At 37.0% G+C, this 115,140-nt stretch overlaps 2 protein-coding genes, 1 long non-coding RNA gene and 2 pseudogenes across 6 annotated transcripts; 1 reads left to right on the top strand and 4 right to left on the bottom strand.

Moving 5' to 3' along the window:
* The first annotated feature begins 26,236 nt into the window (after positions 1-26,236).
* Positions 26,237-32,850, top strand: LOC113057803 (uncharacterized). 2 transcript variants are annotated; one of them, XR_003277886.1, is made up of 3 exons: positions 26,237-26,353; positions 32,492-32,579; positions 32,725-32,850. It is a non-coding gene; the product is annotated as an uncharacterized LOC113057803 (long non-coding RNA). The 2 variants fall into 2 exon arrangements; XR_003277887.1 differs by having other exon boundaries at positions 26,257-26,353; positions 32,504-32,579.
* LOC113057801 (kelch-like protein 4) lies at positions 26,348-61,191 on the bottom strand. Of its 3 annotated transcripts, none has more exons than XM_026225320.1 (11): positions 57,367-57,788; positions 44,681-44,848; positions 43,398-43,534; positions 42,985-43,181; positions 38,352-38,564; positions 38,023-38,209; positions 37,655-37,879; positions 34,814-34,976; positions 32,747-32,959; positions 31,595-31,766; positions 26,348-27,067 (listed from the first exon to the last, which is right to left on the bottom strand). In XM_026225320.1, exons 1-11 carry the CDS (start codon positions 57,786-57,788, stop codon positions 27,008-27,010), a joined length of 2,157 nt encoding a protein of 718 aa, XP_026081105.1. In that variant the 3' UTR covers positions 26,348-27,007. The 3 variants fall into 3 exon arrangements, with proteins under 3 accessions (XP_026081105.1, XP_026081107.1, XP_026081106.1); XM_026225322.1 differs by lacking the exon at positions 57,367-57,788 and adding an exon at positions 60,876-61,191 and having other exon boundaries at positions 27,008-27,067; XM_026225321.1 differs by lacking the exon at positions 57,367-57,788 and adding an exon at positions 49,877-50,065 and having other exon boundaries at positions 27,008-27,067.
* A 147-nt stretch (positions 61,192-61,338) lies between these two features.
* On the bottom strand, positions 61,339-90,779 carry LOC113057802 (neuroblast differentiation-associated protein AHNAK-like). The gene is given in 18 exon segments (XM_026225323.1): positions 61,339-63,394; positions 63,396-69,385; positions 69,494-70,438; positions 70,440-71,138; positions 71,140-71,932; positions 71,934-72,282; positions 72,285-72,861; positions 72,863-73,023; positions 73,026-73,118; positions 73,121-73,312; positions 73,315-73,839; positions 73,842-75,569; positions 75,572-75,755; positions 78,431-78,636; positions 78,823-78,980; positions 79,215-79,285; positions 82,701-82,754; positions 90,515-90,779. Coding segments are annotated over 15 exon segments (13,788 nt in total). The 5' UTR covers position 78,980; positions 79,215-79,285; positions 82,701-82,754; positions 90,515-90,779; the 3' UTR covers positions 61,339-62,205.
* Positions 90,780-101,901: 11,122 nt separating this feature from the next.
* LOC113057800 (elongation factor 1-gamma-like) lies at positions 101,902-110,389 on the bottom strand (annotated as a pseudogene).
* A 2,252-nt stretch (positions 110,390-112,641) lies between these two features.
* LOC113058142 (DNA-directed RNA polymerase II subunit RPB7-like) lies at positions 112,642-114,652 on the bottom strand (annotated as a pseudogene).
* Positions 114,653-115,140: the final 488 nt, after the last annotated feature.

The raw sequence follows: 115,140 nt of genomic DNA, 5'->3' as shown, positions 1-115,140 counted from the left end.
ACCTGTTACATGTTCTCACTGAGTTTCATAAAGTTTTGATTTTCGTTTAGGTTTTATAGGCTTTGGGGTATGTTTGGCCACACCCTTTTTCTAAATTATCCCTTTACAGCTAACCAAAGGACAAAATTCAACATTTTTTTAATAATATTGATCTAGAGAGTCCACAGAATATTACTGCAGTGGTTTGGTTCCGATCGGACAAAAAAACCTAGGACTAGTTCGCAAAAGTAGGTTTTTAACATATTTGTGAATAACAATTGAACGATTTGATTGACAGCAATGGTTCTTGAGGCAAAGTTGTGCATTATGAGGAGATCTATCAAATGATCTGCATTGCATATTGGATTGATATGTGAAACACCACGTGATTACAGAGCCATAAAAACTCGTTAGCGCCAACTAGTGCGCCGATTTCTTTCAAAATTCTTACAGACCTTAAGGTTCATGAGTCGAACGTACCCAGCGAGTTTCGTTCCGATCAGCATCCGTTAACCCTTTCAAATAAGGTGCTTAAATTTGTTTGGCCCAATGGCGGCTATGTTTTTTTTAAGATATGCAAAATGTCCTCATAGTGTACTTGTGCCCCTTCAGACCAAGACATTGCATACCAATTTTCAAGCTCGATCGAGGCCCAACGGTTGCCTAGGTTCATAGCCATTTATGTGGTTTTTTAAATCTTATTGCGCCCCGCCAAGTGGCCAGCACGATGCGCAATTTTTTTTGATTTGACCAAAGATTGAGCTCATACATATGTGTACCAATTTTGGGTGAAAGTATCTCATTCCGTTCAAGAGTTATAGTCAAAATTAGCATTTGGCTAACGTTAGCATAGACGCTTTTTGGTGTTACTGTTTCGCGTAAGAATTGAAATTTCCACTTTTTTTTGATAATTATTGATATTGAGTGTCCCCAGGGAATATTCATGAAGTGGTTTGGTTCTGATTGGTTGAAAATCCTAGGACTAGTTCGCAAAATAGGTTTCGGATATAGCTCGATTTGGCGAGAAAACGGTGCGTCGTAGACCCCAAAAGGCGCCGTGCACTTTTTTGTTCGGGTTAACCCAAGGATTGCAACAATGCCATATTTTTGAGTCTATGGCTAACGGTTTACACTTTACGGCCAAAAAGGTCCAAAATTTTTGTTTTTTTGCGCTGTAGCGCCCCCGTTAGGCCGATTGGGCCGGTTCTTTGTATCTGAGTAGCGAGCAAGACTACTACGATCTTGACCAAGTTTCAGCTCTCTAGGCCTTACGGTTTGGGCTGCACGTTCAGTTTTAAGGCGGAAGAATAATAATAATAATAATAATAATAATAATAAAAAATCCTAACCAAATACAATAGGGTTTCAGCACTGCGTGCTTGAACCCCTAAAAAATCCTAACAATTACAATAGGCGTTTCAGCACTGCGTGCTTGAAACCCCTAATTAAAGCTGCAAGCAGCATTTACGGGGTTCAAAGCATTTAAGGCATCTTAGGTGGTCAGAGCCAACCTGGACGTATGGATGAACGTTAAACACATCCAAAATGGAGAATAGGCTAACAGACAGACACACACACTGAAATTAAATGATTAAACTCGTTTTTAAGATTTTAGATGTTATTTTCAGGTTTCACTGTAATCATAATGTGGTTAAAAATTTAAAACTGAAATGTCTGTATGAACAAAATGGAAAACTTTAACTCAATGAGATTTGAAATGTTGTAACAGTGTTTTTTTATTATTTAGGCATTAATTCATACATCCTTTCAACTGTACTGTTTAAGTTAGCTGAATGAGCCCATTAGTGGTTTTCCGCTGCCATCTAGTGGTTATAAATGGCAATTTCTCATACATCAATGTGTTGATCCTTTATAACTCTTAGTGTTTTTTTGCCCAATCCCTCTTAAATTTTGCATGCTTGTTTAGAATGAAATTAGGCATTATTTTACACAGTTTTGATCATTTGTGGCCTTTCTGTTTGTATTAATAGGCCTTTGTGTACACTGTGAAAAGAACATATTATACAATCACTGGTTTATAGTTGTACAAATGCAATTGTTCAACATGTTTTTGATAATAATTTACCTTCAGAGTCTAGAGAATTGTACTTCAGTGGTTTTATTGATTTTCAGCTTAAAGCCTTGGACTACTTTGCCAAAGTAACTTTTTTAAATAATCTTGAATATTTAATTAACAGCTTTATTGACAACATTGGTCCCAAAAGTTGTTCAGAATGAGGAGATCTATCATATGATATGAAGATCTAGTGTTTATGTGAATATATGAGCATTTTCAGACAATTTGAGGCCATTTACCATCTAAATCTTGTGTTTTGAGACCTGTGGTACTGTTATAGCGCCACCTATGGTTCGATCTCCATGAAACTTTGCATGGTTGTTAAAAGTCACCTGTTACATGTTCTCACCGAGTTTTCATAAAGTTTTGAGTTTTCGTTTAGGTTTTATATGCTTTTGGGTATTTTGGTCACGCCCCTTTTCTAATTTAGCCAGTTATAGCTAACCAAAGGATAAAATTCAAAAATTTTTTGATAATTATTGATCTAGAGAGTCCAGAGAAAATTACTGCAGTGGTTTGGTTTTGATCGGGTAAAAAACCTGGGACTAGTTCGTAAAAGTAAGTTTTTCACATATTTGTGAATAACAATTGAACGATTTGATTGACATCTTCGCTCCTTGAGGCAAAGTTGTTCACAAAGAGGAGATCTATCATATGATATGAAGATTTAGTGTTTGTGTGAATGTATGAACATGTCCTACAAATTGTGATCATTTTCTATTGAAAATGTGTGTTTTTGAGACTTTTTCAACTGTTATAGCGCCACCTAAGATCCGATCTCCATGAAACTTTGCATGCTTGTTAAGAGTCACGTGTTACATGTTTTCACTGAGTTTCATAAAGTTTTGAGTTTTCGTTTAGGTTTTATAGGCTTTGGGGTATGTTTGGCGACACCCCTTTTCTAAATTACCCATTTAACGCTAACCAAAGGACAAAATTCAACATTTTTTTGATAATTATTGATCTAGAGAGTCCACAGAATATTACTGCAGTGGTTTGGTTCCAATCGGGCAAAAAACCTAGGACTAGTTCGCAAAAGTAGCTTTTTAACATATTTGTGAATAGGAATTGAACGATTTGATTGACAGCAATGGTTCTTGAGGCAAAGTTGTGCATTATGAGGAGATCTATCAAGAGATATGCATATTGTGTTGATATGTGAAACACCACGTGATTACAGAGCCATAAAACTCGTTAGCGCCAACTAGTGGCCGATTTCTTTCAAAATTCTTACAGACCTTAAGGTTCATGAGTCAAACGTACCCAGCGAGTTTCGATCCGATCAACATCCGTTAACCCTTTCAAATAGGTGCTTAAATTTGTTTGGCCAATGACGGCCATGTTTTTTGAGATATGCAAATGTCCTCATAGGTACTTGTGTCCCTTCAGACAAAGACACTGCATACCAATTTTCAAGTCGATCGAGTCAACGGTTGCCTAGTTATAGCCATTTATGTGTTTTTTCTTTTTATAGCGCCCCCAAGTGGCAGAAGTGTGCAATTTTTTTTTATTTGACCAAAGATTGAGCTCATACAAATGTTCAGCGAGTTTGGTTAAGATATCTCATTTCATTCATGAGTTATAGCCTGTTGCGTAAAATTGGTCCTCGACTTTCGAACATTTTGGCATCCCATTACGACAGTGAGTCGAAATTTCTACTTTTTTTTGATAATTATTGATAATCACTGGACAGAGAACATTTCTGCAGTGGTTTGGTTGAGATTGGGCAAAAAACCTAGGACTAGTTCGCAAAAGTAGGTTTTGGACATACGTCAAATTTGCGAAAAAACGAGGCCTCCTAGACCCAAAATCAGAGTGACCGTTTTTAATTTCGCATGACCCACGGATTCCAGAAATGTAAAATTTTTTGGCTCTATCACAAGCGGTTTAGGAGCTATTAGCAAAAACGCATTTTCGATCACTGTAGCGCCCCTATTGGCCAATTGGGCTGAGACTTTGATAGGTTCTCCCCAAATTGAGCTCTATCATCTGACCAAGTTTCAAGTCTTTAGGCCTTACGGTTTGGGCTGCACGTTCAGTTCTAGGGCGGAAGAATAATAATAATAATAATAATTAAAGCTGCAAGCAGCATTTACCGGGGTTCAAGCACATTAAGGCCTCTGAGGTGGTCTGAGCCAACCTGGATGCATGGATGACAGTTAAACACAACCAAAATAGAGAACAGACAGACACACACACTGAAAGTAAATGATTAGACTAATATATGTATACTCTATAAGCATATGCACACACACACACACACAGAAAGACACACATATACATGCACAAACATTTGGTTGCAGATATAGGTATTTGAAATAAGTGATAGGTGACAATAAACTTATTGCAAGTCTTCTCTTTTTAAGAGTTTAGATGTCATTTTCAGGTTAAACTGTAATCACAATGTGGCAAAATAGTAAAAACTGATATATCTGTAAGTACAAAATGGAAAACATTGACTCAATGAGATTTAAAATGTTATAACAGTTAATTTATTAATGTTTTGGCATGAATTCATGAATCCTTTCAACAGTACTGTTCATTTTAACTGAATGAGCCCATTAGTGGTCTTCCGCTGCCATCTAGTGGTTATAAATTGCATTTACTGAAACAACACTGTGTTTCTAAACATAACTGTTATAGTGTTGTTATTTTTTTTATTTTTGCCCAATCTCTCTTAAATTTTGCATGCTTGTTTAGAATGAAATCATGCATTATTTTACACAGTTTTGATCATTTGTGGGATTTCTGTTTGTATTAATAGGCCTTTGTGTACACTATGCAAATAACATAATATAAAATTACTGGTTTATAGTTGTCTAAATGCAATTGTTCAACATGTTTTTGATAATTATTGACCTTCAGAGTCTAGAGAATTGTACTTCAGTGGTTTTATTGATTTTCATCTTATACCCGATCACTAGTTTGCCAAAGTACCTTTTTAAAATAATCTTGAATGTTTAATTAACAGCTTTATTGACAACGTTGGTCCCAGAGGCAAAGTTGTTCAGAATGAGGATATTTATCAAATGATATAAAGATTTAGTGTTTTTGAGTGAATATATGAGCATTTACAAACAATTTGAGGCCATTTACCATATAAATCTTGTGTTTTGAGACCTTTTCTTCTGTTATAGCGCCACCTATGGTCTGATCTCCATGAAACTTTGCATGCTTGTTAAGAGTCACCTGATACATGATTTCACTGAGTTTCATACAGTTTTGAGTTTTCCTTTAGGTTTTATAGGCTTTGGGGTATGTTTGGCCACACCCCTTTTTCTAAATTACGCGGTTACAGCTAACCAAAGGACAAAATTAAACATTTTTTTAATAATTATTGATCTAGAGAGTCCAGAGAATATTACTGCAGTGGTTTGGTTCCGATCGGGCAAAAAACCTAGGACTAGTTCGCAAAAGTAGGTTTTTAACATATTTGTGAATAACAATTGAACGATTTGATTGACAGCAATGGTTCTTGAGGCAAAGTTTTGCAATACGAGGAGATCTATCAAATGATATGCATATTGTGTTGATATGTGAAACACCACGTGATTACAGAGCCATAAAACTCGTTAGCGCCAACTAGTGGCCGATTTCTTTCAAAATTCTTACAGACCTTAAGGTTCATGAGTCGAACGTACCCAGCGAGTTTCGTTCCGATCAACATCCGTTAACCCTTTCAAATAGGTGCTTAAATTTGTTTGGCCAATGGCGGCCATGTTTTTTGAGATATGCAAATGTCCTCATAGGTACTTGTGCCCCTTCAGACCAAGACACTGCATACCGATTTTCAAGTCGATCGAGCCAACGGTTGCCTAGTTATAGCAATTTATGTGTTTTTCCTATCTTATAGCGCCCCCAAGTGGCAGAGATGCGCAATTTTTTTGATTTGACCAAAGATTGAGCTCATACATACGTATACCGAGTTTGGTGAAGATATCTCATTCCGTTCAAGAGTTATAGTCAAAATAGCATTTGGCTAACGTTAGCATAGACGCTTTTTGGCGTACTGTTTCGTGTAAGAATTGAAATTTCAACTTTTTTTTGATAATTATTGATATTGAGTGTCCAGGGAATATTTATGAAGTGGTTTGGTTCTGATTGGTTGAAAATCCTAGGACTAGTTCGCAAAAGTAGGTTTCGGATATAGCTCGATTTTGCGAGAAAACGGTGCGTCGTAGACCCCAAAAAGGCGCCGTGCACTTTTGTTCGGGCTAACCCAAGGATTGCAACAATGCCATGTTTTGAGTCTACGGCTAACGGTATACGATTTACAGCCAAAAATGTCCAAAATTTTTGCTTTTTGCGCTGTAGCGCCCCCGTTAGGCCGATTGGGCTGAGACTTTGATAAGTTCTCCCCAAATTGAGCTCTACGATCTGTCCAAATTTCAGCTCTCTAGGCCTTACGGTTTGGGCTGCACGTTCAGTTCTAGGGCAGAAGAATAATAATAATAATAATAATAAAAATCCTAACAATTACAATAGGGTTTCAGCACTGCGTGCTTGAACCCCTAAAAATCCTAACAATTACAATAGGGTTTCAGCACTGCGTGCTTGAACCCCTAATAAAAATCCTAACAATTACAATAGGGTTTCAGCACTGCGTGCTTGAACCCCTAATTATATTTTAAATGTGACGCAAATATATATATATATATATATATATATATATATATATATATATATATATATATATATATATATATATATATATATATATATATATATATATTATTATTATTATTATTTTATTTTTTATTTATTTTTATTTTTTTTCTACAATAGCAACATACTGCATGACCACTTTAGCCTTTAAACTCAATAATATATCTCTCTGGAAATAAATGTAAAAATATAAATGTCAATAACAAATGAATAATATACCTGATATCAAAGTGCAGTGTGAAGGATATGAATAACAAATGTAGCCTGTCATTTGTTTACATTGCAACTACAACAGTGATAATAATATTAATCACTATATTCCAGTGTAACAGATATTAATATTTTGTATCAATATTTAAGGTGGACTTATTGATTAGGTGCAAGAGTAGTAGTGATGGTTAAAATAATAGATTAATGCTGAAATAGTAAATTGAGCCTTGTTCCAGAGAGTGGAAAGTAATAGATCAAATGAGGAGATGGAGATAGAGGAAGAAAAAGAGGGAAATGTAGAGGCAGTGTTTTCTGTAGTTTTTACTATAATCAGGTTGGGACAATTTAAGACATTTCAGTTTCTAATCCCAGAGCTATTATTTTAAACTTAAAATTGTCTTCTCTATTGTTTCTTTTTCAAAACTGCATCAAAGCATTTGCTGCTGTATCAATGCATAATCATCCATATCGATACGCAAATCAGCAAGGAATGCATCACAATATATTGCTGTATTGATATTTTGAACAGCGCCATTTAAAGCCTTGTTCCATGTGCCCCTTTTATACCACCAGCCCCTCCAAAGGTCTCTGCACGGCCCTGCTCAAAGGGAGTGTCAACCACGTTAAAAAAGTTAACCGCTTAAGTAATTTGTGGATTAATGCTTATTGGAGATGTGAACCATTTGAAACAATTCAGCTTGATTTGGTGAACTGGTTCAAAAAGATCCGGTTACATCAAATGATTCGTTCGCGAACCGGATATCACTAAACTGCAGTGAACGCGCTCACAACAGACCCAGAAGAGAAGACCATCATGAACAAAGTTGTAGTTTTTGCTATTTTTGGACCAAAATGTATTTTTGATGCTTCAAAAAATTAATGGTGTCACATCGACTACTTTGGTGATGTTTTTCTTACCTTTCTGGACATGGACAGTAGACCGTTCACACAGTTTCAATGGAGGGACTGAGAGCTTTTTTAGTTTTTTTGTTGGTTTTCATGAGACCCCCCATTGCCCCTCCAATCAAAATTGTCTGGAGCCGCCACTGTTTGTACACTTTTAAATAAATTTTAAAGGAATAAATCACCTAAAGATTAAAGTTAGCTGAAAAGGCCATCCAAAAACGTAAATTTCAGAACTGATTTGGAGAAATGTAGCATTCAATCACTTGCTCACTAATGGATTGTCTGCAGTGAATGGGTGCCATCAGAATAAGAGTCCAAAGAGCTGATAAAAAACATCACAATAATCCACAAGAGAGATCCATCAGTTAACATCTTTTACAAAAACATCATTATCAAAAGCAATGTTTGTAGGAAACAAATCCATTATTAAAAATGTTTGTTGCTTCTGGCTAAAATAGTCCTGCTCACTATATAATATTTCTTTCTGAAATTTTTTAAAAAGTAGTCTTGTCTGAATCAGGTGAGAAATGTGCACAGATCAAGCACAGTTTAGATGTGAAAACAGTTCAAATAAGTTTCTGATTATTGTGATGTTTTTGTCAGATGTTAGGATTCTCATTCTGACAGCACCCAAGTGATGTAATGCTACATTTCTCAAATGAAGAAACAGAATCATGTACCCACCAAAATCATCGTCATTTTGTATTGCCTGAGGGTGAGTCAATTTTAAAGTTCCAAAGAGAAGGAACATTTCTGGAGAAGTTTCCTGAAACTTTCTTGGATTTTTCAAAAACTTGCAGAAAAAAAATATAGAGAATTTTCAGAAACTTTCTAAAAGTTTCCGCCTATTGCAACCCTAGTAGACACTTTTCAGTAAATTTTCACTTTTGGATTAAAGGTTTTATTTTATTATTATTTTTTTTTTTTTTTTAGAAATACTTTTAAATATGTTCCTCTAGCACAGTGTTTTTCTATCTTGGTCCTAGGCACCCACTGTTTTTCAAATTTTTTATGTCTCCCTTATTTAGCGCACCTCATTCAGATCACCAGCTCATTAAAAGTGAGAGCTCCATAAACTCATCTGAGTGTGTCAGATAAGGGAGACATAGTGGGTCTGAGGACCAGGATTGAAAACCACTGCTCTAACAGTTCTGTGACTTTTTTCATCAACTGTAGTTAAGTAAACTACCCAAGGGAATATTTATAACTGATAAAAGCTGTCTACAAATTTTAAAACTCAATATTTAGACCAACAGTATAGCTGCAGAGATAATAAATCTAGGTTGGAAAAGAAGCGTGTATCAGAATGTAGTAAAAACCCTGAGCAAATCCAGTGCGTCATGCAGTTCGCCAACCGCTCAGGAACAAGAATCTCTTTGTTAGTCTGAGCAGGATTTGAGTAAACTTTGAAACAGTGCTTATTGCTCAGTTATCCACGTTGGCTATAATGAAAAGCATGTCCTGAATCTGTCATGGGAGATTAGGTGAATGTGATTAGTGTTGTCCTTTTGCCAGTGTTGATTTATACCCAGCGGCAGTACAGTCAAACCATCAGCATGTGCTTTACCTCTCTTTATACCAGAGAAGATTAAACAGAAGGAATTGATAAGGACTTAAAATAAAGTTTTATCAGAATTGTGGTCAAAACAGAAAATAGATATTTCACTCACAGTGCCATGCAAATGAATTTACCCCTCACTGGTTAAGAGCGATTGTTGTATTATTGGTGCTTGTGGCTATATTTGCAACCGTTTTTGAGGGTGTGAATACTTCACTTATGAAAGTGTCATCCCATTGCAGTGCTTTGCTTGGGAATTTTATGCCAGGAGAACAAGGCACAAGTTGGAAATGGCTCAGGTAAGCTCAGCAATCCTATGTTTGCTGCCCATTATAACATCTGTGCTGGAGAAAGGTCATGCCATGTGTCTGACATCCATCTGAAGATGTGCGTCAGTGCTGTGTGGTCATGTACTTTACACACCACAGAACATGTGACATTTCATTGTGATATATTAAAGAAGCCCTTAATGCCTGAAATGTGTTTCTGGAAAGCAAGTCACCGCCTTCGTCTTGTCGTATGCATGTTTCAACGCTGCCAGTATGACGAGGATTGTGGGATGAACTTTTTGTTACTTCACTGTGTGCTTACATAAACAAATATCATCATGTTTAATACTTTGGAAACTGCCTACAGTTCTGTGTTGGATTCAATTAACTGAGCAGTCTTTATCGTTACCCGGTCCTATGTTGGCAATAGCTGTGAATGTTATAAGCGTGGGTGCTTTGAGAACATCTACTACCTAACTGAGAGTGTGAAGAAGCCCTTTTCTCTTGGCTCTAATTAGGATATGACAGCTTGTAATGCAGTCCAGGTTCAACATTTTTTGAGATTTTAAGAATTGTAGTTATTAAAGGGATAGTTCACCCAGAAGTTAGTATTCTCATAGTTTACTAACCCTCGTGTTGTTCCAACATTTTTTGTTTTGTTAATTTTTTTTTGTTTTTATTCTCCAATAGAACTAATCTTTTCAGAGCATTCACACTACTCATTTTCATACAATGAAAGTAAATGGTGACCAGAGACATTTAAGCTCCAGAAATGACAAAAAGCACAATAATCCTGATCTGATTACTTGATCGGAGTTAAAATGAGCCAAAACAATGTTTTGTCACAACTTCATTTCATTACATTCATACAGCTTAAATTTGTGTGGAACTGCATTGGGAGAGTAAATGTTAAAAACAAGTGTTCTTTTATGTGTTTTTGAGTAAAGGCTTGAAGGGTTGTGAGAGTCTCTGTTATGTTGGGGTTTTAATGTGGTTGCTATTGGCTTTGAAGTTTTTTTTTTTTTCAAATTTTGATTGATTTGATATCCGCTTTCACCCATTTTTTTCTGTGCATACAGTTCACTGAAGTTTCCAGCTGAACACTTGAAGCATTAAAATGGCATCAACTTTTATTCCTTTCACGCAAATTATGATTAAAGGGGAAGGATATTGATTTATAAATAGGCCTAGGCGTATATATTTTTTATGCAGTTCCTTGTGAATACTGTTATGACCTCAAAATCCTTTTAATATAGTGCGTGATTGTAAATTTATGCGTTGACATTTGCTTCACATAACCAGCTCCTTATGTTTTTTTTTATTTTATTTTTTTTATGTAGAATAATAAACTAGGGGTGCTCCGATCATGATCGGCCGATCGTTAATGCGCATTTCGTCAGTAAAGCCGGTTCTCTAATCAGCGGTAAATTCCATCAGGTGCGTGATTTCACATCAGAACTGGCTTTTCCCAGCAGAACCGGCTTTACTGACGAAATGTGCATTAACGATCGGCCGATCATGATCGGAGCACCACTATAATAAACCTGCTTGATAGCTTACCTAGTATGCTGCACTTGCAGTGTGGAGCACCCTGTAAAACCCAAGTCACAATAAAAGAACTCAAAGAAGCAAGCTAAAATGATCACGCATTCTTTAGTTAACACATTATTTTCAATCACAATAGAGCATTAAACTTTTAGCATTTCATGCTGTGATATGTACAACAAATAAACGTTGGCAAATTCACTTCCAATAGTTTTGGATAAAACTGAATGAACTTTTAGCATCTTACTGGACATTTGTCTTTGAAGGAGTCTCGAAATGTGTAAAAAAAAACAAAAAAAAAACAGTGTAATATAATTTTGCAGATGTGTCACAACTGGCACATGTTTCCAGTGAGTCTGGGTTGCATGTATTGCAAGAACACTTGCTGTGACATGAGGTTGAGTATGTAACAGAATTTTAATTTTAGGGTAAACTATCCCTTTAAGAAATACTTGAGACACTTGAGAAAATTGAATCGACCTTGCCATTTAAAAGATTCAGTTCAATTTGAAAGTCAATTTTAAAGATTCTGACTTATAATATCTCAGTTCAGAAACTACTGTAAATCCAGTTAGATGTGTTTTATGAATACATGGATGAAGCTTTAAAGCTGCATTTTCATTAGCAATCAAATGTTGCAAGGAGCTCAGGTCAAAAGCTTTATCAGATAAGAGTGTTAGAATTTCATAACTTATTGAGGGAGGGGCCTTGCCATCAGCCGTGTTTGGTGATTGAAGGGTGATAAGAACCAGTTTAATTAGTTTCATCAGAAGAATTAGTGGGCTCTAATATAATGGTGTGATTCATCTTTCTCACCATCTGGTCCAAGAGAGGTGCTCCAGTGGTGCTGACTGCCTTCCCTGGTGCTGTGTGGAGGTAATAGACTGTTCAAAGCCGGCTCCACTGTGGACAGCTGAGCAGAGGTGGGGCAGCAGCATCTGGGCTTGAGGTTGTCACCAGCTGCCTGTCACACAAACGCCTTCAACTAGCAAGCAAAACCCACTCTATCCAGCTTTATGCACTTATGCTGAAGGGGGCCAATCATTGTGTCTTTGGAGGACCAACAAGCGGATTGATGACCCCCATGGTCATTGGATGCTGGGGTGAAATTCTTCTTTTCATAAATGGCATTTACATATTAAGCAGCAAAACTGTTTCCAGTACTGGTTTTATAAACTGGAGCATTTATAACTTTTATTGCATTAAGATTAAAGCTGCAGTAGGTAACTTTTGTAAAAATATATTTTTTACATATTTGTTAAACCTGTCATTATGTCCTGACAGTAGAATATGAGACAGATAATCTGTGAGAAAATCAAGCTCCTCTGGCTCCTCCCAGTGTCCTATTGCCATTTGCAGAAATTCATCCGCTCACGGTAAGAAACAACCAATCAGAGCTGCGGTCCGTAACTTTGTTTGTGTTCAAAATGTAGAAAAATGTATGTAATAAGCGAGTACACCATGAATCCATTTTCCAAACCGTGTTTTTAGCTTGTCCTGAATCACTAGGGTGCACCCATAATAAGTGTTTATATTCAGACTATTTTAGATTGCTTCGGGGTACCGCGGAGGAGTAACCCAGTACTTTTGTGATTCTTCATAGACATAAACAGAGAGAAGTAGTTCCGGCTACGATGATCTTCCGCAAGATGCAAGCAGTTCTGTTTATTAACCGCCAGAGCGTCAAAAGTTACCTACCGCAGCTTTAAGTAACGAGAGTAGCATCACCCACAGTAACGAAGTAAATGTACAGAATTTACCAAAAAATTTACTTAAGAGTAAAAGTACCCATCTTTAAATATACACCAAAAGTATTAGTTACCCAAAAAATGAACTCAAATAAATGTAACCCATTACTACCCAACTCTGCTCAAAGGGCGTTGTGTTTCGTACTCTTGCCCAAATGGCCTTTAGCGCTCCATCCTTGTCACGAGAATCTTGATGTCTGATTTTAGAGCCCCAAATAATTACAGAGTCTGGATGACATTTTTCAGCTGATGTGTGGTCTCTGCTAAATCACCTTTTTGACACCGTTCATCTCAATTCACAATTATATGAAGTACGGTCCACAAAGGTCTGTGCTTCATAAAAACAATAGATCTGTAGGCAGATTTTTGTTCTTTGAACTCGTGATGCAAGGTGCTCATTACCTAGCAATCTCAATTCAAAGTCCCAATTCAAAGTGAATGGGGCTTGCTCTTCATTACCCGAACTCCAGGTGATTTTCGGGTCATTAAGCTCTACCTGCATCTGTGGAAATGTTTAAGAGGTGAACATCTGGAGGTTACGAGATTGAGTATAAAATGCAATGCCTCACCAACCTCTCTTTGCCTTTTGTCCGGAGAGGCCAAAGATAATGAAATGCAATGCCACGTGATAAGGATCTTGGCAGCGTTTTCTGCAGCACTGTGCACAAATCTTCATCATTTGATAAAGCAGTAAACGGTTTACAGATAATGTTAATTATTTAGCATTATATGCTACATGTTGAAAGGGAACAGTGGTGTAAGTCCCCACCTTGCTCATATCATACTTGATTTTTCAGAATGCTTTCTGTTTCTTTTTACTCACAACATGAGTAGATGCAGCTATATAAAGTCTTAACATTTTAATGCCGTGATAGCACAGCATCATTTCTCAAAGCCCTATAGAGCTCAAGTCTCTATTTACAGCTATGCGTGAAAGCTTTTTTATTTAAAGACCTCCTCTGCAGTGTCCATGGCATAAGGTAGCACATCTTTTATCACACAGAGGGAATAATACCACCCAATAACCATGGTTAAGCTTGATAATATGAGTTCTGTGTATGATTTAATTCACTTGTCAAAGAAAATTTTAGATTAGTACAACATACACAAGAAAATATGTGGGAGGAGTCGTGTATTTAAGTGTATTTAACAGATTGTGTGGGAGGAGCCTGACGTTTTGGAACATTAATTGCGCTCTGTAAATGTGCAAAGTTTTGGGGCAGATTGCAGCGCTGTCTACTAAAGTCTTCAGATCTTTCATAGCTTCAAGGATTGTATAAATGTATTACTTTAATTCATTTTTGTTTGAATAATTTAGACGTTCATCTATGTTAAATGTCCCTACCACTGGTAGATCCAGATGCTGTTAAAGTTCGCCTCGGGCCGACTTCAAGGAGTTTGCGTTGATCAATATTTTTTAAGCAGAGGTACGAGCTCAATTTTTTATTAATTATTAACTCGGCACTTTCGAGAACTACTGAAACAGAATTAAAAGCAAATTGGGAAATTAATAAATATTAACTTTAGCCAGATTTGATCCTTACCAGCAGCTTTTACTCCCATGAGGTGATTTTGATCTGAAACTACATGTGCTGAAAAAAGAACTGTTTTATGATTTATGAGAAGCCCGCATAGTTCAAGCATGCAATATTCATGTTTAATTCTGTCCTTCACTTTTTCAAAGTAAAAATTTTTCTTGTCTCAATATTGATTTGAGAACAATGCAGGGAAAGAGTTTACACCTGATTTAATTTTAGATACCTGACAATTTAGTTATTTAGATACTCTAGAGATTCAAGTGGTCGCATCCTGTGATAAACTTGTATCTGCAACAGCCAACTAAAGTGGTGTTTTGTTTCTCTAATGGAATCGGAATAACTTAGCAAATATTGGCAGCCTGAAGTGAAAAGGACACATGGAAAAGAACAACCAAATGTTTTTTTCTTCCTGCTCTCGCAGCAGGTGGAACAGCAATATAAAAACGCAGTTTTCTTCTTGCTTCGGCTTCCTGAGAGACTAGTGCACTAATAAGCAGCAAGATGAGTCAATGTTGCCATCTTGTGGAAGGCAAATATCCAATCATGCAAAGCACGGCTCTCATTAGAGTCGAAAGCATACAGATATATCTTGATGTGTGATTTAACAATTAAGATGACAGCCTACTCCCCATTAACACACCAAGTATATATAACACAAGCTATTTATATGGATATAAACATGCACATGCAAAGATGCGATTTAAAGAGGCTTATATTTCAAATGAAACAGTGCGCAGAGTTAAAAAGTACTTGTAAGGCATAACAGCCTTGACAACTCGAGTTAAAACAACAGCAGCAAAAACTTACATTGCCATTGGTTTGCCCTATAGAGCTGCTGTAATGATCACACTCAGCGCAGTTGTGAGTGTTTTAAAACCCTCTCTTGTTTCTGTGACCATAGTCAAAAACTATTTAGAGTCTCGCTGGAGGTTTGGGTGCTTGTTGCATTCCAGATGATCCGCAGTAATCAGCTCCTTTGAGTCCGTCCTTCTGAGCCGCAGCACATCTCGCTGTGTCTTTATGTTACATCATCCTCCACATGGCACATTATTAAGCTTATGGGAGCATGCTGGAAGACAGCCTTGCCCTCCGATTTGTTGTTGCAGCGAGCCTCAGCTGGTATGAGCGCATATGGATCGCGTGCAGATCAACCCAGTGCAAGCCATTGAAAGTAATTTATGCATGCTTCTGGAGGACATTCTTGGCATTGACGTGACTCACATTGCTGTGATGCCTTTGATATGATATTAATGACATCAGTTGGCAACAGGGATGATTTTTATGTGGAACGAAAGAACGACATTGGCCTGTCAGTGGATTTCTGCTTTGCACCTACTAGTCATCTGAAATTCCAACCAGGTGTCGGGTCATGGTGATGTCTGATTATGCGGTGATGTTTCTTGTGTGCGCTGCGGCAGATTATCAGAGCTTAACATGCCACACTGGAGATTTAGCTTTTGTGTAGCCCGTCCTCCAAGCAGCAATGCATGATCCAGGTGCTTTTTTCCCTGAAAACACTGTGAAGGGCATGTTTTGGGAGACTGTTCGAGCTTGAAACACAATGAAAGTGGCTTTTTTGACAGAGAGGCTGGTTGCTCTCGCTCAACTCTGTGTGACAGGACTGTGACTGAAAAGCTCAAAGCATTAGCAAGAAAACCCTCACTGACATACACAGCACGCCTTTCAATTTATCCCTCTTCATGGCATCATACCTATTAACTCTCACTGAATTTAATTGCATCTTCTAATGCTTTCTCTTTTATTCTGAGCATAATTTTTAGTCCGTTATATACCATGCAGTCAAGCAAGATATAGGGGCCCTTGAGTACAACTTTCCTATTATACTGATAAGAGCAAATCTCTTTAATTTCCCCTAAATTAAATGGACTTCAGAACAACTTAAGGAATGTACTGGATAACTTACTGTTATCCAGTACATTTAGAGCTCTGTAACTTTACCACAATGAACATGTTGATGTTGTACGATATAAAGAATCTAGAAGACTTTCGGAAACATGCTTTAGCCAAGCTCAGATTTATCAGCTATTATCAGCTATAACATGATTGCTTATACATCGTAGGGCAGCATGTTGTATTGAAATAAAATCAATATCTGGAGGTGACAATGCGAACAATGCGATACATATTTAATGCAATAAATATATGCTTTACTATATCAGAGTGAAACATGGCATTTACACATCTGCAGTTCATGAATGGATTGGTGTTTCAGCATCTGAGAACACGGTTATATTCTAAGTCAACATAAACAGTTGAGAAACAAACTGGATGCGTGTCAATAATTCATTGGATCTATGCATTTCTCCTGACAATTTATTTAGTGCAGTTATTTTATATTTGATTATTCAATATCCGTACCTGAAACCTATTGTTAGACCTACCTAAAAAAACTTAAGCCACTGTTTATTTCTTTAGTAAATTTTTATTTGTGCTATTGCTTGTAATTAGTATGTTTGTACTGTCTTTTTTACTGTTCACTTGTCATCAATAATGTTATTTACGTAATATGTAATGTATTAACTAAGTTATTCAAGATCAAGGGTCAAGCACCCAGTGGCAAGAATTGTTTCATCCACTCAAACCTAATTAAAGAAATTATTTAAAATTCCCCTCTGTCCACGTAATTGTGATAAAGCGATAAAAGAAAACTGAGTAATTTTATTAAAAGATCCATGATTGACTGTCTAGACATGAACGGCCATGCAGGGCTCTCTGAAGACAACCCTCAGGACTATAATAACAAAGAAGGTCAGACGCAAGTGTCATTGAGTCTGTAATAATCATTCCTTCATTAAACTCTTTCACACTGTCCACATTCACTTTTTTTTTTTCAGAAGCCTGGCTAAATCTAATTCTTGAAGTGATTTGTTGTCCTTGAAGGTTCAGCAGACTTTCAGTGCATTCAAAGAGTTTGTATCAGTCTAAGTCAAAGGACTGCGAGAAAAAAAAAATTTTTGTGGGGTAAAAGATTAATGTGTGTACATGTTTGTGTTTTGCCAAGGGCGATGAATGGGTTAAGGTCGACAGAGACTCAAGCAATGAGATGTTGTATGAAGGTCGTGTGTAAACCACGCTGGAGAGTTTACTTTCAAGGGCGTGCACGTGTGCTGTTAGAACATTCAGTCAAGAAAACAGTCTGCTTTCTGAATACCAAGTCAGGACATACAAAATAAAAAACTTGCTGTATGTCATGTTTTCATGAGCTACATATTTTCCTCCACTCACTTTCGATCCTTTTTCTCTATGAACTCTTAACGGACTACTGTGTTTACGTTAGAGATCATTGAGATCCCACAAAAGATGATTTTCTTAGTATTTTGTTTTCCATTATAAATATTTCAAAATTCTCAAATCAAGATACATTTACTTGAGAGGGTGAATAGCTTAAAAAATGCTTATAACGAGGAAAAACAGTGTGTGAATGGTGTTCAGTTAAGTTTATTTTACTCCCCTACTTTTTTATATTTATTTATATCACACAGAAGAATTTGTCAAGTAACTTTTGAACATTTTAGCAAGTTTGGTCAGTTCACACAAAATTAGTAAACATCAACCTGAATTTTTAATCTTGTGTTTTTGAAAATGTCTGTGGGGTCACTTTTTTTTTTTTTTTTTTCATTATTTGTATCTCGATTTAGGAATGTTTAGATGTTTGATTCAAAAAACAAGTAGTAATAATGCATTAATAATAAAGTAATTTTAAAAGTTACCTCTAATTTTGCCATCAGATTCTTGTAACATATTCCTCTTAAGTAGATATACTCACTGAAGCTTTAACCCTCTATTGTTTCACAAAGTGGGCGTGTTCTTTTCAAATGTACCAGTAACATTACTTCTGTTTTGGCGCCAAATAAACAGACCATTAGCAGAATTGGACTACTTACTATAGAGACTATACTAATCAATTTCAGCAAGTGGATTTTTGATCAATTGACTGATTGATTTTTATAAATATCACACAGGAGTATGTGTCAAACAATGCACTTAGAAATTATTGTTTATAGTCAGATCATATACGTATAAAATTGGGAAAAGACATGAAGAATCAGCCTGATGAAAATGTCTGTGGGCTCTTTTTATTATTATTTTTTCTACTTAATTTAAATGTTTACTTCAGTTTTCAGTATTATATTCAATACCTATTCTTAATGCCTAACAGTAGATGTTTCCGTTATGTTTTGCTAAACCTCAGTAATGATGAATGTGAAAGCGGATCACTTCTTAACTCAATTACTTGTTTTACATTGTGATGAACCTTTAAATAGTGGCTAGTGGGATTCAATTTCCAGCTTTGAATATCCACACATTGACTTAGTTCTTCAAATGATGTAAAGCTTGTCAAACACATTAAAAAGGCGGGTTGGGTAAAGCGCTCCAAGGCTGAATTTAAAGGCAATCTGTCTTCTCAGACTTTATAAGCTGAAGGCTATACTACAGTATGTCAACTTGTAAAGCACCATGTGAAATGCACGTTAAAGGAGGGGTTAAATGCTCGTTTTCACTCAATATCCTGTTAATCTTGAGTACCTATAGAGTAGTACTGCATCCTTCATAACTCCAAAAAGTCTTTAGTTTTATTATATTCATAAGAGAAAGATAGTCTGTACCGATTTTTCCCAGAAAAACACGACCGGCTGGAGGTGTGACGTGTGGGCGGAGCTAAAGAATCACAAGCGCTAGTAAGCTTTTGCGTTGAGAGCGTCTGTAACATTACCGTGAGGAAAAAAACATCCAAAACAAACCATGGCTAACAGTCAGATTCAGCGTATATTTATGATCCAGAAACAGATCCAGAGGCTGAAATTTAACAAGAGCAGCATCAGCAACGACGATTCTATGTGGTATGTACTGAAACTGTATATATTTGCTTAGCGGTTTTGGAAAATGATTAAGTTCCACTTTATGTTGTCTTTTTTTTTTTTTTTTTTTTTTAAGCTGTACATGTGGAAAGTGCAGTTTGATGACAACATCGCATGTTGTTTACTTGATGTGCTTATGCGCCAATAGTTAAGTTAACAACACAGAGATATTTTAAGCAGTGTTACTCACCGCCTGTGGTTCCAACACACGATCGTGACCCTTTTTCGTTGGGACTGCATTTTCCTTAAGAAATAAACGATGTGCAAATCCGGCATCAAACTGGGCCTTGTTTGTGAAACAAGCATCTTCGAAATGCAGGGAACAAACACAAACACTTGCACAACTCCGTTGATGCTCTGTAAAAATAAACTCCATCCAATGGTCCCTTAATGCTATTTTTGTTTGGTAATCTGTGCAGGGTTGTCTTGCCCTGGCAACCAAAAACACACTTCTGTGACATTTCGCGACTCTCTGATCAGTGAAGTCTGTTGTGCTCTCAGTGCTCTGCTCTACAGGACCCATATAAGGAAATTCCGCTCCATCTAACGTCACACAGAGCCATACTCGAAAAAACCTTTCCGAAACTTGTGACAAACCGGAAGGAGTATTTTGGGAACAAAAATACTCCTTCAAACGTACAACTTAATTTTTGAAACTTTGTCCATGTTTAGCATGGGAATCCAACTCTTTAACAGTGTGAAAAACTCCGTATGCATGAAATAGCATTTCACCCCCCCCCCCCCCTTTAAGATCAAATAATTTTTTGAAGTTGTTGTTAGAGAGAGGCTCAAATCCAGACTCAGGTGCAGTATGTGCTGCAGTTTCCCACAATGATAACCCAGCTACAAAACGATTCAAAAGTGATTAAATTAACTCTGTGTGCTGCAGTATACTTATGTCCCTTGGCTGGCAGCTATAGACCATGACCCATAGGTTAAGCACTGCCACCTCTGCTCTGGTTTCTGTGATTATCCTCTGAATACTTTGGGCCATTGGCTAATGTGAATAACTGTAAGTGACCTGCTTTGTATCTGAATATGCAGCTGTACTGTGCTTATGAGGTTGGTGCAATTCTAGAGAACAGATTGCACCAAAATGCCAGTGGCACTATAAAAAGTGGTGTGTTACTGTGGTTTGATATGATTTATGATCGAATTATGATAGATAAGAGTGATAATGATCTTTCTGTTTGCTGAGCTGTTTCGGTGCCTTGTTAAACACAGTGGCCTGTTATTGAGGCATTTCCACACTTATTGGAAATAACTCCAGAATAATGGAATATCTCTGGGAATTGAAAAGGAACTAGACTAACCCAGCCTGAGGTCTTTTTAGAACAGTTAAGCATTGCAGGTAACCGTTTATTCAGCAAAGTAATGGCCTGGAACTTTAATTGTCATGGGTAGTTCATCTTCGCCAACAAAAGCAGCTAACAATGAAGTCTCACTAGAATGCCTACTTTTCGCCTAAACTGGTGGTGATTAAGAGCAAAGCAAGAGCAGAGCAAAATAACTGCTCAAGGGCCTTCACATGTTGATCTATCAACTGATTATGATATTTAATATTTACTTCTGACTTTGTTTAATCTTCAGTGTCCTTACCAAAAATGTTACAGAGGACTGCTCAACGTTTGTTGACTTTTTGTTGTTGAGCACAAATGAAGAATTTATTGGAGAATATACTGTATTATTGTTATATTTGTCATGCACTTACAATGAATGGAGAATTTTGAGCTTCAAAAAGGTTGCAAACGCACTGTAAAAAATCGTCATGGAACAAAGTAATACATATTATTCATAGACTATTTTTAAGCCATGCAATAACTTCTTTAGAAGTATTTGAAGTATAGTGATGTTCATGACCTAAATTCATGATCTAAATTATTCTCAGTTTAAAATCACTGGTGGGGAAATTATGCATGATATATTTATACATATGTTATAATATTGTGTATTATAAAATATAATTATTATATATTACAATATTATTTACAATATATTATATATGTTCATATCTGAAGTATAGTAATATTAAAACACTTTTTCAAACTATTTATATTTTGTTTGCACTGAAAATGTGAGACATACCGTATTTGCACTTAGCCTGTCACTGTTGCTAAAACTGGGATCAGAAAGCAGATGAATTTAGAGGGGCGTTTAATTAATAATCACGACAGCCTGGGGAGCATTTCTACTGTAACTGCAGCCTATCATTCACTACCGTTAGTAATGTTGATAGAAGTGTTTATGGTGTTAAACTTGGCCTTATGTTTGTTTTCTCTTCATTTTACCTGCTGAGAGGATATTAAAAGACGATCAGTATTTCAGTTCGCATGAAGACAGATTTTGTCGAGACAAGGTTGATGTATTTCTTCTGTGTACTCTTCGCTGAAGTGTGATTAGTTCTGTTTTCCCATTCTTCCCTGGTTCAGATGTTGCAGATGATTAGAAATGCTTTGCAAAACAAAGTCCGCTGTGATTTAAACATGAGGTTTCCTGCAGGTAATTTTGACGTGCTTGTCATTCACACCTCTGTTAAAGGTTCACTTACGAGCTTGTCTGGGAAATTGGCATTCGTATTTGGAGGTTCAGCCCTCTTGTGTTTGTAATAGTGACTCAGTGTATGTAGTCACTGAATTACAGAATGTCTCCCTTGGAAGTTGAAGCCCATTAAAATGATAGATTGCACTGTGTCGTAGTTTATGCTTAGGGACAGTTTACACCCACAAAGCAGTCTAATTGCATTCATTCCTGTGAAAAATCCACAAACGTTGAATCTGGGCTCTCGGGCGAGTTGGCAGCAGTCTACCTGACATCAGAAGAAGGCCTCTGAGGGAGAAGAACCAGAATGTAAATTCTGACAATGAAAAGACAGGGTCTATATCATCTGAAGTCTGCGGACAGGCCTACCATGCATAATTTCAAAGACGGCACAAAGCCGGTAAAAGCAAGCGATGGATGGGTTCATTTCTTCTTCTCTAAAGCTTGTTGATCTGCACATTCCTCCCTGTCACATCTTGTTCAAATGAATGACAATCAGTGCATCATTTCAGCCTGTGAGACAAAGTCTCTACCTCCCATTTCAAGCTTGAAATGTCTGACGAACATCACGTTGTTCTGCGTGCTGCGTGTCATTTTCTGGCACCGTAAAAAATTCCTTTGAGAATGTATGAATAGCAATTAAGACATTTTCAAATGAGGAGTCTTTGGCACAGCAGTTCTCTCTCTGCCTCTCTTGCCATATCACTTCTGACATTTTTGACAGCAATTACTATCTCTTTTTTTTTTTTTTTTTTTGTTTGCCTTGAGCTTCCAGCATATAAATAACCCTCAAATTATTTTTTGTTGTAGGGACAAAATGTAATATTCAAATTGGGTGAAGAAAATATATTTTGACATTTTCATCTCCTCGGCAGAATGATTAGCTAGTATTAGTGTTTCCTTCAAGTTCCATACCAGTTACTAAAAGAAAAAGCTTGCTGTTTTATCTATTTATTTAGGCTATTATTATTATATATATTTATTAATTTTTTTGTCATCTGTTCTGAATTTTGACTGAACTACACAAAACTGTCTTTGTATATCCAAAGCTGCATAATGTTGATTAGAACAACATTTTTGTGTTACTTAATAAAACGAAACAGCAGACAGGTTTTGTGTGACAAAATGGGTCCTTTTTGGGTGAGCAGTTTGAATCCAAAGCATCTTAGTTGCTGTCCTTCAATTCATTTTGATCCATTCAGGGATTTAAAAATAGCTACAGGACGTCTGGATGGCAGTAAATGTCTAGTGTTTTTTTTTGGATTACAATTGCCATAAAAGTAACTCTTAAGACTTGGCATGATTTGTCATAGTGAGTAGCAGGATATATATATTTTTATACATAAACAGGTATGTATAATTTCTTCATATTTCATCAGCCTGGCCTCATAATTATGCAGCATTATCATCTCAATTACTTGCCCTTGACCTAGTTGATGCAGGTTGACATTTATTGTTCATAACAGGGATGGAGAACTGGGCTTCTGATTTTATATATATATATATATATTATTTATTATTATTAAAGTAATGGAGTTAGAAGTGCAACAGCACCATCTGCTGTAAACACACAAATTATGCATATACATCAAATAAAGCCATGTTCTTGAGAGCCAGGTTCAGTCTTTCTCACTGTAAGTCATTGTAAGGTCTGCCTCAACTTTTACTGGATGGAGTCCAGACTGTCGTGTTTCTATTGAATTCTTATTTGAGCTCTGCAATCAGTATGCAAAGTAATTTGATGGTCCGGGTGATATCGACAGGAGCGTAGATTACTTTTATGTAATGTCCAACGAAATCACATGAATGTGGGCTGAGCAGAACAGTTAGTGACAGATCATTTTAAAGTTTAGGAATTTCAGAAAGCAATGTAAATATTCTAATGATAAATTCTCCAGTGCTAGAACATAACTCTTTATTTCTGTACTTTCTTACCTTCATTCAGAGGTCTCTGTATTGATTTCTCAGTTCCCGCTTGGATGAAGCAGACACAGCTTTCCATGAGGCCATGAACTGGAGGTCAGCTCATTTCAGAAGGCTTTTCAGATATTGCCATTCCTAACATCTGGTGGGACTGAAGCAACATCTGCAGTTTTCTTGCCCTTTTGCACTCCCTCTCCACCCGTCTTCTGATGTGCTGCGGCAATTGTGTTCCATTAATAATCAATTTTTATTCCCTTTGAAATGTTCAGTCTTTGTTTTGCTCTTGCTCTGTTGGAGAACAAAGACTATAATTGCAATCTATCCATTTTATCAGATACAATCTGGCTTTAGACATCGCTCTGTCCTTTCACATCACTTTCAACTTGTGACATTTCAGACTATCAACAAATAACAGATTCATTTGTTAAAGGTTATACTGCAACAATTCAGGGTCTTTTTTTTTCTTCTTCTAGACTTGAAACTCCTAGGTCTCTGGGTCTATTTGACTGAAGTGCTATTGCCTCCTTTCATATTGATTCAGTTATGTCCTTCATGTAGAATAATGATTATGCCCATGTTCTAGATTTATTGACTGTTGTAGTAATCTTGCTGTTATTGTTAGATTTTGACCTCTAATCCATAATGTTCAGCATAAACCAATTATCCACGTTGATTTTATTGCTGATGAATAGTGATAGCGAGTGACTTGATTTATTTTCAAATGGAATTAGTTATTAGTTTTACAGCTGAGGCAATACGCACCCAATGCTGTAGACCACCACTGGAGGCCACTGGAGTATTACAAAAATTAAATGAAAGACTTGAAACAGCATATGTGGGACACGCAGTGCCTATTCAGAGGGTATACACCACAGAAATACTCAGAAAAGAGAATAACTTTTTATTTCTAAGTTTCTTCAGCATGCCATATAAAACAATGAAAATTAAATGAAAGCACTTCAAATGTGTCACACTAGTAAACTTCAGAATGTTACATTCCAGTTAAGTCAAACAGGAAATGAGGCTCTTCAATAAACGTTTAAATGGCAATCAAAAAACAAACGAATTTCAGTACATCACAAAGCAAGAATTTAGATAACGGCTTTAATGACTGATTTTGACATCATGGTTAAAAGTCCCTGTGAAATCAAAGTCATCTATATGCTAGTGTACTCATAAACGTAGACAAAATAAATGATCTGATATACACTAGAGCTGCACGATTAATATACTGCAACCCCATTCAAACACTCCGAGAGAGCAGTTGTCATGAATTACTATGTATGAAACAGCTTCACGAAGTCTTTTAACCAGACAGTATCATTATTTCTGTCTTAGAAACATCCTAATGATCACAGAGGAACTGGGATGAATTTTAATATTTGGGATATAAGCATTGATGTCTGATGTCATTTATAAAAGAGTAAAGCATCTTTTCTAAGAAAGTAACTTGACACTTTAAATTGACAAGTGACTGTTAGAAAATGTATTCAGCATTAAATCATTCAATTAAGAGACTCATTCAGCAGTCGTGACCTGGTTAGAGAGTCAAAGTTGTAACCCAAAGGTCTTGGGTTCGAGTCTTGGTTCCTGTAAGGATTTACCCAGAATTGTGCAGCTCCATTATACACATTTTCAATTTTCATTGCTGTGTCAAAACTAAAGCCTGTTGACAATGAAAAATAGATGAGCCCTTAGATGTATCCCACCCCAACTTCTGGTTCATATAATGTTAACACAAAACTAATTCATCAGGTGATTTCACAGGGTCTTGAAAATATTTAATAATGGCATTCAAATGTATTGAAGTAGCATGCCAGTACATTATGATAAAATTGCACAGGACCAGGAACTATGTACAATACAAATTACAAAACCTTTACATAAAGGTGAAATATCAATATGATATAATAGTATATTTTCTACTGTAAATCTTATTACCATTTCAATAAAGACTTACCAATACGTGCTAATTACTTTGGTGTTTTTTAATTTTTTTTTTCTGTTTCAGAGACAGCTTCTTAAAGGGATAGTTCACCCAAAAATGAAAAATGTATCTGCCACCTATCTCTCAAATGGACCACTGACACTATCTACAATCTCAATTACGAGTGTCAATGATCCACTTGAGAGATAGGTGGCGATAATGAATTTATAAGTCTGCGATCCACTATAAATCATGACGACGTTGACGATGCCTCACGCGCCTTGCTTCTGAGAACGTGCTCAGGAGATTCTAACAGTTCGGACACTGCATGAGGTAAAAAAAAACTATATAAATACTGTTCAGTTACCTGCACAGACCCATCGTTTCTGTCTATACACATCAATGTATTGTCACGAGGTGCAGGGTTTAATTTGCTTTTGTTTGTTACATTGTTTTGTTTTAGGTTTTATATTGTTTTATTGTATGTTTTAGCCACGATTCTCATTCACATCCATTGTAAGACTGACAGACTGCAACGATTTGTGTTAAACTGAAGAAACAAAGTCACCTACATCTCGTGGGCCCTGGGGGTAAGCAGATAAACATCACATTTTCTTTTTTGGGTGAACTATCCCTTTAATATAGTTTCGTGCTGAACCTAGTCTCAGACCAAAAAATGTATTTAGATGAGAACTGCATGAGTATGTGTCCACAAACATTTTGGGTATACCAAAATTAGTTTGTTGTAAGCAGAGCTGGAAGTATTCACAGTGGTCTTTTAAAATCATTTATCTAAGATTCCAAAAATACATTTTCCACAAAATTGCACAGGTAAACAAGTATGCTGCTGTCTTTGAAAATCAGATGTAGTTTTATAGTTAAAAGATAAAATGTCAAAAATGTGATGAGGTTAAGAAGATGTACAATTAAAATGAAAAATCGTAACTCAAAGTCTTTCTGGATGCATTTTAAAAAGTATTCCTTTACTATAAAATGTATCATATAATTAAGTAAAATCTTACAATAATACCCACCCACCCCCACAACCCCTTTAATTTCAGTCTGTATTAGTGCTAAAATATCTGAGCAAAAACAGACTGAACGGCACATAGCTGTCTAAATCTGTTGAGATGAATCCAGTGTTGACGATAGCTTTCATGAACGTTGTGTACTACGTGAAAAGAGCATTCCAAGTGTTTCCATCGCAGTCCTCCTCTTGAGGCCACAGTTCAGATTCTGAGCCTTCAAGGCAGTTTCACAACCACCACACATGCCCCTGCCCTCCCGATGTTTAAAGGGACCTCCTAGAATAACAAGAGACAGAGGTTAATGACCAGTGTCCAACTGGAGCAAATTCCCTCCTCCGCAGTGCGCTCTGTCACACTCAGGTCTACTAACAGCCCATTGCAGGTAAACTTGTGAAAGAGAGAGCAAAAGGGAGCCATGGGAAGTGTAGACAGAAGGCAAACTAGACTTGAATAGAGCGTTTGTAACTCAGGATGGCTAAGGAAAGAGTGGTTAACCTCATTGTGTTCAAAGCCATTGTGACACAGTGGAAAAAAGATGAATGGCAGGAAATGCTTGCACTTCCCGTTCACAGATGTACATCATCCAAGCATTCAAGGAACATTCATAAAGTAGACTGTTTTGACACATTTAATGTTCTAGAACATTTCTAGGTGGTTATATCTAATTAAGTTTTGTTGCCATGACATAACATCTAAAACCCTAAATTGACTATAAAAATGCAACTTTATATAGCAACTTATTAATTATTCTGTTAACAATTCTGTATTTCAGCTGTATTGTAAGTGTTTTTATAAAATTATAAGCTTTGCACTTTTAAATCTTGCAAAAAACTGGCCCCACTAAGTTGCATTATAAGTTCCTCACAGTAACCTCAATTCTGAATATACCATTAAAGCAGTGGTTCTAAACCAGTGGGCATTAGTCCTATTAAACTCGTTTAAATATTTTAAGTATTGATATAATATTTGATCCTATACCACAAAACTAGTCATAATGGTCATTTTTTTCCAGATAAATAAGGTTTCCATTTATGTATGGTTTGTTAGGATAGGACAATATTTCGGCAAGATACAACTGAAGATCTGGAATCTAAGGGTGCAAAAAATCTAAAGACTGAGAAAATCGCCTTTAAACTTATCCAAATGAAGTTCTTAGCAATGCATATTACTAATCAAAAATTAAGTTTGATATATTTACAGTAGGAAATTTACAAAACATCTTCATGGAACATGATCGTAACTTAATATCCTAATGATTTTCGGCACATAAGAAAAATCCATCATTTTGACTGATACAATGTATATTTGGCTTTTTTAAGACTGGTGATGTGGTCCAGGGTCACATATAGTTATTTGTAGTTGCAGAATGTAGTAAACGTAGCTATGCATTTATGTAATACTTCACGAGCAAGAGATTTTTTTATTATCTGATATACCAGCACGATTATCAGCATGAATGGAAAAGTATATGGATTTGGTGAAATTTAATAAAATAAGTTAATATTAGACAGTATTAATGAAAATGGTTCCAAACAAATCCACAGCAGTGCTGTACATCTCAGAACAACACACAGTGGTGTTTGGTTCCAGAATGAATTCACATTTTGAACAAATAGGTTGAGCAAATGATACAATTACCCATTCATAAAGTCATAAGTAATTCCTTAATGAATCAGTCCTTTTGAACTAATCGTATGATTCAATGATTTAATCATTAGTTAGAATCTATTGGTGGTTTTAGTTTAATATTTAAAAAGATAATACATTTTTCCCCTAATTATTTCATATTTTATATTCAACATTTATATTAGAATCAGAATCAGATAGGAATTTGTTTGCACACACAATGAATTTGTTCTGGAGAGTACACAGTACACGGGGACAACAACAACAACAATACACAGATAATAATAAAAGAAAGAAATGTGATAAACATACGCAAGTATATAAAAAACAGAAATAGACAAAATTTGTATGTTCAGTTGTGGTATATAGATGGAATATAATTTAGATGGAATGGAATGAGGTGTAGGGTAGTATTAAGTAAACAAACATGGTATTCATTTTTTTCTGAACAGTAGGGGAGAACATTTAACTGTTCATGAGGTAGATTGCCTGGGGGAAGTAACTTTTCTTGTGCCTGCTAGTCCTGGTGTTTAGTGCTAAGTAGTGATGGCCAGACGGTAAAAGTTTAAAAAGGAGATAGCTTAGATGTGAGGGGTTTAAAGTGATTTTCTGACCCCTTTTCCTCGCTCTAGATATATACAGTTTTAGAAGGGTGGGCAAGGGGAGCACCAATAATCTTTTCAGCAGTCCGAACCATCCTCTGTAGTTTTCTGATATCTGATTTTGTAGCTGAGCCAAACCTGACCGTTATTAAAGTGCACAGGGACAGACTCACTGGCGGCTGAGTAGAACTGTGTGAGCAGCTCCTGTGGCAGGTTAAACTTCCACAGCTGGCGAAGGAAGAACAATCTCTGTGACTGTCCCACTTCAGGTATCTGAGAGATGGTGGTGTCCAGGAACCTGAATGACTCTACAGCCAGAGTGCTGTTCATGATGGTGACTGGGGGGAGTGCAGGGTGGTTTCTCCTTAAGTTTACGATCATCTCCACTGTTTTGAGCGTGTTCAGCTCCAGGTTGTTATTACTGCACCAGACAGACAGCTTCTCAACCTTGTTTCTATATGCAGACTCATCACCGTCCTGGATGAGGCTGGTTACTGTAGTGTCATCTGCAAACTTCAGGAGCGTGACATGAGCCCCTTTCACATTGCACGTCGGACCCAGCATATTGGCAGAACATTGCCGGGTCGCCTTCTGTGTGAAAGCAACCACGTCCCCGGATTTGATTCCGGCATTGAACCCGGATCGGGGACCTAGTAACATTGCCGGGTTCGACCCGGGACGAGCACTGTGTGAACAAAAGCCAGATCTAATGCCGTGACGAAGTGATGCACGAGCAAAGTGATGCACGAGGAATGTGTCGTTACGGGATCTTTACTGATTGTGTGTGAAAGCACGCACATATCCCGGGTAATCACTGGCAGTGCGAAAGTGCAAAATGTAGTGACCCGGGAATAATTGCTGGAACACTTTACCCGTGTATTTGCTTGGTTTTTAGTGTGAAAGGGGCTAGAGGGGTCAGTAGAGGTGCCGTCGTTCGTTTAGAGCAAGAAGAGCAGTGGGGAGAGAACACATCCTTGGGGGGTGCCAGTGCTGATGGTGTGGCTGATAGACGTGAATTTCCCCCAGTCTCACTAGCTGTTGCCTATCTGTCAGAAAGCTGGTGATTCCATTGAAAGACAGAGCTAGGAACCGAGAGCTGGGTTAGTTTGGGCTGGAGGAGTGCTGGGATGGTTGTATTGAAAGCCAAACTGAAGTCCACAACAGGATCCTCACATAAGTCCCTGGTCGTCTAGATCAGTGCTTCCCAAACCTGTCCTGGAGAGCCCTTCCTTCCTTCCCTTCCTTCCTCCCTTCCTTCCTTCCCTTCCTTCCTTCCTTTTCTAACACACCTGACTCCACTCATCAGCTCGTTAGTAGAGACAGTAAAGAACTAAATTGGGTGTGTGTCTGATTAAAGAGACTAGATACAAAATGTGCAGGGCAGGGTGGCCTCCAGGACAGGTTTGGGATCATCATTCACAGTTGGATGGAGATGGTGGTGGAGTGTTTGAAGCAGGCAGGGACTTCACACAGCTTCAGTGATCTGTTGAAGAGCTGTGAAAAGATGGAGACCAGCAAATCAGCACACCATCTGGGCCTGGTGCTTTCCTTTTCTTCTGTTTCCTGAAGGAGGGGGTTGCTGGAGGTGTTAAAGGTTGTGTAGAGAGATGGTTCAGAGGAAGTGTGGAGTGTGAGACCAGGAGTTTCAAATCTGCAGTAAAGTGACAGTGAAGTGACGTGACATTCAGCCAAGTATGGTGACCCATACTCAGAATTTGTGCTCTGCATTTAACCCATCCGAAGTGCGCACACACAGAGCAGTAAACACACACACACACACTGTGAACACACACCCAGAGCAGTGGGCAGCCATTTATGCTGCGGTGCCCGGGGAGCAGTTGGGGGTTCAGTGCCTTGCTCAAGGGCACCTAAGTCGTGGAATGGAAGGTCATTCATAAAACTCATTCAGGTCTTCAGCAAGTCATTAAATCACCTCACTGCTGGGGTATGGGGTTTTGTGCTACGTGATATCTTTCCAGGTCTTTTGGGTTGTTTGCTGAAAACTGGTTTCCAAACTGGCCCAGAGTAAATTAAGCTATAATTTACAGTATGTACAGTGGAGTTGCTATATACATTTTAACAGTATGTACAGAATATAAATAGGAGTGCAATGCAGGGTTATATGTACATTATGAACAGCAGCAACGTAAGAACAGTGGTAATAAATACAGTTGGTGTGTAAAACAGTATGTTAATGTATTCTAAGCAAAATATCAGTAGTGCACAATTTATTTTTATATAAATAGTTTACTGTGCTTTGTACAGTAGCAATGTTAGATTATAGAATGTAATTATACTGTAATGTTGAACGGCTATATTCAAAGGTTAAATATTGGGGGGGGGGGATTCTAGAGACTTCAGTCATAAAGATGCCATTAAACAAATAAAAGAATATACTGTCTTTTTCGACTCTACATTAATTTGAAGACTGAATTAATGCAATATAAAAGTGTATTTAAAAAAACTTTAATGTTAGGTGGGATTAATCACAATAAATTTGTGATTAGCTAATTAAATGTTTTAATTGATTGACAGCACTAAAATGAATCAAAACCCCATGAGCAATTTTTCTAACCTCAGTCCATTCATTGTTTGGTGCATCATAGGACTCGACGCTGTTTAAGTAGGTCTGACCGTCATATCCTCCGACCGCATATAACCTGTCTCCCAGCAGACACACCCCCACTGCATCCCGGGGTACACTCAGAGATGACACTGTGGTCCATGTGTCTGTTTTTGGGTCATACCTGTAAATGCAGAACAGAACGTATGAGACACAGTGTGCTAGCACTTTCAATACAAGCTGATGAAACAAAATGAAAGATAATTGCATAGAGAGGTTAAACAGCAGCCAGTCTGTAATCTAGATGATGGAAGCTTTTGAAAGCACTATGATTAACATCCCTAACAATCAAATCTATTGTGCTTTCAGCATGCACAGTATAATACCAGCGTAATGAGTTGAAGTTTCTGACCGCCGTTGTTCATTAATTAGGATGTCTTTTTGTTCTTTATGTATTCGTTTCAGTTATTATTCATTTAGCCCTTTCTCCCAAGTACTTAAAGATAGTTGGTAACCTTATACTGGGAGACTTTTTTGACAGAAATGAAAATACAGTAATATACAGGTATACTGCTTATAACCATAATCTTATTTTGAATTAAATTGTCAAGGTTAATTGTTGATACTCCTTGTTTACTCCACATTTAAATGTCTCTTGAGCAGCAAATCAGCATATTAGAATGATTTCTGAAGATCATGTGACACCGAAGACTGGAGTAATGAGAAAATGGAAATCGAGGGGTTATGATGTTATTGGCAGGCAACACAATGACACTCTGGACACGGTCCGTGTCAGAAAAATATATAAAACTGTTCTAGTGGTTTTTGGATATTTTAATAAAAAAATCTTACATATTGTACCTTTAAATGCAGCCTTGATGAGTTTTAAATTTTAATTACAAACTTTAGGCTGTATTTCAGATCATCACCAGCAGGGAGCGTCTATCACCACTTTACGGAATTACTGTGGCTTCCTACAACATTCCTCAATCACAAGGTAACACTGATTTCACAGTGAAGTGTCCAAATTTGCAATTAAACATGCAAATTGTAATACTTTGTACCCATAGCTATGTGCCACAACTTGCAGTCTGCTTTGAGTGTTGTTGTCATTATCATTAGGTGTTGGATTTTCTTCACAGCTGCTGTGCCGTGGCTGCTTACCTCTCCACACAATCAGAGAGACGTGAACAGTGGTTTGAAGCTGGTGCATCGTGTCCTCCGACAGCATACAAGAAACTGTTATATGTGGCCACGCCCACTCCGCCTCTCCTCTTTGACATGGGTGCACACATACTCCATTTATTAGTGTGGGGATCAAAACATTCCATCGATCGCAGACAGGAGCTTCCATCACGACCACCGACAGCAAACAACCTGTAAATACCAAAAAAATTTACTCTAAAATATTTCATAATAAAATTAGATTTTTGAAAAGTTGGCTGTTACACCAGGGCAATTTTGATGATTAAAGTGGGCATGTGCCTTCGCTGAACTGACCATAAAACATTGTGTGTGTGTATCTTTTAAGCCTTATTTTCAGCTAAAGTAACAAAAGTTTATAATACCATTTCTGCAGAATATAGTGGTAATTTAAAATATGGTGTAGAAACATTTTATTAAACAACATTTATTTATTTATTTGAGATAATTAAAGAAACTGTTTTCCCATTGGAATACATAGGACCTGTACTTGTCTTGTATACCCATTATTAAGACAAGAAAAGCTGGTAAGGACCATTGCCAGGATGGCTGCTGAGAGGACTATATTTGGCCAGCCCTGAATGAGTTTATATTCAATTATAGAGCACTAATCTCCTCCTGCATCTCCACAGGCACTCGTGCCACAAATGAACTTTTTTGTTAAGAGGCATTATTTAAATTGAAACTGATAAAGTGACATTAGATCCAAATTTACCTTAATGTGCGACACTGATCTTATTGTGAACAATGCATCAATTCATTTTACTTATTAACTTTGGGATCTTTAATCAAAGTTTTATAATGTGCTCTCTGATAAAGTCCACTGAGATCCTGTATCCACCACTCACATTTCATAAATAAGTCTCACTCAAATGTCACAATAACAACTTGTTTATACAAATATATATAAAACCATTTAAACACACTCACAATAAGAACAGTGACAAATTTAACATTTCATTCAGCTTTTTTTTTACTGATTATTTTTGTATTATTTACATTGCATTTAAACTACTCACTTTCCTTCCTGAAAAGAGAAATATACTGCTAAAATAAATTATTTGTGAAATGCTGTCTATTTTAAAAGTGGGTTTGCAGACTCCTGGAGGTCCAATAGTTATTGCAAATACCATATAAAATGTCTCAAAAATATTTAAAATGTTTTCCTAAAGATTTAGGACAAAATAAATAACTTATATTATCTGACTGGCTTTATAGGGCATGAAAACATCCTAGATTAATTGATCGGTCTGTATCATAGGTATCTTAATCACTTTGAGAAGTAGGACAGTGGCCTCTAGAGGTATCGTGAAGGGTTTGTTTTTGACCTTGATACAGAAATGCCCCATGAGTCATCAGTCAATGTTCAGCTAGATTCAGACCCAGCCTCCGTGTTCGTGGACAGAGCTAACAGCAGCTCGCCTGCCACTCAAGTGACTTCATGTAAAAGACTCCAGAGGGTCTTTGGTCTCAGAGCCTATTAACTCCCATCTGGCTGTACAGGGTTACGCTGTATAATGGATCCAGTACCTAATTCAGACCTCATCATGAGGACGATCCATGGAGAAAAGTCAATCAGCCACAGCACACTGCACAAACTGCTGTTGATAGAGAAGTCTTTTTTTTTTTTCTTAAAACTGAACAGAAATTTGAGATCTTTACATGCGGCAATACAACAGATGTAATATACTGCAGTTTCTTTGAAAACCTGATTTTCACAATAGGATGTTTTGAATTCTAGATTTTTCAGGTATTTTGTAAAGAACAGCAGTTTTCCCTGTATTTTTTGTTCTGCTTGGATTGGGTGGAGGTAAAGACTCATTTGCATATTCATAGTTATGTGCATACTAAATGAGGAAAGGGTTTGGAGCGATTTTTCCACAGTGCACTCTGTCGAATTGCATTGTGCCTCTTTTGTACACTGATTCGGATAACGGCGTCTACTAAATACATAAATATAAATGTTTTAAAACTGTATCGTAACTCAAAAATGCTACAAAAGAAAATAAGACAAAATGAATTCCTTACTTTCCATTGAGAGCAGTGACCCCGACTGTGCTGCGTGGTGTGGACATACTGGCCACATAATTCCACTGCCTCGCCTGGGGGTCCCACCTTTCTACTGTGTTCAAATAGCTCCATCCGTCATGGCCTCCCACTGCATACATAGGCCCCTCCAGCACAGCAATTCCTTTCCAAACAAATAAATAAATAGAACAAATAAGACTGGGCTCAGCCCTTGGTGGCGCACGCCATACATCAGACAAGCACTAAGTTCACTAGCAAGTGTCTGTCTTTGTCTTTGTGATGTAGAGAAACTGGCAAATGTCAAAATTTTAATGGTAATCCCATGGAAGTTAATTTCAATGACTATCAAGAGCTTTTCCTTTTTAAGCAGTTATCAGTAGCTAAAGACATTCTTCTGGTGCGACCCGAAGGACCAAAGCCCTAAGACGCTGTGGTAAGCATTAAGTATTCATGGTGCATCTCGCTGCTCTCTTTACAGCAAAGGTCTCTCGTGTTTCTGTTATAAATCTCTGGCTGCCGCTTTTGGGGTCCTGATATATAAATTGTCTCTTGACTGACATTTTGGTTATGATATTGCAGTGCACTTTATAGGCCTCAATGAGCAACCTTTGAGTGTCAGTTTTATGGGATTATTGTACAGTGCATTTTCTCCTCTGAGTTTAAATTGCCTGCCCATATTTTTTATATACATTTTTGTGTGCAGCTCAGATTTTAATAAAAGCATCAAGTCACTAAACCAGACTTTGTATGGTGGCGTTTTGACCAAATTATAGTAATATTTTTTGGTATTTGGGCTTTGTATAAAAATTTGGATATTTGAGATAGTTTTCTGACAAACAAACAAACCTTTGAATCTCATAGATCACGTTTTGGTAAAAACTACTCAAGATACAATAGAATGACTTCATTTAAGGGTGCTTTCACATCTCTAGTTCGGTTCATTTGTCCGAACCAAGGGCAAACATTTTTCAGCTTTTTTGGTTGCTTTTCACACCACACTGATCACTCTTGTCCGTACCAGTTGAAACGAACCAAAATGCAGTCACATGACAACATCTACATCACTCAATGGCCATGACGTATTTCCTAAACTGCTTTTCGAATGGTCAGAATTTACGTGCGGGAAAATTCCAACATAAGAGGAAAAGCCAGCAAACAACACGAAGACAACACGACTGTGCGGGCTGGTTTTGTCCCTGGCCATAATCTATTACATTGTTTGTATAAACCATGTATGCAAAAAAATAAATTTCTGTAATGAAGTGCGGATGCGGCTTGAAAACAATGTTTCTAATGCACTGCAAACGGCGAGCGGGAATCGCTCCTAACTTCTGACCAAATTTCTACGAGGCTCCGCACCTCCTAACTACTCCAAGTTTGTCCACGAGCTGCCATGCTTAAGTTCAACTGTCAACAAACACTTCCCTTATCCCCTAATGCACAACGCAGCTGACTACGGCAGCTGGTTCAGTCCAAAAATGATCAGTACTTTTCGCAGTTGGGTCTGTTCGAGGTCGGATCACATTCTCACCACAAACGAACCTCAACAGAGTTTGTTTGAAAACGTACGAGACCACCTCTTCAAGCAGGTCTCGGTACGCTTGTTTGGTCCACTTTTGGTGCGCACCCGAGTGCGATTGCTGCTTTCTCACCTGCCCAATGGAACCGCACCAAAGGGGGAAACGAACTCTGGTACAATTCAACCGAACTAAATGAGGCAGGTGTGAAAGCACCCTAAAATGTGTTTTGCTGTGAAATGTAACTTCACTATCAAGTTTTATTATTCATCTTCTTCCTTTACTAATCCACTCCTCATACTAGTTTTGTCTTCGAAAACTGGACCAGAATAAATAAATAAATAAAGAAAATTTAGATCAGCTTTTAAGTAATCCACAAAGTAAAAAAAATCTCTCCCTAATGCACCACACTTTACACACAAATTAAGTTTCACACTGTGACTGACTGCTTTTGATAAACTGAGACAGTTGACATGACGCATTCTTAAATTTCTTCAGGCTGTAATCTGCAGGGGCGTCTAATCTGCTTTTCAGCGTCTTGCGCCATGAACCGTTTCTAAGAGTGTCAAGAGTCAAAATATTTCAAAACGCCTGCAGAGACGTCTCTGATTTGTTCCATTCTGCTCCGTCTAGCTATTGTTGAACAAAAACACATCATCTGTTAATATCAATGAAACTAATATTGTATTGTGCGTTATTATTAATTGAGTCGGGCAGACATGGCTTGGTTACCTAGAAAGTAAAGCCAATTAGACAAAAATTAATAAATATTCATTAACGAACATTGCCCTTACTGTATAATAGAATAATTTTTCATCTTCACCAGTTGATTAGAAATGTTCGGTCTTCTAGGTGAACATGGCTTCTTTAATATTAATAAGCAAATCCTTATAAATTACAGCATACACACTGCCAATACAAATATGAGGTAGGGCAATTCTTTTTAGAAAAGTCATGTTTTTGACGTCTTTATAATGTCTTTAATTACATTAAAAACCTAATGATTACCAAATTATTATTTAAAACACATTCAGAATAAATGAAATGTAGACATCATGAATGTTTAAATCAAGATCATTTTGAATGTATTCATATTTGAATGTTTATAAATTACTGATCTATTAATCTATGTAATTTAACTGGTAAGACTTGTAAATACATTTGAGGTCTGGTGTTGTTTAATGCTGTAGATCAGTGTTTGTCACATTTATGCTGTGAAAGAAAGAAGCTAAACATTTTTAATATAAATATTACATTATATTAATTATTTATATATGTTGTGCAATGAGATTACACAAACATCTGAACCATTCATAAAACTCACCTAATCCATGTCTGTGGGTTGACATTGGTGGCATGGTGGACCACACTTTAGTGATTGGGTTGTAGCACTCCACCATGTTAGAGGTCTTGAGTCCATCCCTTCCTCCAACCACGTAGAGTTTGTTATCAATCACTGAAACCCCGAACTGAAGTCTTCGCCCATTCATGATGCCAACTTGGATCCATCGGTTTGTGCGAAGGTCATATTTCTCTATCGTCGTAGACCCTAAAAGTAGACAAAAGTTCAAGACTTTATTGTTAGTTAAAGAGTTGTATGCTGCTATGCTAACAGCTATTCTATTGTATAAAGTTTCAATTATTATGACAGTAAGAGGTATCGCTATAAGAAAACTATTGGGGGGAAAAAACCTTTAGAGGCGTCCATGCCTCCAACAGCATAGAGCGATCCAACAGTGGATTTCCGTGGTTTGGTTCTTGGGCTCTGTAGCATGGGACGGCGTTCTGGCAAAAGATGGTACTTCATGGCTTCCATCAGGAGCTTCTGGCATTCCAGGTCTTCTGAAAACATCTTATTGTTTTCCAGATCAGCAAGAAGCTAAATAAAATTAAATTAAATAGTGCATTAACACCACCAGAAGAAGGATTAAATATGAGGTCAGCAGAGAGTTTTTTTTTAAAAATCTACATTAAATTATAATTAAATGACCAAGAGTCTCATATGAATGCTATTGGCAAACCTGTGGTGGTAAAAGGGGAAGTCGAATATATGCCAGCAACACTCCCAGATCCCGTTGTCGGTGCTGCACATCATAGCGAACCCACATCATCAGGGCTTGGAAAATCGTTTCTTCATCTGGAACGTTGATGTCATCGCTGGCCAAAAGCTTGACAATTTCCGTTGTGGGCAGCAAGAGGAACTCCTGATTCTGAATGACCTCTAGAAAGTTTTCCTGAAATATTAAACAATTTTGTTTAGTTGTTTTATAAATGTGTGTGTTGCAATGTAATGTGACATTAAAGAATACTCCACCCCAAAATGAAAATTGTCAATTAATCACTCACCCCCATGTCGTTCCAAACCCGTAAAAGCTCAAATCTAACGTTATGACATGACGAGAATACTTTTTTTATTTTTATTTTTTTTCCCGTCTTTTTGTGACCGTATCGCCATTTTGGAGAATATCCGCTAAATGCAAGCAGCTTACGCTCTTCTGTGTCAGCTGCACTGCACCAATGCGCTGTTTTAGTTCAAATCAAAGCATAAACACACGTAGGAAACTTATCCCTGTATCGCTGTTGACACAAAAGAGTGTAAGATGCTTGCGTTACTCTCCGAAATGGTACTACACTGATGTGGAGTGACACAGAGGAGACAAATTGTTGTATAAAGACGTTATTTTTGTTTTATTGCCATATAAAAAGTGTTCTTGTCACTTCATAACATTACGGTTGGACCTCTGATGGAAGATGGACTATTCTGATGATGTCTTTCATACTTTTCTGGACCTTGACAGTGTTATTTACTTGGCAGTCAATGGGACAGTCACAAGCCTCCCAGTTTTCATCCAAAATATCTTACATTTTGTTTCGAAGACGAACAAAGCTTTTACGGGTTTGTAAAGACATGTGGGGTAAGTTTCCAAGTCCTAAAATTAATGTAAAAAGCCAAATATATATATATAATGTTAAATTTTATTATTGTAAATGTATAAATGTATTCTTGTTGTGTCTAATGAAGCAATATGGTTGTTGCAGAAACAACTAATGGTGATAATAGACAATCACAGTAACACTACAAGAAAAAATCAAAGAAAAGAAAAATAGGTCTTGTTCTCCATTCATCTCAGCGCATTATAATGATCTGCTCTGATGCATCCACAAGGACATCTGAGGTTGCTCTCTGATAAAAGTGTTTTGCAAGGTTCAACTGCAAGGTAGCATGTGAAGAACATGCTGGAAATCTCTCTAACAAGTTTGTTCATTACTTATGGCACTTCTAGAGTTTTCCTTTGTGCATCAGAAGTAATTCCCATTGACTCTGTTGCAAATAAGGGCAGTAAACATCCTATTGATCATTAATCAGATCTAAACAGCAGCATCTTTGCTAAAGCCGTGCATGGGCTCTCTGGGCTTAGCTCAGACACACATAATTAAATGAGTATCATGCATTGATTTTCAGCCCTCCTCAATATAGAATTAAAATCTACTTCTTCTGGTGATATTGATATAGATTCATTATTCGCAATTACAGTCACAAGCACCCTGGCAGTTAATTGGATACATGAATTCTGTTTTACTGCAAGCATTAATTTAGAAGCCTTTCTTGGGCATATATTTTAGGGGATGGCATTAAACTGAACAGCAAGTTAAAGGTCCTGCAGCAATATTAGTGTGAGATGAACACAGCTCTATAAGATCTAAATGTGTTAGATTGTAAGGGAGGATTTAATGGGTTGTGTCACAAACCTATTGTATTCATGAAAAGTACAGTACTATGACCTAGAGCAGTGTTTGTGTTGTCAGACATTTATCGAAGCATTGCCTCATCTGACTTTTAATTTCAAAAGAAAATACCTAGACTTCTACATTTACATTTATTCATTTAGCAGACACTTTTATCCAAAGTGACTTGCAAATGAGGACAGTGGAAGCAATCAAAAACAACAAAAAGAGCAATGCTATATAAGTGCTATAACAAGTCTCAGTTAGGTTAACACAGTACACGTAGCATGGGATTTTAAATAATATAATAAAGAAAACGGATAGAATAGAAAAAGAATAGAGCAAGCTAGTGTTACACATACATACATACACACACACACACACACATAATTGCATAAAAAATGAAAAGAAAATAGAATACAAAAAGATTAGAAAGGTAGTTAGATTTTTTAAAGAATATAATTAGAATAGTGAGTGTTAAAGTTAGAGGGTCAAATAAAGATGGAAGAGATGTGTTTTAAGCCGATTCTTGAAGATGGCTAAGGACTCGGATTGAGTTGGGGAGGTCGTTCCACCAGAAGGGAACATTTAATTTAAAAGTCCGTAAATGTGACTTTGTGCTTCTTTGGTATGGCGCAATCAAGCGACGTTCACTTGCAGAACGCAAGCTTCTAGAGGGCACATAAGTCTGAAGTAATAGATTTAGGTAAATGGGTGCAGAGCCAGTGGTAGTTTTGTAGGCAAACATCAATGCCTTGAATTTTATGCGAGTAGCTATTGGAAGCCAGTGCAAATTGATAAACAGAGGTGTGACGTGTATTCTTTTTGGCTCATTAAAAATTTATCTTGCTGCCGCGTTCTGAATTAATTGTAAAGGTTTGATAGAATTGGCTGGAAGACCTGCCAAGAGGGCATTGCAATAGTCCAGCCTGGACAGAACAAGAGCTTGAACAAGGAGTTGTGCAGCATGTTCCCAAAGAAAGGGCTTGATCTTCTTGATGTTGAATAAAGCAAATCTGCAGGATCGGACAGTTTTAGCAATGTGGTCTGAGAAAGTCAGCTGATCTTCAATCATAACTCCAAGGCTTCTAGCTGTTTTTGAAGGAGTTATGGTCGAAGTGCCTAACTTGATGGTGGAATTGTGATGAAACGATGGGTTTGCTGGAATCACAAGCAGTTCTGTCTTGGCAAGGTTGAGTTGAAGGTGATGGTCCATCATCCAGGAAGAAATATCAGTTAGACAAGCTGAGATGCGAATAGCTACCGTCGGATCATCAGGATGGAATGAGAGGTAGAGTGTCATCAGCATAGCAGTGGTATGAAAAGCCATGTTTCTGAATGAAAGAACATTCAGAAACATGACTTCTAGCACGCTACAGGCCATTGATACCTTGCACTAAGTCTGCAGCGTCTCACGAAAGAAGAAAAACTAATGTAGGAAGAGACAGAAAGGAGGAAAAGCAAGTTCATCAAAATATACGTTTTAATCAGAACACCACGATGAGTGAAGCAGGACGCTCTGTTAACTCTGCGTCCATTACCGAAGCGACCGAACAGGAAATTTTCCTGCTTGTGTCCTGTGATTAGATCAACCTCTCTGCTCTGGAAAGCCCTTTGTAAACAGCCTGTGCAGATGTCCTTCAGGAGATAACGGCTATCTTCCTAAGTTGTTTCCGCACTTGGCAGAGAAATGCCCATCAAGCTAATGTGTTCTGTGGATCCTTGGGCTCCTGAGAATACTTAATGTTTTGCCATTATTTAACCAATGCTACTCTTGCTATATTTCTCACACATCAAAGAGCTCTGCGCAACCTTTTAAGCTGACCACATGCTGAGATACAAAATGTCACATCAAGTCATTTTATGCTTGGCGTTCTTTGTCAGACTAGGCTTTAAAACTTGTGGTATCTTCTGCTTTTTTAATATGCAGGGGGAACAGTTGATGGTGTTAGTTTTCATGATAGTTCACTACAAAATAAATGTTCTGTCATTCTTTACTAATCTAATATTGTTTAAAACCATTATAAATTTTGTATATGGTAAATGAAAAAAGGAGTAGTCATCCTTGAAAAAAAGTCAAAAAGGTTTCTAAAAGCAGTCCTTATGTCTCATGAACTACATGCTAAGTACTCTGAAGTTATACAGTATGTATTTCAGCCTGTAATTTACTCAGTTATTAAATTACAGACTAAATTACATGTCATATATATATATATATATATATATATATATAAGCTAGGTAAATAATAATTGCCATCTACAATATATTGAAGTATGTGGAAATATTATATATTACAAATGCAACAGTTCATTACAATACATCTTTCTACAATTAAGGTAAGAGGATGTTTACCATTTTGCTTAAAATTATGCTTCTTTATTGTCAGCATTATTGGGTTTTGTATCAAAAGTGATGATCTCATACTATGATTATTCCCAGTCTAGCTGTTATCTCTGTAAACCTTTAATATTAGATATCAACATACTAAAACCCAGTGAGACTGACAATAAACAAGCATCATTTTAAATGCCTCCGAGTGTTACGAAATTAGGCAAAACAACAAAAGCAACAGCAATATAAACAAAGCAAATATTAAAACAATGCCAGCGCATAATTTGTTCAGGACAGATTGCATGCTGGGAACATTGCCAGTGTAGTACTGTAGACATTACACTAGTTAATCTGTAAATATACAAGAGATTACTGTAATGCAGACACAGATTATCATTAGGATTCTACAACGCCAAGCTGCTACATCATGATCATTCAACTCCCATGAGATTGCAGTATACAGGCATCTTTTAATTGTAATTCCAGAATTACTACAGTGCAAATTACCATGAAAGGTCAGCAACTTGCAGTCAGGACAAATGTTAACACTGTGTTTGGATAATTTATAATAAGCTACTTTGTATGCCAGGTCCTACCACAGTGTAGTTGTGAGCCACGTTCAAAAGATCCATGCATCCCTGAGCGTCAGCAAACGAACGGATCCCCAGGCAGTTGGAAGGGTGCAGTTGTTTCATCAGAAAGTTACAGCAGACCTGAATAACTTGTGAGAGCTGGAGGAGACAAGCAGCAGCTAACAGACTTTCAATTGTGTCCTCTTTTAGCTCCAGGACTCCTGAACATTTGGAGAAAAGAGCAAAATACGCAAGAAACTTCAAAATCATTCCAGGAACAAAAAGGTATGTTTAACCATTTTGTTTAAATTGTAGGTTTGGGGTTTGTAAATTAATGTTTTGCCCACTGGCATCGACCAAAAGCTTATTTGTGGATGTGACACTTCTGCTATGAACAGCACATTTAAATATTCCTCAAGCTGAATGCAGATACTCACCAGTATATGCAAAATGAACCAGTGCTCGCAACGCCTCAGGATCTACACCCTCCATTTTAATTTCCTCTTGTTTTGCCTCCCTGACGTCATTGGTGAACATGGCAGCAAAGTAGTCTGAAACTGCGCTCAGGACAAGTCTGCAAATAATTGTGCAAATAGTTTATATATGCGACTGCATACTTCAAGATCAGCTCAAACAACTTCTCGAGAGCAGTCTTCGTAGAAAATTCCTCGCTACAAAAAGACTTATCTCAGCGCAGCTATTTTCACCAGGTTGTTTCATGCAGCTCTGGGATGATGTTGATTGAGCTCAGTGTCAAACTGGGACACGCAGCAGAGATTTGGCTACAGAGAATTTTCCAGCAGAATAGCATCAAAACGCTCGGTGGCCGAGAGATTTCTTTAAATAAACACTCTTTTAGAGTCCTTAAGGAAAGTTCAACACACTCCGTAGTTTGAAATGGAGCGTGCAGCACAGTTTTGACACTTCTTGAATCTGCCATCTGCATATCTTTCCTTAAAGAAACAGTACACACAAACTGAAAATTCTGCAATTTTTGTTGCTCCAAACCCAAATACTTTTTTTGATTTTTGAACAATGTGCTCACCACTGTATTTCGTGAAATTGCAATGAATTGGCCTTGATCTTTCAAACTTCAAAACTTCAAATGAACATGGTCCTTGTGTGCTATATTTCTAGTTTTCTGAAGCCGTACTATTGTGTGAGATACAGTAATGACCAAAAATCATTCATTCTCTTTATCTATACAGTGAAACTCCACTCAACAAAAACTTTCAGAATATAAAAAAATACAAAAAGACACAATTTATCTGATTAACAGATTTAATTAGACCGACCAATAGAGCAGATTAAATATGGAAGCTCAACCATTGCTTGATTTGTGAGAACTGATGAGGTTTTGTTTGTGTTTTGAAGAATGACACATTTTTCATTTTTGTTTCTCACACAAAACCTAAGACATAACCTCCGAAGACTTTTCATGACTTCAAAAGACTATAGCACATGAATCATAAGCAAGACTTTAAGCTCCAGTCCATATTTATTGTTGTCATATATAAGCTTTTAATACTAGCATTTAGTTTTAAGTACATGTCTACTAGTTTGATTTTGTCTAAGAATGATAAATGTCTCTTTTAAATTGATTTCTGGAGAAGTACTGGACTGCATTTTAAGCACGTTCCCTTCTGCCCTGTTGATCTGTCTGTTTTGCAGTATAAGTAGGACATTTGAAAGTAAGATGATCGATTCAGTGGAGACTCACCTGTGTGCAGGGATCTTGTGGTCTCCAGCTATCAAAAGTACATCACACAGCTGCTTGTGCTGAAGATAGGTCTCCATCTTTCGAAAGGTCTGTTCCGCATGGTTTGTGGCCTGGAAAAACTCATCGGAGCAGTTGGAGCTCATCCTAGAGAAACTGCTCAAAGCCAACCTGTGGGATAGAAGAGGAAGAGCGGAGTTGAGCTGGGACCGAGCGATGTGCGCTTCTGTCAGTTTGATATGACTATTTGATCTCTGTGGGTGATGGGGGAACTTAACTAACATCTGCACAAGCTGCTGTGTCCACCTGTGACTTTATCTTTTATTTTTCCCTCAATTAACTCGTCAGGTCACAGACATGTGTGTTTTAAACTGTGGTGTTTATACAACATTATTCTAAATCTAATAGAGATAGGTCACCTAAAATCTATTCTGTAATTGAATTGCCTCATATCATTCCAAACCTGTATGAACTCCTTACTTTGGTCCACAATGAGTGATGCATTGGACTCAATAAACAAAATGACTCTTAAAACATTTGTTTTCAGCACGAGAAAGAATAGCTTACAGTTGGAAATTGATGAAAGTGAGGAAATAATGAGAGAATTTAAATTTTTGGTGAACTGTCCTTAAATCATTTGTACACCTATTCCTGAAATATGTTTATTGCAAAGGTTTTTATTATTTGGACATACAGAGTTAATGAGTCACTTTACTATCTCCTATAGCGGCGCTTTAGTTGTTTCACCCATGACAGATTAAACAGGCAAGGCTTTCTAATATAAATTTGTAATATTATTCAGAAAAGCGGTTGCTTGAGCAAACATAATAAATATAGCATGAACAATTTTGTGCTATTTTACATTAGTTTCCTCTGCCAATTTTAGGAAAACGACTTAGTTACATGAATGCTGTTTATGTCATAATGAAAATAACACATTTATAGCCTTTGTAAACAATGATAGTGATGCAAAAAGTACAGTAATAATCTACTCTATCACGGTTACTTTCACAGTTTTATACTGTATGATGGCTTGATCCAATTTAAGGAGTTTGCACCCACAAAAACAAGCTCTGCCAAAAACTGTCACCATAATGTCTGATGCATATATTGTACAGAAGTAATAAAAAGACTTTTTTATCTCCCAAATGGACATTAGTTATTCTGTGTATGTCTTCCTTCACACTTGTTTAGAGCTAAAATTGAAACCATTAGAACTAAACTCCGTAAATAAGTGGATTGAAAGCCAGAGTTTTCCAATGGGGCAGATTACCATTTGCACAAACGTCGCTGTTTTTCTTTATTTCTTTATTTCTTCTTTTGGAAGCACAGGACTTTGTGGGGATCTAGTCTCTTCATAGAGCCTTGATAATGTAAATTCTGAGCTGCTCTCCCTGCAGACCGCTAGATTACAAGCCATTGTGCTGCATCTGAATAATCCCTCTGACTCGCAGCAAACAATCTAAACCCTTTATTTTGTTGTCCTTCACGGAACAAATCCATGGCTGACATTTAACCCGTCCACAACACTGTTTAAAATGTCTAACTGCCCCAGGGACCTACAGTAGAGCTGTGCATTTTGATTACTTGTCTGTAATATATGCCATAGAGAAGGGCGTTTAAAAAAATTATGGTTTGCTTTGAATGACTGGTTATATTAACTGCCATCAACAAAGATTTGCATAAAAAAGAAAGCATGACCATTATGATATTTTTAATATCTGCACGTCCTATTGTCCTCTTCATCTTTTAAAAATAGATGCAAAACCATAAAGTTGGCAATGAATATTTGGCACCTGATAAAACGTTATGATCTCGTAAAAGTTTTAATTACTGAGTAAATCCCACCGAAAGCTGTGCTCACTGTGGCTCCGTCCTTAGGGAGACACATAAAGCAGAATTTTTCCCTTGTGTCCTCGACTTTAAAGGTAGATATTTTCCATCATATGAGCTAGTTTTTTAAGCATACTGCCATATAAATCACATCAATTCCCAAGTACATTCTTCTACTTTCTCTCTTTACAGCAGAATACATTTGATAAGTAGTCAGTTGGCGCATTTAATATGATGGAGCTGGCTTGACGTGAATTGACTAGATGAGCAAGGTGACTCTCATACAGAATACATTATCTTTATCTCTCTGGTCAGCTGTCAGGGGTTGGTGATAGCACTTATAGTTACAAGCAGAGGGGGGTTGACTTCTAAACACTTAAAATTGTTCTGGGGTTGCCATATGCAAAGCCAAACTTGGGTGTGGATGACATATCATATCAAATAGCCTGCTATTTTACATATAGGGCATCCAGTCTGCTTAAAGAACAGCTCACCCAAAAATGACAATTTTCAGTAAATGTATTCCCCCCCCCCCTTAGGGCATCCAAGATGTAGTCTGATTCGTCAAAACAGATTTGGAGAAATGTAGCATTACAACACTTGCTCATACATGCAGTGAATTGGTGCCGTCAGGATGAGAGTCCAAACAGCTGATAAAACCATCACAATAGTCCCCAAGGAATCCACACCACTTCAGTCCATCAGTTAATGTCTTGTGAAGTGAAAAGCTGAATGGTTGAACACACCACTGAAAAAAAACATTTGCAAATATTCAGATTAAATATATTTCATTTTTCCCTCTATGTGGTGTTTTTTGGTTATTGGTTTTAAATCTAGTGAATGATGATACACAAGACAAACAACGGTTGAAGACGACATCAAATTTACATTATGCCGACTTGTTTTGGTGAAATAAAAGGGACACATTTGCAGCTGCAAGACATTTAGACATGAATAAAAATGTGTTTCGATTGTGTGGACAGCAACGGCTACCAGTCCCAGACTCCTCCTGGTCATTATAAGGTTGTTTTTTATGTAAATAGATTGGTAATTTATCTCACTGACATTATAACTACATTTTGGCACGGAGCTGGGTGTACTGAATAAGAAATAAGCCAACATAAGAGGTGCTGTAAAACCTAGATACATTACTTTTGCTCAAAGGAATGCTGAGAGGACTTTTATGTCTTCCACTATCAGAGAACCAAATTGCTTCTGTAACACTTTCTGAAAGGTTGTAAATTTACTGAAAATGTTTTCTTTCTACCTGTGAAATTGGCTTTTTATATAAAGGGTCTTTATGAGCCACTGTGTACCTGAAACATGATGTAAAGCAACTAAAAAAAATGTAACCCCTGAATAATACATAACAAGGGTTTCCTACATATCTATGTGTTAATCGTAAAATCACATTGCTGCAATAAATTTATGAAGTTCTATTATTAGTTGTTTTGATATGTTTATCTATTTCCTTTTATCTATTTTATTTGTTGTTGTTAATACACAGGTTTGAGTACTACATCTGGCTAAATAAATATTTGTAACATTATGCACTATGAACAGGAAGAATAAACAGCTCAACATTGAAACTGCTGTGTGAAATATTTCATACTCAGAGGACTTTTATAGAAATCTATTTATTCTGTTATCTGGTGCATTACATAAGCCATCATATCTCCATATCAGTACAGCATCTGAGCAGTTGTTGAACTTGAGCTGTATCACTCTATTCACCCAGATCAATAACAAGTGGGCAGTTGTTGCAGTTACCTGAGCATTTCTTGACAAGGGACTGCCAACAGGCTCTTCAAACGCTATTTCAAGAGCCTGACACAGAGAGCATGTTATATGTGGAGCACCGCAAAGTGCTTAACCAGACTTTTTGCATCATTCCCTTTCTCTCCAAAACAGATACTTAGCATTATCAGTACATCAGCTTCAAATATTTTTGATTTAAAAATGCTATTTGATAAAAGTGCACTAGCTCTGTATGTTACGTGTTTCAATACAATCAACAAAAACAGCATAAAAACATTTATATTCATGTTTTCTCGATTTCAGTGGTGCAGTTATCAATCAAATATGAATAGGAACTGCTAAAGCAGGTATAAAGGATTTTTCAAGGATATTATAATAAAATATGTATCAGCATCATTGCTCACATGCGTTCTGCGCATGTATTTGGTTGACCTTTCAAGAAATAGCTGCTAGCTTGCAAACATACTGAAGCAGCCCTAAGCGATTTTATTTGGCAGGGTCTTATTCCTCATAGAACAGCATGTCAATGCCGCTTTCTCGATTCCTGAAGCATGCTTTGTTATTCAGTGATGCAAAGTGCACACATTATGTTGAAACTGCACAACAGTGCTGTGTTCTGTGTCTGTAGGGTTTTTGTCAATTTTGCTTGCCTTTCTCCAAAATGTCATTGAACATGTCCATTGTTAAAGTAAACAAATCTGCTGTTGAGTCTAATCTAATTATTGTCTATATTTAAAATGCTACAACCATAAACAGCACCATCCAGATGCTGAGACAAAATAGTATGCTCAAAAATCCAAGGCCAATGTCCGCAAGTCTCTTTATTTTCTGACCTTAAATGCCTTGACTATCTATTAAAGCACCAGGCGTATCTATAATTATTCAGTTCATAGTTGAATGTAGAATCCTAATAATATGCCTTGCGTGTCTGACAGATAATTCCATAATAATAAACTAAGTGAAGATGGATGAACCTCACTTCTAAAACAGGATTACAACTATCTGTGCTCACTCAAAGCCATGATCATCTTTATCGCCCAGGAAGCTTAACTTGGGCTTCCTTCCTCCAGAATTTTCACCCACTGTCCTGTAGTCTACTGACTACAGTGGGGCCTCAACCTCATTCTTAAGATGGATCTTTATTCATGTAAGCCCCAGGATTTGTGCTGAAGGGACTATTTTCTTTCTGCTCAGTTGCTCATTTCCAACAATCAAACCGCATGTTTGTATGAGAGATAAATATCCAGCCATCAGCATTCAGAAAGTGTTGCTTGAATCATTTATCAAAATGGGCATAAATAAACTGAGTATGGGTATAAAAAAATTGCCTTAAATATATTTTTAAGGGATTTTTACACTTGGAATTTGAATTGGAATAAAAGGAAAAGAAATACACTGAATATAAAATAAACAAACAAATAATGTTACTCTGAGTGGGGGTTTAATCTTGCGAGCGAGCTGCTGCTGAAACGGTGCACGATCCACGTTGCCTTAAACATGAGATGTGCTTCATATTAAGCGCTTTGAACTGAATCAAACCATGCGACTGGCCCTCCTTTTAGATGCGTGTTTAACCTCTAAGTTTACATCTTATGGTTGTACACTTACCTGTAAATGTTTGAAATTGACGCGAGTATTTTCATTTTGCATAAAAGCTCATCCTGACAGCGAATCTCCGTTTAACTTCGCAAACCTCAACGCAGGTGCGTTGGCGGCGGCGCGCGCATGCGCGTCAAGTGGGGCTCGGTAAAACACGATCTCAATAAAAGTAACATATTTTGCATCTCAGTGGGTAAGCGTATCAATTATCTTCCCCAGTTAACAACAGCACCATTAACTGCAGTGTTGTGTTGCGATACTGACAGACTTTCTATTTAAAGTGAAATATTTAACTTTGCTGAACTGTGACAAAACTTCATTTTGTTTTACTTGCACCCACTAATTCTAAGAAATGTTCTTTCACACTGGTCCATACAGTGAGGATAAATGTATAAAATGTAATAAATAGAAATGCTCATCTGGCATGATGTACAGTCATGACGGCCATTGCAAAATAAATCCATGAAAGTGTTACCTGAGGGGCTTTATTTTGCTATAATGATCAGCTTCCCTGACTTTCCTAAGTTATACATAAAACACTGACAGAAACATCACAGGGTTGCAGCCAGATTGTGTAGGCTTCTTATAATTTTGTTGTAATGACCCTATCCACATTTGTTGCTGTTAGCCATCCAAAACTTTTCAACAAGAAAAGCTATAGTTTAGGCCTATTGAACAGTTTTAGCCCTTTGTGACTGTGAACACATAAAATGACTGCTGCTGCTAGCAATCAAATAATGTATTGCCTCAACGTCCCTACCTACAGTGTTTATGAACTCCACTTGTCAAAAAGTCTACTCCTGTCAGCATTTTTTCACCCCAGACTGAATAGATCAGAGGTGTGGCTGGTTCCTTCCCCAAAGTTAATGCCTGTATTGTATGCTGAAGTGAGCAAGGATGTATCGATTGATTTACTGACTGGACTTTTCTTTAGACTGTGGCTTTATACATTTAAAGAAGCGGGTAATGCCAAAAGCAGGTGTTTTTTTTTTACATGTTGATTCTACATGTTGACTGAGCTTTAATAGGCATTAATATTCCCACACCCATTTAGTATCAAAACAGTGTCAACTGATGATGCATTGCATTTTAAGATAAAGGTTAATTGCCTGAAATTGGCTTTTAATAATCCACATTCTGTGAACAACTTCTGTGAATGTATTATTAATGAGATGACAACAAAAACATTATGAGCAGCAATACAGATCATACATCTTCAGAGCCTTTAATTAGATTGTATTGAATATAAACAATACAATCTCTTGCGGAAACAGTTGAAGCACACTTGCCTAGTGTATCAATACGTCTTAATATTCAGTGTTATTACCTTCTCCATGTTGTAGTTAAAACATGGTGAATTGCATTAAAGACATTTTACTTTGCTCCTTGTAGGGTTCTGTTCCCAAAAACGCAGTAGGCCTACATGTTGGTAATTTTTTTGCTTTCAGGGTTTTTTCTCTTTTCTATCTACCATGCAAGACCATTTTAGCTTCTTCAGAACAAAGATAAAGTTACAATGGATGTTTGTAAATGTAACCATGCACAGTTTTTCAGAAGCTGAACAGGTGCATAGATGAAAGCATTTTTTTTTTTTTCAGAGTGCAATAGAACCTCCAGGTCAGACCACTTCTTATTATCATAAGTATTGCACTCTTTTCTTTATCTTCAGACTATACTGCCCTTCAGTGTGCAGTGTCTCATCACAATTGCCGACTATCTGCAAGGCATATAAAAACTGTGCAGAACCTGTCTAAATTCCAGTACGCTTCAGTGCTGTATTCTTAACCTCAAAGGAAAAGCTGCAATTAAGCTAGACACCATGCGTGAATCAGTTGTGTTGTAAAATGAATCTGTTTCCCCCATCATATTCAGTAAGAAAAATGAAGCCAGATGTTTGCTAAGTGTGCATTTTTTAATATCCTATTCCCAGCAGATGCAAATTATGAATGTCTACCAATTATGCTGAGGCTAATAGACATGTTGAGAAGCTGAATTATAATTTGATTGAATGCGGAACACTCAGCAGTGTTAGGATAATTTATTGCCTGGCTTAAATGTATTGATCTCAAATGACAACAAATCCTGAATTATCAATAATTATGCTAATAGCTGCATTTCGAAAGACAAACAATATTCTACTGCAGAAATAAGGATGTGAGTGTCACTTTTTAAATGCATACTGTACACAACTATATACAAATACATTGTATATGCATTATAGCAGTTCAGACATTATATAGACTATAGATAAACTGTAAAACAGACTGTTTTGTTTATTCATGGTATTCATGTAAATGTTATATGAAACTAATTATAAAGTCTAATAAGATCTCTGCCCAATTGGAATAACTGTCCGTTGCCGTCTTGAACTATACTCAGATTAATGCATTAGCTGTGTTAACATGCAGGCACCCTTTGAAAAGAAGACATTTTCTCAATGTTCTGTTTTGTGTGTGTGTGTGTGTGTGTGTGTGTGTGAGATGCTTTCTTTTGAACACATAAAAACTTAATTCAGTGATTAATCAGTAAGCCACAGGCTTTAAAACAAAATCATAATTTATAAAGACTGTAAGGCAATCTTTTGAAATGCCAGTTTGAATCCAATGTTTGCTAGAAATGGCATTCAGCAGATATTTGCTCCATATCTTTAAACATCAGTGATTTTAATACTTCAAACTGACTAGGATTTCTGTGTAATTATTTCATGCACGGCACATTCAACAGTGAATTCGCCTCTTGCATATTTTTCTCCCTCTCATACATTTCCATTTCCGTAACTGGACAATGTCTCTTAACCTGTCAATGCTTTATGAAGACACTATAAATCTCTCCCTGAAATGAAGCTCTCATCCTAGGACAAGATGGTGTCATTATTTTCCAAGGCAATTGAAAGGAAATTGAGATATTATTCAACGTAACGGCTGCTGACTCAAGTCTCTGCTGTTTCCTTATTAAAGGGCCAGGGCCAAGATTGCTCTTATAGATAGTGTTTCATCAAAGGAAAGGGATGGTCTTTTTTTACAAGGGCTGCTCAGCTAGCAATGCAAAGAATATATTTTTTTCAGAATGTATTTTTCTGATAAGACATAAGGCTTTTGATATCTTAAAATTGTTCAAATGGTATGTAGTCCAGGTAAATACAGAAGTGCATATGCATTTTTTTAAAGCCTTCTATATACACTAAATCATTATGATACATATTATTAAGAACTATAAAAATTATAATCTTAATGTATTTAAATATTTATTATAATCTAAAACAAAATACTTTCAACACTTATGCATAACATTTATTATGGCTTCTCTGTACACAACTATGGAAACTGCAAGGATTTCCAAAAAATCCTTCAGCAAAATTACTTCCAGCAAGTAATTACAGTGAGCTTTGGCAGTACTCCTTTCAACCTTTCAATGGATTTCATAAAATAATTTCAGTGAATTCAAGACAATGCATTCAAAACTTAAATGCATTATGTATTTCATGCAATGTATTTAATTAAACATGTAATCATGTCTGCCATGCAACATGTGACCATCTTCTTTGATACAGAGATGTATAAGTATTAGTCCAGTTAAAAATACCAAAAGATGATTCTCTACTAATTTTATTGCTGTTATTTTATCATTATGGAACTAACCAATCATGTGATATGTCCAGTTTGTGATATTTTCATTAGAATGTTTGATATGAACTTTAATTTGTACATAACAGTGTTGTAGTTTTAGTTGAACACCCCGCGACCCTTTGCAAGCCAGCAGGCTGTCACCTTGTCAGACTAGTTGAAGAAATGCTAACACAGATCACAAACATGGCCCTAAGCCCTTCATGTAGGAAACCAGACATTTCTCTCTCTCTGCTCGGCCATTTGATAAACTCAGAAACAGATGTTTCACAGAAATATGAATTTACTCAAAATGATCATCTATTATAGTAAATGGGCCTAGTTTAAAAGCCCAGCTAGAGATTCTACATGTTAGATTTAGTACTGGTTTGTGTGCATGTTGAACTAGAGCAAAAGGTTTTTCTTAATATTTCTTAATATATGATGTTATTTTCACACATTTCTGCTTGGTATATCAGCATGCCGTCCACCTACACGCTCTTACTGGGTCAGTTCATCATTACAAAATCACCATGACCTCTCTAATTTCAGCATATATTATATGCCTCTTCATCTCACTTTCTGTTTGAAAAATAACCCTTAAAAAACATATTTCATCAATCCCTTTGAATTATTTATGTTGAGCAGGTCTGAAGCCTCGATGTTACAGAAGATCGACAGAAACATTCTGAACAGTATTCAGCAGTTTTCATTAATTATAATAATTCTGATACAGCTCCTAAGCTTAATCCAGATTAATTTCTTCCCTAAAATATTTTATTCATAATTTGGCTGCCTCACAAGATTTTGACATTACACCGGTTTGACGTTTTACTGATAATGAAATCTATTAGTATTATATCAGATATAGCTTACGTTACATAGCATACACTATTAAACATGACATGTTTGGCACTTTTCCTAGTAATGTGCTTTATTTGAAGAAATTAATTTTGTCTTGAGAAATTGCATGTCAATGCAGACTCTTTCTAAGCTTTTTCATTATTTTAAGTGGCCATGCTGGTTTAGAGAGGACAGTAAATGGAGGGGGAAATGGGATCGGCAAATATTGCAAGCTGGACTGTTATGCTATGATAACAATTTGTGTTTGAATGATTGTGTTGATAGATGAATATGTTAAGTCCCAAATAGTTCACCCATAAGTGCACAGGACAAGCCTTCTGATTATGCATTTTCAAAACAATGCTGTGAGTACTATTATTTATATTCAGCTCATTTTATATTTGCTTTTTCTGCTTTATAAATGCACTCTAATGCATTACCACCTCCTCTTCAGTTAGCTTTCCTTTACTGATGAATGTCATTCAAGGCAATAAAACGCATAAACCAATGAATAGTTATTTTTTGCCCTTTGGGTAAAAATATGCTTTGAGGAACCTGGTCTGATCGCACTAATAACTCACACACAGAGATGCACAACAAAAACCCTAGTCTAAAGGCCTCATTTCCATTACATTGAGCCTGTAAGGCAAATTTATGCTTTATTTACGCATGCTAAATGAAAAGTGATAAAAGGACCGGGATGAAAAACACAGAATAACAAACAAATGTAACAGCAGATGTATAATTGTACATATAGAGGCTCTGAGGTATGATCATATAAAGCACATGATAGGAGAGTCTCAAGGGATCAAACCTCTTTTGTTTCTATCTAATTCTCTGATTAAATATTCATAGCACAACACACAACTCAAAAATACAGCAGTTAATTTTCAGTGGTTAAGAATGATTTTCTAGTGCATAAAATAAAATTAGCAATTTGTTTTAATGTTGCAGCTAATGTCATTTCAGCCTGAAAATAGCAATTTTCCATGGTAGATGAAGAATGAAGTCATGGTAGTTAAGTTCACGAGACCATATCAATCAGTGAACAAGGCTATTAACACTAAGAATGCTTTCAGACCAGCAATGTAATTAATATAAGCTTTTAAAGGTTCAAAACTTGTTGTTTGAGAGTTCATGTCTTGCGAATATAACCAACGCAGTTAAGACTGACATGAAGATGGTTTTATAAGGAATATTGTTGCCAGATTTACCTGATCTATTTATTGTCTTTGACCGGAATTGATTCTATTTAAATCATGTTGAAAGATAAAAGGCTAAAAAGCAACACCACACATGCACTAAAATATTAATAGACTAATAAACAACCATGAGAGATGTGTCTATAGCAGGAGATATAGCAGAGTTTCAATGGGTGCCACAAGCACATGGCTAACTATGTTAATATAATACAATGTAATGTATTTAAGTCAGCGTATTGGTATTTAAGTCATGTGTTGCTAGTCAGTGGTCAGTCCAGCCCCAGATGTGACTACAGGCAATGCTCCTCACCAGAACAAGCAAGAATGAATAAATAAAGAGCCATCAACGCAGGATATGTTTACTTGCAAAAAAAAATATAATAATTACAAATCTGTGTACTGCAAATAAAGGGGAAAAACAGGACATAACAGTGTTAGACTAACAGTCTATGTAAACATGAATTGTTAAATAAAAATATTGGAAATGCAATACAATAAGATATTAAAACATGTCGAAAATACATAATGTTATGCATTTAAATTACCATTAGGTTTCTTTTTTTCAGCTTGTACAAATATATGTGATTAATTAATCAGCATGTCATGCAATTAATTTAATTACATATTTGAATCACTTGGCACACTCGGCAAATATATTATTATTAACCAATCGTTAATAAATTCACTAGAAATTCTGCCTAAACACAAACATTCATAGTCTTGTGCTTATGTATAGGGCTTTATAAATATGCGTTAAAGACAGAACTGTTAATCAGTTGTAGAACATAATGGGCAGGGTATTTTTTATTTATTTAATTTTTTTTTAGAAAAGTTTTTTTTTTTTTATATCTCTAATGACATCATCTTTTAGTGTGGGTCAGTCTCACCATTTCCTTATCTGAGAAGATGTTTTCTTCCTGCCTTACATTGACATTATGCTACACAGAGCCTTCTCTCCTTAACTTCCAGCACTTAAGATGTGTATTGAAAGCATCTGTGGAAGTAGGGCTTTATAATCTAATAAATTTCGATCGATCGGAGCAAGAAAATTAAATGTTCTCTTTCTCTCGAACTGCACTGATGTGTAAATACCATCCCCACTAAAGATAATTCATCCTATTGCCCTTCCCAAATGTATAGCCCTTGTGCCAATGGTCTTTGGTGTAATGGTATCCTCTTTTTAGCATTTACAAGTCAGAGGATGCATGCATTAACATGAAATATTCCTGCTTCAGGTTATGAAAATGCAGGCTGCTAAAATGAAGAGTGAACCACCTCACAGCTTCCAGAATGTGTTATACTACCGGCTATATCCAGACGCTTCTGTTTTCCTCTGTATTTTGTGAGATGTCTGCTTGATGAATAATTTATCAGTAGGTATTTCAGAGCTGTGCTTCTACAACCCGCGTGTCATGTGAATGAACTATTCCCAGGTGAGCAGCGGTGGCAGCTGCAATGATGGAGTTGACTGAAAAATGATATTCTCCGAAGACCAAACCAACGTGTCAGCGGAGGCCCTGAGTCCTGGCAACACATCGAATGAAAGTAAAGCAAACTGTCATTTCTTTAAAGGCAAATTTCACTGGCGTAATGAGCCAGAATAAAGTGACAGTTAAATACTGTACTTGTACTCAATCCTGACGCTCCCTAGGGCTTAACGTAAATCCACTCTGTCCCAAAATAACACCCATCATCTCTCGGCACAGTACTGTCTGTTTTCATTACCGCATGGAGGACAAAAATAGGATTTTCATTTAAAAACTGCAAGTCTTTCATTCCTACAGACAAAACTTAGCTGACTCTTCACACATCCGGTTACACAGTTCTATTTCTGCACTGAGTTTTTTTTTACCTGTCTATGGCTTCCTCCTCACAGGGTTCCTCCGGATTGCTCTTCACATCCTCATGGCTGCTCTTCGCCTCCTCTTTCCTGGCACTGCAAGGTGAGTTGTTCTTGGGAAGCTGCTCCTCGCTAGCTTGGAGGTGCTGGATGATGTTTTGCTGGTGCCATGATTGATCGCCTGCCCTGACATAAACAGGCATGGGTCCAGGGTTCGGTGCCAGAATGCTGTGCACAGGGCTGTTGCTCTTGCGGAATCCTCCTCTGTCCCGGGAGTGACTCTTCAGCCGGACCGGTGTTCCCCGGTGGTCGAAACCTTCCTGTTGGATGTAGCCCCCATTCCCAGCGGAGGTCTGAGTGCTGTGGCTGAACCAGCGCCAGCGGAGCCTGAGGATCTGCTTCACGTCAAACTCCTTTTTTCCAGACACAGACATCCTATTCACCCTCGATGAGTTGCCAGAGGCACATGGAATCCGAGGAGTAACGAGGCTTCGGAGGCTGCTTTACCTCTTTTGTCTCTGTTGCCGGTTCTGGCCAATAAAGGGACGGTGTCTGCAGCTTCTGCCTTGTGTCTTATTTCCCCCTCTTCTCCAACTCTCTCTGCTCCTTGTCCTTAGTTATAGTGCACACATGATATCCTCTGCCTGTACCACCCTCCTCCCTTCCCTTTGTCGTTCTGTGTCTCTCTGCACATACGACACACACACACACCACACAGGAAATTAGGAATGCATACAGCAACCTGCTCGGATTCCAGCAGCAAATAACGAACAGCTCTTACCTGAGAAGCTGAGATGCCAAACTGAAAGGACACAGAGGTCAAACCTTAGCGGGGAAAATCTGGCCAAAACCTGCACCATCTCCTTCCACGAGCAGCATCATCTGCGCTCGCACTCACACTCTGCCCCTTTCCGTTCTGTGCACACACATGCTCTTTCCCTCGCTCTAGCTCTCTCTCGCTCTTCACGCATGCACATAGACATGTCGTTTCGCACAGTCCCCCCATCTGATGGGATCCCGAGGGAGACGGTCTCAGCCTCTCAGCAGAGGAAACCATGCAGAAAAAATATGCTCTCCCTCTCTGTCTCAAGCCTAGTGACAGATAAACACCAAAGTGTATCACTGTTTTGACTTCTTCACCGCAGCACCAGTTTATATTTCATCAGGAAATGTCTACACTATGTGAATACGTAAACTTTTCTGTAAAATCAAGATAAGAATGCTGTAAATAAAGAAACCTACCTTCCCAAAAGTGAATACATCAACTTATTATGAAATGTGTATTACAGTTGTAATTTGATACTTGCTATTTTGCTCGATTTTGTTGTTGGTTACAAATGATGGTTTCTATTTCGGACATGACAAAAAAAAAATCATAAAACGTATGTAAGGCAAAAAAGTATTTATCACAATTCTAATATGTTTGTGCAGTGGGATGTGATAACACTAACTCATTTTATTTGAGAGGTCATGTTTATCCTATAGAACGCAAAGATAGATTTAGATGTGCTGCAGTGTATGTTGTGTTGTTCATTGTCTGCTTGTATCCAAAGATTTGCTGGTCTTATACAGCCGATACTGATAATGATTTATTCATGTGCAGTGCCTTCAGTTGGCTGTTCTATTGTTATACTAAAAATATGGATACCATCATCTTTTATATGGTACCTGTTATGGTGAGTTCCCCTTGCTTAATTCCTTAGTGTGTTGGATGAACTTTGATCCTCTGACAAATTTGCAAATCAAAATATAAAAGAGGAATAGAGAGATACATAGGTTTTGTTTTAAAGTGATATACACCAAATAATCAATAAGCAGTAAATGCATTAAATTTATTTTTTTTTGTCCAACATAAGCTTTTATTATATATATTTTTGACTTAGATAATGTACTTTATTATTGTTTCAGAATATTTGTTCTGAAAATATTTTCCTGATGTGAAATATTTTGCACCTTGTATCCTTTATCCTGTATTTCTTGAGGAATTATAAATAAGAGTTCACCAGCAAAATATTCAAAAATGTTCAAGTTGTTATCATATATTTCCATTTATTTGTATAATGGTTCTGAATTTACACTAAAAGTTCTGAATCTGTGCAATGCACAAAATATTACAACAAATTTGTCCATTTAAGTCATGGCTAGTTGTTTTCAATCTAAAAACTTTGATGAGAAGTCTGTCATCCAGCGGTTCTCTCACCTCACTTTTGTGTTTAAATACCAAAATTCTACATTTTAGACATTTCTATACCCTGATGCATATGTAGTGAACAGCAAAGTGTAGAGGGCAATTAATTTCCTTTGAATGCACAAACTAATCTCATTCAAAGCTACACTAAAATGACAGTAGTCTGCATGGGTAAATCATGTAATCTGTACAATTAAGCATGATGCCCTTCTGAAGCTGTTTGAAGGTGTTTTTTTTAAATATTTATATCACATATAGTTTTATGTTAATTACATAAAAGGCAGTTCTACCTTAATATGGCCAAGATAAATAAATAAAAAAAATGTGAAAAATTTTTTCAGTGTATATAGTTTAACATATCCATTACTAAACATTGAGGGTCAAAACTTTTCAGAGATTTACAATCAGTACTAATTATGACAGCATAGAAAGCAAACCATGGTCATTTTCGATTTAAGATGCATTTTTGCATTGTGCACCCAACATTTTATACTTTATATGTAAAGCATTTCAAAGCTATAGAAAGATTGCATCAGCCTTTTTATGTCTGTAACGTGCATTTAATTTCTTTCAGTACATTGATATATCATGAAATGTTTTATTTCTGTCCTCTTTGCCCTTAAGGAGCACCAAGTATTCCAAGTTCATTCACTGAATATATACATCCCTGGAAAACAAGGCATAAGTCATATATTGGTAATATATGTGGTTGCTGCAAAATTAGTACACACTAGTATGAGCTGAAATAAATAGATAATCTAGCATCTTATTCCTGTAGGAGTCAAGGACACCATCTGTTTAAGTCTCTTTGATACAAGAGATGTCAGCCTAGACTGCTGCTCACTGTATTATTCACAAACATCTGTCCTACCTGATAGATTCTTCCTACCTGGAAACCACATAATCAAAAATAATCATACTGTAATTCTATATCCAGCTGCAAGAAAAACCTTTTTTCAAGGAACAACATTCCAAACCCACTTGTTCTTAATGCAGGTTTGTTGTTGTTGTTGTTTATTACAACCGTACTACATGTAGTTTTTCTTATCATGGCTTTGATTAACAAAGTCATATCGGAGCAAAGATTCTGTAATGCCAAGCATACAAATTGGAAACAAGTTTTCTTCTTATAAATTCTATATGACATTGCCCCTCCTAGAATTTGACAAATCTGGAGTGACCAGGAATCATAAGAAAATCAGTGCACAAAAAAACTGGGAATTAGTATGTATAAAACAGCATAACGTTGTCTCAGAATCAAACATGTTCAAAGACAAAAGAAATCCAGCCGAAACCACTGCAATGTCAGCAGCATAGTAAATTTATGTCTTACCTTTCGAACAAAATGTGAAAAATATGGGTCCTTGTCTAGAAGATTCTGATTCTGGTAAGCTTTTAAGTTGCTTGTCATAGATTTCAAGCTAACCACAAAATGGATGACCTGTTTTCTCATCCCAGTTCTGCTAATGAATATTTGCATACAAAGAAAACCACACTTTCCTAACTCAAAGGAATTTCCTGATCATTTCCTTCCTTAGTACTGGTTTGAAGAACCAGGACAGCCCATTTCCTGTTTTCTTGGTGTTGGCTCCTATCAAAGTATTCATAGAAAGCTAAAAGCACAGTGGTCAGATTGAATGCAGTTGAAGAAATGCAACCGTATTTTAATTGAGTTCTGTCATGTTCGTGTTAAAAAATACCTTTTTTTACATTACAATACATTACAATACAGAGGATTTGTGCAATCATGTACATTTTAGCACTATAATGCAAATGAGTCACATTCAACACAAGTATTGAATATTTGATCACTTTATTTTTTGCAACCGATACAAAGAAAAAAAAGTTAGAAACTTGCAGCTTAAAAGTCCCATTATTTACAAGGGCAATGCACATTTTGTGACTTTTAAAAATATTAATGTTTTACCATTGGCATTCTTGTAGTTACATCATCACATGACAGCACACTATTTCATTAATTTAGTGAGAGAGTCAACCGGATGTAGAGAAATGTGGAAAATGTAACTAAGAAAAACAAGCCTTTGAAACCATTAAAAATCAAAGCAAGTCACAGCTTTTGCCAGCTGCTTCCTGGCGAGCAATCACTGAAAAAGAGTCTTACATATAAATATTTTAGAAGATTATAATCTCTAATAATAAATGTAATCCATAATATCTGAACTGTCATAATATTTGGGACACAAAGTTATGTATTATTTCCCATGTATTCGTTTTGAATCCATTTATTTACAGTTTGTACAGCATTTAAAACTTAATTGTGCTCACTAATGAGATCTGGTGTATCACTGCTCAAATTAATTATTAAACTGTGATGAGTACATATGATACAGCACTAATTATGTATGTGAAGATTAAGTCTTAAAATTCTTTCAAATCTAAATAAAATCATTCCTTTTGCATTTAAATGTCCTGACAATTTTAGAAAGTGCTTACAGTGTTCCAAAAATTTTCAAAGGTACAAAAATAGAACAAATTATAAGATGATTTTTATATTAACTACACACATTGTTGGATTGGATTTGAATTTCCTACCTATAAAACGAAATAAAAATTTACACTTATTTACAGTTAAATTGTGATTTTAAAAAAACGAGATATATATCAAAGCCTGAAAAGAACATATGTGGGAGTTTTGAAAACAATCAATATGGCAGTGCACTTTTGTTTAAATGAAAGAGAAAAGTGTGTATGTGAATGTGCTGTGTATAGATAATAGCGCGAAAACTATTTTTTTGGGAAACCGCAATTTCGAGTCGTGGTAACCGAAAACTGCTTTTTGAACCACTGTCATTGCTAGATGATGATGACATTCTGGACTTCTTTGAAGACTGAGCAACTCCACCAGCACCCTCCATTCTAACTTCGCTTTCATCGGTCACTTCATATGAACCTTTACTTTTTGAGCTAAAACCTCCAACTGTGGCAAACTTGAACTTTCCTTTTTTGCCTTTAACCTTTTCTCCAACATCAACTGAAACATTGCCACCCTCTGTCTGTAAGTGGCCTTCAGCAGAAACAGGGGAAGCTAAACCTCCCTCATCACTTACAGAAGATGAGTGAAGCGGTTTTCTTTTTAAGAGGTCAAGGGAGGCAGATTTACTCTTTGGTGTAACTTTAAACCCAGAACTTCCCTCTACTGCTAACTTGCCACTTGTCAATTCCCCAGAACTAAGGCTAAACTCCTTAGACACCTTTGCACCACCTTTACTGGTAACATCATTTTCTTCTCCCTCAACAGTAAGATCAGCTGCACTACCACCTTTAGATTTAGATTTGGTAAATAATTTTGGCATTTTGACTTTCACTTTTCCACCACTGCTTTTCATTTCAGTGTTCTCCATTTCCAGACTTTGGGAGCTAACTTTAGAACCAGCAGCCAATTCACCTGAATCTACTTTAGGCAATGCAACACCAAACTTTGGTACTTTGATTTTAGGAAAGGTTACATTAACATCTTGGTACTCCATCACACCAGATAATGATGCATCTGGCTTCACGTCTAGCCCACTTGCAGTCTCTTCTTTTTGTCCTTGTACATTAAAGCCTGGTATTTCTATGCTCCCTTTTACTCCTTTTTGTTCAGTGAGATTTAAATCAGCATCTAAAGCACCACCATGAACATTTACAGCAGGCACTGTCAACCTAACATCCTGTATTTTTCCTTCTAAGTCAATGTTAGCCCTGCTTTTTCCATTAATGCCTGATCCTGCTACACTGACATCTTGGGAATTAAAAGCTTTTTCTGGAAGATCTAATGATACATTTCTAACATCCAGTTCAGGAGTATTTATCTCAGAGCCAGAAATGCCGAGGTTTAGCATTTTGATTTTCCCCCTTTGTTTGGAAATTGGGACCACTGAAATCTGGTGTCTGAATATCAGTTTTAAGGCTTGCAGAAGGCAAATCAACATTAGATTTTATAGTTCCAGATGCAGATGAACTACCTTTAACTTTTGGAGATTTGATATCAAATTCCACATTAGGAAAATGTAACTTTCCAAAAAGAGGTTTCTTTACTTTGATTGACTTCATCTGTAGGTCAGGTTCATTTGTCTCCAACTTGAGATCACCATCAAAGGTTTTAGACTTTCCCTTCATTTTAGACAGTTTGAATTTACCCTTATTTTCTTTCACATCTATATCAGGCCCTTCTGCACTACCACCAGAATCAGGAATATCTGCATCCAGTTTTGGGCTCTTAACTCTAATTGAAAATTTAGATTTCTTCATTTTTGGCACCTTGATATTTGCATCTGTTCCACTGATATTGATATCGGGGCTTTTGACATCAATCCTCGCACCTAAATCTTTTTCAGGCATTGAAAGATTGCCACCTGAAGGCTTTATTCCAAGGTTGGGACCTGTGAATTTGAGGGGCCTAACATGTTTTAAACCACCATCGGGGGCTTCAATGTCAAGATCAGGAACTTTAACATCAATTTCAGGTCCTTTAATGTCAACATCTGCTTTGGGAAGACTGATGTCAACATCTGTGCCCTCCACTTTAGGACCTTTGAGCCCAAATGATGGCATTTTGAAGTCACCTTCTGGGCCCTCTAAATTAATATCAGGACCTTCAATGTCCACTTTTGGAGCTTTTATGTCCCCTGAAATCTTTGGTACTGAAAAATCCAAATCACCCTTGACTTTGGGGCTTTTAAGATTTAAGTTGACATCTTGCATAGAGATCTTTGGACCTGATATGGAAGGCATGTTGAACTTGGGACCTTTGATTTTCCCCTCAGGTCCTTCAATGTCAAGATCAGGAGTTTTTATGTCAATTTCAGGTCCTTTAATGTCAACATCTGCTTTGGAGAGATTAATGTCAATATCAGAGCCCTCCAATTTAGGACCTTTGAACCCAAATAATGGCATTTTCATTTTAGGCATTTTGAAACCACCTTCTGGGCCCTCTAAATCAACATCAGGACATTCAATATCCATCTTTGGAGCCTTTATGTCCCCTGAAATCCTGGGTCCAGAAACATCAATATCACTCTTGACTTTTGGACTTTTAAAGTTTAAGTCTACATCTGGCAAAGAAATGTTTGTACCAGATATAGAAGGCATTTTGAATTTGGTGCCCTTGATTCGTCCCTCAGGTCCTTCAACATCAAGATCACATGTTTTGATGTCAATATCAGGTGAATTTAAATCAACATCACCACAGGGTACACTGACATCAATATCTTCTTGGGGTGATTTAAAACCAAATTTTGGCATTTTAAATTTTGGCATCTTGAATCCTCCCTCTGGACTTTTAATTTCTACACTTGAAGAATCAACTTCCAATTTTGGCATGAAGACATCACCCTCCAAACTGACACCTGCTTGACCTTTCACTTTAGATCCTTTCGGATGTTTGAAATCAACATCAGGTGCTTCAATTTTTGACCCTTTAAATCCAAACTTGGGCATTTTGAATTTTGGCTTTTTCACATTTGTTTCTGGAAAATTAATCTCAACATTAGGACCTTCAGGACCAGATACTGATGGCATCTTGACTTTTGGGCCCTTGATTTTTCCTTCAGGCAAATCTATGTCTAACTCTGGAGCATTGATATCCATATCTGGAGCCTTAACTTCAATATCAGCTTTAGGGATTTTCACATCAACATCTGGACCCTCCACTTGTGGACCCTTCATTTTAAATGATGGCATTTTCATTTTTGGCATCTTAAAACCACCCTCAGGTCCTTCAATTTCAACTTTTGGTACTTCAATATCTCCTTCCAGTTTAGGAATGGACACATCAACATCACCTTTCAGTTTTGGACCTTTCAGGTTGAAGTCAAAGTCTGGCATAGAAAGCTTTGGACCGGAAAATGAGGGCATGTTGTATTTGGGGCCCTTGATTTTTCCCTCAGGTCCTTCAATGTCTAACTCTGGAGCATTGATATCTATATCTGGAGCCTTAACTTCAATATCTTCTTTAGGGATTTTCACATCAACATCTGGACCCTCCACTTTTGGACCCTTCATTCCGAATGATGGCATGTGGAATTTTGGCATCTTAACACGACCATCAGGTCCTTCAATGTCTGGGCCTTCAATCTCAACTTTTGGTGCTTTAAGATCTCCTTCCACTTTAGGAATGGACACGTCAATATCACCTTTTAGTTTTGGACCTTTCAGGTTGAAGTCAAAGTCTGGCATAGAAAGCTTTGGACCAGAGATTGATGGCATGTTAAATTTAGGGCCCTTGATTTTTCCCTCAGGTCCTTTAATGTCTAACTCTGGAGCTTTGATATCCACATCTGGTGCATTAACTTCAATATCGGCTTTAGGGATTTTCACATCAACATCTGGACCCTCCACTTTTGGACCCTTCATTCCGAATGATGGCATGTGGAATTTTGGCATCTTAAAACGACCATCAGGTCCTTCAATGTCTGGGCCTTCAATCTCAACGTTTGGTGCATTAAGATCTCCTTCCACTTTGGGCATGGACACGTCAACATCACCTTTCAGTTTTGGACCTTTCAGGTTGAAGTCAACATCTGGCATAGAAATCTTTGGACCAGACATTGTTGGCAACTTGACTTTGGGACCCTTGATTTTTCCCTCAGGTCCTTCAATGTTTAACTCGGGAGCTCTGATGTCCATATCTGGAGCATTAACTTCAATATCGGCTTCAGGGATTTTCACATCAACATCTGGACCTTCCACTTTTGTACCCTTCATTCCGAATGATGGCATGCGGAACTTTGGCATCTTAAAACGACCCTGAGGTCCTTCAATGTCTGGGCCTTCAATCTCAACTTTTGGTGCTTTGAGATCTCCTTCCACTCTGGGAATGGACATGTCAACCTCACCTTTCAGTTTTGGACCTTTCAGGTTAAAATCAACATCTGGCATTGAAATCTTTGGGCCAGAGATTGATGGGATCTTTAATTTGGGGCCCTTGATTTTTCCCTCAGGTCCTTCAATGTCTAACTCTGGAGCATTGATATCTATATCTGGAGCCTTAACTTCAATATCGGCTTTAGGGATTTTCACATCGACATCTGGACCCTCGACTTTTGGACCCTTCATTCCGAATGATGGCATGTGGAATTTTGGCATCTTAAAATGACCATCAGGTCCTTCAATGTCTGGGCCTTCAATCTCAACTTTTGGTGCTTTAAGATCTCCTTCCACTTTAGGAATGGACATGTCAATATCACCTTTCAGTTTTGGACCTTTCAGGTTGAAGTCAAAGTCTGGCATAGAAAGCTTTGGACCAGAGATTGATGGCATGTTAAATTTGGGGCCCTTGATTTTTCCCTCAGGTCCTTCAAAGTCTAACTCTGGAGCGTTGACGTCCATATCTGGAACCTTAACTCCAATATCGGCTTCAGGGATTTTCACATCAACATCTGGACCCTCCACTTTTGTACCCTTCATTCCGAATGATGGCATGCGGAACTTTGGCATCTTAAAACGACCCTGAGGTCCTTCAATGTCTGGGCCTTCAATCTCAACTTTTGGTGCTTTGAGATCTCCTTCCACTCTGGGAATGGACATGTCAACATCACCTTTCAGTTTTGGACCTTTCAGGTTAAAATCAACATCTGGCATTGAAATATTTGGGCCAGAGATTGATGGGATCTTTAATTTGGGGCCCTTGATTTTTCCCTCAGGTCCTTCAATGTCTAACTCTGGAGCATTGATATCTATATCTGGAGCCTTAACTTCAATATCGGCTTTAGGGATTTTCACATCGACATCTGGACCCTCGACTTTTGGACCCTTCATTCCGAATGATGGCATGTGGAATTTTGGCATCTTAAAATGACCATCAGGTCCTTCAATGTCTGGGCCTTCAATCTCAACTTTTGGTGCTTTAAGATCTCCTTCCACTTTAGGAATGGACATGTCAATATCACCTTTCAGTTTTGGACCTTTCAGGTTGAAGTCAAAGTCTGGCATAGAAAGCTTTGGACCAGAGATTGATGGCATGTTAAATTTGGGGCCCTTGATTTTTCCCTCAGGTCCTTCAATGTCTAACTCTGGAGCGTTGACGTCCATATCTGGAACCTTAACTCCAATATCGGCTTCAGGGATTTTCACATCAACATCTGGACCCTCCACTTTTGGACCCTTCATTCCGAATGATGGCATGCGGAACTTTGCCATCTTAAAACGACCCTGAGGTCCTTCAATGTCTGGGCCTCCAATCTCAACTTTTGGTGCTTTAAGATCTCCTTCCACTCTGGGAATGGACATGTCAACATCACCTTTCAGTTTTGGACCTTTCAGGTTGAAGTCAACATCTGGCATAGAAATCTTTGGGCCAGAGATTGATGGGATCTTGAATTTGGGGCCCTTGATTTTTCCCTCAGGTCCTTCAATGTCTAACTCTGGAGCATTGATATCTATGTCTGGAGCCTTAACTTCAATATTGGCTTTAGGGATTTTCACATCAACATCTGGACCCTCCACTTTTGGACCCTTCATTCCAAATGATGGCATGTGGAATTTTGGCATCTTAAAATTACCCTCAGGTCCTTCAATATCTGGGCCTTCAATCTCAACGTTTGGTGCTTTAAGATCTCCTTCCACTTTCGGAATGGACACGTCAAAATCACCTTTCAGTTTTGGACCTTTCAGGTTGAAGTCAAAGTCTGGCATAGAAAGCTTTGGACCGGAGATTGATGGCATGTTAAATTTGGGGCCCTTGATTTTTCCCTCAGGTCCTTCAAAGTCTAATTCTGGAGCGTTGATATCCATATCTGGAAGCTTAACTCCAATATCAGCTTTAGGGATTTTCACATCAACATCTGGACCCTCCACTTTTGGACCCTTCATTCCGAATGATGGCATGTGGAACTTTGGCTTCTTAAAATGACCATCAGGTCCTTCAATGTCTGGGCCTTCAATCTCACCTTTTGGTGCTTTAAGATCTCTTTCCACTTTGGGCATGGACACGTCAACATCACCTTTCAGTTTTGGACCTTTCAGGTTGAAGTCAACATCTGGCATAGAAATCTTTGGACCAGACATTGTTGGCAACTTGACTTTGGGACCCTTGATTTTTCCCTCAGGTCCTTCAATGTTTAACTCGGGAGCTCTGATGTCCATATCTGGAGCATTAACTTCAATATCAGCTTTAGGGATTTTCACATCAACATCTGGACCTTCCATTTTTGGACCCTTCATTCCGAATGATGGCATGCGGAACTTTGGCATCTTAAAACGACTCTGAGGTCCTCCAATGACTGGGCCTCCAATCTCAACTTTTGGTGCTTTAAGATCTCCTTCCACTTTGGGAATGGACATGTCAACATCACCTTTCAGTTTTGGACCTTTCAGGTTGAAGTCAACATCTGGCATAGAAATATTTGGGCCAGAGATTGATGGGATCTTGAACTTGGGGCCCTTGATTTTTCCCTCAGGACCTTCAATGTCTAACTCTGGAGCATTGATGTCAATATCTGGTGCATTAACTTCAATATCGGCTTTAGGAATTTTCACATCAACATCTGGACCCTCCACTTTTGTACCCTTCATTCCGAATGATGGCATGCGGAACTTTGCCATCTTAAAACGACCAGCAGGTCCTTCAATGTCTGGGCCTTCAACCTCAACTTTTGGTGCTTTAAGATCTCCTTCCACTTTTGGAATGGACACATCAACATCACCTTTCAGTTTTGGACCTTTCAGGTTGAAGTCAACATTTGGCATAGAAATATTTGGGCCAGAGATTGATGGAATCTTGAACTTGGGGCCCTTGATTTTTCCCTCAGGACCTTCAATGTCTAACTCTGGAGCATTGATGTCAATATCTGGTGCATTAACTTCAATATCGGCTTTAGGAATTTTCACATCAACATCTGGACCCTCCACTTTTGGACCCTTCATTCCGAATGATGGCATGCGGAACTTTGCCATCTTAAAACGACCAGCAGGTCCTTCAGTGTCTGGGCCTTCAACCTCACCTTTTGGTGCTTTAAGATCTCCTTCCACTTTTGGAATGGACACATCAACATCACCTTTCAGTTTTGGACCTTTCAGGTTGAAGTCAACATTTGGCATAGAAATATTTGGGCCAGAGATTGATGGAATCTTGAACTTGGGGCCCTTGATTTTTCCCTCAGGACCTTCAACGTCTAACTCTGGAGCATTGATGTCAATATCTGGTGCATTAACTTCAATATCGGCTTTAGGAATTTTCACATCAACATCTGGACCCTCCACTTTTGGACCCTTCATTCCGAATGATGGCATGCGGAACTTTGCCATCTTAAAACGACCAGCAGGTCCTTCAATGTCTGGGCCTTCAACCTCAACTTTTGGTGCTTTAAGATCTCCTTCCACTTTTGGAATGGACACATCAACATCACCTTTCAGTTTTGGACCTTTCAGGTTGAAGTCAACATTTGGCATAGAAATATTTGGGCCAGAGATTGATGGGATCTTGAATTTGGGGCCCTTGATTTTTCCCTCAGGACCTTCAACGTCTAACTCTGGAGCATTGATGTTAATATCTGGAGCCTTAATTCCAATATCAGCTTTAGGGATTTTCACATCAACATCTGGACCCTCCACTTTTGGACCCTTCATTCCAAATGATGGCATGTGGAACTTTGGCATCTTAAAATGACCCTCAGGTCCTTCAATGTCTGGGCCTTCAATCTCAACTTTTGGTGCTTTAAGATCTCCTTCCACTTTGGGAATGGACATGTCAACATCACCTTTCAGTTTTGGACCTTTCAGGTTGAAGTCAACATCTGGCATAGAAATATTTGGGCCAGAGATTGATGGGATCTTGAACTTGGGGCCCTTCACTTTTCCCTCAGGTCCTTCAATGTCTAACTCTGGAGCATTGATATCCATATCTGGTGCATGAACTTCAATACTGGCTTTAGGGATTTTCATATCAACATCTGGAAACCTCCACTTTTGGACCCTTCATTCCGAATGATGGCATGCGGAACTTTGGCATCTTAAAACGACCCTCAGGTCCTTCAATGTCTTTGCCTTCAATCTCTACTTTTGGTGCTTTAAGATCTCCTTCCACTTTGGGAATGGACATGTCAACATCACCTTTCAGTTTTGGACCTTTCAGGTTGAAGTCAACATTTGGCATAGAAATATTTGGGCCAGAGATTGATGGGATCTTGAATTTGGGGCCCTTGATTTTTCCCTCAGGACCTTCAACGTCTAACTCTGGAGCATTGATGTTAATATCTTGAGCCTTAATTCCAATATCAGCTTTAGGGATTTTCACATCAACATCTGGACCCTCCACTTTTGGACCCTTCATTCCAAATGATGGCATGTGGAACTTTGGCATCTTAAAATGACCCTCAGGTCCTTCAATGTCTGGGCCTTCAATCTCAACTTTTGGTGCTTTAAGATCTCCTTCCACTTTGGGAATGGACATGTCAACATCACCTTTCAGTTTTGGACCTTTCAGGTTGAAGTCAACATCTGGCATAGAAATATTTGGGCCAGAGATTGATGGGATCTTGAACTTGGGGCCCTTCACTTTTCCCTCAGGTCCTTCAATGTCTAACTCTGGAGCATTGATATCCATATCTGGTGCATGAACTTCAATACTGGCTTTAGGGATTTTCATATCAACATCTGGAACCCTCCACTTTTGGACCCTTCATTCCGAATGATGGCATGTGGAATTTTGGCATCTTAAAACGACCCTCAGGTCCTTCAATGTCTGGGCCTTCAATCTCAACTTTTGGTGCTTTAAGATCTCCTTCCACTTTGGGAATGGACATGTCAACATCACCTTTCAGTTTTGGACCTTTCAGGTTGAAGTCAACATTTGGCATAGAAATATTTGGGCCAGAGATTGATGGGATCTTGAATTTGGGGCCCTTGATTTTTCCCTCAGGACCTTCAATGTCTAACTCTGGAGCGTTGATGTTAATATCTGGAGCCTTAATTCCAATATCAGCTTTAGGGATTTTCACATCAACATCTGGACCATCCACTTTTGGACCCTTCATTCCGAATGATGGCATGTGGAATTTTGGCATCTTAAAACGACCATCAGGTCCTTCAATGTCTGGGCCTTCAATCTCAACTTTTGGTGCTTTAAGATCTCCTTCCACTTTGGGAATGGACACATCAACATCACCTTTCAGTTTTGGACCTTTCAGGTTGAAGTCAACATCTGGCATAGAAATATTTGGGCCAGAGATTGATGGGATCTTGAACTTGGGGCCCTTGATTTTTCCCTCAGGACCTTCAATGTCTAACTCTGGAGCATTGATGTCAATATCTGGTGCATTAACTTCAATATCGGCTTTAGGGATTTTCACATCAACATCTGGACCCTCCACTTTTGGACCCTTCATTCCGAATGATGGCATGCGGAACTTTGCCATCTTAAAACGACCCTCAGGTCCTTCAATGTCTGGGCCTTTCAATCTCAACTTTTGGTGCTTTAAGATCTCCTTCCACTTTGGGAATGGACAGGTCAACATCACCTTTCAGTTTTGGACCTTTCAGGTTGAAGTCAACATTTGGCATAGAAATATTTGGGCCAGAGATTGATGGGATCTTGAATTTGGGGCCCTTGATTTTTCCCTCAGGACCTTCAATGTCTAACTCTGGAGCGTTGATGTTAATATCTGGAGCCTTAATTCCAATATCGGCTTTAGGGATTTTCACATCAACATCTGGACCCTCCACTTTTGGACCCTTCATTCCAAATGATGGCATGTGGAACTTTGGCATCTTAAAATGACCCTCAGGTCCTTCAATATCTGGGCCTCAATCTCAACTTTTGGTGCTTTAAGATCTCCTTCCACTTTGGGAATGGACATGTCAACATCACCTTTCAGTTTTGGACCTTTCAGGTTGAAGTCAACATCTGGCATAGAAATATTTGGGCCAGAGATTGATGGGATCTTGAACTTGGGGCCCTTCACTTTTCCCTCAGGTCCTTCAATGTCTAACTCTGGAGCATTGATATCCATATCTGGTGCATGAACTTCAATACTGGCTTTAGGGATTTTCATACCAACATCTGGAACCTCCACTTTTGGACCCTTCATTCCGAATGATGGCATGCGGAACTTTGGCATCTTAAAACGACCCTCAGGTCCTTCAATGTCTTTGCCTTCAATCTCAACTTTTGGTGCTTTAAGATCTCCTTCCACTTTGGGAATGGACACGTCAACATCACCTTTCAGTTTTGGACCTTTCAGGTTGAAGTCAACATCTGGCATAGAAATATTTGGGCCAGAGATTGATGGGATCTTGAACTTGGGGCCCTTGATTTTTCCCTCAGGACCTTCAATGTCTAACTCTGGAGCATTGATGTCAATATCTGGAGCCTTAACTTCCAATATCGGCTTTAGGGATTTTCACATCAACATCTGGACCCTCCACTTTTGGACCCTTCATTCCGAATGATGGCATGTGGAACTTTGGCATCTTAAAATGACCCTCAGGTCCTTCAATGTCTGGGCCTTCAATCTCAACTTTTGGTGCTTTAAGATCTCCTTCCACTTGGGAATGGACATGTCAACATCACCTTTCAGTTTTGGACCTTTCAGGTTGAAGTCAACATCTGGCATATAAATATTTGGGCCAGAGATTGATGGATCTTGAATTTGGGGCCCTTGATTTTTCCCTCAGGACCTTCAACGTCTAACTCTGGAGCGTTGATGTTAATATCTGGAGCTTTAATTCCAATATCGGCTTTAGGGATTTTCACATCAACATCTGGACCCTCCACTTTTGGACCCTTCATTCCGAATGATGGCATGTGGAATTTTGGCATCTTAAACGACCATCAGGTCCTTCAATGTCTGGGCCTTCAATCTCAACTTTTGGTGCTTTAAGATCTCCTTCCACTTTGGGCATGGACATGTCAACATCACCTTTCAGTTTTGGACCTTTCAGGTTGAAGTCAACATCTGGCATAGAAATATTTGGGCCAGAGATTGATGGGATCTTGAACTTGGGGCCCTTGATTTTTCCCTCAGGACCTTCAATGTCTAACTGTGGAGCGTTGATGTCAATATCTGGTGCCTTAACTTCAATATCGGCTTTAGGGATTTTCACATCAACATCTGGACCCTCCACTTTTGGACCCTTCATTCCGAATGATGGCATGCGGAACTTTGCCATCTTAAAACGACCCTCAGGTCCTTCAATGTCTGGGCCTTCAATCTCAACTTTTGGTGCTTTAAGATCTCCTTCCACTTTGGGAATGGACAGGTCAACATCACCTTTCAGTTTTGGACCTTTCAGGTTGAAGTCAACATTTGGCATAGAAATGTTTGGGCCAGAGATTGATGGGATCTTGAATTTGGGGCCTTGATTTTTCCCTCAGGACCTTCAATGTCTAACTCTGGAGCATTAATGTCAATATCTGGTGCCTTAACTTCAGTATTGACTTTAGGGATTTTCACATCAACATCTGGACCCTCCACTTTTGGACCCTTCATTCCAAATGATGGCATGTGGAACTTTGGCATCTTAAAATGACCCTCAGGTCCTTCAATGTCTGGGCCTTCAATCTCAACTTTTGGTGCTTTAAGATCTCCTTCCACTTTGGGAATGGACATGTCAACATCACCTTTCAGTTTTGGACCTTTCAGGTTGAAGTCAACATCTGGCATAGACATTTTGAATTTGGAGCCGTTGATCTTTGCCTCACATCCATTAATGTCAAGCTCTGGACTTTTGATTTTCATGTCAGCATAGGGAAGATTTACATCAACATCAGGGCCCTCTACTTTTGAAGCATGGATTCCAAATGAAGGCATTTTCATTTTTGGTATTTTAAAATGACCATCAGTACCTTGAAGTTCTGGACCCTCAATCTTAGGTGCCTTAACATCTCCTTCCACTTTTTGAGTAGACACGTTGATGTCATCTTTTAGTGTTGACCCTTTTACATTTAAGTTAATTTCAGACACTGAAATCTTAGGACCAGAGATTGATGGCATTTTGATTTGGGGATCTTTAACTTTTCCTTCAGATCTCAAAATGTTAAGCTCTGGAGTATTCATATCCACATCTTGTGTTTTAATCTCCATTTTGGCTTTGACAAGATTTGCATCAACATCAGGACCCTTCACTTCTGAAGTTTTTAATCCAAATGAGGGTATTTTGACCTTTGGAACAGTAAAGTCACCTTTGACTCCCTCAACATTTGGAGCAGACAAATCTCTTTTAGCTTTTTGTCCTTTCAGGTTCAAATCCACATCTGGCATAGAAATTCTTTGAGCAGTATTTGACGGCACATCAAATGTAACATCTTTTACTATACCCTTATGTCCATCAATTTTAAGCTCCAGACCCCTAATGTCCATATCTGGTGGTGTGATTTTAACATCAGTTTTGGAGAGACTTACTACTGTATCAGGTTCCTGAGCTGAAATTTCCTGATTCCCAGTTATGCTAAAACCTCTCTGACTAAAATCTTTGAGATTTTGATTGTTAAAATTCACCTCTACATTTGGACTTTCCTTGGGTCTCTGAACATCTATGGTAACCTTAGACAATTTGGTTTTATCATCAGATCCATCCTTATGAAATTTAGACAAAGATTCTCTCCCAATAGTGTCCCCTGTATCTCCACTAATGGAAAAACCTGAAACATGAGAGTCCTTTACTGTAGAAAGTTCAGTTCCTCCCATCATACTTGGAGAATAAATATTTTTCACGTCTTTGCCTAACCCCATGGTAACGTTGCCAGAGTGTTCACTACTCCCTGCAGTAACTTCAGTCCTTCGAATATGTTCTATCACCCTCTGTTCTTCTCCACCTGACAGTCCAGTGTCTGACACATTAAATGTAATTTCTTTCCCACTACCATCTAATTCACTTGTTGTTTTGGAAGATTCTGTGCTACAGTGCTTCACACAGGAGCCAGTCATATGAGGCCCGCTAAGAGATATGTCACCCATTTTTATACCTCTGTGTACACCACTAACAAGGCTACTATGTGGTAATCTGATCGGAGTAGTATCCCCCTCCAACTGCTCATGTTGCAAAACCTGAATTTTGAACTCAGGGCTTGAGTGATCAATCTGCTGACTAGTCCCCCAGGCACATCCACAGTGTAGGTAGTTATTCGACGAGTGATTGTAGTAATGGTGCAACCATCACTGCTTGTGCTGCTGTGACGTTCTGTGCGTACATCAACACCCTCAGCAAGATCCTCAGACTTTAGTCTTGGTTTAATTTTCTTAGTGTAGATTCTTTTATAGTCTTCGTCATCCCCACTCTACAGGAAATGGAAATTACAAATTAGTATGATATGCTATATATATATATATATATATATATATATATATATATATATATATATATATATATATATATATATATATATATATATACACACACACACACACACACACACACACACACACACACACACACACACACACACACACACACAGGTGCTGGTCATATAATTAGAATATCATCAAAAGTTTATTTATTTCACTAATATTATATTCATTCATTACATACAGACTGATATATTTCAAAAGTTTATTTCTTTCAATTTTGATGTTTATAACTGACAACTAAAAGATTTTGAGACGAATTCTGACTCGTGCGACTCTTTTTCGGGTCGGAATTTCAGCATTTTCGTGCGTTGTTTGTCGTGTAGTGTTCGTGCAGTGTACAAGGGCAAATGAGAGGCGATAAGCCTCTCCCGACTGGCAATCGGTTGGTCGGATGGATTTCTGACATGTCAGAAATTTTGGTCGCCTCTCTTGGGGTATCGCATTATTGAAGCAGGGCTACAAATCGATTTTCCGCTTTCCCTCACTGCGCGTGCATGAAACCATAAACGAAACCATGGTGACACCTGACACAGCGTATAGTGTGGACTGAAGTGATGGAGGGATAACTTGTGGAGTTATGGCAAAGAAAAAGAAAAATAAAAGAGGGGAAAAAACGCCTGCTTACCTCCAGTTCGCATTGCAAAATGGATTGACCATATTGGCCACGTCTTCCCAGCCACCTGCGCGTCTAGATAAGCCGACGCCTTTTTTTTTTTTTTTTGGACGTGTCAGCACACATAATTGCGCTTTGCGCATATCACCAAAGCAGTGCATTTATACCGGGAAAGCATGTTTATTCTGAAACAGCCACGAACATCCAGGTTCTGAGGGATCCTACGTGTTGATTCGGTTGATTCCTCACGTATAGTGTGAGCAGTCAAATCGCAACTCGGCAATCGGACCGTACAGTGAGCGCATAAAAATCGTGAGCTTTGGCTTTACATCGCATGCGATCTACCCGTACAGTGTGAGTTGGTACATTGCCGAAATCGCACAGAAATCGCACAGTGTATGCCCGCCTTAAGGAAAATCCCAAATTCAGTATCTCAGAAAATGTGAATTTTGGCAAAAGGTTCAATATTGAAGACACCTGTTGCCACACTCTAATTAGCTAATTAACTAAAAAAAAACTGCAAAGCCTTTTAATGGTCTCTCAGTCTAGTTCTGTTGGCTACACAATCATGGGGAAGACTGCTGACTTGACAGTTGTCCAAAAGTCGACCATTGACACCTTGCACAAGGAGGGCAATACTCAAAACGTCATTGCAAAAGAGGCTGGTTGTTCACAGAGCTCTGTTTTCAAGCACATTAATACATAGGCGAAGAGAAGGAAAAGATGTGGTAGAAAAAAAAAGTGTACAAGCAATAGGCATAACCCCACCCTGGAGAAGATTGTGAAACAGAACCCATTCAAAAATGTGGGGGAAATTCACAAAGAGTAGAATGCAGCTGGAGTCAGTGCTTCAAGAACCACTACGCCAGACGTATGCAAGACATGGGTTTCAACTGTCCCATTCCTTGTGTTAAGCTACTCTTGAAGCGTCTCGCTTCTAAAAGGACTGGACTGCTGCTGAGTGGTCCACAGTTATGTTCTCTGATGAAAGTAAATTTTGCATTTCCTTTGGAAATCAGGGTCCCAGAGTCTGGAGGAAGAGAGGAAATGCACAAAATTCACGTTGCTTGAGGTCCTGTGTAAAGTTTCCACAGTCAGTGATGGTTTGGGTTGCCATGTCATCTACCGATGTTGGTCCACTGTGTTTTCTGAGGTCCAAGGTCAACACAGCCGTATACCAGGAAGTTTTAAAGCACTTCATGCTTCCTGCTGCTGACCAACTTTATGGAGATGCAGATTTCACTTTCCAACAGGACTTGGCCCCTTCACACAATGCCAAAGCTTCCAGTACCTGGTTTAAGGACCATGGTAACCTCTGTTTGGCCAGAAAACTCGCCTGACCTTAACCCCATAGAAAATATATGTGGAATTGTGAAGAGGAAGATGCGATATGCCAGACCCAAGAATGCAGAACAGCTGAAGGCCACTATCAGAGCAACCTGGGCTCTCATAACACCTGAGCAGTGCCACAGACTGATCGACTCCATGCCTCGTTGCATTGCTGCAGTAATTCAGGCAAAAGGAGCCCCAACTAAGTATTGAGTGCTGTATATGCTCATACTTTTCATGTTCATACTTTTTAGTTGGCCAAGATTTCTAAAAATCCTTTCTTTCTATTGGTCATAAGTTATATTCTAATTTTCTGATATACTGAATTTGGGATTTTCCTTAGTTGTCAGTTATAATCATCAAAATTTAAATAAATAAACATTTTAAATAAATCAGTCTGTGTGTAATGAATTAATATAATATACAAGTTTCACTTTTTGAATGGAATTAGTGAAATAAATAAACTTTCTGATGATATTCTAATTATCAAAATCTGTAAATAAAAATGTTTTTTAAATACTGAAAAACTGATCAAACTAAAATCTATGCTATTTATAATTCTTCTTATACATTGGTTCCAATGCTGAATGACTAGACTTTAAAATAACTGATTCACATTTTCATAGCCTTATAAATCATAGACCAACACTGATGCCACCTTACCAGGAAAATGTCTGAACTAGAGCCTCCTAACCCTCCACGTCCTTCCCATGACAATGTCCCCATTGGAGAACGGCAAGGTGACTTGTCTCCAGTCTTGTTTTGTAATTTCAGTCCAACCTTATGTTGGTTTAGAGTCTTTAGTAGTTCAGCTGTTTCTTCTGAGCTCATGTTGTCAAAGTAAATGGTGGCCCCGACAATCTGGTCACCTGTGACAAAGGGCAGTATTAAGTTAAAACTAAATGGTTCAAAATAGATAAATTATGTTTGGAGGAACTACAATAGCATAATCCAACACCAAAAGGGCAGTGGTAAATGTTGTTCAGACAATCAAAACATTAGAAAATTAGGTTTTCTGATTGTTTGCAAATTGCATCACTATTTTGACTACATACCTTCATGTACATTCCCAGTATGTGCAGCAGGGGACTCATCTTTCACCTCTTTGACAAAAATCTCTCCTTGACCCTTTTGTTCAATGGTGAGCCCATGCTTATCAGCGCCCATCCACTGTGGGAAAAGCACTTCCCTTGTGTCCTGCTCATCAGCCATCCTAAAAAAAAAACATTTTATATGATAAAACATTACACAATAAAACACAGTGAAACATAGTAACTGTTATACAATACCAAAAAATGGTATATGTTGACTATTATACAGTTTCAATTTGAATGAGTTCAAATGAGCATAAGCAATTTTTCTGCAAAGCAATTAGGTTATAAACCATAAAAAGTGCTTAGTATTTCTTGGTACCTGAACATGTTTGCAGTGATTTGCTGTAAATTACCTGAAGATGTACCTGATGTGTTACTTCTTCGCCTGTCCCCTAGCGTGGACCGTGCCAGCCCTTGTTCTTTCCTTAAAAAAATAAAAAATAAAGTTAATTTCCTGAATTCAAATGAAGCTTTCACACACAGGTTTAAGGCTGTTCATTCAATACAATATACCGTAAATTATTTTTTTATAGTGGTAAATAAGTATCAAACTGTGACCACTAGATGGCAATATAGTCTCCAACAAAAAAAAAGTGATAGTTATAACAGAGGATCTGTTTCCCATTATTTCCTCCAGCACTAATACAAAGCACTAAACTTCATGGGGAAATTTAATTAAGCTCAGTTTCATATGCATATTAAACATTTCTAAAGATCTAAAAACCTGATGTCCATAAAATCTAAAGCAGACAATAGCTTTTAGATCTGGGAGGTTTTAGCTTGGTGAACATAGCTTCAGAGATATTTAGCTGACGTGGGCCTGCCATTCCAGCTTTCAACACAAAGGTCTTTGTTTCATAGATATCATCCCCTCGCAATCACCCACCCCACAATTACACAGGAGCTCATGGATATGAAAACACCTACAAGCATATTTCACTAAACATTGGCAAATGAGGCGCTAGTTTTTTTTAATTATGAAAACATTTGCCAGTGTCAAGAAAAAAAAAAAAAGCTTAATACACAGCACAAGTAAAGTGCTGTGTAGTCAATTTGTCCCATGTCCTACTTTACTAACAAGTGTGATACAAGTAGCAATATTAATAATTCAGTGATCACTACAAAAATATTTGATTGCTCAATAATGTGTCTGAACATTATGTGTGTATATATATATATATATATATATATATATATATATATATGGTGATTCAGGAATTAAAAAAAAAAAAGTTTCAGTTGAACAGATTTATGCATTTAACATTTAAAATATAACAATGATTTATATTGGACCAGAGAAATTCTGTGTCCTTTCTGGAATGGGAACATTCTCTCCACTCTAAATTATAAATACCACACTTGCCTCCCACTAAATATGCTTCCCATTGGGGTAAAAGAAGCCTGGTTTTGTGTCCATGTCGACCAATGTACTCCAGAGACACGATAGTACAAGAGCAGATCAGTTGAGAGAGTTAGTTAATCAAGCTTCCCTCGACAGTGCAGCACAGACCACAAAACATCTGTGATCCATCTGAATTGTACACAAATATTCTATTTATACTAAAGCACTATTAGAGGCATTAATATATAAAAGGATAGATAGCTTTAACATTATAAACAGCTCTAAGAAGAAAACAAGACAACCCTGTGCCATGCGACAACAAATCCCAAAGCTTTTCAACGTACACATCATCAGCATCATTAGCATAATTTAACCCATATTTCCTGTGTTAGTTTTATTTTTAAATCTACTTTATGTTACTTACATTCTAAATGCTTTAAAAAAGGATTAGCCAAACATCACAAATGCAAAAGAATAATGCAGAATATTTTACATTTAACAAATATTAACTTAACTTAAGTAAAACTCCACAGGAGAAGTCCACATGAGAAATAGGAGCCGTGAAACCCAAGCCTTAAAAAGCAGCTTATTATTGTTGGCTAAAGCTGGTATTTACAAAAGGAGACGGGGGAAACCTACATTGCTGTGTACTTAAGAACTCCCTAGCAAGCAGACCAAAGATTATTATTTCACTCCCAAACTGTTCTATGATCTGCATCTAAACATGATGTCACACCAGCAATACTGTACCACACGTGTTCTCCTTCCTTTACCCTTTTTTAAACCTTTATGATCAACTATATTATTTGCACATAGGCTGTTCTCACAAATCTGACAGTGCACCATAGGAGGAGCAAACTGGATAAAATGATTTAAAAAGGCAGATCTGTACATCCATCACTGAAACATGGAACAATCATGGAGCGAAGAAGCAGCAGAGGCACATTACATGCCACCAAACCATTGCCTGACACATGAATTGTGCCCAAGCACACACATCTTTCTTTTCTCTTAACCATGGAGTTTGAGCTCAAAATAAATCTGACACCAAGTATAGCACAGATTATCTTTTATTTTATATAAGTGAGCTATCCTTTGGCTGTCACAGGGGTATAAACCATGTCACTCTACCAGAGCATTACTGGACGGTATTTGCTTAAAGCAGCTGGCCCTTGCCCAGAATCATATGATCTGCGATGATCCATGTAAGCAGACTTTTCATAATAGCACCAGTGTTTGTGCAATCATAAGACATCAGCAACAATATACAACACCTCTTTGTGAACTCTTGAGTTTTAATGAAGACCTTTTAAACAGACCAAGCTTTCAAGTCTAGCAATAAAGAGCATCGACTCAAACAAAACTAGAAAAAAGGAAACACCCATATTTTAATTACTGTTACAAAAAAAGGACTAAGAGGATCTGAAAAGTTGAGGGAACATGGAGCTGTACAATTATGACAAAAATCATCATTTTCGAATATTCCCCTGAAATTGTAATTATGATTATCACAATTTACATTGAATGATGTTTAAACCAATGTTTGATGCAACTGCATGTCATAATTTTATATGAAAATAAACAAGCTGATAACACTAACTGAAAAAACCTTTAGTGCTTTTCTAAAGTTTTAAGCCTCAAATGTCAAATATACATCGAATTGGTTTATTCTTTAAATTATAATAAAAAAGTAAAAATATGAATGTTATTATAATGTTATAATAAAAAAATGGAAAAACCCTTGACATATAAAAAGAAAGAAAAATATCCTAAGTGTACAAAATAACATAAGTGGACTTTGAACTATTAATAGCCGCTTTGAACAATTACATAATTGTGGCATCCATTTATTGTAATCCTGATTAGAAATTTGATTAATTGTGCAGCCCTAACATAATAAACCTTGACTGTTTGGTGCATTAATTATAATTTAGTGACACAACATACACCCTGCAATTCTTGCTGAAAGACAAGTGGATGTTACTGCTTATGCTTTCTTTCAATCCACTGTCAAAGCAACTAATTGGTAGATGGTTCTGTTTAGTCTTATAGCTGATGTTTTATGCATGTAATAAACGAATCACATTAAAAACACAGAGCGCTTTCTGAGATGGTCAAACTTTACTAGGAGCGCCCAAGACATCTACTTAACTTATCGGATATAAGAAATAATCAAATATGCTTCTTCAAGCATGCATCTTTGCAGTGTATTTGATAACTTTCAAGAGCAAAATCTTGATGAGCAAGATTGTTGTACTGGGAATAAGCAGCTCTTAACGGCTGGTCTGACAGCATTGACGAATCAAATGAGCAGTATCATGTTTCTCAGTGTTGACAGTAGGTAGCATTGTGCAATCCTCAAGGTGAAATTAATGATTAACATTCAACTGAATTCAAATCTCAGTTCAAGAAATTCTAACATTAACATTCCAAACAAATAGTTGAATAAAACAACTTGCAAGGTTTACTTTAGCTCTGGGAGGATAAGGAGACCTACTGAATTTCCAAGTCTAATGCTCAAACTCTCCCCCGTCTTCCTTTTTCTTTCCTTCTGAAAAAAAAGCAGAGGGAAATCAGATGTAATATTTATAAGTAAATATTTCCATGCATCAAAAAGTCAAGACGACAAAACCAATCCAAAACCATCAATTACAATTTTAATTGTAATTTCAATTAAATTCAAGTACCACACTTTCTTCTTTCAAAGTAAAAGGCTATTAATAAAAATAGTTTTATTTGCATGGTTTCGAGACCTTAAGCTATTGGATCAGACCCAATTTATTTCATTTTTTTCCTTCAAAAACGCAGCCCCACCCTACTTGGATTTATACGTTGGTTTGCCCTAAGAGAGCAACTGAAACGTTTACAGTACGAGCGCACACAACGGGGAGTTTCGAACCAAAAGTACCAAAGACAGAAGCTTACACATGTCTGTACAAGTGTAAACGTTTCCTCTGGATAGTTGTCTGACTAGTCTGACTTCTGAAAGTCACAATTACTTTTATTTGTCTTTAAATTTAAAGTCTGATAACTAATTATTGTCAAATACAATTAGCAGCATCACTCCCTCAAAATAAACTCAGCCTCACATGGCTGCAAATCCACCCTGCACTCTAAACACTGGGAATATGTTTGGGCAGCTACAGAAAATGTGAAATGGCTTGTCAGATATCATCATAAACTAGATACCAAATAAACTAAAAACAAGTTAAATTCTCACAATGCCACATAGACCTTTGTGTGCAACATTTGATGTCAAGAAGCAATTAAAGACGACTGTAAACTAAAAACATGAGATGTTGCAAGCAGTTCATTGTAATCTTGCCAAAAGTATGAAACCGTCAATTGCCGCAAGCGAAATAAAGTTAAAGTAAGTTTCTCTCACAGGAAAGGAAACATAATATGCAAATCATTATTTGATCACCTAAAAGCCCCTCAAGTCACATGGTTATGGCAAAAGACACTGGAGACTAAACTGCAGTCATTTCACTCATTTAATTTCACACGAACCAAATTATCAAACCATTATCCACCATCAGTCCATTTTTATTTCATTTAATAAAAAGGTTAAGATGGGTAACTCACGTTTGAAATAATTCCTCTCTGTCAAACAGTTTAATATTTGCTCCACTTATTATTTGCTTTAATAATGTGTCTCTCTAGTTACCCAAAACTGATAAGACTAAGTCAGGTGACATTTTACATAACTCCAAATATAGCTTAATGCTCCTATAACCCAGAGGGGCATTATGAAGAGAAAATTGAAAGTACAAGCACCATCAACTCTCACGCACTTTCTTTAAATCTGTAAACTGTTGCCCTTCACACTTCATGGCCTTCAAAGCTGTCCCGTGGTATCTAATCCAATTTAACGTTTGATCATTTACGAATGGAGGAGGCTAAGGACAAAGAGATATCAGTTTTAAGCATTTGAGTCTAGGCTAGAGAAATGTTGGGAATTTGTTTCATTTCATAAACAAGTCTTTTAGGCCATAATAGGAATGATGCATGATAAGACAAGATACATCTGCATTTCTGTGAACACTGTGACAAAGAGCAAGATCAGTTCACCCCGCTACTATTTCACTGTTACTGACTTTACTAGAAAATAACTGATAACTTAATAACTGATCAAAACTGGTAATTTATAGCTGCCCCAAGAAAACTCTAACTAAACTTGAAATTGATATCCTGAATGCACTGTAAGTCGCTTTGGATAAAAGCATCTGCTAAATGCATAAATTTAATTTAATTTTTTAATTTAATTTAAACTCAAAGTGCCTCTCTGTCCCATTCAAAACAACCAACCTTTGCTCTAAATATACAAAAGCATTCACTTGAGGGTTTGCACTCCCTGTGCACAATATGTCTTGAAAATGACCGGCTATTTTAAGGTAAACAGATCTTCACAGGTTTGTGGAGTCGTATAAGTAGGAAAGATTTCCTTCTCTCTAATGGGTACAACATCTTGTCTTGAAAACCATTACTAGAACCTCTCTCTACCCGGTTGGTTATTTCTGAGCTGTGACTGAAACGGTCATGGGCTCGCTCTGATAAAGGCCAGTCTGGACGAGGATGTCACACTGTTCCCAAAGAACAATATTTGGCAGAGCAGCTGTGCACACTCAAACGGGTGACACCTACGAGCCCTGTACTTAGTTGTTTCAAGTTTGTTGTCACCTCACTAAAGGTGGAGCTAGCTGAACATAACAAATATGATGATTACTGACAAATTATTACACATAGGCATATTGAATTTTCAAAAGAGCTGAAGGGTTAGTTCACCCAAAAATTTAAATTCCGTCATTCATTTCTTACCCTCATGATGTCCAAACCTGTCAGACTTCCATTCATCTTCTGAACACAAATGAAGGTATTCTTGATGGAATCTGAGAGCTCTCTGACCCTCCCGTAGACAGCAAGGGTACCACCACGATCAAGGCTCAGGAAGGTAGCAAGGACATTTTTAAAGTAATCCATGTGTCATCAGGGGTTCAACCGTAATTTTATGAACCAATGAGAACACTTTCTGTATGCAAAGAAAACAAAAATAATGACTTTATTCAACAATTTGTCTCCTCCACATCACCGTAGCGCCATTTTGGAGAATATCTTCTGAACTCAAACAGCTTATGCGCCGCGCAGATACATTTTTTACATTGTTTACACTATAAACTGAAATGCCGGGAGGTTAACAAGGAGGAGACGAATTGTTGAATAAAGGTTCTTTTTTTTTTACACAAAGTATTCTCGTAGCTTCATAAAGTTATGGTTGAACCTCTGATGTCACAGGGATTACTTTACCGATGTCCTTGCTACGTTTCTGGATCTTGAGCATGATAGTACCCTTGCTGTTTATGGAGGATAAGAGCTCTCTTTATGTATCAAAAATATCTTAATTTGTGATCTGATGATGAACAGCAGTCTTACAGGTTTGGAACAACATGAGGGTGAGTAATAATGACAGAATTAGCATTTTTGGGTGGACTATCCCTTTAAAGAATGCCATCTAGCTTTAAAACAGTTCAGTTTCACAGAATAAGCACCCTTATATATACTTTATACTGTCGTGCATGAGAAAAACTGGTACTAGAACAAAATGCGACCATAATCGCAGGTCTAAATGTGTCAGATCACAACGCAACGCTTCCATCTGACAGATGTCATTTGGCAACAACTGTCCAACTCTAAAAAGAAAAGAGTTTATGGCACAACACAGGCGGCAAACATTGCACATCCAAAGTAGGGGACACACCCTTCATACAATGAGAAACTACACCATCTCTCGGCCCGCACATAGCACACAGTGAGCTGCGAGCCCCACCCAGGACTCCAGTCACACACATTCCTTGATAGAGCCGTCAGGCCAACTGGAAAAGTGCCCAGTCTCCCCTGCAGTGAATAACGCCAAAGCAATGTCCTACTCTCTACCCAAACACCCGGTGGGTCTGAGCTGGGAACAGAAACAGGGGACTCTTTCATGGTTTCCACTTACTAACCACTGATGGACCAAGGCAGTTTGAGATTTTTTTTTAATTTTTTTTTTACTCATTTATAAATACAAACAGAAGCCCCTCATGACACTGATAAATGTGCTTCAATTTAAATGTGAGATATTGCACAACTATAAAGATTCAGCAATGCTGCGTGTTAGATAAGTGATAGAATCGTTGGGCAAACAACCAGACCACTAATTATAGAAAAGCCACTGCAAGCGTTTAATGCCACACTTTTTCCATTAAAATGCTGTAATGTTTAATATGACACACACACACACACACACACACACACACATATACATATATATATATATATATATATATACATATATATATATATATATATATATATATATATATATATATATATAGTCAGTCATTGCACAATGCAATAACATGAGTTACTTGGTTACTCGATCTTTAGCATACACGTTTTTTCCAAAGCAAATTACAGGACACTTTTTAATGTGACACGTGTTAGTCATATTTCTCTATTACATGCTCAGAGTGGCTATTTCTGACAAAGCAAGAGCCGATACATAAAAAGGGACAACTAGTATTTGGTTAGAAGTTCCACTTTTACTTCCACATGGATTCCAATTCAAACCCACAAGTGACCAAACTCACGTGCACCGATGTACGCTTTTAATCTTATTGTGGAGATATCACCTATTTAGAAGAATAAATAGAAGACAAAGATAAAACAATAAAGCTGTGCTGTAGTGAATTTCATTAAATAACATGTTGATGCTTGAAATGGTATAGAAACATTAAAAAAATAGATACATGTATATTAGCTAAAGGCTTTCACTTGCATTCAGTCATGTTTTTGTATATCCTGAATTGTTTATGTATTCTGTTAACAACGCAAGTCAAAAGGATATGAGTCAGTCAACTATCAAATACATAGTGATGACTGATGGCACGGTCTTACCAGCTCGGGGTGCATTATATTTCATTAGCCATCAGATGGTTTTATAGTTAGGTCTGTATTGCCACTGCCAAGTCTTTTGTAGAAGTGAAAATGCACGTGGTTTGAAACATCCAACTCTCTGCTTATCTACAATTCAACTCGAAACAACCTCATGTGAACTGCACATGGAGTAATCCAACCTCTGCAGCCAGTATCCTTGGTCTGTTGTAAACAAGTAGACGTGCATACCTACATTACTGGAGTGATGTAGTACAAGCTGTAGTGTAGTCAGACTATTAGTCTACGCCTAGACATGCCAATCTTTGAATTGCCTTACAGCACACTTCGGAATGCATTAGAAGTGATAAATTATGGCCTTGCTGTGTACTTTTGTCATTTTAATAGTTTTTAAGTGTGGAACTGAAATAATTTAAGAATCATCACAAGCAGCTCTTCTGTTACTCACCAGAACCATGAAAACATATCAAATGTCACTACAACACGTCTTAACTGTAATTCATTGATATGGAAGATTAGTTAGCACAAAAAAAAAATTTGCACAATAAACCTAAATCAACATTTAATCCATAATATAATGCAGTAATGACAGTTGTGGCTACCAGGAAATAATTGCTACACGTCATTCAAGTTAGTCTTGTCAAGTTGTCTACAGTAAAACCCATCTACTTGTTGCATCATTAAATTATGGCTTGTGCATATAAAGCATGTCATTTCAAAAAGTAACTGTCTAAAAACAAGAAGACTTAATAATTGAGGCATTAAAGTCATTGGACGGACATTGAAACCTACTGTCATGTGATCCTAAACTTTAATGAAATGCAGACCGTATCTTCTATTTCAAGGACGACAACAAATTAAATCTAGTAATCAAAACTGAATTTCAGAAGTATAATGGAAGTAAAGTTTATCATATGCCGTAGGCACACGTACAAGAAGAGATCTGATGATATGAGGTCTAAAGTATATAATAATATAATGCTATTTAATAAACATAATATATTTAAATATATTCATTTAAACATTCTGCACTTTGACAGCAATACAAAAACCTGATACGATTTTTTGTAATTATAAGGCAGTAAATGGAATCAACTGGAAATGCCAAAAACCACAATAACAATAACAATATATAACTTATTATATAACTTATATATATATATAAGCTCTTAACTCCTGTTGAAAAACTAGATTAGGGCTCAAAAACAACTTGGCATAAAATATACAAATCTGCCCTTGATTAAGGCTTATGTGTGTCAGACTATTACAACAGTTTTATTTTTATGGAAAATGATGAAATATGAATGCCTGACTCTGACTCAGAGCCATATTGGCAAACGCAGTATATTGTCCAATGTCTCTGTTTTAGCTTCTGTATTTTTCAACAATGGAATGATGATAACTCCAGGGTCTGTCTGGACAGGAGACACGTACCCAGATAATGCAAGTCTTCATATCAGACTTCAAAACTCTTCAAATGATGCCTACATCCTGTACGGCAACGTGCTGACAACTTATCTGCGATGGATCATCATCACAATTTCACAGAGAATTGATTTCCATCACTCTGCACCCATATGAAAAAAAAATCTAATAAAGAATCAAGAAGTGAGTAAGCAAACAAACAGTGAATGAAATACTCCGCTACAAAAGCTTGCCACTCCTCCCTTGGCGTTACCATCACAAGTCCTTGACAAGGAAATAACAAAGGAAGTGTGCAGAAGTCCAGACTCTTTTCATTTCACACTGAAACAGATGGTCCTACCAAGTACACCCTAATCTGACCTATCAACACAGAGGAGAAAGTTTTGCCTCCACTGTAAACTTCCAGGACAATCACGCATCAGATAAGGACACACAGACCACAAAACCATGTTTCTATTCAACATTCAAATCCTAAATCATTTAAAGATAAGCAAGAAGCTCTGTGTTCTGTTTTAAACAACACATTGTAACCTTCAAATGCAACCAAGGTTGAAAGACACTGCTAGACATGAATGAGGCAACCACAATACAGAATTAAAAAAAAACATATTAACTTCTATTTTTTTAAAGTTACCCTAGCACAACTTTAAAATAGTGCATTATTACTGTGTGATTTATTATTATTATTATTATTATTATTATTATTCTGCTATGGACTCATCTGTCCTGACATAACAGAAGAAATCGTTGGGTGTGGCAGGAGAGGGGGATGGTGACAAAATCTGCTCACTTTTAAAAGATAAATCAGATAAACTGCAAAACAGCTTCATGGATGTCAACACTCCATACACATCACCAAACTATCGGCACTTATCTTTTTGTCCCTCTTACCCATCTATTCATTTCATTCTCTTATATAACAAACTTTCAGTCATCCTACTGCACAACATCTCCATTACTAAAGTCATGCCGCAGTCTGGCGTGAATAAAACACTTCATTCTTTCTCCTCTATAGCAAGCCTTACTTTCCCCCTCTGTGTTTCAAACCTGGACTCAATTAGTAAGTCTTTCCAAACCACTACATTCCATTACCCCCTCCTCCCTTCACCCCTCTTACTCCCTATACCCACACTCTGGCCAGGTTGAGAAAATCAGGGTAAAATGTGACAGGCTTTGCAAATTAAATCAAATTAAAACATTCACGTTTTATAAGAGTAACAGGAATGTTTAAACAAATCAAAATTTCATATGGCAAAGACATATGAAACAACGATTCACCCACAGTGCAGAAAATGTGCTGACTTTGTCAAAAAACCTTGAGCTATGTCCAGATTCAGTGTGGCAGGATAATGCTCCTATTCAAGAGGAAAGTAAAAAAAAAAATCGATAGATGTGTGGCATTAGTTTAATTCACTTTTTACAATTTACTACTAAATACTAATACAAGTATGGCGTTCTTGTGAACCAAATGTATTCGTTTTATTTTACAAAGTGGGCAAAACCATACAACCAAAGTCATTCTTGTCCATTTTAACTTGGGTGTATCTTTTGCATGAAATGCAAAACCCCATAGAAAATTTGCCTTAATTGTCAACCCAGTTTCTTCTCAGTGATTCAGCAGGTCAAGTTTAAGAAACTAAACGCTGAATTCTGAACAATTGCAAACTTTAATATTCTTTGGTACTGTTGGAGGAAAAAACGTGCGCACCAGATGACAACTACGCAGCAGATACACACCCACCACCTCTTCATGTTCAACGATACAGATGCTGATACGTTTGTGAGATTTTAGTGCGATACAACAAACTTTCTAAGAACCAAATCAGCAGATGTTACACACATAAGCATATAATAAATTCAGAAACAGTCTCTGGAAAAGTAGTACTTCATGCATGCATCGTGAGCGTCTCTCGCCAGAGCTGCATAACTAATTAACCTCAAGAGACACAAACTCACCTGGAAGGTTCAACACCTTTGCTCTGGCATCTTCAGCGGTCCACAGCTTTCTGCCACAGCCCAGAAAACTTTTCCACCACGTTTTCTTCACCAAACTTGAACGTATTCGTGTACTCTGTCGTTCTTTCTCAAGGCACGAAGCCTCACTGTATATTTCACTGGTTTTATTAGTTACTTTGTCACTTGCTCTCTCTCTTTCTGTCACACCGTGCTGGGTTCCCTCAGTGTGCTTTCAACTCCGGGCTATGGAGAATGGCAGAGTTTGGGCTTGGGCAGTGGAGACCTTCACTGGAGAAGAGGGCGGGGTTACGGTGTAGCAGGGCGTGGTCCTTTGTCATTGAGTGACGTGTGTGTTCAACACAGCGATAAAGCACGTGAATCTGGATTGGAAACAGGATTGCAACAAGATTCAAGGTTGCACATCTTTACTGAGGCAATTTGTAAAGTGTTTTCAAATTTGTAATTTTGAACCTATAAAAAAGGGTGTGTTGAGTAAAACTTTCTTCTGCTTTATGGTGGAAATAGCTTTTGTCATGAAATAGTCATGATTTTAAGGTACGTATCTGTGCAGAAATGGATTTTCAAAATAAAGTTATAATTGAAAGTGTGACATCTAGCCCTGAAGTGCCCTACAAGATATTGCCTAAAACAGTACTTTTTTCACCTAGTACTTTTAAGTTGTAAAGAATATTTGCTGTGACTTTTTTTACTAAGTATATTTGCAAAAATGTTTAATTTGTTTTGTTTAAAAATAATTACATGGAATTTAAAAGTAAAAACCATTGAATACTAAGGTTTTGTGAATAGAAAAGACTGGAGGTGGGGGGGGGGGGGTCTTGCAGTATTTATTGGGAGAGGAGAGGGGCCTTGGAATAAAAGGTTGAGAACCACTGGCCTAGAGTAAGGTGGCATGTGATCTTAATTTATTAGTAAAGGTGAAACTAGTTTTCGTTGTATATTTGACTGTTGATGCTAGTCTGATTTTACAGTGCTGATTTGTAAACCCAATCCACCTTATTTTTAATAAAAGAGAAAGCACAGCCATTTGTATTTATAATGTGTGAGGCATCCGGTTATTTTACATGTGCAAAACATGCACTTGATGTTGCAAACTGTCATCTCATTATTTTATTCAGTAGGCCTAATTTGTATTCTTCTAGATACCTTTATCGGCTAATCAATCAAAAGCCTCACACATTCACAAAAGTTTACTTATTACCATGAGGCAAGATAGATACAGCAAAGATATGATGATATTGGAACTTTACTTTGCAGAACAGAATGAATGAAAATGGAGAGCTTTGAACTATATGTTCAAACTAAATACAAACCCCTTCTAAAGAAAAAAGATGTCTGTGTAATTTGACTCTAAATCTTATGTTTGCTGAGATATCGCTCTTGTGACAGCCCCATGTGACAGCTAGCCTTCGTAACACATTCTGTTTTGTTCATATTTGTCATGAGTGCAATGTACTCCTATGCAAACTGAGTTGTCATGTATTTTATAGTGTCTTGTGCTTACTTTCATGTGTGCACTGTTGATACTTAATAATTGTCACAAAATGTCATTTCGTCAATCTGCAATTTACTTATGTAATTACAGAACATGAACCTGCTGGAGAGCAGTTCTACTATGTACAGTACGTGCAGTACTTCATTGTTCTTCTGATAAAAAGTTTATAGTGTATATAAAGGGGTTTGTTTATTAGAGGTTTCTTTTTTTAAGTTATTTTGTTAAGCTTATTTTTAAGTTTTCTCTTTTTTAATTATAAATATTTATTGAGATTTGAAGAGCTTCCTGTCATTGATAATGTGTTCATTGTGTCTGTTAACATGGATATAGTGCTCTCTTTGAGCTAGTGCAACATAATTTCCATACCATTTTCATAATAGAAGATCCATTGTAAATCTCTGGGGAGGTTTTCATTCTCATCTTGTGACCATTGGATTGATGACATAATAATGTAGTTAAATGATTGGACGATGATTTTTTTATTTCAAAGGATTATAAGAATAACTTGTAAAATGTTAAAAACATGATAAAGAATATTACAAAACTTTTAAGTGTTGAGTATTTTAAACTAAAACCACATAGTTTTATAAATGTAAAATGATTGTTTAGGGATAGATGTTACTAACAATTTAAGTAATATAGTTAATATAAAGTTAATATAAAGTTTTCAGTAATCTTAGAAATACTTTTCAGACAAATAAGCTTTTTCAAATAAATGCATGTTCTAGAATTATAATATATATATTTATTTGTAATATCTGTTGAAAAGACTAGTGCAAATTTACTTAATTTATTTTTTCATTATTATTTTATTTACAGTATCTATTTACATATTCATTTATTTAGCAAAAAGATTTTTGTGCATGTCTCTTGCTAAAAAGGAAACACACTACAAAACAAAAAAACTATTTGTTAGTTTATATAATTTTAAACAATTCAAACACTGATTTAATTTACTAAATTAGGCTGCCAATTGCTAATTCAGTTTGCTATTTATAAGAGTAATTGAAACCAACAAACAAGGCCTAAATTACAATATAACACTGCTACGCCAAAATACATTCTGTATTTTTTTTTCTTACGTTATATAATCATGAGTCAGAACGCTGCTGTCAAGAAAGCTAGAATAATTTCAAAGGAATTTGTTACAATAATGCAGAGCTTCATCTGTTTAACTCAGAAATCCCAGATTAATGAACCTAATTAACTCAAATAATAAAGGCTGTGAACATTATGAATCTAGTATTCAATTAAATTAGGCTGAATTCTGACAGTTCACTGAAGCGAGTAATGTGCCAATCAAAGCACAAAACTTTGAAGATGGATTCCCTCCATCTAGCTAAAAGTCTGTTTGCAATGCAATACTGAAAAAAAGATTATATGTGATGCCTTTGTATAGCAAAAATGTCTTAATCTATTAGGTAAATATAAAATCCAAAACATCTACCCTCCTTTGATTAATCAACTTCTAAAAAAGAAATACAGGAGCAAACCCATACAGCAAAAGATATCTTCAAATATATTTTATTTATATATTTTAATATATTTCCCGACAATACAAAAAAATAAATAAATAAATAAATAAATAAATATATATATATATATATATATATATATATATATATATATATATATATATATATATATATATATATATATATATATATTTCAAAATATATTTTCAACCAATATATTTTTGCATATGCTTGAAAATGTATTTTAATAAATATAAATATAATTGTTTATTCATTTTTATATATATTTTGTCCTCTGCATATTTCAAAAATAAATTCACATATCATATTTGAAGAAAAAATAATTTGTTGTCAATAACGTGCAACACATTTAACACAATTGAATAAAAAGAGCATATTACAATGTTCTTAAAAATGTACTACTTATTAAAAAAACATCATTAAATTATTCTGAATCTAGTTTGCATCAAATCCACATTTGCATTTAGCCTAAATCTAAAGGCTACTTTGAGACTGGAAATGTATTTTCTTACCTCTGAAATCATATTAAATATATTTTGGTACGAGAAGGTTGAAAATAAATATATTTTCTTTTTCCAAAATATATTTAATTGAGCTCCGCTGATTACAATTTATATTTAACATATATTTAAGTAATTGTGGCCATGTAAATGTATTATTATGTGTCATTTTTAGATTTTAGAGAAGTCAAGTAAAATGTGTACCTAACCTGAAGCAACAATCGAACTTCACAGGATTTGCATGGCTGATGTGATACCTGGAAGACCAGGTATACTGAACACGCTTTCCGTCTATATACCCTGTGATTGACACTTTTACAGTTCTCTCTGTGTTTTGTGTACTGCAAGGCCTACTCCTTCAGGTTATGTAACCAAATCAATCATTCATCCCTGTCAAAAAGCTATTTTTCTCTGAAGCATCTCACACATTCCTCCAAAACCCTCAGTGCCCTCTGTACAACAGTTCTGTTTTGGTTTAACCTGCTCTAATCTCTCCAAATAGGTTTCACAAGGTCAAATGCATGTTTGATTAAGACATCTGTGGTTACTTCAAGTGAATGTTTCAGCTGCCTCAGATATTGCTCATACCAGAAATGCAGGTAAACAGTGTAGGTGTGCACATGTGGTTATGGGTGGCAGGGTGGATGGATGGTTTTAAGGCAAACAGACAAACGGAAAGACAGACAAGCAAAGCGAGAGAACCCTTAGGCGCTTGATGAACAAATCCACGTGTCACACCCATATTCAAGGCTGTGTAATGGTAAGCAGAAGATGAATTCTTCAAACGAAAAAGGAGTTAAACTGTCTGCCTTGTAAAGAAACAAAGGGAGTGGCACTCATTGCTTTGAGTAAATAAGTAGAAATACTCAAGAATTGAATTGCAGAAGTCCTAAAAACCTTCTTGGATGTGCTGTAACCAAAACAATAGACAAAACGTTTGAGCCGAGAAACAACTAGAACAGTGTGCATGTGTTCCAGTGTTCTCTTGTTGATGTAGGAGTTCTGTCTCCCCAATGCAATAAAAACTTCTGGATCACAAACAAGCGAAGAATGTCAAGGAACAAAACAGTCATGCTTTTCTGCAGAGCCACAAAACCACGTGAGGGGGGAAAAAAAGACATGAAATGGCCAAAGCTATGCATATCTGAGAGATTAGTCACTGTAAGCTAAAAGAGAGGACCTATTTGGCGAGTTACCCGATGATGCTGGAGAAGTCCTGAAAAATGATATCTTAATAGTTTATTACTAGTATATGTGGGAACGGGTGTTTCCTGGTGAGTGGTTCATAGGTGTGTCTGCCTGTGTGAACTAGAGTGAGTAACAGCAGTCAGTGTGGTGTGTCAGGGTGAGCCATCCCGTATGATTACACTGCACACAGCGCTGTACCGAGAAGCGAAGGAAGGGAAAAGAACAAGGAGGGACACAGAGGATGCATTTATTGGGTGTGTCCTGGAATCAACTTTATTTGAAGTTTAAAGAAAACAGCACAGAGCAAAGTGATCTCAAATGTGTGCTCTTGCTTGTGTTTTTGCTTGTAAATCAGAGAGAGCAGCTAGTTTTACTGCAGGGAGTACACATATGATACTCTCTAATATAAAGGCTGAAAGCTTTCATTGATGCTCCCCACAGTCGCACAATGGCCGCAAATAGTCCTGTCCAGCCAAACAACAAAAGTTGTGTTGTTATAAGTTTTTTTCACAACTTCTCAGTTAACGGGTACACAAATGTTATAATTACTCTGGAAAACATTGTTTAAATATACAGTGAATTTTATAGTTAAAGAAAGGGTGATTTAACATTTTTATGTAAAGAATATGTATTTTAAATATGCTTAATTAAAAAAAAATTTTTTAAATATCTGTATTTTTTTTAATAAATTATACATATTTTAAATATGTTAATAAATGTCTGCAATTAATCAAATTAAAAGTCATCAATTTTCTTCAAATCTAATTTAAACATTGATATTTCTATAAATTGCTGATATTTTACGTTTTAATATAAGCAACTGATTTAAATTAATGTTAAAAATGTATTTTACATAACTTGCATTTTAAATTAATCATAGATATTTACAATATGTTTTTTAATACATGAAATGTATTTAATTATAAAATAATATTTTATATAATTATCTACATTAATTTGAATTCATTACATTTTCTTTAAATGTCTCAATTTCTTTCATTAATTACAGCTATTTAAAATTTACATTTTTAAAAGATCTATTTTTAAATTTCAAATTAATTGCAGCTATTTCTAAACAATGAAAAACATTTTAAACACTTAAAATAAAATTATTATTTTTTTATATTTAATTAAAAAATGCATCCATTATCATACTTATTTATATAATGGAAACCGAATTCACACTTATTGGAGCCAGGTGTTTTAACCCTGCTGAGGCATAACAGACTTGTTGGTTATTGTATCTAGCGAACACCACAAAACAAAGGCAAGGTTTTGAGTTTTCAATAGGCCCATCCTGTTCTTTATGAGAGGGCATGGTGCACAGCGAGGGCTTGGGCTACCTGTGTATGTAGGTTACTTTAATTGCTGAAGACAGCAATTATTATTATTACAGTTTGCACATCTGGTTTCCTCCCTCAGTACGGAGGATGGGAGCTTTTTTGCATGAGTACAGAGGCCACCATATTAATGTGATAAGGCCAAATGGTCAGTAATGTTTTGTTTAAGTTTTCACGCAATACTATACTAAAATACTTTTTTTTTGCCTCATTCCCCCTTCAAATTGTTTTGATCACTGCGGTCTCCATAGCCACATTTTTTATGTTTTGATTCTCTTTTAGATTCAGTAATGTTCTGGTGCAGATGCAGGGGAGGAACATCATGAGATACAGACTGAAGTGTGGTTTCCCCTGCAGGTCGTGAGTCATAAACACGAGGGAGGGACAAACTGAAAGGACTATTCTGGGATGGCTGCCATGGCAACATAATAAGCAAGGGGGGAAGGTTAGAGTAGTGATGTTTCCATGGCGTTCCCCGGTGTGTATATAAATATGGCATGTCAAAATATTTGAAAAGTAGTAACATTGCGTTGCTGCGCAGTCAGCAGTGTCATAATGTGATGTAAGCACAGATGAAAAAGTTTGAAAGGTTTTTTTTTTTTTTTTTCTTAAATGTGCCTCTGTCATGTTTTAACAGTGGTTTGTATTTACATGTAGCTTGTTCTGCTTCACACATTCAAACCTCGTCCAAAAATATACAGATTAGAGTAAGTTAACGTGCTTCAGAGCTGCTCCAGCTAGAATTTGTTCATATATCTATTGATCTAGTGTTGAATTTCCTTAACGACAAATAGATGCTCTTTGAAACAGTATACAATATTATGAGAGGCTGTATAAGACTATAAACTTTTAACAACATGCATTTCTTTTTCACACAGTGAGACATTCATTCACACATGCTTTTGTTCGTTTAATATAACGAGTGCTGTAATTACCGACAGGCACAAATTATCCACATTGTTTCGCCCCATGGCAGCACTGTTTATGTTAACTTCACTGTGATTTTAACTTAGCATTTTGTCTTGTTTTTAGATGCAATAGGCAATCTATGATCATTTCACGTTCAACAAGTGTTTAGACAGCGAGGTCTTCAACGGGCGAGCTTCAAACCTCATGCACAAGTTAATACAGGAATGACAATCAGGCTTTTACCATGGACACATTTTTGCATTTATGATAGACTTTGACACTTTGAAAGTTTGTAGCTTAGTTCACTCTATTTTAAATAGTTTGACCTCTGCAGTTCAATTGAAACTATCCAGTCGTCTCATACCATTGAAGTGGATGTTACATAATCAGTCTATATTGTAATAAATATTTGATAAATTATTGTTTCGATTCTGATTTTCTGATCTGATTTTATTAGTCTATGATAGTCTATATACCTAAAAAGAGCAAATGTGAGAAGCAGATGAACACAAACAGTCAAAACTTCCATTGAAAAACAAGATGCTTTCATTGCTATTGTATGAAATAATCTGTAATGCAAAAAACAAACAAAAAACATTTCCATTATTTCTCGTCTCATGCTTTTAAACACTAATGTCTTGATTGAGACACGGCCTACAATGTGGATTTATTGTGTATAAAATAATTTATAAAATAATTGTACTAAAGTGTCAGTATAGAAATCGACTTGAATATAGTGCATATATGCATATAAAAAATACTCTGCTGTGATTTAAATTTTTTCCTGAAATAAAAAGACAAACCCAGAAGGAAAATAACAGTTCTGGCTTCAGCCTTCCACATCAAACACAAACGATGAAAGAAGAGTGTTTTGCGGGACATTTCTGAGCACTGTAGTGGAGCTCTGGATGAAACCAGTGTCTATGCTCCACCTCCCCCAATGGTAGCCTGAGCCTGCAGAGTTATGTATGGGGTCTCATGTCCAAAAATGCAGGGGCTGTCTGTTTCTCGCTTGCTCTTCTGAATTCTGCACTGCCTCGCATGAAAATCATCCGGTTACTTTCTAAAGCCAAACACGCTGACAGGCGTTGGTTGACTTCTGAAAGGGATGTTAGAAGTTCAGATCCTCAAATGCTGTACTGATGAACCTTCGAGGTGGTTCCCGAGGTGGCATGCACATTCCTCTCTTTGGCACGCTGACCTTTAACCCCTGCACTGGAATGCTAAGCATTCCTTCATGCACGTCTGCAGAGGGAAAAACAAATATTCAGGCCATGATTAAAACTCCTGCACAATATGTCTGCACAGTTTCCCTGAGAAACCTCATATGATGCAATTTTGCATCGAATCAAATCATGAATATAGTTGGTGAAGACGTCTATGTTGAGTTCTGGTGAGCCTGGTGGCGTGATTATTTTTTCCTGGCAGAAGAGCATGGTGACCGACTCCAGGGGGAAATTTCTGTATCAGCACAATGTTGCCATTTTCAATGATACGCTTCCACAGCCTGGTTTCTGTTCTTATGTTCCTCATCTCAGATTGAGGTTTCATTACTGACTCATTGTTGCCAAGGCACTACTTTTGTATATAAGTTATGTGACAATGTTTTTGAGTTGCCATTGCGATCTGCTGAATATTTTCAAAAACTCCCCAAATACTGGCTGAATGTTTCTCGAAGCGGTCTGCTTTCTTAAGCCTCACTCTTTGGGGATGTGTGAAACAGAACAGAGGCATACCAGGCTTGTTCTTCTCAACTCAATGTACAATACAGACCTCGGGTGCCTCGGTCTCATGTACTCTGTGTAGCCTAATAAAATCAGATCGGAAGGAGTCGTGAGATGGGAGCTACAGGAAGAGCTGGGACGAGAGAGTGAGGAAGTGCTGGGGAACTTCAGCACGTATTGTTCTTGAATCAGGTTTAGTTTGACCCTTCTACCTTCCAGGTCTCTCAAGCAATACAAAGGAACAAGATGTTTTCTAGCAAACATTCCAGTTCCATACTCTCACGTTCCAGTGGGTTTCCGAATGTGGATCATATTTTCACTCACTTAAGTCTTAATGGATTGAAAAGCCAGAATTAAAGGATTACTAGGGCTTTTTACAATGAGTTTCTTTGGTGATCATATTGCAAAAGAATATCCTTTTTATATTTAACATTCTAGTCAGCAAGGACACATTAAATTGATCAAATGTGACATTAAAACATTTGTATTGATACAAAAGATTTCTATTTCCGAAACAATCAGAAGTCTCATTTAACGCTTAATCAAACATGAACAAAGTATAAATTAATAAAATAATTTGTATTTATTTAACTTTGTTAACATTAGTTTATAAAAATAGAATTGTTCATGTTAGCTCAGGTTCATAATTTTTATTTAATATTATCTTTTATTTTACCAGGATATTTCTTAAGATATAAAAACTCTTCTTCCAGCGATTCATGGTCAAAACTAAAGCACAAATATTTCCACATTAATAATAATAAAACATTTAACAAAAAACTAAATACAGCACATAAAAAATAGCTCAATGTGAAAAATCTTACCCAACATTCAGATTACTTTAAACAAAATATAAAAAAAGAAAATGAAATACAACTTTATTAGATTTTTAGAATGTATTTTGTAACGTATTAAAAAAAAAAAAAGTAGTGCACGTTAACTACTGTAATATAGTTAACTAATGAAACCTTAGTGTTAAACTGTTTATTTAGATTTTTTTCTTTTTATACAGGTGTTTTACCCATATTTTAAATCAATTGCATTGTGTAATAGGGCCAACACAAATGTTCGTAAAAAAATAATGGAAAATTGATACTACATATGCACCTTAAAACAAAAATAAATGCATTCAGTCCTTTTATAAAAACTTCTTTTATCTGAGAAAATATGGGTGGAATACATATCTGTACTCGTCAAAGTGATTTCACTCATGCAAGTGAATCAGCGATCAGTATGTGACGACGTTCTGCTAACACACTCACAGTGGTAAAGATGAAGGGAGGGCAGCTCATTCAGCCTGTGTGTGCTCACCATTGAGCAACTGATGCACTCGTGAGGAATTTTATCAGTGGAACTCCTTAGCACTACAGTGATCACATCTTCTGTACTCAAAGTAGACTGACTTTCGGAATTATTTACTTAACAGCAATCAATCACTTGTAGTTTGGATTATGTTGCTTCCCTTTGTGTTTAATGTATTTACAGCCATTTTCAGGCCATGTTATTTACTTCCCACACGGATCAAGGTTGTATTCCTTTCCTTTTTTCAAATATGAAATATGGAGGATTGACAACCAGATACAGGCACATTAAATCGTTGAAATACTTGAAGCAAAACAAAAGGATAAATTACTAGTTACACCTGTGGCCAAGGTGTGACTCTTTTCCCCCCTTGAAGTTTACACGGTCTTTCCTCAGGTGTGTCAAGAAACATGAGAACCCAGTATACTCCTATGCCAACAGAAGTGTGTGCTTGAACAATAGTAAATGTGTAAATTCTCATCCTGTCACAAGAAAAACTGCAATACAGAACAAATACACTTGTTTGAACAGCTTATGCTCCCATTCATTTTCTTTAGAGCAATTTCAAAACTTAAAGCCGAGCCTATGGCAACAGATGCTTGCATATATATATATATATATATGGTAGTCAGACTTCATACATACCGAAGACTTTAAGATTTATGTAATGATTGGATTGCTTGAGAACTTATTTAGCAGATACTTTTATCTAAAGGAATTTGCAGTAAATTCATGCATATTTTCACATGTAAATATTATATATTTATGCATTTCCTGGGAATCGGATAAATTACCTTGACAATATTGCATTTCATATTAAGTTTAAGAAATGGCTGGACATTTAACATGAATATTGTTTTTTTAAATGCATTGAGCTATGACTTTTTTATAAACAAACTCACAATTTTGAAATGGAAATAAACATGCTGAGTGTTTTGCATGAAGATTATTAAGAGAAAAGTTAAAACTTTGCCACAAGAAAAAAAAAAAAAAGTGCCCATCCGAAGTTTAAATTATCCTCAAATCTTCCACAGGATTCCATAACTCCATATCGGGTATTAAAACTATTTTCATGGGATATGTGAGCTTGGGCGCCCTCTAGTGAATTTTTTTACCCCCAAATTCAAAAGTCAGGGGAGAGCATCAGAATTTATATGCTTTCTCAAATTGGAGATCCCAAGAGAGTCATGCACTGTGGAAAAATACTTCCCAGGAACATTAAAACCAGCACTACCAAATTAAAAAGCAAATTTTATAATTTCACCTTTGTTCACAGCTAGCAAAGTTGATCAAAAACTATTATAACTGCTTTTGAAGTGTGACATGCTTTAGCATAACAAACGAGATTTGCCAGAAAAACTCACAACGGAATTGTCTCTTAACACGCTTCACAAAGTAATGAACACAAACTGGGATCGTGGAAAAAAATGTTTTATTTTCTCAACTTAAAGTCTTTCACCACAGCTCAAAGCCTTGTACATGGGATTCGCAATAAATTTTCATGTCCATTGATTCTTCTGATAAATACTGTGCGCCTGATGTTCTCACTTGAAAATCTTGCCTTGGTTGAAAGATTTGCCTACATGCTTGAAATCACCCTCCCACGCAAAGTACTCCTTCACCATGGTCTTGCACTCCTCACTGTCCACATCCAGCTTACGCCAAGTGTACGACTCGTAGTCGATCTGCCAATCCTCACTCAGCTGAGGAGAGAGAAGAAAAACAAAACTGCTCAACATCTGTACTTGAAACAATGCCGGTAAAAGTAATGCTTGAAACTTTTAATTTTGTTTGTAGTGGCATGATATTAACTGCAAACAAACCTGATTTGTACTGTTAACTTCTCAATCAAAACAAGCCAACCATCAAAATATATTACAGTTCACCAATTTCCAAAAAAAAAAAAAATAATAATAATTTGCATAAGAGTAAACAACTAGTTTTGCTTCAACATCTATATTTCACATTAGACATCATGGGTGGTGTGTGGCAACCAAACAGTACCAATGTTAATCTCAACACTAATACATAATGGTAAAAGTGAATGTATATAGTATTATAAATTGCAATTCTGAAACTGAACCCTTTATATTTTTGCATTAATGTTCATGGTCTGAGGATGACAACACATCAAAAAAGACTCTGATATGCATCGGTCTACTTTGGCAAGCTTCTACCAAAGAAACTGATTGAAATCAGCATCAACCAAAGATACAGGAAATGTTTTCCACATCAGAGAACATATGCACGTGACGTGCTGGTTATTATGTACAAACACTAGAAATATATGAAACAATCCAGACTTTCAGCTTGTTTACTTGTGAAACCCAGCTGCATTTGCCATAACTTTCAGTTTGTTCAGTACAGCTGTGTTGAGGTGCAAAGTCTATTTTTATTGGTCACATTTGGCCAAGACTCAAAGCAGCTAATGTTCCTTTTACTCAGTGCTTTGTCCAAATACAAGGCCCTGGAGTTAAGATTTCACCAAGAGCCTTGGAATAAAAGCTTCAAATCTGGCTGGCAGTTTTTAAAATGTTATCTATTCAACGTAATGCATTCTTTTTAAAAACTCTGCAAATCACATTACATGCATTAGCTGTACTGTACATGACATGGGGAATTTGAGTTTGCCTGCCTTTAACTAAAAAAAAAACTATATGACGGTTTTAAATTATGTTTCACGTATCTTTTGATGCTAACATTCAGTTAATTCAGAAAAAAAACAAATCACTTCCAGAACTGTCAAAATTTGTGAAAAAAAAAGCTGAGGTGTCTCAAAGAGAGGAAGCTTTGGTTTTTACCCACAGTATCGAATGTTAGTTTAAAATTAAATGACAATAATGGTCACTATAGTAAACTAATGGCACTTATATTTGGGAAACACTACACAATTTGGCATCTGTGATGATCACAATCCCTTATATTTCATATCTATTTTACATAAGGTCCCTAAGTCTATATAGAAACATACATAGACATGAAATAAGGGTTATGTGCACATGTAAATCACTCACAGTAAATGCAAGCTCCTGTCCTCTGAAGACCCAGATACCAGAGATGCAGCTGTCATTGTTCGCGCCAAAGAGGATGACACTGGCGAACGCGTTTTTACGCAGTTTGTCGAGTCGTTGGAACATTCCTGAGGAAAAGAGCAAGAGTGTACTTGAACATACAATGGAAAAACTATGAAGTGCTTACTACACACTTGCACAAGCTGAAATCGAAAGTAAACCTAAAACAAGTAAAACACAGCTGGCATTTTGTTTAGAGAGAGATGCATTAATTCCATGTGACCCCACTGTACCTGTGATAAGATTACAGCTCATGAAGGACATGGTCAGCTCTTCAGGGAAGCGGTACTCGGCATACCAGATCGAGAAGCCCTCACGATCAAAGTGATCCCAGAAGTAAGGCAATGCTACAGTCAGTGTGTCCTCGTTGGAGTATTTCCTCTTGAACTCATCCATGACAAAAGAACTAGTGACAAGAGAACAAAGGCAGACTGATTAGAGCACGAACAAACTCTCAAAAAGTAGCTATTTCTATAGTGAAGTTATATCAAGTACCTTTTTGGAAGGTGAGCAAATGGGTCCTTGGCTTTTGGCTCAGAAGCCAGTACAGCCTCGCATTCGTCCATCTCCTCCTCGGCAGGAGCAGCTTTCTTTTCCTCCTTTTTCTTCTCTTTTTCTCCTGCTGCGGTTGTTGTTGCTGCTGCTTTCCTCCTTCCTTACCAGCCTTCTCCTTCTTAGCAGGAGCATCCTTCTTCGGCTGCATCTCAGCAAACTTCTTAGCTAGAGAAATTACCATTTTAAATTTTAAAAGTACACTTATACTCACACTCAATACTGAAAAGTTATTAAACGCCAAGAACTGCTCCGCTATTATTTATGCTTCTAGGAGCATCATTATGACATGAGCATCATTATGTAAGTTTATATCTTCTCTGAAGACTAATAAAAACACTTCAACTTCAAATAATGCTAAGAGATTGTGTTTATTGTCAGTTTAGTACATTCAACAATATCCTTGTGTTATTTTGGAAGTAGAAGTGTGATGTGCTTCAGGTTACTATTGCCTGATGTTCTATTGGCTTCAATATCAAATAATTGTGTGTGTGGTCTTTTACTTCTTGAAAGTTTGACATGATTATAAAAATCTTTTAGTGTGGGCCAGCCGTATAGGCCTGTCACGATAAATTTTGCTGGATGATTGTCCAAGAAATGAATCGCAATAAACGATAATAGTAATTCTAAGACCAGTTTCAACTAATATAATAATGGCATAACACATGTACACCTTTTCAAAGATCAATAAACTTTTATTTTATGGCTGTTTCAGAGCAAGAAATACCAAATGTTGATTTTGTGTGGCTTAAAATTTATTAATTTTGTATGTTATGTGTATATGCCAGTTAGGGATGCTCATATTGACTCGTATTGTTTAGCTGGAGTTAACACAAAGTAAACATTTTGACCGATGAAGGGGACGTTCACATATCACGTCTTTTTTTGTGCTCAAGTTCGTTATTTCAAATGTGGTATGCGCGCTTGCTGGAAGAGACGCGCTCTTGTTTTCCAGGCGCGTCCGAACAGGATTTAGTTAAAAACATCTCTGCTTTTCAGATTGATGCAAGCGCACCAGCTCATCTGAATATAACCGACTCAATCGGTTTCCTTCGGGGTGAAATTCCCAGGTGTTTTTGAAAAATGGGGTGCACCCAAACGCTGCAGAGCACGTGTGTGTGTGTGTGCACGTGCGTGAACTCACTGGGCACGTTGACGCATGCAACCACATGCCTACAGACATTTAGCTGAGCAAGCCAAATGAAGCAAGCAAAAAGTAGGCCCAATTCGACAGAAAGGGCAACGAAATTGCTTGCAAAATATGTGACGCGGTATTAAAATAAAGTACAATAGTTGTGTGAGTACAATGCTGTATCAATTGAGATTCATCCACAAGCAAATGCAAGGTGCTTCCCAAACCTTGTCACTCTAGCGAGACGTTCTCTCTCTTTATTCCCGGGACATCTGTGCCATTGGAGAGGGTGTTTTCTACCGCGGGCTGACCACAGGCTGTGCTCCGGACTAACCCCACTCCACATCATGACATGCTACATTATTTATATAAAAATATTGAGCTAATTTTTTTATCGCGCGATTGATTTACCGACAGGCCTATATTATATATTTTTTTATTTATTTTTTTATTTCTACACATCTCTGAAATCTGCCCAGCACTGTCTCACTCATCGAACACACCCAATTTAACTTGTCAGCTCATGTTTTAGCACTTCTGTCAGTGAATATGTAGCCTGCAAAATACTAAAATAAACATAGTTAAACAAAAAAAATGAACCGAAATAAAGTTAAATACACCCTGTCTAACAGACACGAGCGGTGCAGAGCGACAAAATATTCAATCAGTGATACTACACTGGATGCGGCACGAAACATGACAAATCCCCGACAGAAAACTGCCTCGTCCTATTAATGAGGTACTGACACAGACATCAAACGTCCTGTAGACACTAGACACAGACAAAACCTGTGGTGAAGCTGCGGTGTTGCATCCGAGGTGACACGTTTCACTGTTCAGCCGCCAAACAAGTGGTGCATTACCATTGGTGAAGGTCCATCGCTCAACACAAAATTAATTTACTGAATGCAAACCTGCCAATCTAAATGAAAAGCTGTGTATGCCGTTTGAGGTAATTTGTGAATTAACAGACTTTCAAAATTAAAAATTGCAGCTATTACTGTTATTACACTTGTATACAAAACTTTGTATCATTCTTGCTATAGAGTGTGTGACCTCACGAGCACTACCGCAGTCACAGCCCCAATACTAATAAATATAATCATTTAATAACTAACAGTTTTTTGTAAATGGGAAAACACTATGTCTGTCTAAATATTGTAAAAGTATTCCAAGTTGCTTTAATATGTACATTTATTTACATCCTTTTAAAGGGTTTGTCCATATTTTAACAAACCTAACAGGATGACCTATAAACTATGAATTTAAGAAACATCTTTGGTTGTGCTTGATGACACTGTGCTGATAACCCTGAAATCAGCCTGATTTTCTACACATCAATCCAAGTTCAAGCTGAAGTGCAAAAACATCATAGCAAGAAGATTTGAGAAACATACCATCAAACTGAGCCATTTTCTCACAGAGCTTGACCTCGCCCAAAACAGCCTTAAACTGAGGCTGGTTGACACAGGTCAGAAACCAGCGAGAGACATTGGGGTACGGCTGGCGGAAAGCAGGCTCAAGAACCTAGAAGGAGAAAGACAATAGAGGGTCAGTTAGAATTTGTTGAAACACCGAAAATACATTTTAGTCCAAAAACAACAAAAACCCCGACTTTATGCAGCATTGTCTTCTCTTCTGGGTCTGTTGTGAGTGCGTTCACGATGCTGCTGACATGTTTTCTGGTGCACCCAATAATGAAGATAACATCAGCAGCATCACTGCAAATGAACTGAGGTCTTACAGGTTTGGAACAACATGAGGGTGAGTCATTAATGTCATAATTTTCATTTTTGGGTGAACTAACCATTTAACTATACGAGACTGAATCTCATTGGTTCACACATATCGAGCTTAACTGATGTGTGCGTTGATTCATGCTTGCATGTGAACCACTCAATTCATATAGATTTGTTTTACAATATCTTCATGCATTTTTCAAAGCTACAGTAAGCTAGCTAAGTGGTAGATGCGTAGACTGTACATGAAGAGCCATTTTATTAAAAATCTTAATTTGTGTTCTGAACTAAAATCTTGCGGGTTTGGAAGAATAAGAGTAAATAATTTTCATTTTTAGGTGTGTTGCTGTGGCTTAAGTGGTAGAGCATTGCGTTAGCAGCGCAAGGTTGTGGGTTCGATACCCAGGGAACACGTTAGGTAAAAACTGTTAGCCTGAATGTACTGTAAGTCGCTTTGGATAAAAGCATCTGCTAAATGCATAAATATAATATTAGGTCTAATATACCTTTTGATAATAACAACAGCAAAGCACCCTTCAAAAGGCGTTCTCTTTTAGAATTGAATTTAATATCCCTTTATATTAGGGCTAGATGAGGGCAAAAGTAATCAAAGAGTTAAAAATTAGTGTTAAACATTTTATACTGAAAGTGAAAAAGCAATGATTTTGGATGAACCGCTATGGACCTGTTTTACTGTGTGACTACAGCTCAGATTCAGAAGGCACCCTGCAGACTCACCTGTTTGTAGAGCCAGAGCAGAGAGCAGACAACAGTGATGTCAGCCAGACTGACTCGCTCCCCAACCAGGAAAGTGCGAGTGTTTAAGTGCTGATTGAGGACGGCGAGGACGCGTTTCACCTCTTCCTTGGCCTGTTCTGTGGCCTACAAACAAGACAGAGTGCAGACTTACAAACAAACAAAAAAAAGAAGCAAAAACAATCAATTCCTGACAGATGAAACCATTACACAAATATATTCAAAGCTAACCTGTTTGTTGAACTGCATGATACCCAAGGTGGGGAACACCCAGGCACTAGCTGGAGGGATGATCTCCGAGTCAGCGAAACTGACCCACTGCAGCACCTGAGCACTGGCCTGGGGCGTGCTGCCACGAAGGGCATCATTGCTCACTGTCAGCAGGAAACCACGGCATTAATGGGATGTATTAAAACAGTGCATTTTTCAAAGCATCATAACAGGTCATCGATGAGCCCATTTACACTTGGCCACTCATCTGCACATGGTTTAAATCTCTGCACATCATCTGTACAGCAGTTCTTGTAGCATCGCTACACAGCATCTGTGAAGTAGTTTAATAAATTGTGTATATTTCATTATTTGTATTTATTTTATATAATTTTCGTATATTACTTTTCATTTTCCTCTTTTCTTTTTTTGCACAGTCTAAAAAGAGTAGAGATGTTCCGATACCCTTTTTCTCTTCCCGATACTTGGGCTCAGGGTATCGGCCGATACTGAGTACTGATCCGATACCTGGGTGTGTATCTGTATATACAGCTGTATGTACTACTAGCCCAGTGTAAATTGCTAGAATCATTTTATGGTGTGCTTCAGACTTATCCCTTAATAAAACATGAACAAATACATGGTGAACTACTGTATTTATTACAGTATTTTTATTATCTGACATTAATTAGTCAGTAATATTTGTTTTCTTAAGTGAAAAAGAACTTCAAATGCAACCAAAAAATCTAACACCAAACAAAAAAAAGGTACTTTAGTTTTACAATACAACTGAATAAAAGACTGCAACAAATAAGTCTAGGAATATAAAAAAAATATATATTTACAACAAAAGGCAAAAACAAGCAACCGTCTATAGGCATAATTATTATTATTAATAGATGTATTATTACTACATAGAGACATAGCTAAATCTACTGTAGGCTACAACAGTAGCTTAATATATTGTAAATTTACTCATGTTAAATCGACCATTTATTTTGATGGGTGCCATGAAGATCTTTGAGTGTCTGTGTTTATGATATGATAGTTTTCTCAAATGAAATGGTAAATTCTCATGAAGTGACTGTTTATGCGTTCGTATCCTCATATTGTGACGCACGGCAGAGATTACAAAACAGCGAGCTCACACACATGCACCGTACCGAAAACGGTGTGGTTCGAACACGCGTACCGTTACACCCCTAGTAAACGTAACTTGTACGTGACATAAAATCTTGAATATAATTTAATGCATATTGTGATTGCCTTTTTATCATAACATTTTCATTAGACGTTGAGTAAATTGAATTACTGCTATACCAAGTGTAAATGGAAACATTTTAATCCAAATCGAAGGAAATGCATGAAGTGGCTCAGCATAAACAAGCCCTATAAAGCATACTTACAGTAGTGAGCAATGGCATTGCTCTCAAACAGACAGAAGCCGTCATCACCCTGGTAAGCAGGAACCTAACGGGACATGGACAACATTAATTCATTCTTCATCAAGAACACGTGCGCAAAACAGAAGGCAGGAGAATACAAACCTTGCCCAAGGGAAAATTGCTGAGGAAGGCAGGGGATCGGTTCGTCTGGCCGAAGGTGAAGGCAGGGGACGCGCTCGCAATCTTCAGACGAGCCCCGCTGTACTGAGCAGCGATCTGAGCCTTGAAGGCCCTCCAGTTTTCTGGGTATGTGTAGAGAGTCTGCAGAAACACAAGGTTTCAGATCACACTGCTGAAACTGATGCTGCACAGAAGCATCACCTTCATTAGGAGCATTACACAGCACTTCCCCTGAAGAGGAAACAGCTGACAGTCAACCCCCTGCAATAAATACCTTCACACACTGTAAACAACGTTCGCATGCACAAATAGGGCAGAAATTAAACTTAAAATGTATTACTGAACCATCAGATGCTGTTAAGTTTTTGACATCAACACGGAGTTTCAGAACGGGATGTCAATAGTTAAAAAAAAATCTTGATGACAACACGGTTAATGCTTCTCGAGCTCACTATGCTTTTATGCTAGCTCACACTGTTGCTGCTAACATATGCGCTTCGAGTTCATTAATTTATTATGAAACCACAAATATCCTGCCAGCCTTCTAGATGAAAGGCGTGCACGGATAAACAAAGAGAAACGTGGCACAAAGGAGCGCTTACTATCGGTCATAACTCTGCCGAGGGTGATATTTACAACCGAAATAATCCTCGCGCCAGCTTTAAAACAGGCTGTCGGATAATGCGGTATGGCAACAGTGCGCACAGATATAAGGATTGGCATGATTCTGGGGTGATTGTGGATGGAGATGTGCTGTGATAAGGCGTCTAAGGGTTTTCTCCCATCTTACTCACCCCCGCCGCCATCTTCAGCACGAGAGAAAGGAGGATCCAGTCGCGCGGTGCTGACGTATAGGCCAGTCATTACGCAGAAATAATACGTCACAAGAGGGTGAAAGTGAGAGCTGGACGTGCTTTTCTTAATAGTTGACGGTATTGAAATATGTACTTCCTCTTGTAATGATAAAATATAATTTGATCATTTTTCATTCAAAACATAAAATCTCCACTAGAGGAAAATTCCTTGGGGAATGCAAAAAATTCTGGCCTTGTCAAATACGTACTAATTTTGTATTTTTGAACAACGTTATAGAGGTACATTTACCCATCAACCCTTAAACAACATACAGAACTAACAAATATTGCTACTTACTGTGCAGTCACATAATTGCTGTTAATAGTGTTCGTCGTCTGGCTGACTATTTCTTGTTTTCATTTTTCTGAAAATTCCTGTCATATGCACATAAACTGATAACCACTGAAAAGCTAAATATTATAGAAACTTAATTTTCTGTAAAGTTGCTTTGCAGTGATTTATATCGTAAAAAGTGCTATACAAATAAACTTGAATTGAACATTTCAAAATATGTAACAAAATTGACCCCATGTAAAGTAGGCAGATCTTTCTAAATTCATGAAAATACAATACTTGCATTTTCTTTGATGCACAAAAGGAAGATTTGTCTCATGTGATTTATATTTGTGATTCGTCTTCTAGATTTTGGTCTGATGTTAGTGTCTTTTTATTTGTCCAAGGAAATGTTAATTACATGCTCTCTTTATGTCATTTGCACTTGATGACTGAGCAAAATGACTGAGTATATCGTTAACTTTTACATTTTGAGATGAAAATATTACACAAATAAACAAAAAATAGTATTTGAAATAGTCTCTAATGTCAAATTAATAATACAAATAATGATAAACTGTTAGATTTCATGGATTGATTTTTTATTAGATTTTTTCTTTTATAGTTCCCACAAAGTAATCCTAGATTTGGTCCTAAGGAAAAATGAAGGAAATTTAAATTATTGCTTAATTGTTTATATGTATGTTTATGTATTACTACTTAAAAAAAAAATTTTTTTTTTTTAAAGTTTTGTGCTTTTTATTGGTAAATAATGTTAAAGATATTTCTTTTACATTTCTTTATCAGTACTATCCTGTTAAATCCTTTATTGTGTCAAAAATTCAAATGAATGTACATTCTGTGACTCACAACCAACATCTTTTTTGGCATTGAGATCATGCAAGAAAACTTTGCCAAGACATTTGCCAGTTTATCATATTCTTCATAATGACTTTGGTCTTTACTTTAGATGATTTGTTTGGATTTTCCACTTTAGAGAAGCAATATGAAAATGTTTACTTTCTTTGCAACCTCATTATTTTGCTGAAAAAATATTTCATGCAAGATTATTAAAGTTACCCCACATTTTTCTCTTCCAAGAAGATATTAAGATCTTTATTAAATCATTGTCTACCTCCTGTAAAAGTTTTTGTTTTATGTTAAAAATTGTATATAGGCAAGGATTATATGTGGGGGGTGGGGTGTCACTAGTTTGTTCAATAAAATGTTGAAATTTAGGGGGGAAATATGAAAATGTAAAACGTGTCATTTTATCAGCTGTTTGGACTCTCATTCTGACGGCACCCATTCACTGCAGTATCCATCCACTCGTAAGCAAATGATTTATTGCTCCTATGAAGAAACAAACTGTCTACATCAAATTTACATCTTGAAAGGCCTGATGGTGAGTACATTTTCTTCAAATATTATTGTTTTTGGATGAACTATTCCTTTAAATGTTCCAGTAGGCAGTGAGCTTCTGTGTGACTGGCATGAAAGGAAGCTTCAATTACAAACATTTCGCTTCCAAAGCTGTTGGCAAAAATCTGCAATGCTCACTGTGAACTATCTATTAAGCCTTTCTTACAAAAAAGATCTCAGAACAAGCGATAACAAAAACAAGAAAACCAAACAAAGACATGTAGCACATTTTTAGAGAGTGTTGTATTACAAAAGAAAGAGATATTCAAGTACAGACTGGCTGGCATTTACAAAAATAGCTTAAAAATGACCTTATGTAATAAAGTGATGAATGATTACTTTGGTCTTCTAATAACAGGCTTGTGAACTGGTTTGCTCACAGGGTCTTTCAGAAGAGCCCAACTGAAGATATTGACTCTTTTCTCTGCTGCATCTCTTTAAATCAAACAGTTGAAAGTCTTTCATCACACAGAGCCACTGCTGAGCTACAGTTTGTTACAATGTGACTTTATGCTGTTTCACAATTCAACTGTTACCAAGAAAAACTATGAATATACTACATGGGCATAAAAATGACAATAATCAAGAGAAAGAAAAAAGGCATTACAGTATATAATTACAGTATATACAAACTATTTAGCATCACCACAGCATTTCATAATTCCCATATTCTTGGTATAAGAATCAGCTCACAAGACCTAGAAGAATAAGAATAAAACTCTTAGAGAATAGTTGGACGGCACAAAGAAATTAGACAAAGAATAAATAAGTTATTGAAATTAATCAGTTTTATATATTTTTGTTATTTCAATAATTACATGAAAAATGGTTGGAATAAAAATTAAAAATAAATGTCAAAGCTATGGCAGATGTTTGATTTTATTACACGAAATACATACCCAGGTAGTCATCCATGAGAGATCCAATGGCAAACTAATAAAAAAGAAACAAATTGAATATTTAAAAGCCTTAAAAATATATATTTGTATACAAATATAAATATTTAGCATATTCAATAAAAAAAAAAGATGATGGGGATTTACAATATCATTCTTATCCACTCGAGTTCCCACAATCTTCAGTCGAATTTCATCATCTTGTTGGATCACAATGTCCTGTTGAAGAAAGCAAAATGAAACGTTCTGTTTATTTCTGCATATGAGGATTTGCAAAGAATTCCCTTCAATAAAACAATTCCTAAAGTGATTTATTGAGTCTTACCTCATCGACTGTCTTATAGCACGGAGGATTTGAGTTTGGGTCGAACTCCATCTCGGAGGGGATAGACTAGATATTACAGAAACACAGATAAACGACAGCTACAAGAGTCAATGACTATGATTTATATACAGTATATATATATATTAAACTTAAATTTAAAATTTATGCATTTAGCAGACGCTTTTATCCAAAGCGACTTACAGTGCATTCAGGCTATCAATTTTTTACATATCATGTGTTCCCGGGGAATCAAACCCCCAACCTTGGGCTTGATAGCGCAGTGCTCTACCACTTGAGCTACAGGAACACACATGTATATATACACACACACATATTCACAGAGAACCTACATGACGAGAAATGAAACAAGACATGGGGCCAATTTCTTGTAAAGAGTCCAACCTGGGGGGAAAAAAAAGAGAGAAAAACATTATATATAGGTCTGAAAAATGATATAAATTATCAATCATTGAGCAAGTAATTTATTCATAAGGGCTCTTGAATGTTGTGATCTGTCTCCTTGAACTTAGAATGATAATAACAGCACTAACAGAAGATAAAAAAGCCCGTACTTTGTTAACCTGTGTGACAACGGCAATCCACAACTTCTCCCTTGAAGGGACGAAACACGATGGCTTTGTATTTGACGGGATACAACACAAAACCTCTGCCAGGCTGGATAACACCGGCCCCAATATTATCGATTGTGGTCACTGCAATAACAAAGCCATACCTGTGAAACAAAAGACAGACGTTAGAGATAAACATTTCATAATGTTCAGTGAAAAACTCAATCTCGATCTTTCTGTAGGACTTACTTCCCAGTACATGTTCCCTCCACCTCGGTGAACAGCTTCTGTTTGACTGTGTTCAGAAGATTCGGTCCAAAGTATCGTGGATGGAGGAGAATCTCATGCTCCAAAGAGATCTATGGTGATGGGTTATTATTGAGAAAACAACAACAAATACAGGGACACTCATAACTTCTAGAACCTAGAAATCATCCTCCATTAGCAATTAAATTGACAGTTCTGTACTTTTTATAAAATGAGACAAATAAGCATAATATACATCAATCTAAAATGAAAATATTTGACTGTTAGCTAACGTTAGCTGTATCATATCCAGAGAAACAAACAGCATCGATGAATAACGTTACACGAGCCGAATGTATGAAATACTTATTAATGATCTACATTTTACACGTAAAACCGAGAGAGTTACGAACTTACGTGATAAAACATCTCTTAAGAGTTTTGGTCTTCCAAAAGTATTGATTTTAAATTAAAAAATCAGCAAGTGTTGGTTTTTCCTTGATCATGAACCGCCACTCAAAACCGCGAAAGCAGCTACAAGAGTATTTCCGGGAGACTTTTCAAATTAAAAGTCATGCAATATCCTAGAACATATTTTCCACAATATAGTTCGCATAAAAAATGTCCAACCTCCGAGTCAAGCAGACATTTCTTGAGCTATTTATTTTATAAAATAACTATTTATTATTATTCTTTTTTGATGAATATTCAAATCTATCAGGCCATGCGTTTTATTTAATTCTACATGCACCATTGTATATATTTACACTACAAGAGGGTTCACACTACATGGAGCACAAATTAATATTATGGTTTTGTTAATTAACAACAGTTAGACACACACACATTACTAGATATTTTACACTTATGAGGTGTAAATTATTATTTTTTAGGAGTTTAATGTGTTACATTTAGATACTATTCATGCTAGGTTAGTTTTATGTGTCATTTATTTTTGGTTGCATATTTGTTAGGTCTCACAGCAAAACAATGTATGTATTTATATGTATTATATATATTTTTTTATATATATATATTTAATT

The sequence above is a fragment of the Carassius auratus genome, chromosome 39 (assembly GCF_003368295.1).
Source record: "Carassius auratus strain Wakin chromosome 39, ASM336829v1, whole genome shotgun sequence".
Classification (NCBI taxonomy): Eukaryota; Metazoa; Chordata; class Actinopteri; order Cypriniformes; family Cyprinidae; genus Carassius; species Carassius auratus.
Note: the sequence above shows the minus strand (reverse complement) of the source record. Positions and strands in the feature narration are given on the sequence as shown.

What these genes read in the sequence shown, in the direction of transcription:
- LOC113057801 (XM_026225320.1), bottom strand. Translation starts at nt 57,788, where the DNA reads ATGTCTGTGTCTGGAAAAAAGGAGTTTGACGTGAAGCAGATCCTCAGG. An exon ending in TGGCTCACAACTACACTGTG is followed by an intron (nt 38,565 to 42,984) that starts GTAGGACCTGGC and finishes TTAATATTTCAG; the next exon opens with GAAAACTTTCTAGAGGTCAT. An exon ending in CAAACAATGAATGGACTGAG is followed by an intron (nt 27,068 to 31,594) that starts GTTAGAAAAATT and finishes TTGTTATTCTAG; the next exon opens with GAGGTCCCTTTAAACATCGG.